At 42.3% G+C, this 144,179-nt stretch overlaps 1 pseudogene; it reads left to right on the top strand.

Annotated features, from left to right (window-relative positions):
• Positions 1 to 34,485: 34,485 nt before the first annotated feature.
• LOC132428205 (ATP synthase membrane subunit K, mitochondrial pseudogene) lies at positions 34,486 to 34,685 on the top strand (annotated as a pseudogene).
• The last annotated feature ends 109,494 nt before the right edge of the window (positions 34,686 to 144,179 follow it).

Consider the following 144,179-nt stretch of genomic DNA (forward strand, 5'->3'; position numbering starts at 1 on the left):
AGGAAAGAGAGCAGAGTCAAAATTCCTCAAGCCAAAATTAGAATGTTTGTGGAGACAACAGAGGGCCAGGGTAGCTGATGCAGAGTGAATGTTAGACAGACGGGGACGTCAGAGAGATATGCAAGTGTGCGGTCAAATAGGGTCTGTGTGCCTACATTTGAATTTTATTCTGGTTGCCATTGTAGTGTTTTCAGCACAGGGATGATGGTGATATAATATGCACTTCAGAAAAATCACTCTGGCTGCTGTGTGGACGACAGGCTTTGGGACTGTGAGGGAATGAGGCTGAAAGAAAATGAAGGTGGCTGTAGCTGTGGTAGCAGCAAGAAAAGACGGTGGCTGTTATGGACTGAGTTGTGTGCCCCACAATTCTTATGTTGAGGCTCCAACCCCAGAACTGCAGAATGTGACTATATGTGGCGATAGGTCTTTAAAGAGGTAATTAAGGTAAAATGAGGTCATTGGGGTAGACCCCAATCCAAGATGACTTGTGTCCTTAAAAGAAAAGGAGATTAAGACACAGACATGTACAGAAGGAGCACCATGTGGAGACACAGGGACAAGGCGGCCACATCTACAAGCCAGGGAAGGAGGCCTCAGAAGAAACCAAGCCTGCTGACACCATGATCTTGGACTTCCAGTCTCTAGAACTCTGAGACAATATTTCTGTTGTTTAAATTGCCAGTCTGCGGTGCTTTGTTATGGCAGCCCTAGCAAACTTGGGCTTAGGTTAGGGTTAGGGCTGTGGTCCTAAAGACAGTGAGAAGTAAAGTGGTCAAGTCCAGGACTTTGGAAGAGAACTGACAATTCTTATTAATGAATTAGATGTGGAGTGTGAGGGAAAGAGAATAATGAAGGCTACTCTTAGATCTAAAGACTGAACATTTGGGTGGCTGCTGGTACCATTACAGAAATAGGGGAGAAATCCAGAGCTCTGTTTGGGCTAGGTTAGGTTGAGGTATGTCTTAGGTTCAGGAAACTGCAAAGAAATCTCATGGGCCTCCTACATGCTCCCAAGGGATGCAAGTTCCTTTTCCTCTGCTGCTAGAGATTCTCTAGAAGAAATGTTGGTGAAACATCATTTTAACTAAGACATGACAGCTCCCAATTTCATGTGCAGCTCATTTTATTATTTTTAGAATAATTGTTAAAGTTATTCCTTTGGTTTAGTAGAAATTGACCTCTTTGTAAATTCCATCCATCAGAATTCATCCAACCACTGGACAAAACAGAACAAATCTATTCTCTCACTTAATGGCTTCTAGTAATTACACACTTGTAATTAAAACCAATCCTCCTACAGAAAATAAGTAGAAGAGATGAAAAAAGTGTTTGTAAGAGCTACTGAAGTAATAAAGAAGTTCCAGGCTAAAACTCAGGAGAAAATGGAAATCTAAAGACATAATTTGGTAGGGGTTGCTTTTCCCCTGTGAGCAGACATTCACCTTGGGTGAAGGGTAGGGGGACTAAGCAGTACTCCCCTGGTTTTTAGCCTCATGTGGCTAAAGAGACAAGAGCTGGATTCTAGAGCCAGCCAAAGGGGAGTGATGGGGAGCTAGTAAATGCCCCCACATTTTAGGTGCAACCCCAAAGGACTATGCCTGAGAAATAAAGGTGAATCAGAAATAAACCAACCGTGACATAGGAAGATTCATGTCATCTGAATAGCCCTTAAAATCTTAAGTTATAAAGCTGAGTTAAGGTGATCCTTAATTGCTGGTTTCCCTGGTATCTGTCAGAAACAACAAAAATCCTTCTGGGAAAGAGGTAGCCTCACTTTTGGTTTCACCATTTTTTCCACAAACAAGTTTGTAGTACAATTATGAGAACACAATCAAAAGAAAAGTAAGTATACAGAGATGTAAGACAAAATGATTGATAATAAATAGAAATAACAGAAGATAGAATCAGATCCGTAGGCTCTCCAGTTATCAAATTTATGAGATAAAGACTTTTAAGTAACAATCCCTTCTATATTCAAGAAGATAAAAGGCAGAATTAGAAATTTCACTAGAGAACTGAAAATATAAAAAATAACCAAAAAATAAAATGGAAATTCTATAACTGGAAAGCCACATGATAAAAACCCAAATGAGAAGTTTAACAACAAAACAGTCAGTTAATTGGAGTCCCATAGAAGAAAAGAGTGAAAAGGGTAGAAGCAATATTTGAAGACAAAAATGGCTGAGAATTTTCTAAAACTGATGAAGAACACCAGTTGATAGATTTAAGAAGCCTAAGATTTTAAAGACTGACATCATCTTCTCTGTAAGTCTCTCTTTTCCATGCACAATAAACCCACGAGTTTCCATATATGGCACTGTATCCCGCTTCTTCATCTCCAAGCACTGAGGCATCTGCATTCCTCCTCAAATGTGGTATCTTTAGTAAAATCCATTGCTTCAGATGCAATTTAACCACCATCAGGTACAAGATGATCGACTCATCCCTAACTGGAACTATAAACACGTATTAAAACAATCTAAGTTGTGAGTATTTTGTTCTCATATCCTCATCTCTTTCTTCTCTACTTCTCTTCAACTTTAATACTTTTTCTGTTATATACAAGAACAATGAAAAAATTTTCTACCCAATGCTTTTTGGAAATCAGAATCCTCTAAATTTGCTGAAGATGTGCCATCCCTGTAACCCTGAATGAAAAAGAAGCAAGATTAGCTTGGTGTGACATGTTCCTAGTGAACCTATGCTGATGACTAGAAATCACCACATGATTTTCAAAATGCCAACAAACTGCCTATTTAACAATGTATTCTGACATCAACCAAGGGTAAACACAATTCTACTAATTCTTGAAACAATTCCTGTCTCATTAACAAAAATAAGTATATAATTTGACCATCTCAACTATTCTTGAAACTTTTCAGGGTTTGTTGACTACGAGATAAGTTACATTTGCAAGTTCTTTTCACAGTCTAGGATAGAACCCATCTGGGTCCAGACACCCCAAATCACCTACGAGGTCTAGAAGCTCTCTTACTAACTCCATCACAGACCTTGCCCCATGTCACATTTCCTTTCTATGCTTGATCTGTATTTTCCAAGCAACCACAATGAATAAGAGACAGCTCTAATAAGTGGATCATCCTAACGTCTCCTTTGGAACACAGTGAAAACTGCTACCTCTGCCTGAAATGTTCCCCTCTCCCTGCCCCGTCCCACGTGTCCTAGTTAATTCACAGTCATCAATCCAGATGCATCACACGTGCCCCAGCAACCATCTGAGCAGCTTTTTGAACTCCGCATTCTGCGTTAGAGGCTTCTCTCTGGAATCATACAGCACCCATGTCTTGCCTGCATCATAGCACTTACAAATCGTACTGTAATCATGCTTCTCTTGTTTGTATTCTCAGCTGAACTGCATGCAAGTTGAGGGCAGGGACAAGTTCTTATGCACTGTGTCACATGCATTAGTATGTAGTGTAATGTCTGGCATATGTGACAACTAAGAAACTGGTTTTTGGATTCATGTTGAAATGTTAGAATCTGGGTGGCAGCTGAAATTGAGTAAGAAGGAAAAATAATGATGGGTGCAAAGAAAGATGTTTACAATTCCAGAAAGAGGACAGAAATATATGAGGTTCATTTTCATTAACTGCGGACTCTGGAAAACCTGCATCAATGCAGAATCAAGCTGATTTAAAAGACCCAGGAAATAATCATGGATGTGCCTGATGACTTAGTTACAAAGATGTTAACCTCACTATTATTTTGAATATTAAATGGTATTTATTTAATGTAATACTATTTATTAATTGTGTAATTATTATGTTTATACCTAATATTAGAATCATAATTGATTTGATTTATTAATACATAAAAACAATTTAAATAATTATGTTCAATCATTAATCTTGAAAATGATTTAAATATCTAATACTAGGGGATTGGTTAAATTAATCAATGTACAATAATACAATAGGATAGTATGTATATCCATTCATTTTAAAAGGTTATGAAATTGTGTATTTATTGACAGGTAAATATTTTCATAATTAAAAGTATGTGAAAGTTGCAAAACAGTGCATATAAATGGAATATTAAATGGTATATAAAAATGCAAGGATACATAACTTTATGAAGGGATTACAGGTGGCTGAAATTGTTTTCTTAAAACTCACCTGTATTTTCTGAAGTTTGTTCAGGCAAAATTGTTCAGTAAACATGTGATGTTTTGTAAAAAGAATAAAAGTACAACTTTAAAAATGCTTAGGGTCAGCGTCTACCATATCTTCCTATCTACTGGGTTACTGGAAGACTCAAACAAGATAAATATGCATGAACACAGTAAGCAAACTAAAATGTTTTTGAAGCCTTGTTATTAACATTATAAATATGATCAATAATACTTTTGGTGATTTGGTCCTGGGGGAAAGCAAACCCTATAATATAAAGGTTGGTGAGTCCCAGGTAGCTAGGTGGTCCTGGATTCCCCGCGCAGTGCTGAGAATAAATCTGCAGCCACTGGGTGAGACCAGGTTTGAGGCCCTGAGTCAGCACCCAGGCCAGCCTCTCTGTAGCAGCCACACCTGCCCATGTTCCCAGCCCATCTATAGACAGAACCCTTTGTGATTCTGTTGACTCCCCTCTTGTCAAAGTTGATTTCATCTCCAAAAGCCAACCCCTTGGATTTGTTCAGAGCTGTATTACTTTTAAAACCCCAGTCAGGGGCTTCCCTGGTGGTGCAGTGGTTGAGAGTCCGCCTGCCGATGCAGGGGACACAGGTTCCTGTTCCAGCTCAGGAAGATCCCACATGCCGCAGAGCGGCTGGACCCGTGAGCCATGGCTGCTGAGCCTGCGTGTCTGGAGCCTGTGCTCCGCAACGGGAGAGGCCACAACAGTGAGAAGCCCGCATACCAAAAAAAAAAAAAAAAGAAAGAAAGAAAAAAACCCAGTCAGCTTTAGAGAATGGCCACCTCCCCTCCCTGGATAGGCTGATCCAGCGCTCATTTACTCCAGGAGAAATTTACGCTTCTCTTCTCACCAGCTCCCTGGTCCTTGCTAATTCCCTAATCATATTGAATTATTTGGAGTTTACTGTGTCATCTGTGGTCACCTACAGATTCCCTCACTTCATTACTCCTTGGCCAAACTGTCTTTGGAGTGCTCCTGTGACAGATTTATATTCTGAGCAAAAGACAGGAATGCGTTTCTCTGCTTTTCCTTTGCTTGTACCACATAAAAATGTCCTAGGTTACTCCCAGGCAGGAGCGGAGGGTCAGACCTTGTTCAAAGAGGGCTCCCAGAGAGGAATCTTCTCAAAGGGAAGGTGGCCGGTAAGGGCATGGGATTAGCCAACCAAGGGCCTGATTCCTGAGAGGTGTGTTTAAACTTCAACGTGCCTCTTGATAGCAAAATGACTTAATTTTTCTGTAGAAACATCAGTTAAATGTATCTATTGGAGTTATTGATGTCTAAAAAAAGCTATTTCAACTTTGGGATTTCAAACAATATGTTTATATATGTGCTGGCACACTTCAGCTAAATTTATCACCTAGAGATAGCCATTATTGATTAGTGGTTTAATAGAAATATATCCATGTTGAAAGTTATCTAGCTCATTCTTTTGCAGTTATTAAGTCTACCAACATCATATGCAGATACTATTTTTTTGTTGTTACATTGAAAACTCCTTAATTATAAGGAGTCTTATTGATATTGATGTTATTGTTGCTATTGTTCTTTTCTTGTACTGAAGCTTGGAATAAGACAAGGCTCTCACTCTGAGGAAATATGGTTTTACAAATAAATTTGTTATTCTATGACAAGTACATCACAGATTTATACATAAACTTTATAGAACCACAGAAAAAGCAGTAACTAAACTTGGTGATACTGGAAGACTTCAGCTTGGATAGGAAACACTTATAATGGATCTCAAAGTATGTATAAGTGGACCCAGCCCAGAAAAGATGAGGGAGAAGGCAGCCCAGAAGGAGGACACATCACGAGGAAAGCTGTGGAGGCTTAAAGGGGCAGGATTTCTTCAATAAGTGTTGAGAAGTCTGCTCATTAAGGACAACAGACAGGTAACAGTAGTTTTTTCCAAAGTAGTGTAATGTGACCAGATATTTTTTTTCTAGACCCATAGCTCTGGCATTTATGTGAAGGGTATTTGGTACATAAAATAGAAACTGGTGGATGGAAGAACAATTAGGAAGTTGTTGGAGGAGAATGACAAAAAGGGCTTAAATTAAGGCCAAGCAATGAGAATGCAGAGGAGGGTCAGATTCAAACCAAGCTTAGGAGACAGAGAGGTAGGGCTTGGGGCCAATAAGAAGCAGGGGAGTGGAGGATTCTATGATGAATAGGATAAGTAGAAAAGGAAAGGCACATTTATTGCGTACCCACTGTGCCCTACTCACTATAACTGAACTCAAGAATTCAGGAGAAGGGGATGGTTTGAGGTTAAGGTAATGTGTAAAATTATAGTCACACTAACTTGAAGGTGCCTAATACAGGCAGTCCTTGCTCTGGTTGGTAGTACAGGAACGTAAAGAGAGCTGGGCAATCTGAACTCATGCAAAAGTCTTAGTAATCAATTACAGTTGTTCTGAAACCTTTAAGAATTTTTATCAAAACATTAAAAACTCTTATTGTAGGTTATAAACATGTAGGCAAATGAAAAGAAATAGTAAAAGTAATATTTAATACTCTGTAACTTAAAACACTTGAAGAGAATTAAAGTGTTTTGTTTCACTGGTGAAAAAGAAAGCTTAACAAGAGTGATTGCCTTCTTGATACAGAAGTAGCATCTTTTCTAAAGCGTAATGGATTTTCATACTTCTTTCAATATTTGGATTAGCTTCCAACACTTTATCCTTTATACTTTCAGTGTGTGAAATATCTCTGAGAATTCCTTTAGTGTGTAGCTTTTTCCTGGTGTCACCTCCTCTGGGACATCTTCATCCTTTTCATGACATTTTCTTCATTTATGTCAATAAGTTTGTCTTTGCTAAGTTCCTTGGAACATCCCAGAGTTTCCTGTAAAGGAGCAGTGTCAATATTCTCATGATCAGCTACTTCTTCTATAAATCCATTATGTTTCATTCAAATTTTACTTCCAGTATTATCATATTTTGTTGATTTTTTGCTGCACTTTCATCTTTGTTGGACAATTTCCTCTTTTAATTATCTATTTTTGTAAAATACTATGTAGGTTTATCACTGGGAGAAAAGGAGGCAACACAACGTGCTTTGTTGTCAGTGTGTGAACTGAATAAAAGATGCAGAGTGACCAGTCATCACAGACTTTAAAGATGTAATGGACATTTCTAGTCATGATGCATATCTGTTATTTAAGTAAAGATTTTTGGACTTAAAAGCTAACAGTGAAATTTATGCAATCATTCATAGTTACTATGTCATGGTAACTAAAATTTGAACCATGTTATTGAGGACTGGTATTATTTAACTGTGGAAACTAAAACTTGTGTATATTGGAGCCATGCAAAGAGAGGGCTGCCTGTAGTCACCCAGGTGACACAGGAGTGGTTAGGTCTTTGGGAGCAAAGAAAAAGTTTTAGGAAGTATGGATTTATCACCAATGTCAAATACTAATCTCCAGGGAGGTAAAAGGAATGAGTCTGGCAATAATAGTTCTGTTGCTTTGTCCATTGGGGACCTTAGTGCACAAATTGTGAGGAAAAGATCTAATTGTAATAGGTTTCAGAGAAAAACACTGAGAAATTTGATAATATGAATATGAGCTATTTTTAAGAAATTTGGCAATAAAGGAAAAGAGAGAGTTAAGACCTCGGAATTAGAGGAAGGCATTTAATATTTTTAGGTAAGAACTTCCATTTACTATGAAAGCACCTAAATGTGTAGGTATGATTCAAAGAGATTTAGTCAACAACTTCTAAAATTCAGATACATCTTATCTACAGTAGCTCCCAATAGTATAAATTCCTATGGGTTTAAAAACCTTAATCCACAGAAAGGAAATGAGAACTGTCCGGCATTTCCCCTCACTTTCTCCATGGGGCCCCTTTCTTAGACCTCATGGTCTCTTATTTTGCCTACTCTAGGGTCAACATCGGTCAACAGAGATCATTGTTATAATTAACCTGACATTTGAACAGAGCAATAACACTCTGTCTTGAGATCTTTCTAGGAGAGATTTTAAGACATCTTTCTGGCATCTGACAACCTGAAAAGCCAGAAATCAATGACCATAAATACAATGATTTCAATGATGGCAAAATAGACACCATCAAACCAGAAATGATAGATGAAAAACATATTTCCCTTGGACCACTGTTCAATTCTCAGTCTCATTACCTCAAATTAGTGAAGATTTTATTAAAACAGATACTCAAGGGCTTTAGAACTCAAATATCAACTCTACCACTTACTAACTGCATAATTCTGGACAAATTGTTGAATATCACTCATCCATAAAGTTGTGTACTAACATCTCCCTCATGGGGTTGACTTGAGGATTAGGTGAATTATATAAGAAAAAGCCTTCATTATTGCTTTGTATTGGCTTGGAATACAACCAAAAAATGTCACTTCCCTTCCAATCAATAAGAATGACAAAAAAAAAATAAAAAAATAAGAATGACAAGCTAGAGGTTTGAGCCCAGCGTTCAATACAGGAACTGGGATGATAGACTAGCATGAGGACAAGACTGGAACATGAGTGCATATAAAGCCATTGAAGGTGAAACACATTGCACACCCCAGAATGTCACAATAAAACATCATCACAGTAGATTTCACACACACACACACACAAAAAAAACCTGGTATAATAATCTTTCATGCCTATTCTTCCTCAAATTTAGAGAGTGTTCAGTCAAGTTCATTTCTGCCCACTAGGAGGCAAACTTTCTTATCCAGTTCTTCAATGCTGACAGGGCAGCATTGTCACTGGCACAGTCACATCCCAAATCTGCTCAGAGACTCTTCAGAGCTAAAATCTATTCTGTGATCACCATAAGCAAGTGATACATTTGTTCCCGCATCATCTGTCTCCCTGTTGCCCAACCCCCTCCACCAAAGACAAGCTTATGCAAGAAGGGACATTGTGGTGGTCCTGCTGTACCCCAGTGTCCACTATGGGTATGTGGTGGAATAAAGGAAGGAATGAGAAACTCCATAAAATGCACAGAACTCTACAGAGGGACCAAATAGACATTTCTCCAAAGAAGGTGGGGAAATGATTGACAGGTATAAGAAATGAGCTCAACATCACTAATCATCAAGGAAATGCAAATCAAAACAACAATGAGATATCACCTCATACCTGTTAGGATGACTAATTAAAAAAAAAGAATGATAAAAGTGTTGGCAGGAGACCTTTAAGATGGCAGAGGAGTAGGACATGGAGATCACCTTCCTCCCCACAAATACATCAGAAATAAATCTACATGTGGAACAGCTCCTACAGAACACTTACTGAACACTGGCAGAAGACCTCAGACTTCCCAAAAGTCAATAAACTCCCCCACGTACCTGGCCGTGTGGCTGACATGGTCTTGGTGCTCCAGCCGGGTATCGGGCCTGTGCCTCTAAGGTGAGAGAGCCGAGTCCAAGACATTGGTGCACCAGTGACCTCCCTGCTCCATGTAATATCAAATAGCAAAAGCTCTCCCAGAGATCTCCATCTCAATGCTAAGACCCAGCTCCACTCAACAACCAGCAAGCTACAGTGCTGGACACCCTATGCCAAACAGCTAGCAAGATAGGAACACAATCCCACCCATTAGCAGAGAGGCTGCCTAAAATCAAACTAAGGTCACAGACACCTCAAAACACACTATCGGTTGCAGTCCTGCCCACCAGGAAGTCAAGGTCCAGCCTCATCCACCAGAACACAGGCACCAGTCCCCTCCACCAGGAAGCCTACACAACCCACTGAACCAAACTTACCCACTGGGGGCACACACCAAAAACAACAGGAACTACAAACCTGCAGCCTGTGAAAAGGAGACCCCAAACACAGTACGTTAAGCAAAATGAGAAGACAGAGAAACACATAGCAGATGAAGGACCAAGGTAAAAACCCACCAGACCAAACAAATGAAGAAGAAATGGGCAATCTACCTGAAAAAGAATTCAGAGTAATGATAGTAAAGATGATCCAAAATCTTGGAAATAGAATGGAGAAAGTACAAGAAATGTTTCACGAGGGCCTAGAAGAACTAAAGAGCAAACAAACAATGATGAACAACACAATAAATGAAATTTAAAATTCTCTAGAAGGAGTCAATAGCAGAATAACTGAGGCAGAAAAACGGATAAGTGACCTGGAAGATAAAATAGTGGAAATAATTACCACAGAGCAGAATAAAGAGAAAAGAATGAAAAGAAGTGAGGACAGTCTCAGAGACCTCTGGGACAACATTAAACGCACCAACATTCGAATTGTAGTGGTCCCAGAAGAAGAGGAAAAAGAAAGGGGCTGAGAAAATATTTGAGGAGATTAGTTGAAAACTTCCCTAATATGGGAAAGGAAATAGTCAATCAAATCCAGGAAAGGCAGAGAGTCCCATGCAGGATAAATCCAAGGAGAAACAGGCCAAGACATATATTAGTCAAACTATTAAATACAAAGAAAAAATATTAAAAGCAGCAAGGGAAGAACAACAAATAACATAAAAGGGAATACCCATAAGGTTAACAGCTGATCTCTCAGCAGAAACTCTGCAAGCCAGAAGGAAGTGACAGGACATATTTAAAGTGATGAAAGGGAAAAACCTACAACCAAGTTTACTCTACACAGCAAGGATCAAATTCAGATTTGATGGAGAAATTAAAACCTTTACAGAAAAGCAAAAACTAAGAGAATTCAGCACCACCAAACCAGCTTTACAACAAATGCTTAAAGTAACTTCTCTAGGCAGGAAACACAAGAGAAAGAAAAGACCTACAGGGATTGACATATATACACTGATGTGTATAAAATGGATGACTAATAAGAACCTGCTGTATAAAAAAATAAATAAAATTAAATAAAACAAAAACCTTAACAGCAGAAAGCCAAACAACCTGATTCAAAATGAAGAAAAGACTTGAATAGATATTTCTCCAAAGAAGGGATACAAATGGCCAATAAGCACATGAAAAGATTCTCAACATCACCAATCATTAGGGAAATGCAAATCAAAACTACAATGAGATACAACCTTACACACATTAGGATGGCTACTATCAAAAAAATAGACTATGAGTGTTTGCAAGGACATGGAGAAATTGGGACCCTGGTGTAATACTGATGGAAATTAGTACAGTCACTATGGAAAACAGTATGGTGTTTCCTCAAGTAATTAAATATACAATTACGATATGATCTAGCAATTCCACTTGTGTGCATATACCCCAAAGAATTGAAAGTAGGATCTCAAAAAGATATATGTACACCCATGTTCATAGCAGCATTATTCGTAATAACTAAACCATGGAAGCAACTCAAGTGTCCATCAGTGGATGAACAGATAAGCAAAATGTGGATATACATGCAATGGAATATTGTTCAGTCTTAAAAAGGAAGGAGATTCTGCAGTGTGTTTACAACGTGGATGAACCTTGGGGACTATATACTAAATGAAATAAGCCAGTCAGAAAAAGAAACATACTACATGATCCCACTTATATGAGGTACTTAGAATAGTCAAAATCATAACAACAGAAAGTAGACTGGTGGTTACCGGGGCTGGGGGCAATGAATAATGGGACGTTATTCTTTACTGAGTATAGAGCTTCAGTTTCAAAAGATGAAAACAGTTATGAGGATGGACAGAGGTGATTTTTGCACAGCGATGTGAATGTATTTGATACCGCTAAACTGTAAACTTAAAAAATGGTTAAGATGGAAAAAAAATTGTTTATCATGCAATATATCAAAGAAAAAGTGTAAATGAAATACATATGTATAATTTAAACAATAAAAAAGGAAGAAAAGACATATAATAACAAACCCAAAACAATTAAGAAAATGGTAATAAGAACACACATAATCGATAACTACCTTAAATGTAAATGGATTAATTGCTCCAACCAAAAGACATAGACCAGCTGAATGGATATAAAAACAAGACCCATATATATGCTGTCTACAAGAGACCCACTTCAGACCTAGGGATACATAGAGACTGAAGGTGAGGGGGTGGAAAAGGATATCCCATGAAAATGGAGATCAAAAGAAAGCTGGAGTAGCAATTCTCATATCAGACAAAATAGACTTTAAAACAAAGACTATTACAGGAGACAAAGAAGGACACTACATAATGATTAAGGGATCAATCCAAGAAGAAGATATAACAATTGTAAATATTTATGCACCCAGCATAGGAGCACATCAATACATAAGGCAAATGCTAACAGCCATAAATGGGGAAATCGACAGTAACACATTCATAGTAGGGGAATTTAACACCCCATTTTCCCCAATGGACAGATCACCCAAACAGAAAATAAATAAGGAAACACAAGCTTTAAATGATACATTAACAAGATGGACTTAATTGATATTTATAGGACATTCCATCCAAAAACAACAGAATACACTTTCTTCTCTAGTGCTCATGGAACATTCACCATGATAGATAATATCTTGGGTCACAAATCAAGCCTTGGTAAATTTAAGAAAATTGAAATTGTATCAAGTATCTTTTCTGGCCACAACGCTATGAGACTAGATATCAATTACAGGAAAAAAATCTGTGAAAAAGCCAAACACATGGAAGCTAAACAATACACTACTAAATAACCAAGAGATCACTGAAGATATCAAACAGGAAATCAAAAAATACCTAGAAACAAATGACAATGAAAACAAGATGAACCAAAACCTATGGGATGCAGCAAAAGCAATTCTAAGAGGGAAGATTATAGCAATACAATCTTACCTCAAGAAACAAGAAACATCTCAAATAAACAACCTAACCTTACACCTAAAGCAATTACAGAAAGAGGGACAAAAAACCCGCAAAGTTAGCAGAAGAAAAGAAATCATAAAGATCAGATCAGAAATAAGTGAAAAAGAAATGAAGGAAACAATAGCAAAGATCAATAAAACTAATAGGTGGTTCTTTGAGAAGATAAACAAAATTGATAAAGCATTGGCTAGACTTATCAAGAAAAAAAGGGAGAAGGCTCAAATCAATAGAATTGGAAACAAAAAAGGAGAAGTAACAACTGACACTGCAGAAATACAAAGGATCATGAGAGATTACTACAAGCAACTATATGCCAATAAAATGGACAACCTGGAAGAAATGGACAAATTCTTAGAAAAGCACACCCTTCTGAGACTGAACCAGGAAGAAATAGAAAATATAAACAGACCAATCACAAGCACTGAAATTAAGACTGTGATTTAAAATCTTCCAAGAAAAAAAGCCCAGTACCAGATGTCTTCACAGGTGAATTCTGTCAAACATTTAGAGCAGAGCTAACACCTAGCATTCTCAAACTCTTCCAAAATATAGCAGATGGAGGAACACTCTCAACTAATTCTATGAGGCCATTGTAACCCTGATACCAAAACCAGACAAAGATGTCACAAAGAAAGAAAACTGCAGGCCAATATCACTGATGAACATAGATGCAAAAATCCTCAACAAAATACTAGCAAACAGAATCCAACAGCACATTAAAAGGATCATACACCATGATGAAGTGGGGTTTATCCCAGGAATGCAAGGATTCTTCAATATATGCACATCAATCAATGTGATAAACTATTTTAACAAACTGAAGGAGAAAAACCATATGATCATCCCAATAGATGCAGAAAAAGCTTTTGACAAAATTCAACACCGATTTATGATAAAAGCCCTCCAGAAAGCAGGCAAAGAGGGAACTTACATCAATATAATAAAGGCAATATATGACAAACCCAGAGCCAACATCATTCTCAATGGTGAAAAACTGAAACCATTTCCTCTAAGATCAGGAGCAAGACAAGGTTGTCCACTCTCACCACTATTATTCAACATAGTCTTGGAAGTTCTAGCCACAGCAATCAGAGAAGAAAAAGAAAGAAAAGGAATCCAAATCTGAAAAGAAGAAGTAAAACCGTCACTGTTTGCAGATGACATGATACTATACATAGAGAATACTAAACATGCTACCAGAAAACTACTAGAGCTAATCAATGAATTTGGTAAAGTAGCAGGATACAAAATTAAAGCAAAGATATCTCTTGCATTCCTAGACACTAATGATGAAAAATCTGAAAGAGAAATTAAGAAAACACTCCCATTTACCATTGTAACAAAAGGAATAAAATATGTAGCAATAAATCTACCTAAGGAGACAAAATACCTATAAGACACTGATGAAAGAAATTAAAAATGATACAAACAGATGGAGAGATGTACCATGTTCTTGGACTAGAAGAATCAACATTGTGAAAATGACTATACTACCCAAAGCAATCTACTGATTCAATGCAATCCCTATCAAACTACCAATGGCATTTTTCACAGAGCTAGAACAAAAAAAATCACAATTTGTATGGAAACACAAAAGACCCCAAATAGCCAAAGCAGTCTTGAGAAAGAAAAATGGAGCGGGAGGAATCAGACTTCCAGACTTAGACTATACTATAAAGCTACAGTCATCAAGACAGTGTGGTACTGGCAGAAAAACAGAAATATAGATCAATGGAACAGGATAGAAAGCCCAGAGATAAACCCACGCACATATGGTCACCTTATTTTTGGTAAAGGTGGCAAGAATATACAATGGAGAAAAGACAGGCTCTTCAATAATTGGTTCTGGGAAAACTGGAGAGCTACATGTAAAAGAATGAAATTAGAACACACTCCAACACCATACACAAAAATAAACTCAAAATGGATTAAAGACTTAAGTAAGATGAGACACTATCAAGCTCTTAGAGGAAAACATAGACAGAACACTCTATCACAAATCACAGCAAGATCCTTTTTGACCCACCTCCTAGAGAAATGGAAATAAAAATAAACAAATGAGACCTAATGAAACATAAAAGCTTTCGCACAACAAAGGAAAACATAAATGAGACGAAAAGACAACTGTCAGAACGGGAGAAAATTTTGCAAATTAAGCAACTGACAAAGGATTAATCTCCAAAATTTACAAGCAGCTCATGCAGCTGCATATCAAAAAAACAAACAACCCAATCCACAAATGGGCAGAAGATCTAAATAGACATTTCTCCAAAGAAGATATACATATTGACAAGAAACACATGAAAGAATGTTCAACATCACTAATCATTAGAGGAATGCAAATCAAAACTACAATGAGGTATCACCTCACACCAGTAAGAATAGCCATCATCAGTAAATCTATAAACAATAAATGCTGCAAAGGATGTGGAGGAAAGGGAACCCTCTAGCACTGTTGGTGGGAATGTAAATTGATACAGCCACTATGGAGAACAGTATGGGGGTTCCTTACAAAACTAAAAATAGAACTACCATATGACCCAGCAATCCCACTACTGGACATATACCCTAAGAAAACCATAATTCAAAAAGAGTCATGTACCACAATGTTCATTGCAGCTCTATTTACAATAGCCAGGACCTGGAAACAACCTCAGTGTCCATCGACAGATGAATGGATAAAGAAGATGTGGCACATATATACAATGGAATATTACTCAGCCATAAAAAGAAATAAAATTGATTTATTTGTAGTGACATGATGGATCTAGAGTCTGTCATACAGAGTGAAATAAGACAGAAAGAGAAAAACAAATACCATATGCTAACAACACATATATGGAATCTAAAAAAAAAAAAAAAGGTTCTGAAGAACCTGGGGACAGGACAGGAATAAAGACACAGCTGTAGAGAATGGACTTGAGGACAAGGGGAGGGAGAAGTGTAAGCTGGGGTGAAGTGAGAGAGTGGCATGGACATATACACACTACCAAATATAAAATAGATAGCTAGTGGGAAGTAGCCACATAGCACAGGGAGATCAGCTCAGTGCTTTGTGTCCACCCTGGGTGGGGGGTGATAGGGAGGGTGGGAAGGAAATGCAAGAGGGAGGAAATAATGGGGATATATGTATATGTATAGCTGATTCACTTTGTTATAAAGCTGAAACTAACACACCATTTTAAAACAATTATACTCCAATAAAGATGTTTAAAAAAAAAGTGTTGGCAAAGATATGGAGAAAAGAGAAACCTGGTATATTGTTGGTGGGAATGTAAATTGGTGCAACCACTATAAAAAAAAAAGTGTGAAATTTCCTCAAAAAAATTAAAAATAGAACTACCATATGATCCAGCAATCCCACTTCTGGGTATATATTCAGAGCAATTGAAATCAGCATCTCAAAGATATATATGCACTCTTATGTTCATTGCAGCACCATTTACAATAGCCAAGACATGGAAGCAAGCTAGATATCCACCAACAGCTGAATGAATAAAGAAAGGGTGGTATGTACATACAATGGAATATTATTCAGCTTTAAGAACGAAAATCTTACCATTTGCAAGAACATGGATAAACTTGGAAGACATTATGGTAAGTGAAATAAGCCATATACGGAATGACAAATACTACATGATACCACTTATATGAGGAATTTAAAATAGTAAACTCATAAAAAGCAGAGAGTAGAATAATGATTGCTAGGGGCTGGGGAGAGGAGGAAACAGGGAGGTATTAGTCAGAGGGTAAAAAGTTTCAGTTATGCAAGATGAATAAGTCCTAGCGATGATCTGCATAGGGCCTATAGTTAATAATAATTATACTGTATTTTACGCTTAAAAATTTGCAAAGAGGGTAGATCTTATGTCAAGTGTTCTTATTGTGAAATAATGATGATAATAGTAATAATAATAAAGAAGGTGGGAGGAAACTTTTAGAGGTGAAGGATATGTTTATGTCATAGATTGTGATAATGGTTTCAAGAATGTATACTTAGCTCCAAACTCATCAAGTTGTATATATTAAATACAGACAATTATTTGCATGTCATACCAAAAATGAGAGCATAGAAATCCATAGAAGTCAGGACAACAGAGCAAAGAGGATCAGTGAATTGCCTAAAGCCTAGACCTAAACCGCTTGACTCCTATTAAACCCTTCCAGAACCCTGGACTTTCTCCTACTGGCTGGGCCTTGGGCAGTTGTGCATGCGCCTGCATCTCCCTGCAACGCCACCAGGTGGGATGGATGGGGGCTGCTTTGTTGGCACTGCGTTTAGGCAAAGACGGTGCCATGGCCACTTTGGAGAGTGCCACCCCTGGTGATTACTCCCACCAAGAATATGCTGGAAGCTGCAGGGATGGGGGTGTCCCCCCTGCCATGGAAAGGAAAGCCAAAGACTCGGGATGAAGTGTGCATGGACTGAATTTCCAGAGGCAAAGCAGGGGACCTTCCACCCCCGCTCTCCCATGAGGTATTGCAATTGGCCCTGTCAGCTTGGTATTTGAAAGAAATGGGTCGGGCGATGGGGCTGGATAAATCACAGCAATTTGAAATGTTGCTTTGTTCTCCTATCGCGTTTGAATTTCTTCCCTGTTACAATAGAGCTTCTCTCCTTGCCCAAGCTAAATTGAATCCCTCTTTTCCTATTGTTGGAGGAGCCCAGTGTAAGGTTTCTGGTGCACTAATATTTGGACCCTTCCCAAAATCCTTCTCTCTCCACCCCTCTCAGCAGTCTGCCCCCTTCTCTTGCCAATCACAAGAAAAGACTCCTGAGTTGTTACCAGTTTGCAAAACATCTGCTTTTACTATTTGGCATAGTGTGGGGTTGGGGTGACAGGGGATTTGATTGGCCTCACAGGACTTATTATATTTGATACATTGTGTGTCAGATTTGGGACCCCTCCCCTCGCTCATTCCCATGCTCTGTATTCAACCCCATGACTGGTTTCTTGTCAGTCTTGTTTTTCTAAGGCCCAGAAAACTGGATTAACTGTTCTAGGGTTAACTATCCTTTTTCTGCTAGTGCTTCCTGGTCCCTCCTTCTCACACTCTCTGCCTCTTAATAAATATGAGAAGCTGACGGCTTCTTTATTCTTGGTCACCTTCTGGGGCTTCAGGGAAAGAAGTTGTCCATAAAAGAGACTCCTGATTTACAGACCATCTCCTCATGCTCAGTCGGGGCCAACATTCCTCGGCACTGTGTCCACATGTGTGCTTGGCTGGCCAAACGTCCATCCAGACAGCAGGGATGGAGGCTCTGGGATCCAGCAAAATCAGCAGCCCTGTGGCCTGGAATGCCCTCCTCCTCCCCCTCTGCCCATCTGCATCTTTCCCAAATTTCCCTACCCAGCTGAATGCTCACCTCATTCAGGAGGCCTTTCCTGAGCCTCAACCCGGCCCACCAATCAATCGCATCACATTTAGTCACTGTGCGCGTAGCTCATTTGGCTACTGCCGGGCTGTCTCCCACATCACCGGCTGATCTTTTCCATGGTACAGAGAAAAGGTCGGCTAGGGCTTTGGAATTAGTCCTACCTGGTGATGAGTCTCCACTGTACCATGTATTTGTCTGCTAAGGCTGCCAGAACAAAGTACCAAAGACTGGGGGGCTTAAACAACAGAAATTTATTTTCTTACAGTTCTGGAGTCTGGAAGTCCAAGATCAAGTTATCAGCGGGGTTGGTTCCTTCTCTCTCCTTGATTTGTGGATGTCTGTCTTCTCCCTGTGTCTTCACATGGTCTTCCTTCTTTATCTGTGTCTGAATGTCTTCTTCTTATAAGGACACAAGTTGTATTGGATTAAGGCCCATTGTAATAACCTCATTTAAATTTAATTACCTCTTTAATACTGAATATCCAAATTCGGTCACGTTCTGAGATACTGAGGGTTAGGTCTCAGCATAGGAATTTGGGTGGTGGGGGGGACACAATTCAGCCTGTAGCTCGCCTTTAGTTAGAGCAGAGGTTTGTAACCTAAAGTTAACGGTACTTCATCTGTAAAATAGAGTTAATAATCCTTCCTAGGATTACAAGGATTAAACAAAATCCTCTATGTCAAGAACCTTGCACCAAGTTCTCAAAAGACCAGTTCCTTTCCCACTGCCCCCACGTTACCTTGAACTTCCTCCTCTTGAGGGCAGGGACTGTGCTTCCTCTTGTCAATCAATCAATCCATAGGTATTGCTTCATATATTTTAACACAGTTAGACTGAATACTTTATTAACAGCTGGGTGCCTCTCTCTGCTCTTGTTAACGGTAATCTCTCCAACTGAAACACGATAGAGAAGGTAGCACGATGTAAGGAAGGTGAAAGCAGAGTGGTTATAGGCGTCAGCTCTGGAGTCAGCCTTTGAGTAAGTTTCTAAAGCTCCCTCTGTCTCTATCTCCCTTCTATGAAAGAAGGCTGAGCAACACACACTAGCAGGATTGTTGCACGGATGAAGTGAGGACACTGTGCATGGCCGGCACCCAGTGAGTCCTCTAGGATGAGAGTTGATAACATTTTTACTGTCAGGACGTGTTTAACATCGTCTACAAGTATCTGAGCTGGCCAATTTGCTTTATTCAATGTGCAAATGTGTTTTAAAAGTTAACCAAACAAAACAAGGAAGAACTTGGACAATGTTTTGTCCTATAGGCAGGGTGCTTGTGCTTAGCCTGCTTTGGGAGAGATTTGCACCTGTCTGCCTGTCTTCATATAAAGCCTCAGTGTGCTGCTTTTTTTATGGCCAAATGTAGCCAAATAGGCCTACCCTCAAGGTCTCCTTTGGGTTGAAGTCACCACAGCCTTTGTGAAATGTTAGTAGCTGGCCTAGGACAGGAGGTAATTGATCAGCCATCAACTTAGCCCTGTCTGAGAGCACAGCGCGAGCAATGGCATTCAGAACAGGTAGGTTTCAAAGAGCAGAAGACACCTGCAAGTTAGGGTGCCCCCAAGATCACCTTCACTTTTGACCCAAGTGCAAGTTCTGGGGTCTCCAAGCCTACCCTTGTTTTCAGTAATTCACCAGAAGGACTCACAGAACTCACTGAAAGATGTTATACTCACAATTATGGTTTATTACAACAGAAGGATACAGATGAAAATCAGCAAAGGGAAGAGCACATAGGGCAGAGCCCAAGAGAGCCCCACATGCAGAATTTCCAGTTATCATCTCCCAGTGGAGCCATGGACGGTCATAGCTTCTGACTATGATGTGTGACAATACGTATTGAGTGTCGCCAACCAGGGAAGCTCACCTGGGCTGTGGCGTCCAGTGTTTTTATTGGGGTTTGGTCACGTAGATATGGCTGACTGTGACCAACCAAGGGCTGACTTTAGTCTCCAGCCCCTCCGGAAGTTGAGCTAACACCACATAGCCCAAAGCCCCCATTCTGGATCACTCTATCCTCAGGCATGATTTCTGTTAATTTGGAACAGTCCGTTCATTTGGATTAAAATGGAACATGTAGTTTTGATTTATTTACACTTAGGTCATGAGATGATAATTTAGCAGTTAGTAGGCAAACAAGAGGACCTTCACCCCCATGCCCCCAGCACATTTGGGGAGCTTGTTTCCCACAGCAGTAACCTGCCCTACACAAACTCTGAGCTGGCCCACATTTCCTAAGACATGATCCTGATGGGACTGGCCATGGCTGGCAGGCATCCTTGAGATGATGTCTTCGCACAGATGTCCTGCCTTAGATCACAGGAAAAGGAAAACAGTCATGCATTTTCCACAGCTGATGCTATTTCCTATGGCTGCTATAATAAATTACCACAAACATGGTGGCTTAAAACAACAAAAATTTATTATCTTTCAGTTCTGAGTTTAGAAGTCTTAAAATCAAGGTGTTAGCAGGGCTGTGTTCCTTTTGGAAGCTATACCAGAGAATCTGTTTCCTTGTCTTTTCTAACTTCTAGAGGCCACATGCATTCCTTGGTTTGTAGCCCCTTTCTCCATTTTCATAGAAAGCACAGCGTCTTCAAATCTCTGTCATTTCAGAGACAGCATACTAGTCTCTGTTTCCACTGTCATATCTCTTTCTGAGGCTCTGACTCTCCTGCCTCCTTCTTTTTCTTAAAAGAACCCTTTTGATTATATTGGGCTCACTGGGATAATCCAGGATAATTGCTCAGTCTTCAGATCATTAATTTAATCACATCTGCAGAGTCCTTTTTATCATGTAAGATAACAAACTCACTTTAAAGGACCTCCCTCCAGACCACACAATATCCAGAACTCGGCAGGCTGAGCCATCCTCTTCCCTACTCAGGCCCTATTTTATTTCTAAGGATTGCCTCTTGCCCTAGTGAATGACCTCCCCTTTGGTCACTACTCCTTCCCATGGAGGTGGGCCTCACAAGCCTCCCTGGAATAACTGTATGAAGACTCAATGGGTAAGACCAACATCTGAAAATGGAATGAAGTATGTGAGAGGAGAGGGCTCATCTCAGCTAGAGGAGAGAAAATACGTTTACTCCATCACATAATAGTTTTCCCATAAACTTACAAATAGGTTAGCTTGGAAATCTGGTCCAATTGACTCACCTAGTGGGCTAGTGAGGGCACTGAAGTGCAGAGATGAAGGGTTCTCTCAGGTCCCAGGGGAGTGGACTGAATGTGGAAATCAAACCTTCTAAATGTGGAAATTAAAGGAAGGTGTTAATGGCTCAGCATTAGCTTTGTTACCCCAGGGCATTTGCACTGGCTGTTCCTTCTGCCTTGACTGCTCTACATCCTCAAGGCTCATTCTCTTGCTTCATTCAGGTCTCTGCTCACATGTTGACTTATCAGAAAGGTCCTCCCTGACCACCCCATCTAACACACATGCACACACACACACACACACACACACACACACACACAAACTCCACATGTATACACACTGACGGGCAGTAAACAGTGCCTTGAAGACAGTAGGTGTTTAATGCATATCTGTTGAAAGTTGTGGAATGACCAGGTAATGATAACTCACAGTGGCGACCCTTCTGGATGACAGCTGCATGATAGCTGAGAACTCCAGCATCTTAATTCGATATTGCTATACTGTAAAATCTGCTAGACATTGAAGATGAGAAGACACTGGCCTATACGCAAGGAGCTCATTCATTACATAGTTGGTGACGCAAGGATCACATATATGAAACTAATTAATTTAGCACAGCCTCACCCACTAAACCATAAAGATCCTGGAGGGGAGATAGAAGACAATGCGATTATGGGAGAGTCAGTACAGGTGGAAAGTTCTGTGGCAAGTTCAGAAGAGGAAGAGACCCATGCGCGGACTAGGAAAGTCATCCCTGTGTAAGCTAAGCTCTAACAGAAAAAACACATGCTATCACTTGGATACCTAGGCCAGGATAAGAGGTGGGTCAAGCAGACACCTACTCAGGACACCCATTTATACAGAAATCCAAACCATCACTGGAGTAAGTTGGAACTATGGTATCCGCTAACTTGCAATCCCGTACATAAATGACAAAACTCTCATTAATCTCCTTTTCTGTGACAAATAAAGCCGTTTTTTCATTTGAACATGTAACAGGAAAAAATATTTATGGCCCCTCTCTACTTTCTAAGACACATATAGAAAATTTTGTTTTCTCAGTCCATAACTTAGTCATTTAGTGAGTATTCATTAAGTGCCTTTTCTGTGTTGGACCTTTTTTTAGGTTCTGACGGTCTAGCTGTGAACAAGAGAGCTGGGGCCTCACCTTTCAGGCTCTGCCCAAAACAAGATAATGGTCCCCAAAAAGGGCTTGGGTCAGACATCCCAGGGGGTGCTCAGTTGATAACAACCTATAAAAAAATGTTTGCTAGATGTTAACGTTAGGGGAAGCTGGGTGAAGGCTACAAGGGAACTCTTTGTACCATGTTTGCGACTTTGCTATAAATCTAAAGTTGTCCCCTCCCCCCGAAAAAAAGTTTATTTTTAAAAAACTCATTTGCTGCACAACTTAAGGGTCAATGCTATCGCAAGTGAACTGCTTTACATATTTAGAAGACATTCTGTTTAAGCATTTTATAAGCATTCATTCATTTATTAACATTTAAATAACTATTGTTCTCCTTACAAACATTTCATCCAAATAAAGCCACACCAGCTGAACGTGAGAAAAGAACGTTAGAACTTATTTATTTTCATCTCATTTTTGTTTCTTTGTGTATGTTTCATGATGTACACAGCATCTTAACACAGTAGTTCACATATAAAATTTATATACAAATAAATATGCACCTAGTTGGAGGGTACATGTCCCAAATAGTTTTCTGATAGAGGTACACAATCAAATAATTTGGAGACCACTGAGAAATGCACACTAAGAACATTGTATCCTAAGAATTTTTCTGCAGATCTATCTTCCCGCTTGTCCTTCAGGGAAGGAATCTGGCTTCTCAGGGAACAATGCATCTAGTAAATCTGGCCTCGCTCATGGAAGCTTGGGCATCATCTTCCTCCTGGCTACCTCTGTGCTTTGAGAGCCAGGAAGTGCAGTTAACCTGGGGATCAAGTGCAGAAACAACTCACCCTGGGTATTTGGAAAGCCTATCTCCCCGCTTATAGTTTTTCTGTTGTCTTTTTTTTTCTTTAAAAAATTTTAATTGTCGTGGTTTTTATGTGTTTTCTGCTTTAAGCTACCTCACATTCCTTTTGGAGGAGACATAAATCATCAATAGTTACAATAACAGTCCATGAAAAAAAGCAGGAGCTGAACAACTTAAAAGAACAACTGCAGTTGCTCAACTTACTTAGGATAAGCATCGTTTTTAGCTCTTTATAAGCAAGCATTTACATTTAAACAACGAATGTTCTAATTACTAACATTCTATTCAAAAAAGCCAGTTCATTTGGGCAGTGATTCATTAGCCCGATGCATAACTGTCTCTGCTTGAACTGAACGCAGTGGCAGGTCTTTACCAAAAGACTGATAGTGTAGACTGGCTCAGGGGTGTTCCATGGCTTCCCCTGCAAGGCCCAGAACACTGCCTGCCCAGGGCTGATACTTGACACATATTCCAAATGATAGAATAGGAGATGTGGAAGGGTTTCATAGATCACTTATTCAAAACTCCACATTCTGTGAGTGAGAAAATTTAAATACAAAGAGAGAAAGGATCCCACCCAAAGTCATCCAGCAATTAATGGCAAAGCTTGGATTAAAACCTGGATTTTCAACACCCTGTCTATGCTCTGTTAACATCAAGCTCTCTTCCAAATGTTGAGCTGGATTTAATGTAATTTAGCCCTTTCAATAAGTCTCACTGTCCTTCACAATAATCACACAAATCACCAAGGCTTTAGAGGGTTTCTGATGATTTCATCTCTGCCCATCATTCTGGGGCAAGGACTTCGTGTTCTTGTGAAGAAAGTGCCCATTCTCCTTTCTCTCCCAGTTTCTGACAGCTCATTCACATTTGGGTTGAAGAGAAGTGACGAAAATCCTACTCCCACTGTGGGGAACTCTGCAGCTAAATAATGTTAGGGGCCAAACCAAGCAACATCCTGGGAACCAATTTCTTCATCCAGTTGTCGGTGAGGAAATCAACAGCTATTGTTTCTCTAAGACCCATCGTGCTACTGTTGCCCCACAGGACACACTGTGATGGGAAAGCCTTGGTAACAACTGGGATTCATGCAACAGTGGGCCTTTGCCTCATCAAGGATGACTGTAGGAAAAATAATTACAAGCAGGGATGCTCTCCAAACCCCGCAGATGGCTCCACCAGCTCTTTCCCCAGAGTTAGAGACAGACCTGACAAACACCATCAGCCTCAAGGATATCAAAAGTGGAGGGAACAGGAAAAAGGGGGGAAAGATGAAGACATCGCTAGTTGGACCAAAAGAGACTCCAAGGCAGTGAGCAGTGGGAGGGGGGATTCTTGAGTGAAACAACATCACAGCTGACATCATTCAGGCAGGGCAGGCTGAGAAACAGCTGAGCTAGCAAAACAAGCTCCCAGGAGGCTCTAGAGACAGTGCCGCAGCACAAGATAATCCTGCAATAATCGTTCTTCTGTAGCACAGAAAATTCCAGCAAGGCAGAGGCAGAATCCCAGTCAAATAAAAGATTTCTTAAGACAAGGCAAAGCGGTATCAAGACTTTTAGCCTCATTCTTAGGCCTGGATAGATCCCATTCTTGTACAGAATGATCTAGGAATAGTAGGCAGTAGTCAGCCAAAATGGGGAGACCTGAGTCTCCTACCATTAGCTGCTTACCTAAAGGTGGGCAGCTCACTCCAGGTCTCTAGACTAGATATTCTTATTCATAAAACAAAGAAGTTAGATTAGATCTATGGTTTTCAATTATTGTTTTAAGCATGAAATCTTTTTTTATTATCATGTAATATTTTACATGGAAGCTCAAAATTAAAACAGGTATAAGAGAGTCTTCAAGTTGAAATGGAAGCGGCAAGAACCAAGCTTGGCTTATAGGACCCACACATCACCCATGCATATGCAGCTGAGGCCCCTCCTTGGACCCCAATACTTGGAAGGTTTGAAACTGCTGGGCTAGAGGCTCAAAAAAGTTTTCTAGCTCTCAAGCTCTGTGACACCATGGATTTGAGAACCTATAGTTTGTGTGGATGGTAAGACTACTTGGGCTTTGAAGAATGGGCCAAGTTGGGATAAAGGAATGATAGAGGAGGAAGTATTCTAGGCAAGGAGCAGAAATGTCAGGAAGCAAGAAAGTGGCTTTCCAGCTAAAGTAAAACACTGAGATAATGCTGTTGACTCTACAGTGAAGGCTGAGGGTGGAATCAGTGCTTCCCAGGAATGTTTGCAGTGGGACTCTGTTTTCATTGTACCCTGCCCCAATCAACGGGAGATGCTTTCTAATGAAATCACAAGAAACACATCAGATAGATACAGACAATATAAGCACAGGTCAGCTGGGCAGGCAGACAGATAGCTCATCCACCTCAGGTATCCACAGAAGCCAAAGACTATTCACCTTATCATTTGCGGGGGAGAAGGGACATCCTGAAGGTCAGTGCCTGTGCACAACTGCTGCCCTTGTAACAAGGTCACAGGGTCATTCCCATTTAGAACTATGCTAGCTTCCTGAAATAGGAGTGTGGCTCCTTGCCTTAGGGAGCTTCCGGTTTGTCTAGAGAAAGGAGACATGTGTTTCTGGGAAGAGAAAAATGAAAAATATAATGAAGTCTAAAATAGACAGTCAAGTTTACAGGTGATAAGGGTGTGTCATTGGGAAACTGGCAGAATAATGAGGCTGGAGGGCAAAAAGATAAACTTTGAGGAACAGGGGTGCACCTACCTTTTGATGGCCTTCATTGCGACACAAGAGAAGAAACACATTGGAAAATAGATTCTTAAAAAGCAGGAAGCAGGACTTCCCTGGTGGCGCAGTGGTTGAGAGTCTGCCTGCCAATGCAGGGGACGTGGTTTCGTGCCCCGGTCCGGGAGGATCTCACATGCTGCAGAGCGGCTGGGCCCGTGAGCCATGGCCGCTGAGCCTGTGCATCCGGAGCCTGTGATCCACAACGGCAGAGGCCACAACAGTGAGAGGCCTGCGTACCGCAAAAAAAAAAAAAAAAAAAAGAAGAGAGAGAGAACTGGCAGCCTCTAGTGTCTTTCTCTTGGAAGCCAGCCATCTGGGCTAAACAGTAGATGAGAGACCGCATGAAGAAAGAGATAGTCCTTATGGAAGAGAACTAAGGTGCTCCAACTGACAGTCAGCACCAAGGTCCCAGACATGTGGCTGAGGTCATCTTGGACGTTCCAGACCCAGCAGAGCACCCATATAAGCTCCCAGGTGAATTCAGCCATATGAGTGACCCTAGCCAACACCACATGGAACAGAAGAACTACCCAATTGAGACCAACTAACAGAAAATTGAGAGAAATGATAAAATATTATTGTTTTAAGACGTCCTGTTGGGGTGGCCTGTTATACAGCAATAGATAACTGATACACCTGGACTGGATGATATGATATTGTGTTTAAGGAAGAAAATATAGGGTCCCCACTCTCTAAGGCAAAGATACTGAACTGCAGATCCTTGATACTTGAACTGGGGCTCTGAGGATGGACTTCAGAGAGCCTACAACTCTCCCTGAATGGACATGCAAATTGTAAGTCCCTGCATGTGTGTACACTTCTCAAGGGAAAGAGATCATAAAATTAATCAGATTCTCTCACCTCAGGAGTTCCCAAGCCAGTTGGGTTAGACAAGGAGTGGAGAAGACTTAAATCTCCTTTTTGTCACTCTAGATGCTGTTTCATCTGGTTTAGCTTATTCAAATTTTTTTAAAGTATAGAACAAGTGTTTCAAAGGAACAAAACCTCAGTGTATAAAATATATAAAAGTGAAGCTTCTCTAAATGAAGCGGAGGCTTAGATGCTTCCCAATGCTACCTCACCCTTATTCCCCACTGAGGTCCCTGAGATACCCGTGGGATTGAAAACTACTTGACATGGGGGTAATTTTCCCCCAAACTTTGCCTTTTCCAGAACGTCGTATAAATGGAATTCTACAGCATTATACAGCATGCAGTCTGGCTTCTTCCACTTAGGACAATTCTTTTGAAATTCATCCGCACTGGTCTATATTCCAATGGATCCTTCCGCTTTATTACTGAGCCGTATTCCGTCACGTAGGTGCTACGGCTTCTTTATCCATTCACCTGGTAGTGGACATCTGAGTTATTTCCCCATACGTTTGAAATACCAAAAGAAGTTTCCAGGGAAATTTGAGAACTTCCTTTCCTGGCCTTCAAAATTTGCTTGAGTTTTCTGTGAGGGTGACAGAGACAGACGAATATCCCAGTGACCTGGATTTTGGAGAGGGTAAAGTTAAGCACGTCACTGAAATCAACAATCTAGTTTTGTGCTGATCATTCCTGCCAGTGTGTCATTTGGCGGATGTGGGAGTTCTGCACAGCCAAAGAGGGGGCATATAAGCCAGTCTGACCCCTCCCTCCAGGTGCCCACCCACTTTGAGGTCGGTTGGCACCATGGCACACATGAGGATGCAGATGAATTCCCAGACAGTTGTGTAACAGCCTCAGTGTAACAGATAGGCAGGTGTCACAAAACATGGATGCCCTGAATCAAACCAGCTTTATCACATTTCACAGTGTTTCAGGCCTCCCCTTCCCAGCCCTGATTCCACGCAGGGCCCTGAAACTGATATGTGCCCTGGAGAACACAGGAGGGCCCCCATCCAAAAGTGCCTCGGCAGGATGTGCCTTAGTTCTGCTGCCTGAAACAGGCCCCCCAGCTGCCTACGAACTCGGGAGATGATAGCAGTTGCAGGGCATTCAGTTTACTTCTGGCGCCAGTGGTTTCACGGGCATCTTTTCTTGCTTGGCAGCCCCCAGGAAGCAGAGATAATGTAGACTGGTAACTCTGCTTACGGGATTATGAAATACGTTCAGTCATTTGTAATAAGGCAAGGAAAAGTGTTTGCCCCCAAAACATAGTTCTGTGGGTTGGCACTGGAAAGAAGAAGTTCTCAGTGGAGAAGATGAATTGAGTTGGAAAGTCAGCTTTCCCTGGAATCCCTGCTTGCCTGTGCCTGCTGTCACTGTTGCAATGACCTCCTCCCCACCTGTTGGTCTGGCCCAAGGTGGACCAACATAATGCCCTGCAGAGACTGGTCTGGGAGCCCAAGAGAAGCATGGAGCTAGGAGATCTGTAACGGATGCTGCAAGGGATGGCTCCCTGGAGAGCTCTTGGTCTCCCCCAGACCCTTCTCAGGCACATCACTCAGGAAGATATGCACAGATCCCTGGATTCTTGGGGTCTCTACCAAGAGTCAGAAGCTAAGCTTGCTCTCCCAATCTGCTGGAAACTGCAGCCTTCACCGTCCAAGTTCTCATGTGAGAATGTGTCTCTTTCTTAAGTGAGTCCAACAAAAAATACTGCATTCATTGTGGGAGACCCCACCTCTGACTCACACGGTCGTGGCTTGACTGCAACATCCCCTGAAGGAAACCAAGGCACAAATGATGCAGCATGCTCAGTAACAGCTGTGGTGGCGTGGAATGGGATGGGAAGGTCAACATAGCAGAGAGGTTAAGGGCAGAGCCTCCGTGATCAGACAGCCTAGCCCACCACCTCCCAACAGGGAGACCATGGCAAGTCACTCAACCTCCTTGAGCCTTGGTTTCCACACCTGTAAAATGGGGTGGTAATAATGCCTATCTCATTAGATTATAACTGAGTAATAAAAGTTTAAATGAAGCAAATGCTTTGGTGCCTGATACATAATAAGCTCTCAGTAAATAAAATATGTTGTTCTTATTGATATATTCCAACAATGCTCTGTTAGGGAAAAGTTTCTGGTTAACTACAAAGTTTCTACTGGCCAATCAGCCTTAGCTGCCCAGCACTCCCTCATTTTCAGGCTGGGTCCTGAGGCTCTGAGTCCAGACTCTGCAGAGGGGTCTGGCAGAGTAACAGGGCATCATTTACTGGAGGCCAGTCGTGCTTGCCCCGTGAAGAGTTCCTTGCAGCATATGGGCAGAGGTAGACAGTCAAGATGGCCAGACCATCTCACTTGGGCATCAATCCCATAGGGCTGATCATTCAAGTATGAAGTCAAGAAACAGACCTCAGCATTCTCCCCATGACCTTCTGGACTCAGGTAGGTGTGTGACCACCTATATCCCGCTCCAGCCCTTCACACCTGCTCCTCTCTCTGCTGCAATGCTCTTCCCCTGCTTCTCTTGGCTCAACCCAACTCATCACTTAGGTGCAGCCTAAATGGCACTGCCTGTGAGCCAGCCTCCTGGGTTTCCTCCATTATTCTTTTGTCACCCCGAGTTTTTACTGTGACAGCACCTATCACAATTTTTAGTTATATGCTTACTTGAAAGTTGGTTTATTTGCTGTCTCTCACTCTATTTTATCATCTTCTTCATTTATTACTGTACACTCAGCACCTGGTGGAGCAGTCACTTGATTTGTTGAATGACTGATGGAATGAATAAATGAATGGATGAATGAATGAATTCCAGTGGGCTTATCAGGTTGAACCATATAAAATTGCTGTTATTCAATCATCTTCAACCTACAAAAACAGCAACTGCATGTTTTGACCTAATATTTACCATATGGGAAATTTACCTTCACTTACGTATGATAAATTTATATTTATATATTATAAAGGGCATAAGAAGCCATCTGTTAGTGCAGGCTCACCTCACTCATTGGGAGCCCATACAGTATCTCCAGAAATGTAACACACGTGAAGTACATATAACTGTCCTTGATTCATATGTGATGAAACCAAGCAGTGGAGTTCAATGGCCCACCCAAGGTCAGTGCTGCTCACGGTTTAGATTATTCACATGTGTGTTTACATATACCAGCAAATTTTAAAGCCCACATTCAGTAGCAAAAAAAAGCTTTGCAAATTGAGGGAACATATATGGTTGAATCTAAAACAACACAGTTAATAAAATGTTTTTTTACTGTTTTTGAACTTAATGGCAAGTGGGGTTTTTATTGATTTCATTCTTTATACTCACCATTAACTCAGTAAAATTGCTTTTTAATTTAACTCAAGTGCTTTGAGCTCACAATGTTTGAATTCAATAAAAATCATTTTTAAATTCACTTTATTGCTTTGCTCATTCTTAATTAAGCATTTCTGTGAACTTGAACAAGGCCCCTCTGCAAATAGATGCATTTCTGTAAATATGCTTCTATGTATACCCATTACCATCTTCTAGCCTTTCAATCTGATCACAAGTCAATGGGCACAATCACCAGTCTGTTTCCTCATTAGTCAGAAAGTCGTGGCTGATATCAAAGCCTGGTAAGGGTAGAAATTATGTGATTATTAAATTCTGACAGGTGTCCTTCTGATTTTCGTTGTGACAGTAACTGCTATAAGTTGTGCAATTTTATTCAATGGTGTTGAAATTTGTAATTGACATATAAAACTTTGGCAAATGTTAAGATATGCTAGTTATTGTTAACTTTGGCATCATTTTGGACATTATTTGAAGCAGCAGACTGGTTTCCTCACTCCCTACCGGCACACTCCCAAGCAGCAGTAAAAATCTATAATTGGTTCTGAAAAATGCTGCTCATGTTTGTTTTAGGAATGTTCTTTAGGTGTTCCACTACCACTATTTCCCCAGAAAAACCTAGATTTGAGGTTACAGTACAAGTTCTACAAGTGGCATTGTTACCACATAAAAACTTTATTAGTAATTTACAATCTTAAGACTTTTTAATGCTAAAAAATCCTCAGATTTGACATTCCCATAAACATTGACCAAAGAAAAAGTTCATCAGGCTTCCCTGGTGGCGCAGTGGTTGAGAGTCCGCCTGCCGATGCAGGAGACACGGGTTCATGCCCCGGTCCGGGAAGATCCCACATGCCGCGGAGCGGCTGGGCCCGTGAGCCATGGCCGCTGAGCCTGCGCGTTCGGAGCCTCTGCTCTGCAACGGGAGAGGCCACAGCAGTGAGAGGCCTGTGTACCGCAAAAAAAAAAAGTTCATCACTCCAGTCGTCTGCTGAGTGCAAACATATTTTCCATGCACTCCTCATCTGCCCACTCCTCTTAATGTAAGAGTCAGTGACTTTACCTCCACTATAAAAAAAAAATGCAAAATTTAACAGAGAAGGATATTTCCTATTTTCTCAGGCTCTAGTGTAAAAGCCAAGGCACATTAATTTTCTGAAATTAATTGATTATTAATGCATCTACCTTCTCTCTCCATGGTATGTGGGAGTGACATTTTATGGGACATTTTATGAGACAAAATCGTTTTTGTATGGTGCTCTCTGAGGTAGAAGATTAAGTTAACAATCTTGTTTAAACTCCAGCCACAGGCATTCAGCCTCCTCTAAACCCAGCTTCAGTGTGTCACAGGCCCACAGCTCCACTGGTGCTGGGAGAGGCATGTCTCCTGAGGGCGAGAGAAGCATGGAGGACAGTAATGCAGTTGGCTCTTCCTCCACCCTTTCTCTAAGAGAAGAAGTAAAAGAAAAAAAAAATAAAACGTGAAAGAATTTATCAATGAAATCAACAGACCAAAAAAAAGCAGAAGATGAGGAACAAAAATCGACCTGGGTGTACAGCAAGCCTGGGGGAAGGGGAGATAATCATAAAAGTTGGGGGAAGGGGAGATAATCATAAAAGTATGTGTGAAAGTCAGTGTGTCAGGGCATCACAAAGCCTGCTCAGATGGGACAGAGGCAGTGTTTGTAGCAAAAGAAGGGCAGAGCCACGAAATAGCACACAGACTCTCCCAAAATGGGCCTGAGGGTGGCTGGCCAGTAATGTGTGTAGCCACTGACAACTCAGACCACAGGCATCCACTACAATATCAAAACTTCTTTTAAAAAACATTCATGGCCATCCATATGTCCTCTTGGGAGAAATGTCTATTTAGGTCTTCTGCCCACTTCTTTATTGGGTTGTTTGTTTTTTTTAATATTGAGCTGAGCTGTTTATATATTTTAGAGATTAATCCTTTGTCAGTTTCTTCATTTGCAAATATTTTCTCCCATTCTGAGGGTTTTCTTTTCATCTTGTTCATCATCTTGTTCATAGTTTCCTTTGCTGTGCAAAAGTTTTTAAGTTTCATGAGGTCCCATTTGTTTATTTTTGTTTTTATTTCCATTACTTTGGGAGATGGGTCAAAAAGATCTTGCTGTGATTTACATCAAAGAGTGTTCTTTCTGTTTTCCTCTAAGAGTTTTATAGTGTCTGGTCTTACATTTTATGTCTTTAATCTATTTTAAGTTCATTTTTTGTGTATGGTGTTAGGGAGTGATCTAATTTCATTTTTTTACATGTAGCTGTCCCTTTTTCCCAGCACCACTTATTGAAGAGACTGTCTTTTCTCCATTGTATATCTTTGCCTCCTTTGTCATAGATTAGTTGACCATAGGTGCATGGATTTATCTCTGGGCTTTCTATCCTGTTCCATTGATCTGAATTTCTGTTTTTGTGCCAGTACCATATTGTCTTGATTATTGTAACTTTGTAGTATAGTCTGAAGTCCGGGAGTCTGATTCCTCCAGCTCCATTTTTCTTTCTCAAGATTGCTTTGGCTATTCGGAGTCTTTCATGTCTCCATACAAATTTTAAGATATTTTGTTCTAGTTCTGTAAAAAATGCATTGGTAATTTGACAGGGGTTGCATTGAATCTGTAGATTGCTTTGGGTAGTATAGTCATTTTCACAGTATTGATTCTTCCAAACCAAGAGTATGGTATATCTCTCCATCTCTTTGTGTCATCTTTGATTTCTTTCATCATTGTCTTACAGTTAGTTTTCTACATACGGGTCTTTGACCTCTTTAGGTAGGTTTAGTCCTAAGTATTTTATTCTTTTTGTTGCAATGGTAAATGGGATTGTTTCCTTAGCTTTTCTTTCTGATCTTTCATTGTTAGTGTATAGGAATGCAAGAGATTTCTGATTTCTGTGCATTAATTTTGTATCCTGCAACTTTACCAAATTCATTGATTAGCTCTAGTAGTTTTCTGGTGGCATCTTTAGGATTCTCTGTGTATAGTATCATGTCATCTGCAAACAGTGACAGTTTTACTTCTTCTTTTCCAATTTGTATTCCTTTTATTTCTTTTTCTTCTGATTTCCCTGGCTAGGACTCCCAAAACTATGTTGAATAATAGTGGCGAGAGTGGACATCCTTGTCTTGTTCCTGATCTTCGAGGAAATGTTTTCTGTTTTTCACCATTGAGAATAATGTTTGCTGTGGGTTTGTCGTACATGGTCCTTATTGCATGGATGGCCAAGAAGCACATGAAAAGCTGCTCAACATGACTAATTATTAGAGAAATGCAAATCAAAACTACAATGAAGTATCACCTTACACTGGTTACAATGGGCATCATCAGAAAATCTACAAACAACAGATGCTGGAGAGGGTGTGGAGAAAAGGGAACCCTCTTGCACTGTTAGTGGGAATGTAAATTGATACAGCCACTATGGAGAACAGTATGGAGGGTCCTTAGAAAACTAAAAACGGAATTACCATATGACCCAGCAATCTCACTACTGGGCATATACCCAGAGAAAACCATAATTCAAAAGACACATGCACTCCAATGTTCACTGTAGCACTATTTACAATAGTCAGATCATGGAAGCAACCTAAATGCCCATCGACAGATGAATGGATAAAGAAGATGTGGTACATATATACAATGGAATATTACTCAGCCATAAAAAGAAACGAAATTTGGTCATTTGTAGAGACGTGGATGGACCTAGAGACTGTCATACAGAGTGAAGTAAGTCAGAGATAGAAAAACATATATCATATATTAACGCATATATGGAATCTAGAAAAATCGTACAGAAGAACTAGTTGGCAAGGCAGAAATAGAAACACAAATGCAGAGAACAAACGTATGGACACCAAGGGGGGAAAGTGGGGGTGGGGTGGTGGAATGAAATGGATGATTGGGATTGACATATATACACTAATATGTACAAAATAGATAACTAATAAGAACCTGCTGTATAAAAAATAAAATAAAATTAAATTAAAAAAAAAAAAAAAACAGGCAGCTTCTTCTGGTGGGGCTAAGGTGAAGGTGTATAAGTTGAAGGACACCAGCTGCGAAGTCTGTGCATTTTGGAAGATTGAAATCATGGCCGGTCCAGAAACTGATGCCCAGTTCCAATTCACTGGTATCAAAAAATATTTCAACACTTACACTCTCTCACAGGGAGAATGAATTGTGTACTGGACACATACGAACGTATTGCTTTGATAGTCTTATACTTTAAGTTAAGGTCTAAAAGAACTCCAGCTGTGAAAGCAACATAAATGGTTTCTAAACTGTACCTCATCTGTTATGCTCCCATGCCTGAAGAAGCTAATGTCAACTCATCATGTGATACTCAATTTGTACAATAAATTATGAACCTGGAAAAAAAAATAAGAGTTAGCTGCTCAGTTATTAAAAACAGAAAACAGCTAACACTTTTTTCCAGACCACACTCTTCCAGTGGATATCTATACCCAGACACAGAGCAGCAGCCCTGCTTACAAGCAACGAGCAGGTGGCCTCCAGCGGACCTCCAGAAATGGTCCACAGATGAGGAGCTCTTTCCTCCTGCTCTTGAAGATTAGAGGTTTATGAGTTGATTTGTGGCTGTAGACCCTTCCCTGAGCTCTTAACTTGCATACTTAAAGCTGAGTCTTCATAAACCAAGAGTAATAGCAAGGACAATCTCTCATTTACCCTCCACCTGGGACACTGGTCAGCCATGTGTACATACCTCACTATCTGTCATGTTCCCCAAAACTCTGTGGTTAAGAAACTGAGCTGTAGGGCTTCCCTGGTGGTGTAGTGGTTGAGAGTCCGCCTGCCGATGCAGGGGACATGGGTTTGTGCCCCAATCCGGGAAGATCCCACATGCCGCGGAGCGGCTAGGCCCATGAGCCATGGCCACTGAGCCTGCGCATCTGGAGCCTGTGCTCCGCAATGGGAGAGGCCAGAACAGTGACAGGCCTGCGTATCACCAAAAAAAAAAAAAAAAAAGAAACTGAGCTGTAGACAGAATCTTGTTCTATCACTTCCTGTCACTACGATATTGAGCAAGTTACTTAAACCTCTCTGTGCCTCCATTTCTTCACCTGTTAAGTGTGAATAATAATAGACGTCTATTTCATGAGTTGTTACAAGGATTAAATGAGATCTGCATTGAAGTTGTTTGTAATAGCATCTGGAATGTTGTAAGCCCTCAATAAATATTAGCTAATATTATCACTTCTATAGCTATTCCCATGGGCAAGACTGCTGCGAACCCAGCCTACTCACTCCCAGTTATGACAGAAAGTAGAACAAAAACTTTTCTAGTTCTTTTTAATTCTAACTCTACTTTCTCTTTTTCACCTCCAGTCTATTAACTTTATCTCTAGCTGGACCGTAATTTTCCTTACCCCTCTTTTCCATTTGCTGTGGTTGCCTCGCTTACTGTTAATAGCCACGCCCTATAATCTCTATCGCTAATATCAATACCTGTACCACCACCAACACCAGGACCACCTCCACCATCAACACCAACACCAGGACCACCTCCACCAGCAACACCAGCACCAGCACCAGGACCACCTCCACCAGCAACACCAGCACCAGGACCACCTCCACCACCTCTACCTCCACCAATACCACCACCACCACCTCAGCATCTCCAGCTCCCCCTCGAGCCCCCAAAACACCAACACCTCCGTCACCACCTCTGCCATCATCATCACCACCACTATCAGCTCTGTGAAAACCATTTATTGCACTAAAAAAATAAGTTACATGTTCAGCTTATTTTGTTTTTATTTTTGAAGGCATTATTATATTGTACTTTTGAAGCCACTTCAAAACCTTTTTGAAACAAAGTAGGATATAAACATATAGATATATAACTAGTCATGATTTAATGAAAAGACAGAGGCAATATGTGCCACCTAAATTATACTATAAATCTAAATGATAGTAACTTAGCAAATAATGCCATGTATGACTAGAAATTAAAAGGCATAGACTTATCTTGTTATTGTTCTTGTTTTTGTTAATGATGTGATATGTGCATAATCCCATGCAGGTTTCCCAAATTCTGGGAGACTCCATTTCTTCTTCTGTAAAATAGGGATGACGATCCTGACAACAGCATACTTTTATGGATTGTTTTTAGATGATCTGCATGAAAGTATATTGTCACAAACATAGCCTGTGTGCAAATGTCAAGCGGTACTCATTTAAGCAAATGTCCTAAAGGACCTTCACTCTAAACCACATGTGACAGAATGAGCCTTACTTTATCCAGGTTTTTGCTAAAGTGTGTTCTTAAGTGAGCTGAGGGCAAATTGGTTTTCATAGAAAGTGTGGAGCTAGAGGGACCCTCAGGATCACAGGTTCCTTGCCTGTACCTGCTCCTGCTGAAACTGAGGCCTGAATTGCCTTCCTTCTCCAAGGAGTGAGAGAGGAGCCTCCAGACAAGCGGTCAAGGATTTATCACTGTTCAGTACACACAGATCTGCCGCTCAGTCCCATGGCATGAAGTTTGTCACATCCAGCCTCTTCTCTTGCATAAATGCTATAGCCAATTAGAGATTTGATGTTCAAATCTGCCTCTAACAGTTGAACAACATATCCATCGAGAAATAAAGTGCTCCAGATATATTAACTGTTCCCAACCCCCATTGCCCTAAATAGTAGACATAAGTAATAAAAACTATTTCAAACAGCAATTCCTGTTTCACCCCACTTGGAAAAAAATGAGATATATTTCCGCACCATCCGCCCATAATGCTTGCCATAATTCTTGCCCATAATGCTTTCCCAGGAGTCCCTGGGAAATCTTGCTGAGCCCCTCACCACCCTCCATCTAGCTCCACGTCATTCTTCAGGTACGTTCAACCCAAGCCTTACGCCAGACATCACATAAAACAAAAATGGCAGCATATTCACAACCTTAGCTATGAACTGCTGGTCTCTTTCCCATTCTCCATTCTTGTTATTGATCGCTGAAGCTACTGTCCTCACTATTAATTCATTCACTATCTTCAGCCTTTGTCCTTCAAACTTGACCCTTGGCATTTTCTTCTTGGGTTCTACCTAACCACCCCCATCTCCTGCCCTCCCCTCCCACAAAGCCAGCCAAGCACTGACTCCCTTCTCTAAGCTACATTGGTCCACCTGAGGCAGCCCCTCAGGTTCAACCCAGCTCTAAACCCTATCCACTGTCACCAATATCTTCCAGGTGGCATCTCAGCAGAGTTCACTTGAGTCACTTCACATTTCCCTACCCACTGCCACTCTTTAATTCTTGAAACTTCTTGAATAGGGAACATATTTCCTATCTGGAGAAGCTTGGTCCTAATTACCCTCTAAGAAGGCCAGAAAATGGAGCCACTGGTGTGCCCAGAAGGAAGGTCAGGCTGCACAGACACACAGCATTGTTCATTTCTTTAGCTACTTAAAGTGACTTCCTACTACATCCCCACTGAAGGTTCTTTCACAATGGAAATGAACTTGCTTTTTCTTTTCTTGGTAATATGGTAGTAGTAAATGTGGATTTCATGGAAGATTAAGTTCTATAGGAAATGTGTAGGTAGAGCAGGAAATAGTAAGAGAAGAAATACGTGTGATGGATCAAATCTCTTCATTAACAGGGGTGCCAGGCTTTGGCACTATCTACTTGGTTTGGGTCTGTGGGGCTTGAGTAGGGAGGACCCAGCTAAGATAACAGGAGGTGCTGGGGGCACAGTGGTTGAGCCAGATCCCAGCTACAGGGACCACAGGGATGAATAGCATCAAAGGCAAGAAGCAAAGTCAGTCTCAGAGACTAAACTTTGGGACTTAGAATTGAGAAATTAAACTCTAGTGTAATCTAATTTGTCAAGCCGATGGGAGAGTAGGTTAGGATGGGATGGGGCTGATGGGGAAGTCCACAGCAAATGCCTAAAACAGCAGTAGACGTGTTAGTCCTGCCTTCCTGGACTCATGGGGGTCTGATGGAAGGGTCCACCTGGCTTATTATAGGCTTTTTAATTTATTCATGTATTTAGACCTTCCTCCAGAGAGTTTTCAAGAAGGTTCAATCTTGTATGGAAAACACCACCACAGAACATTGTAGAATTGATTTTATCTTCCCAGTCTCATCTCATTAATTCTGATAAATTCAGGGGAAAGATCAGTCTGCATTAGAGCCTGGTCTAAATTAAAGAAAAAAATTAAAGAAACACCATTTGGTAGTGAGTTCTTCAACACTGCTTGAAGTCACAAGCTATGTGAATATTGAATAGGATGTGAGAACAGCAACTTAGGCACTAGGTTAGAGTGGTGAAGGGAAGGGGTGTTGTAATAACTGACTCAAGGTATTTCCCTTCATATTCCGAGATCCTAGATTCTAAGTGCGCGTAAAAGCACACAAATATTTATGTCTGTGAATACCTAGAAGATTAATTAGGCTAGTTCTGTACAGCCCATGACTAAAAGTAAGGAAACAATTTTGGCTCTACCCAGGAAGTATTCTCTGCTGGATCTCTCCAAATAAAGAGGATCACTGTGCAAGACAGCAAGCTTCCCACCCGGAGTATCCAAGATAAGATGGAGAGGCAGTTGAAGGGGATATTGCAGAGGGAGTTAAATGGGAGTAGTCACACGTAATGACCCTAGACTCCATGGTTCTGGAAAATAACATAAATAACTACTACTCTGTTCAAAGAACTAGAAAGCAGCAGGCTTATAACCCTTGTAAACTTGATCACACTATTAATTTGTTTGGTTAATTCTTCTTTATGTGGTTGGAGCTCATCCTTGGCCAAAATTACCATTACTTCAGCATTAGTGGTATTTTAATTTAGGAGGATTTTATCACATCACCAAATAATCTAATTGTAATTCAATTTGCAGCTAGTAGTTACCCCACCAAAAAAAAAAAAAAATAGTAGGGGAGGAAGCTTTCTACTTTCTGATACACATGACCTGGATCTAAATTATAGACTGATTTATAGCTGTTCAAAAAAAAAGGTGTTATTCAGGGAAGATTTGTATATTGTATAAAGGACCAAAATGAACCTAGTAATTACAGAAATGTCGATTAAATTGTCTGTGGTGTGGACATGGCCTCCACCACACTCACTTTCAGTCCAGAGAGCAGACCTGATTACCTGGCTGACTATTTTTCAGCATCCTCTGCCGCTAATGCTGATTGCAACGGGATCAATATTTACTCAACAGCAAATGTGTGTTATATTAGGAAACAGAAAAAATAACCCAGAACAAACATTCAACTCAGTTCAAAGAGCTGTGAAATCCTCTCCTTGAGGTTATTATATTTCTCTGCAAACAAAGGCAGAAATAACCCGCTCCTACCTGGGTTGCGGGTGCTCTTGGGGTTCTGGAAACACAATGCACGGCAGCAGTGGCAGGGCTGCAGGCCCACACAATGGTCGTGGATTAGTGTCTCCTCAGCACCTCAAGACAATAGACACAGAAAGAAGCCTTGTGCCTCAGACTGCCATCTGTGGGTCTGAATATTCACCATGTGCAGGGCCAGCTCCCTCCAGCTCAGCCCTGGCTCTCCATTTTATTTGTCCCATGAGCTCCATGTGCCCAGATAGAAGCCACCAGGGGCAGTGTGTTTATTTCATTTTCGGCCAGATTAGAGTCTCCAAGAGAGAGGTTAGTTGTTTCTGCAAAGCCCATGAAAGTCAGGATGAGAAACGGCTCCTGTAGGTGGCCGGCCAGTGTGCCTCCTTCTTCCTTTCGCATTGAGAGCAGCCTGGGCTGGGAGCTCCTTTTCTCCCTGCAGTCCTTGCCTTTCCCTGCACCTGACCCAGGTAGCACACTTCTCCACGTGGCTCTCTCCTACACTTCCTTGAAGACTCAGCAAGCCTTCCCTGCCTCCCCAGTGCTCCCACCCCTTCCTGTGTCCCCATCATACCCAGGCTTCCTCCTGGTACAATTTGGAGCCTGTGGGCAGAATCTGACCCTGCCCATCTCTCTCCCCACTAGACTGGAGCTCCTTAAGGATGATGACAGTGTCTTGTCATCTCTGCTTCCAGTACCTCGCCCATAGTAGGTGCTCATCAAATATGTTCTGAAAAGACAAACCAGATGCTTGGAATTGACCAACAGTTGGCAGTTTTAGATGTAAATATTTCTCTAAGAGAAAGAAGCCTCATTTATGCCTTCCTGGAAGCCACTGGGGTGCTTAACTTTCCAAAGAGAGGGTTTGATGAGATGCATGCCCCTGAGGTCCCTTCTGGAAGACAGTGTGGTTTCTAAGATACATCCCCACCACCACCATCACTGCCCTGGGAAGCAGGGCACCATGTTAGCAACCCTAATGCACGTGAGTGACACAGCCTGCAGAACCCCACCTGGGCTCCTTCATTTGCCCTGTAGCCAGGCCTCATGCAGATTCCACATCCCTTCCATGGACCCAGTGCTTCTCACCTGGCCAGCTCTGTCACAGCCTCTAGACATTCTCCTCCATCTCCACCCAAGGAACTGGGTTACTGAGACCCTTTTAGGAGTGATCTAGTCAAGTGTCCACAAGGTTTCCAATCTTCTGAAATGCCTTCTCCTTAATAACCAATAAAGGACCCCCGTTAACCTTATATGGTTCTCCCACCTCTTCAGCCTTAAGAGTCCTGCTCAGTTGTCAAGGTTAATGCTACTTTGCTGAAGGCTTGAGTATTAAGGAGAGACGCTGCAGTCCTCTTTCTAGTTTCTTTCCCGTGCCCTTCCAGAAAGAATCTTTAGTGCGGTCTCTCTCTTCTCTTGGCCCTCTCATGCCTCCATGCTGAGGGGGTATGTTTCCAATTGTACATCTTTTCTCCCCTTTTCTTTTGCCAGTTCCAGAATCACAAAATCCAGGCTCCCGGTCTGTGAAGGAAACACTAAAAATCCCTTAAAATTCAGAAAGCAATTGGTCTGCTCAAGCTGGCTACTCTTTGACTTTTGCACACAGAACAAGATAGCCCTTATCACCCTAACTTTTGCTGTTCTGGAAGAAACTCAGGGGCTAACACTGCCACCACCTAACAGCCCAAAAAGCATTTTCCTAAATAAAATAGGAGCTTCCCTTTGCCAAGGACACCTTTCCACAGCGCACTCCCCCTCTACTCTCCAGCCTTGAATATAGAAATGGCTCCCAATTATTTAAATAGCAAACGTTACTTTTGTGTTTGTTGATATAGCTCTACCTGTGGCTTTGTTTCGTGGGACCCAGGGAAGGAGAAATCCACAGCCTCCACCAAGAAAAACTTTCACAGTGCCATCTGCTCAATGTGGAGGAAACCTCAGTCAGAGAGCTTGAAAAGGAGACCCGAGAGATCATCTCCTCCACCCTCCTGCCCCCTGAGCTCATGCCCCTCTGCCACAGCACCCAACAGACTTCTCTCCCATTCCAAAGTCTCCCCCAAGCCTTCCTTGATTTAACGTCTTCAAATCACCTTTGCTAAAGTCTCTTCTTGCTGAACTCAAGCTCACTTCCTCTCTGTCCTACGGGAAGGATGACCAGTCAGCAACCTCCTTCAATGACTGTTTCTTCATTATAAGATCAGGGAACAGGTAGTTGGATGGTATAAACACAAATTCCACCTTCTGGGAGCTCAGACTGAGAAAAGAGGAAAAGCACTCCTGTCTGGGGGAACTCCAATTCCAATGGAAGGCATGCAGGGTAACAGGGCATGTGCAAGTGAAAAGAGACCCAGTAGAAATTGAGGCTGCATTTATTGGCTGTCCATTCATTAGTGTGTTCAGCTCTTGCAAGAGAAGCTTGGGTAGTAATGTGGATAGGAACAGCTAACACTTTCCTAGCCTTATGACATGGCAGACACTGTTCTCTCTTCCCAATGAATTGCCCTTGAGATAATTAGCTTTAACTACATTTCACTGATGGAGAAACTGAGGCACCATAAAAGTGATGATTTGCATATGGTTAGTTGACTTTAGCTACCTATCTAGCCTTGCCACCTAGATATGAGATCCTAGAAGAGAGGAGCCTTGTCAGTAGGCAGTGCTTGCTACCCCTAGAGACTAGAACCAAGGGAATTGACATATCCAGCAGGCTATGAAGGGCATAACTGTTAATAAGTCTCTCTAACCAGATTCTCTCTCCAAAAGCAAATGGTCTCTCCTAGCCAGATTCAAGCAAGTACTGAGCATTTGGTACCACATGCACTTTGAAAAGTCACATCAAACATTCTTTATATTGAAGGCAAGTCTAAATGCAGAAGTAAATAAAAAATAAGCTATCACTCCTTCAAATATTAAGTAAACAAGAAGCAAGATAAATCCCCATTGCCCTTCTAACAGCTCTGTATTTGGCCCCAGAATACCTGGAAATAGCCAAATACATAACACTGTCAACAGTATACATAACCCTGATTATACAATTTATCAGGATACACTGTAGTCACTTATTTGTCCATCTCTCTGTCCCAATGGACTACGAGCTCAAAGGGAGAGTTTGGATCCCCAATGCCTGGAGTAATCATTGCTAAATATTTTTTGAATGAGTGGATGAACAAATTAATAAGTAAAAGAAGAAACAAACGAGTGAATGAAATGTAGATATGTCCCCCAAACACCCCCAAGTATGTAAATTATATACTAAGTAAATCTCAAAAATGGGATTATATAAATGCTAATGAGCAGTTTGACTTTAGTTTGATGATTTTTCTAAATTTATTTTTCCTACAGCAAGATGACTTCAGAGATAGGGACCCAGGACTGCCAGGTGATTGATTGCCTGTAGGACCAATCGGAGCTCCCATTTGTTCCAAAATTGATGGCTCCAGCCCCACCGTGGTGGTGCAGTTTTTCATTATATGAAATGGAAAAGTGATTTAATAATTCTTTCTGTCTTATATTGCTTTAAAGAATTTCAGACAGTTAAAACTTGCATGGATTTTTCCACCATCTGTGTGAGAGTGGGGAAAAAAATGCTGATTGTGTTTTTCCTATTTTTAATACGAGCCAGATGAAACAAAAAGATTGTTTCCCTGCAAACTATAGGTCAAGTACCTATAGAGGCTCGGGGATGCTCTGTAAGTTATCATATTAACTTTCTTTCTTGACAGGATACCATTAGGTGGTGTATCATTTCAACATTTATTATCTTTCATGTTCTTTTATCTTCACACTAGGATTTCGTTTAAAATTCCAATCTATGCATTTGGTTTCATTATACAGCACTGTCTTTTACCAAACCAATTTTTGAATGGCTTTCAATATTCTTCAGTTTCACATTTGTCATATCAGCCTGAAACAGTGCCCTAGTTATGTCTGTTTTAGCTTGTTAAAAAGAAACATATCCAGGGAATGAAGTGTTAGGAGATCACACCTTTAAAGGTAAGTGTTACGCGTCCTGGAGAACTGGAAAACACTCAACTAGGAAAGGCAACCATTATAGAAAATAAAACAAAAATGTTGAAACCACATGTAACAACTGGTGTTCGTTTTTAGAAAATCGTCAATTATGTTAACATCTGGAAACATTCCGTAAACTGCCGCAGTTTTCTCCTACGGCCCATGTGGGGATCTGTCCTGATTCACAAATGGGGTTGCCGTACCCAAATGTGAAGTGGTCCAGAGTTTTCCTTGCTTTCAAAGTCAGCAACATAAAGAGCTTCTAGCTGAATATAAAAATATTCATAAAAAGAAGAAGCCTTCAGCTTAGTTTCCACTTAGTTGAAAACAGGACAGCCAATGTTTTCATGACTACCAGTGGCCTTCTGAAGCATCTTGACACTGTCTTAGGATGTTCTGAGGACTTTTTCAGGATTTATTTGGATGTCATTATTTCTACCATAGCTTTACTAAGCTAAAGAGATTTGCATTTCAGGAAATTTGAAGGATTTTGGACAACAGCTTGTAAGTCTCTGTTGCAATGGTGTCAATTAGAGTTGCATGAAGCATAACAGATTGGCTGGACTGAGATGTGTTATTTCAACAGAACCAGACACCAGTAAGGTCCTGACATCATCTTAAACATGCTTTCCACAAGATATTGCTCCTCCCGCATCATACTGACAAAGGCAAGAGCCTTCAAACCTCGTTCACTTACCCAGATGACAGGACGGATTCAGCACCCTTTGGTAAAACAAGAAAATTCAGATTACACATTTATTAGGGCTACCATTATAAATTACCACACATTGGGTGGCTTAAAACAACAGAAATTTAGTCTCTCATGGTTCTGGAGGCTAGAAATCTGACACCAAGGTGTCAGCAGGCCTGCGCTTCCTCTGAAGCCTCTAGGGAGCGATCCTTCCTTGCTTCCTCCAGCTCCTGGTGGTGGCTGGCAATCCTGGGCATTCCTTGGCTGGTAGATGCATCCATCACTCCAATCTCTGCTTCCTTTGTCACATGGCCTTCTTCCCCGTCTGTATCTGAGTCTCTGATATTTCTCTCCATTTAAGAACACCAGTCATTGGATTTAGGGCCCACCCTAATCGAGTATGACCTCATCCTAACTAATTATAAAAATCTGTAAAGACCCTGTTTCCAAATAAGGTCACATTCTGAGATTCTGGGAGGGCATGTACTTTGGGGAGACACTATTCATTCCAGTAGAGAGATCAATCATGGTCTTGGAGAGCTTTGTAAGTTTTCTCAGTCCCGGTTGAGCTTTGAACACAAAACACACAACAACCTCTCTAACAGGCCCCTTCCAAGTTCTTCTTAAGTTTCATAGCACTCTTCAGACAACAAAGACAGAATTTGAAACTTCTGAACCACACATTTGCATTGGATCCAGCGCTCTCTTTGCCTCTAGAATAGGTTAACATTTTCTACTTTGGAAATCTAACCTTTACAGGGCTTTGGCTGGCAACGACAGCCAAATTGGTCTCAGACCTTAAGACCAGGTGGGATGAGTTGAGGAGGAATTCATTAATGGTACAAGATTTTCATATACCGCTTGGATTGAATACCAGTCTAGGTAGGAAGTGCTTGACGAAAGTAGAATTGAAGGCTAAATCACGGTTTGATTGCTTGGACAATTTTGGATAATTACACCAGTTTAAGTTAAGCCATAAAAGAGACTCAAAATAATAGTGACTTAAATAAGGCAGGTTTCTCACTTTCTGCAACCTAGAAGTCCAGAGGTAGGTAGATATCTATGTAGTATGGAATCCTTAGGGACCTGGGCTCCTTCAACTCCCCACCCGCTCACCCTAGCAAGGCGAGCCCTCATCTTCATGGTCCAATATGGCAGCATCCATTTTCCAACATAAAAAGGTAATGAAAAGAGCACTTGCAAGATAACTTTTAACTCTGGATCATATGGGTCAGGCACCCTAGATCAGCTGGTCACTCCTCCAGTGGAGCCCAGCCATTTCTAGCCTATATTCTGAGTTTAGATGTCGAATCCATGAAAGATATGTATCTTGATGTCCTGCTGAAGAAGCAGCAGGCACCTGTCTTTATTCAACACGTAAGGATACTATTCTTATTTTTAATAACCTTTTTGAGGTATAATTTGCATAAAATAAAAAGAATATACGCATTTTTTGAGTGTATAGTTTGATGAGTTTTGACAAATATGGATATCTCTGTAACCACCACCCCAATCAAGGTATAGAATATTTCTCACACTCTAAAACCTCCCTCATGACCTTTGTAGTCAATCCTTCCTCCTGGTCCCAGGCAAACATTGATGTGATTTCTATCAATATAGTTTATTTTTTCCTGTTTTAGAACTTCATATAAGTGGAATCAGACACTGCATGTTCTTTTCTGCCTGGCTTCTTTTACACAATAAACCCCTTTTGAGGTTCATCCATGTGATTGTGTGTAGCATGAATTTGCTCCCTTTTTATTGGAGAGCAGTATTCCATTGTATGGATGTACCATAATTTGTTCGTCCATTACATTACTGATGGACATTTTGACTGCTTCCAGTTTGGGGCTATTAGGACAAAGCTGCCATAATCAGCCTTGTATAAATCTTAGTGTGGGCACATGTTTTCATTTCTTTTGGGTATATACCTAGGAGTAGAATTGCTGGATCATGTAGTAAACGTATATTCAACTTTATAAGAAACAAAAATTGTCTTCCAAAGCAGCAGTACCATTTCACACTGCCACCATATGAGATTTCTAGTTTTTCCTCAAATCTACCAGAAGTTGGTTATCAGTCTTTTTACTTTTAGCAATTCTAATGGGTATATAGTGGCACCTTATTGTGATTTTAATTCACATTTCCCTGATGATTAACAATGTTGACCACTTGTTCTTATGCATATCGATCATTTTATATCTTCTTGTGTTAAATGTTCAAATAATGTGCCCATCTTTATTAGGTTGTTTGTTGTCTCAATATTGAGTTATAAAAGTTCTTTATATATTCTGGACACAAGTCCTCTGATACATTTATGAATGGTGCATATTTTCTTCTAAGGTTGTAAAGATGTTTTTCCCATGTCTTCTTCTAGAAGTTTCATAGTTATAATTTTTACAATTAGGTCTATGATTCATTTCAAGTTTATCTCTTTGTATGGCATAAGTTAGAGGTTGAAGTTGTATTTTGTTTTTGTTTTTGTTTCTCCTTATGAATGTCCAGTTCTTATAGCATGGCTTGTTAAAAGGAGTATACTTTCTCTGTTGAATTAACTTGGCGTCTTCGTTGAAAATCAATTATTCAAATATATATGTGACTAGTTATGAACTCTCTATTCTGTCCCATTGAACTTCTATCTTTACACAAGTACCACACTGTCTTAATTTTTATATCTTTGTCTTGAGCCTTTAAATGGGACAGTGTTTGTCCTCTAACTTTCTTCTTCCTTATCAAAGTTGTTTTGGCTCTTCTGTGTTCCTTGCATTTCTGAATAAATTTTAAAATCAGCTTGCCAATTTTTAAAATAAAAAGACCACTGGTAATTTTTTCTAGAAATTGACAATGTGATTCTACAATTTTTATAGAAATACCATGAATCTAGAGTAGCCAAAACAACTTTGAAAGAGAACGAAGTTGGAGGACAAATACTGCCTGATTTTAAGTCTTATTATAAAGCCTTAGTAACCAAGACTATGGGATATAGTACACAGCAAAACCACATAAACAGATCAATGGAACAGAATAGAGAGTTTAGAAATAGACTCACACATATGTAGACAATTGGTTTTTAACAAAGTGGCAAAAGCAGTTCAGAACAAATAGTGCTGGAACAACTGGACATCCATATGCGAATAGATATATATTTTTTTTTCCCAATTTTAACAGATACTTTGCCAAAAGAGATATATGGATGGTAAAAAGATTCTCAATATCTGTTATGGACTGAATGTTTGTGTTCTCCCCAAATTCATATGTTGAAGCCTGACCCTCCAATGTCATAGTATTTGAAGATAGGACCTTTGGGAGGTAATTAGGGTTAGATTAGATCATAAAAGTGGGGCTCTCATGATGGGATTAGTGACCTTATAAGAAGAGGAAGGGTTCTCCCTCCCTCTTGCTCTCTCTCTTCTCCCTTTCACCATTCAAGTGCACACATTGAAAAATGGCCATATGAGAACATAGCAAGAAGGTAGCCATCTACAAGCCAGGAAAAGAACCTCACCAGAATCCAATTATTCTGGCACCCTGATTTTGGACTTCAAAACTCCAGAAGTGTGAGAAAATACATTTCTGCTGTTTAAGCCACAAAAAATCTATGTTATATGGCAGCCCTAGTAGATTAAAACAATATTATTAGTCATTAAGGAATGCAATTTAAAACTACAATGAGAATTCTAAAATTAAAAAAAAAAATTTTTTCTTTTTTTTTTGCGGTACGCGGGCCTCTCACTGTTGTGGCCTCTCCCGTTGCGGAGCACAGGCTCCAGACGCGCAGGCTCAGCGGCCATGGCTCATGGGCCTAGCTGCTCCGTGGCATGTGGGATCTTCCCGGACCGGGACATGAACCCATGTCCCCTGCATCGGCAGGCGGACTCTCAACCACTGCACCACCAGGGAAGCCCTAAAATTAAAAATTTTATTAGAAAATTTTGTTAAAATTCTACTAGAGTTCTAAAATTGAAAAGATGTTTACATCCTTACCAACACCATACTAAGTGTTGGTAAGGATGTAAACAAACTAGAACTCTTATATACTGCTGGTGGGAGTATAAAACCATATGACCCTTCTGGACAACCATTTGGCAATTGCTTAAAACTCTACATATACATCTGCTGTATAAGTCAGCCCTTCTGCTTCTAGGTACTTGCTAAAGAAAAATGGAAGCATATGACCAAACAAATATTTGTACATACATCTCGTAGTAGCTTTACTGGAAATAGCTCCAAACTGAAGCAATCCAAATGTCTATCAACAGGTAAATGCTTAAAAACATAGTGGTATATCCACTCAATAGAATAATGATTAGCAATAAAAAGGAAAGAATATTAATCTAACACAGTGTGCCAGGCCAAAAAAATGCACAGGGGATATGGGGAGGAAGTTGTCTTGCACAGGGAAACCATCATGGGCAAAAGCTTGACAATGAGAGATACCCTAGGTTATGCCTTTCCCTATGCATCTGCTAATGACTTTTCACCATAAAGCCTCTTGAAAAGTTGTACCACTTCCCAGATAGCAACTTTTTATTCAGTATAGCAAGTTGTTCAGTCCAAAAACTCCAAATACACATGTTATAAGAAATGAGATTTCAGCATTATGATTTCAGGAAAAGACTCACTCATCAATTCACTTGACACCACAGGTTCTAGTAAGAATATCATCAGGGACAAATTTGAATTCATATGTGAATAAATGCAAAGCATTTTGGTTTGTGTACACCGAGCAAGAGAGATGAAGAGGTGGCAGCTTCTCTATTCCATGTTCATTATGGACATGTGTTATTTCCATGCTTTAGTATAATTGGTCTTTATTTTGGTTAAAGGTGTTTGCTAAGCAAGGAACAAATACACAATGGGGACTAATTCCAATTAGGGACACACTCCAAAGTGAAATTCCAATTTTACTCTCTCTCCCTGCTCTTTAAGATGCTCCAAGTATATAGTCCCCAACCCCTGGGAAACTGTCACCCTTCCCCAGGAGAACATTCATCCAGGGCCATCTTGCTCACACCATCTTGACTGCAGTGGGTCCCCTCTCACCACAACCAGCAGGGGATGTGGATCTTTGAGCTTGATTCTCTCCCCAGGGAAAAAGGGGGCAGCAAGCAGTCAATGCCCAAATGTTCTGCTGCAGGAGTGGAAAGAGAAAACCATGAACTCCTTCCGGTTATTCTCTTGTTTGTATACGTATCTATAGAAAATTGGTAACGGTACTACATTTCTATAATAGCTCCTGGTTTGCCTGCCCCACTGAATCTCCCTCCAGCCTCATTCCACACTTCCAGTCCATCCATCTCCCCCTCGTTTCTCCTCACACATGTCTCTTGCCACGTGAGGTCTTCCCAGCCACTCCCGCATCTCCACTCTGTTCCTACCTCTCTCCTCAGGGTCTCCCGGCTCCTTCCCTCACCCTCTTTGTCTGTTTCAAAGTTCAGGGCTTTGAGGCCCACAGCATGCTTCTTTTCTCTGCTGTACTTTTGTACTTATATATAATGACTATAAATGTAGCCCTAGATTGTTCAACAAGGGTTTCATTTTTGTTCCCCATTAGATCCAGTGAAGGTCAAGGTTTTCCACATCGTAGCGTGTAGCATGTAGTGGGTGCTCTGTGGATCTGAGAAGAGACATTAGGAGCATTGTGCACAAGTCTTACATTATCTGTAGTGCTACCAATTAGCTGTGTAACTTGCTTAATGCTCTGAAACCCAGTTTGTCCCCTATATACCTGCAAGACAGAGGGATAAAAACAAAAATATTGATCTCTGCTAGACTGCACTGGCAGAGGGCATATCATATATCATTTTAAATCATAAAGCCTCTTCTAATGCTTCCTTTCCAGAATTTTCTCTAAATGGTCCAATCTAAAAACTGACCTTCAAAAGTCCATCAGATTCTATGGACCACCTGTACTTGTAGTTGAACCCCCATGCCCCACTGTTGTCATCACCACAGAAACACCCACACCACACACTTGGACTGGTACCTAGAACACAATTATTGTTTGATAAAAGCTCAAGGATTGGCTTTTCATACATGTGTTTAGCAAGGTCATAGAAAAGATGGAGCAAAAGATTCAGACAAGGAACAATGGAAAATATTGTGCCAATATGTAAGTGCTCCAGAGGAGCAGAAATCAGCATATCTGAGATAGTCTAGAGAGGAACGTCACTAGGGGCAATGACCTGAATCAAGCTGAGGAGATGTGGTGCTGAGCAGGAAATTCCCCAGCTGGCTTGTTACACCAGGCTTGACAGCCCCAAGGAGCCAGTGGAAACTCATGTCATTAAGAAGCTCTTGCTTCTTACATTGCTAATGTGATACATTGCTAATGGGAATAACCCCACTTTGGTGGGATTAGAGAACGCCTTTTAGACTTGACAGCTCGACCCCTTCATTTTTTGGGTAAAAACCCTGGGACCCAGGAGAGGGAAATCACCTTTGCAGGATCACGGAGTTAAACTTGAAACTGACTCCCTGCACTAACTTCATTTCCTCATCCCCATTCCCTGGCAAACCCAGGTAACTCCCTCCAAACTTTCTCTGCCATTACCTCCAGGCCACTAGGGACAATTTGCAGTCCCTACCTTACTTGCTGTCTAGGAATCATCCGGCACATTTAATGTTTCCTCTTCTCTTGAAACACCCCTCCTCTGGTTGCCATGATTCCAGCCTCTCCAGTGGCTTCTTAGCAGTTGTCTTGGCAGGGACATCCTCAAGTCTCAGTCCCAGCCCCTCACCCCCTCCCTATGTAGTTGTATCCTCTACCACAGGGTCAGTATTCCCAAGTCAATATCCCCATCTCAGTCCCTTGTCTCACTCCAGGACTCGAGACTCATGTATCCAGCTCCCCAGTGCGCCTCTTCTTAGACATCTTACGGGAATCTCAAAGTTGACACAGCCCAATCTGAGCACCCCCACACTGCCCTCCCTCCATTCTTCTCCATTTCAGGAAGGATGCCACAATACCCTGTGCCTCAACCAGAACCCTGGGCATCATCCTTGACACCAACAGTTCCCTCTCCAAGTCATGTCCATCCTGCTTCCTATACACCTCTCACATCAGCCTACTTCTCTCCACCTCCACAGACAACACCCTGGTCCAGCCCACCCCCATTCCCCACCTGGACACTGCAACAGCCTGCTTACTTCCACCCCTGCCTGCATCCCCTGTGCCACAAAGCATCCTCTATGACAGGCAGAAATATTTTTTAAAGTGAAAATCAGAGTCTGCTACTCCCCATTTAAGATCCTTCAATTAATTTCATCCCATCACCCTGCATTTTCTGGTCCCTGCTGACCTCTTCATTCTCATTTTATAATGTTCCCCATTTTCCCTCCCCACCACCCATCACATACAGACACTTATCTTGTTCCAGACACTTTTAGTTCTTTGAATTTCACCAAGGTCTTTCCTGCTCTGGGGGTTTGCACAAGCTGCTCCTTCCTCCTGACCCACTCCTTCCCCCTCACTCCAGATTACTATCCATCCCTCAGGTTCCAGCTTAGAAACCACACTGTCTGGGCAGCCTCCCTTGGCCCCCCCCAAAGAGGCTGGGTCTCCAGGATGTTGCTCTCACAGCACTCTTTCTCCTCAATCGTCATGTCACCACAGTGATCTGAAAGGACTTGGCGATGTGTGCCTCATCCCCTGTAGACTGTGAGCTCCAGGAGGATAGAGCTCATGTCTGCCTGGTTTATTCCTGTGCCCCAGGTGCCAAGCACGGAGCAGGGCATGTAGCAGATGCTCAGCAAGCATTCTGGAAAATTGAGTGATGTGACGTCTGTACGTAGGTCTAGCAGCAGGCCGCTCTTCCTGTCTTTCTCCTTGGTCTCCCTTTAAGAAGACGGCATCGTGATGTCTGATTTATCCAACTCATCCACTTTGTAATGTTGGGCTCAAGTTTGGGGACAGGCCAAGTGAACGGATGGCCCTGGAAGACGGCTCTGGAAAGGCAGACATTCAGTGAACAGTATGCACTGGGCACTGCACAGCAGACCCAGAAGACTTCATGGGGGAGGCTAACGGAACAGCAGACACATTCCCTGCCCTAGAAAAGCTTAACGTTCTCAAGAAAGAACTGAACTGAGGCCTATGAAATAAAAGACCTGGAAACAAGAAAGCTGACTTTTAGCACAGTATATCTGCTACCCTTAGCAGCTGGATGTCCTTGGCAAGTTACTGAACCCCTCTCTAAGCCTCAGTCTCTCCACCTATAAAAAGGAAATAAGAATTCCTGTTTGGAGAAAGACAAATAGCATATGATATCACTTATGTGTGGAATCTAAAAATATGATAAAAATGAACTTATTTACAAAACAGAAACAGACTCACAGACATAGAAAACAATCTTATGGTTACCAAAGGAGGAAACGGGGGAGGGATAAATCAAGAGTTTGGGATTAACAGATACACACTATTATATATAAAATAGGTAAACAACAAGGACCTACTGTATAGCACAGGGAATTATATTCAGTATCTTGTAATAACCTATAACGGAAAAGAGTCTAAAAAAGGAATATTTATAAAACCGAATCACTTTACTGTATACCTGAAACTAACACAACATCGTAAATCAACTATACCTCAATAAAAATAATTTTTTTAATTAAAGAAAAGAATTCCAGCTTGGCCTGCATCAGAAGGCCACCGTAACAATAAAGAGGTGTGTGTGAAGTAGTTATGTAAACTGTAATCCACTGCTCAGGAGTGAGGGAGGCTACAACAACTGGACCCGACATTCATGCAAAAGCAGGAACACCAAAGCAGAGGAGGAAATCACTGAGGCCTCTGCCTAAGTGAATCTGGCAGGGGGTTATTTGTCTGTCCAGAAAATTCAAGTGTCCCTGACACCACAAATTACCTGGGCTCTGGACAGATGCAGCATCAGGACTCCCGATTCCAGGAGGACTCCAGGGCCCCAAGAGGTCCCTGAGTTTCCACAAAGCAGGCTGGATAGCGCTGCTTCTCCCTGAAAGCAGCTAGGCTCCCATAGGAGAGCTTGCTGTTCTCCTCAGGTGGGGCTGGTTGAAAGCTATTGCCTCTAATTACAGCTTTCTGTAGCATCCTCCTTCCTTTACCCAGGGACCCAGAACCCATGGCTGTCTACTGGATAATAACACAAAATCCTTCTGACTCACTTCAGATCCTTAGCCTAAACTCACCAAGAAGATGGTTGAATTAGCCCTAATTTGTAGAACCCAAATGTTTTCTGTCTCCAGGACTCCCTAAAGTCTTCAAATTCGAGGAACCACTCTTACTTTTAATTCCCATTCACCCACCCAATCCAGCAGATTCTGATGTGCCAAGGGTCCAGGGAGGCAGTATGTCAAAGTTAGAAAGTGTGATGGCTTTGGAGCCAGATACCTGATTCTGATCTCAGCCCTATCACTTCCTGGCTATGTAAACTTGGGTAAATTGCTTAACCTCTCTGGGCTTAAATTTTTTCATCTCTAAGATGTTATGAGACTTCACTTAATACATGTAAAGATCTCAGAGCAGTTCTTGGCCATAGTAAATGCTGGATAAGTACAGCAATTTTGTTACTATCAGAAGACAGGTCATGCATAACAGGTGAACACTCTCTGAGCTACAAAGTCTTGGACCCTTTGTGTTGGGAGCCTGGAGCCTCTTGACCCATGAACCTGAGTTGACAAGCCCCACACATATTTTCTTCTCTCTCATATGAAAATCTCTGGTATGAAAGTCCTCAGCACCACTATTTGACTGGGAGATGCTTACCCAGCTAAGGGGATAGGGCGGTGGTTCTCAACCTTGGCTATATACTAGAATCACCAAGGGGGCTTTAAAAAATTCCTCATGCCTAGGCCCCACCCCCAGAGATTCTGCTATAATTTATTCTGTGATTTGACCTGGGCATTTGGAAGCTTGGAATGCTTCCCAGGTGATTCCAATATGCAGCCAAGGTTGAAACTACTGATGCAAGATAAAGTTACAACTCCATGGTGGGAAGTAGGCTTTTCCCAAGGCAGGGGGAGGTATTATCATTTCTACTGTCAATCTTCCAAGACAGAGATGGACCCTCGGCCAGGAAATTGCAACAACTTGGAGACTGGTATTAAACTTGCAGATTGGGAATTCTCATCTCTTTCTGGGCTTTGTGGTCTTAGGTCTTGTGTCAAGTTCAAAGGCAGCCTCTTCCACTGGAAATTAGGCTGGAGACCAGGCAAGGTGTCAGTGGCCTTGAAAAAGTGGCTTGGTTGGATTGTTCAGGCTCTCTCAATAAGGTTGCAATCAACTTAGATTACAGTCATCTAAAGGCTTGATGAAGGCTAGAGGACCCTTTCAAATGTGACTCATTCAATGGCCATTGGCAAGTTTCAGCTCCTTGCTGGTTATTGGCAGGAGGACTCAGTTCTTCACCATATGGATGGACCTCTCCATGGGGCAGCTTGAGGGTCTTTGCAACTTGGCAGTTGGTTTCATCCAATGCAAGTGAGAGGGAGAGACAGGGACAGAGAGAGGCAGACAAGGGAGCGGGGAGGAGGAAGCTTCAATGTATTTTATGACCTAATCTCACAAGCGATACATCACTTCTGCCACATTTGGTCACTAGAAGCAAGTCACTAAATTCAGCTCACACTCATGGAGAGGGGAATTAGACTCCAACTCTTGAGGGGAGAATGGTCAAAGAATGTTTGGATACATTTCACAACCACCACACTCTCCATCCTCAGGTTTCAGGTGAAATTACTTCCCTTCTGGGAAAATGTCTCTGACTCTGAAGTGTGAAATTGGGATTCAAGGTCGTCCTCTGGCCCTTCCACCACACCCTTTGCCTACCTCTGTCACCATACTTTGCTCTCTGCTGAACTGATGGTTTCTAATCCCATCTTGAAAAAATAAATAAAACTGGGAATTTCTAAAGGACAGAAACTGAGTATTTATTGTCATATTCCCCATGTCTGTCATAGGATTTGTTACTGAGAAGATTCTCAAAGTGCTCATCAGAGAATGGACACAGCTCTATGAGTAGCTGAGGGATCTGGGGTGAGAAGGTCCTCCCTTCATTTGGTTCCTAGCTGGAGGAGTCTTGCTCAAGCTTCTTTACAGCAGAGCATCTGACTTCTAAGAGAACAGGGAAGCTGGCAAGTCTCTTAAGGGTTTGGCCTAGAATGACACCGTGTCACTCTCCCCACACTGTGCAAGTCACAGGGCCAGCCCAGATTTAAGTGTAGAGGAAATGGACTCTCCCTCTTGATGGGAAGAATGGTCTGTGTTTACTCCTGAACAAAATGCTAGCAAACAGAGTCCAACAACACACTAAAAGGATCATACACAATGATCAAGTGGGATTTATCTCAGAGATGCAAGGATTCTTCAGTATATGCAAATCAATCAATGTGATAAACCACATTAACAAATTAAGGAATAAAAGCCATATGGTCATCTAAATAGAGGCAGAAAACGTTTTTGACAAAATTCAACCTCAATTTATGATAAAAACTCTACAGAAAATGGACATAGAGGGAACCTACCTCAACATAATTAAGGCCATATATGACAAACCCACAGAAAGCATCATACTCAATGGTGAAAAACTGAAAGCATTTCCACTAAGATCAGGAACAAGCCAAGGATGTCCTCTCTCGACACTCATTCAACATAATTTTGGAAGTCCTAGCCATGGCAATCAGAAGAAAATGAAATAAAAGGAATCCAAATTAGAAAAGAAGTAAAACTGTCACTGTTTGCAGATGACATGATACTATACATAGAAAATCCTGAAGATGCCACCAGAAAACTATGAGAACTAATCAATCAATTTGGTAAGGCTGTAGGTTACAAAATTAATGCACAGAAATCTCTGGCATTCCTATACACCAACAACGAAAAATCAGAAAGAGAAATTAAGGAAACAATCCCATTTACCATTGCAAGAAAAAGAATAAAATACCTAGGAATAAACCTGCCTAAGACTTGTACTCAGAAAACTATAAAACACTGATGAAAGAAATCAAAGATGACATAAACAGTTGGAGAAATATACCATGTTCTTGGACTGGAAGAATCAATATTGTGAAAATGACTATACTATCCAAAGCAATCTACACATTCAATGCAATCCCTGTCAAACTACCAATGGCACTTTTCACAGAATTAGAACAAAAAATTTTACAATTCGTATGGAAACGCAATTGACCCCAAATAGCCAAAGCAATCTTGAGAAAGAAAAATGGAGTTGGTGGAATCATGATCCCTAAGTTCAAACTATACCACAAAACTACAGTAATTAAGACAGTATGGAACTGGCACAAAAACAGAAATATAGATCGATGGTACAGGATAGAACGCCCAGAGGTAAACCCATGCACATATGGTCACCTAATTTACGACAAAGGAGGCAAGAACATACAATGGAGAAAAGACAGCCTCTTCAATAAGTGGTACTGGGAAAACTGGACAGCTACATGTAAAAAAATGAAATTAGAACGCTCTGTAACACCATACAAAAAAATAAACTCAAAATCGATTAAAGACCTAAATGTAAGGCCAGACACTATAAAACTATTAGAGGAAAACATAGGAAAAAGACTCTGATGTAAACCACAGCAAGATCTTTTTGGACCCATCTTCTAGAGTAATGGAAATAAAAACAAAAATAAACAAATGGGACTTTTATACTTAAAGTATTTTGTACAGCAAAGGAAACCATAAACAAGACAAATAGACAACCCTCAGAATGGGAGAAAATATTTTCAAATGAAACAACAGACAAAGGATTAATCTCCAAAATATACAAACACCTCATGAAGCTCAATATCAAAAAAACACAATCCAATTAAAAAATGGAAAGAAGACCTAAATAGACATTTCATCAAGGAAGGCATACAGATGGCCAGGAGGCACATGAAAAGATGCTCAACATCACTAATTGTAAGAGAAATGTAAATCAAAACTGCAATGAGGTATCATCTCACACCAGTCAGAATGACCATTATCAAAAAATCTAGAAACAGGGGCTTTCCTGGTTGCGCAGTGGTTGAGAGTCTGCCGCTGATGCAGGGGACACGGGTTTGTGCCCCAGTCCAGGAAGATCCCACATGCTGCAGAGCGGCTAGGCCCATGAGCCATGGCCACTGAGCCTGTGCATCCAGAGCCTGTGCTCTGCAACGGGAGAGGCCACAACAGTGAGAGGCCTGCGTAACACAAAAAAGAAAAAAAATCTAGAAACAATAAATGTTGAGTAGGGTGTGGTGAAAAGAGAACCCTCTTGCACTGTTGGTGGGAATGTAAATTGATACAACTGTTATGGGGAACAGTATGGAGCTTCCTTAAAAACTAAAAATAGAACTACCATATGACCCAGCAATCCCACTACTGGGAATATACTCTGAGAAAACCATAATTCAAAAAGAATAGCAGCTCTATTTACAATAGCCAGGACATGGAAGCAACTTAAATGTCCACCAACAGATGAATGGATAAAGAAGATGTAGCACATATATATAATGGAATATTACTCAGCCATAAAAAGAAACAAAACTGAGTTATTTGTAGTGAGGTGGATGGACCTAGAGTCTGTCATACAGAGTGGTCAGAAAGAGAAAAACAAATACTATATGCTAACACATATATATAGAATCTAAAAAAAAAAAAAAAGAAATGGTACTGACAAACTTAGTGGCAGGGCAGAATAAAGATGTAGACATGGAGAATGGACTTGAGGACACAGAGTGGGAGGGAGAAGCTGGGGTGAAGTGAGAGTAACATTGATACACATACGCTATCGAATGTAAAATAGTTAGCTAGTGGAAAGAAGCAGCATAGTGCAGGGAGATCAGCTCAGTGCTTTACGTTGACCTAGATGGGTGAGATAGGGAGGGTTGGAGGGAGGCTCAAGAATGAGGAGATACGGGGACATGTGTATGCATATGGCTGATTCACTTTGGTGTACAACAGCAACTAACACAGTATTGTGAGGCAATTATACTCTAATAAAGATCTATTTTAGAAAAATGAACGGAGTCTAAGAGATTTATGGGACACTATCAAGTACGCTAACATATTCATTCTGGTAGATCTAAAAAGGGGGAAAGACAGAAAAAGGAACAAAAAGATAGTTTGAAGAAATTAAGGTTGAAAACTGAAATTTGATGAAATGCATGAATCTAAAAATCTAAGAAGCTCAATGAACTCCAAGTAAGTTAAACTTATAAAGATCCACACCAAAATCACATCATAATTTCTCTTTATCAAACAACAAAGAGAAAATCTTGAAAGAAGCAAGAGAGAAGCAATTCCTCAGTAGAAAGTATCCTTAGTAAGATTAACAGCTAATCTCTCATCAGAAACCATGGAAGCCAAAAGGCAGTAGGATAATTTCTTTATTTTATATTCAGTTTATTTAAACTAAAAAAAAAAGAAATGAAGGAAACCTGTAACCCATGCAATTCACACCCTAACCCCCACCTCTGGCAACCACCAATCTGTTCTCTATATCTACAAGTTTGGTTTTATATATAAATATATATATTTAGGGTCCACATATTTAAAAAATCACTCAGAATATGTCTACCTCTGTCTGAATTATTTCACTTATCATAATGTCCTCAAGGTCCACCCATGTTGTTGCAAATGGCAAGATTTCATTCTTTTCTACAGCTGAATAGTATCCCATTATATATATGTGGCACAATTTTTTTGTCCTTTCATCCATCAATGGTCACTTAAGTAGTTTGCTTATCTTGGCTATTGTAAGTAATTTTGAAATAAACATGAGGCTGCATATATCTTATCAAATTAGTATTTTTGTTTTCTTCAGATAAATAACCAGAGTAAAATTCCTGAATCACATGGTAGTTCTATTTTTAACCCTTTGAGGAACTTCCATATTGTTTTCTATAGTGGCTGCACCAATGTGCATTCCCACCAATAGTGGACGAAGTTTCCCTTTTCTCTACATCCTCTCCAACACTGTATTTTTTACTATATCTATTCTGAAAGGTGTGAGGTGAGTCTTACTCTGGTTTTGATTTGCATTTCCCTGATGATTAATAATGAAGAGCAGCTTTTCATGTACTTGTTGTCAATCTGTATGTCTTCCTCATAAAAATATATATTCAGATTTTCTGCCCATTTTTAAATCAGATTGTTTGCTATTGAGTTGTATGGGTTCTTTATATATTTCGGATATTAGCCCCTTATCAGATATATTATTTGCAAATATTTTCTCTCATTTAGCAGTTTGCTTTATCATTTTGTTGATGGTTTCCTTTGCTTTATTTGATGTAGGCTCACTTGTTTACTTTTGTTTTGGTTGCTTTTGTTTTTGGTGTCAGATTAAAAAATAATCATCACCAAGACCTATGTCAAGGACCTTACCACATACGTTTTCTTCTAGAAGTTCTATGGCTGTAGGTCTTACATTCAGATCTTTACTCCGTTTTTAGTTAATCTTTAGTTAATGTAACATAGTGGTCAGTTTCATTCTTTTGCATGTGGCTGTCCAACTTTTAAAACACATTTTACTGAAGAGACTATCCTTTCACCGTTGTATATTCTTGACTTTTTTGCCATAAATTAATTGACCTTACAAGTGTGAGTTTATTTCTGGGCCCTCTAGTCAGTTCCATTGATCTATGTGTCTGTTGTTTTTATACCAATACCATAGTGTTTTAACTACTACTGCTTTTAATATAGATTGGAATCAAGGAATTTGATGCATCCAGCTTTGTTCTTCTTTCTGAAGATTGCCTTGGCTATTCAGAGTCTTCTATGATTCCAGAGAAATTTTAGACTTATTTGTTTTAGTTCTGTGAAAAATGCCATTGGAATTTTAATAGGGATTGCATTGAATCTCTAGATTGCTTTGGGTAGTATGGACGTTTTCATGATATTAATCCTGACAAACCATGAACATGATATATCTTTCAATTTATTTGTGTCATCATCAATTTCTTTCCTCAATGTCTTATATTTTCATTGTACAGGTCTTTCACTTCCTCAGTTAAATTTATTCCTAAGTATTTTATACTTTTTTTGATGCAATTGTCAATGGAATTTTTTCTTAATTTATTTTTTCAATAGTTTTTTATCCTGCAACTTTACTGAGTCCTTTTATTAGTCCTAATACTTTTTGATGAAGTTTTTAGGGTTTCTTTTTATCCTGTCATATGCAAGTGTGACAGTTTTACTTCTTCCTTTCCTGTTAGATAACTTTTCTTTATTTTTCTGCCTAATTGCTGTGGCTAAGGCTTCTAATACAATGTTGAGAATAAGTGGTGAGAATGGGGATCCTTCCTTGCTCTTGATCTTAGTGGAAAAGCTTTCAGCTTTTACCATTAAGTATGACGTTAGCTTTGGGTTTGTCAGATATGGCCTTTATTATGTTGAGGTATATTCCCTCCGTACTCACTTTGTTGAGAGTTTTTTATCATAAATGGATGTTGAATTTTGTCAAATGCATTTTCTGCACCTATTGAGATGATCATATGATTTTTATCCTTCATTTTGTTAATGTGGTGTATCACATTTATTGATTTGAGGATATTGAACTATCCATGCATCCCTGGAATAAATCCCATTTGATCATAGTGTATGATCCTTTTAATATATTGTTGAATTTGGCTTGCTAATACTTTGTTGAGGATTTTCACATCTATGTTCATTAGTGACAGTGGCCTGTAATTTTATTTTTGTGGTGTCCTTTTCTGGTTTTGTATCAGGGTAAAGCTGTAAACCTGTCCTCATAAAATGAGTTTGAAAGTGTTCTCTCCTCTTCAATTATTTTGGAAGAATTTGAGAAAGATATGTATTAAATCTTCTTTGAATATTTGATAGAATTCACCAGTGAATCCATCTGGTCCTGACTGTTGTATGTTGGGAGGTTTTGATTAATGACTCAATCTCCTAACTAGTAATTAGTATATTCAAATTTTCTATTTCTTCATAATTTAGTCTTGGAAGATTGCATGTTTCTAGAAATGTGTCCGTTTATTCTATGCTGTCCAGTTTGTTTGCATATAATTATTCATAGTAATGTCTTATGAACCTTTGTATCTCTGTGTTATCAGTTATAATATCTCCTCTTTCATTTCTGATTTTGAGTCTTTTTAAATTGGTGACTCTATCAAAAATTTGTCAATTTTGTTTATCTTTTCAAAGAACCAGGTCTTACTTCAACTGACCTTTTTTATTGTACTTTTAGTCTTTATTCCATTATTTCTGTTCTAGTCTTTGTTATTTCCTTCCTTCTACTAAATTTGGGCCTTATTTGTCCTTCATTGTTAGTTCTTTGAGGTGTAAAGTTAGATTGTTTAATTGAGACTTTTTTTGTTTCTTGAGGTAGGAATTTATCACTATGAACTTCCCTCTTAGAAATGCTTTATCTGCATCTCATAAATTTTGGTATATTACATTTCCCTTCTCTTTTGTCTCAAGGTATTTTTTTAATTTCTCTGTTGATTTCTTCTTTGACCCATTAGCATGTTGTTCAATCTCCACATATTTGTGAATTTCCAGTTGTCTTCATGTAATTAACTCTAGTTTCATACCATTGTGGTTGGAAAGACTTCATAAGATTTCAATGCTTATTTCAATTTGCTTATTTTATCTAGGTGCTTTTATGTTGGGTGCATAAATATTTACAAATGCTATATCTTCTTGTTGAATTGACCCCTTTAATATTATGTAACACCCTTCTTTGTCTTTTATTACAGTCTTTATTTTAAAGTTTATTTTGTCTGATATAAATATAGCTACTCCAGTGGGTTTTTTTCCACTTGCACAGAAAATCTTTTTCTATCTGTTCACTTTCAGTCTCTTGGTCCTTACATCTAAAATGATTCTCTTGTAGGCAACATACAAATGAATCGTTTTTTTTTAATCCATTCAGCCACTCTATGTCTTTTGATTGGGAATTTAGTCCTTTTATATTTAAAGTAATTATTGTTAGGTATGTGCTTATTGCCACTTTCTTAATTGTTATCTGGCTGTCTTTGTAGTTCTTATCTCTTCCTTTCTTCTTTTACTTTCTTCTTTTGTGGTTTGCTGACTTTCTTTAATAGTCTGCTTATATTCCTTTCTCTTTATCTTTTGTGTATTTACTATAAGTTTTTGCTTTGTTGTTACCATGAGGCTTACATATAATAATTTGTATTTATAACAGTCTGTTCTTAAATGATAACAAATTAAATGTGATCCCATTGTAAAGCTCAAAATTAAATATTACTCTCCCCCACACACATTTTATATATTGGTGTCACATTTCACATCTTTTTATATTGTGTATCCCTTCATTAATAGCTATTTTTACCACTTTTTTCTTTTAACTGTCATACTAGCTTTGTAAGTAATTAATCCACTGCCTTAATGATAGGAAAGTAAAGATTTATTCTTTCACATGTGTTCCCGTTACTAATTAACACCCTTTTTTTTCAGCTTAAAGAAATACCTTTAACTTTTCTTGTAAGGCTGTTTTAGTGGTGATAAACTCCTTTAGCTTTTGCTTGTCTGGAAAACTCTTTATCTCTCCTTCACTTGTGAATAATAACTTTGCTAGGCAGAGTATTACTGATTGGAAGGTGTTTTTGTTTTTTTTGTTTGTTTGTTTTTTTTTTTCTTTTAGCACTTTGAGTATATTGTGTCATTATCTTCTGGCCTGTAAAGTTACTGCTGAGAAATCAGCTGATAGTCTTATGGGGTTCCCTTTTATGTAACAAGTTGTTTTTCCCTTGATGCTTTTAATATTTTCTCCTTGTATTTAATTTTGACATTTCAATTATAATGTGTCTTAGTGTGAGTTTCTTGGTGATCCTCTTATTTGGAACATGCGGGGTTTCTTGGATATGGATGTCTCTTTCCTTCTTCATGTTAGAAGCATTTTCAGCCATTATTTCTTTGAATAAGATTTCTACCCCTTTTTCATTCTCTTCTCTTTTGGGGAGCCCTATGATGTGAATGTTAGTCTATTTGATGTTGTCCCATAATTCCCTTAAGTATCTTTACTTTTTTCATTCTTTTTTCTTTTTGCTGCTCTGATTGGGTGAGTACCACTGCCTTAGTTTCAAGTTGACTGATCCTTTCTTCTGCTTCATCTAGTCTGCTATTGAATGCTTCTAGTATATTCTTCAGCTCTATGTCTTCTATTTGGTACTTTCTTATATTTTCCATCTCTTTGTTGAAGTACTCTCTGTGCTCATCCATTCTTCTCTGCAATTTAGTGAGCATCTTTATAACCTTTACTTTGAACTCTTCATTAGGTAACTTTTGTATCTACATTTCATTGAGGTATTTTCCTGAGATTTTATCTTGATCTTTCATTTGGAACATATTCCTCTGTTTCTTCATTTTGCTTGACTCTCTGTGTTAGTTTCTATAGAGTAGGTGAAACAACAACCTCTTGTTGTTTCAGGGAGAAGCTCCACGTTTTGAGTTCCCTCCTTCCAGGGGTGGGGTTTATGTTGAGATTGTGTCCCAGGCCCTCCTTCCCACTTTGATGTGGTTTTCTTCTTGTTTGCCCAATGTGTAATTGTCACTTAGCCAGCCTTTATGTTTTTTAAAGAGAAAATATTTCCATATGTAGCTGTAGACTCAGCGTGTCCACAGGAGGATCGTGTATCTTCTTATATCACCACCTTGAATTGGAACCCACTTTCTATCAGATTGATGATATATTAATATTTTTAAATAGATGAAATTTAAAAACTATCAACAAAGAATTCCATATACAGAAAAAGTATATTCCAAAAATATAAAAGTGGGACTTCCCTGGTGGTGCAGTGGTTAAGAATCTGCCTGCCAATGTAAGGGACATGGGTTCAAGCCCTGATCCAGGAAGATCCCACATGCCATAGACCAACTAAGCCCGTGCACCACAACTACTGAACCTGCATGCCACAGCTACTGAAGCCCACACACCTAGAGCCCATGCTCTGCAACAAGAGAAGCCACCTCAATGGGAAGCCTGTGCACCACAACAAACAGTAGTAACCCCCAATCACTGTAACTAGAGAAAGCTCACACACTGCAACAAAGACCCAACACAGCCAAAAATTAATTAATTAATTAATTATTTTAAATATAGAGAAGTAATTAAGACATTCCCAGATAAACAAAAGTTAAGGGAATTCATCAGTAGTAAACATGTCCTACCAAAAAAATAATTGCTAAAGGGAATCTTTCAGGTTGAAATGAAAGGACACTAGACAGAAACACAAAGTCATATGAAGAAATAACAATCTCTGATAAAGATAAATACATAGATAAATATAAATGCTAGTATGATTATGGTTTTGGTTGGTAACTCTTTGTGTCCTGTAGCATTTTAAAGACTTCAATACTCCACTTTTTTTTTTTTTTTTTTTTTTTTTGCGGTACGCGGGCCTCTCACTGTTGTGGCCTCTCCCGTTGCGGAGCACAGGCTCCGGACGCGCAGGCTCAGTGGCCATGGCGCACGGGCCCAGCTGCTCCGCGGCATGTGGGATCTTCCTGGACCGGGGCACGAACCCCTGTCCCCCGCATCGGCAGGCGGACTCTCAACCACTGCGCCACCAGGGAAGCCCCAATACTCCACTTTTAATAATGGATAGAATATCTAGACAGACCAACTAAATCTAACACATATGGAGAACACTTTATCTTCACAAGTGCATATGAAACATTCTCCAGGATAGACCATATATTAAGTCATAAGGCAATTCTCAGTTAATTTAAAAATGCTAAAATTATAAAAAGCACCTTCTGTAATCACAGTAGAATGAAGTCAGAAAATAAAAACAGAAAGAAAACTAGAAAATTCACCAACAGGTGGAATTAACACATTTAAACAGTCAAAGAATCAATGAAGAAATGTCTAGTGAAATTAGAAAGTATCTTGAGATGAATGAAAACGAAAAAGCCTTACTTCTACATGCAAAATACATAAGTACGTAAATAAATCTAAACACAGAGCTAACACCTTTCACAAAAATTAACTCAAATGGACCACAGATATAAATGTAAAACATGAAACTATAAAACCCTTAAAAGACAACATAGGAGAAAACTTAGATTACCTTGGGTATGGCAATGACTTTTTAGATATAACACCAAAGGCACAATACATGAGAAAAATAATAGATAAGCTGTATGTTATAAAAAGTAAAAACTTTGGTGCTACAAAAGACAATGTTAAGAGAATGAGAAGAAAAGCTACATACTCAGAGAAAATATTTGCAAAAGACAGGTTTGATGAAGGACTGTTATCCAAAATATAAAAAGAACACTAAAACTCAGCAAAAAACAAAACAAAACAAAAAAACAAACAAACTATCAGAAAATCCTGATTTAAAGATGAGTCCAAAACTGTAAGGATACCTCACCAAAGAAGATATACAAACGGCAAGTAAACATAGGAAAAGATGCTTCATAAATATGTCATCAGGGAAATGAAAACTATAACTGCGATGATGAGATACCACTACACACCTGCTAGAATGGCCAAATTCTGTGACAACACCAAATGCTGGTAAGAATGCAGAGCAACAGGAAGTCTTATTCATTGCTGGTGGAAATGCAAAATGGTACAGTCACTTTGAAAGACAGTCTAGCAGTTTCTTACAAAAGTAGACATACATACGCTTACCATATGATCTAGCAATCCTGCTCCTGGGTATTTACCCAAAGGAGTTGAAAATACATGTTCACACAAAAACCTGCATATGGATGTTTATAGAAGGTTTATTCATAATTGCCAAAACTTGGAAGCATGTTTCAAACTGTCCTTCAGAAGGCAAATGTATAAATAAACTAGGGTACAGCCAGACAATGGAATATTATTTGGTTATAAAAATAAATGAGCTATCAAACTATGAAAAGACCTAGTGGAATCTTAAGTACATATTGTTCAGTGAAAGAAGCCAATTTGGAAAGGCTACATACAGTAGTATGGTTCCAACTGTATGACATCCGGAAAAGGCAAATCTATAGACACAGTAAAAAGATTAGTGGTTTCCAGGGCTTTTAAGGGGGCAGTAGGTGTTGGAAGGATGAATAGACAGAGCACAGAGGATTTGGGGGGGCAGTGAAAATACTCTGTATGACACCATAATGATGAATACATGTCATTATACATTTGCCCAAAGCCATAGAATATACATCAAGAGTAAACTGTGATACAAACTATGGACTTTGGGTAATTATGATGTGTCAGTGTTGGTTCACTATATATAGCAAATATACCAGACAGGTGGGCAATGTTGATAATGAGGGAGACAATACTTGTGTGGGGCAGAGGTATACAGGAAATCTCTGTACCTTCCCCTCAATTTTGCTGTGAATGTAAAACTGCTCTAAAAAATAACAGTGTGAAAAGGCAACATACCAAAACTTATGAGATGCAGGGAAAGCAATACTTAGAGGGAAATTTATAGCTGTAGATGCCTACATTTAAAAAGAAGGAAAATCTTAAATCAACAATTTAACTTTATATGTTTAAGAATTAGAAAAAAAGAAGAACAAACTAAACACAGTAGAAGAAAGGAGATATTAGAGCAGAGATAAATAGAAGAGAGAATAGAAAAACACCAGAGAAAATTAAAATTTTTTGGTTACTTGAAAAGACCAAAGTATTGACAACATTTAGCTAGACTGACTAAGAAAAAAAAGAGAGAGAAGACACAACTAAAATAAGAAATAAAAGTAAGGACATTACTACTAACCTTACAGAAATTAACAGCATTCTAAGAGAATATAAACAATTGTATGTGAAAAAATTTGGTAAATTAGATGAAATGGACAGATTCCTAGAAACACACAAATTACCAATAAAGATCCAACAAGAAATAGAAAATCCCAAAAAACTTATAAAAAGTAATGAGAAAAATTCGGCAATCAAAAACCTCCCAATAAATGAAAGTCCAGGACCAGTGGGCTTCATTGGTGAATTCTACCAAATATATAAAGAAAAATTAATACCAATACTACTCAAACTCTTCCAAAACATAGAAGAATAGGAAGCACTTTCTAACACATTCTGAGGCCAGCATTACACTGATATCAAAGCCAAACAAAGACACAACAGGAAAAGAAAACTGCAGACCAATATTTCTTATAAATGCAGATGCAAAAGTCCTGAACAAAATACTAGCAAACTGAATCCAACAGCACATTAAAAGGATTATGCACCATGACCAAGTGGGATTTTTCCAAGGAATGCAAGGGAGATTCACCAGAAGAAAATTAATACAGTACATCATATTAATAGAATGTAGGGAAAAAAAACACATAATCATTTCAATAAACATAGAAAAATCATTTGACTAAATTCAAGACCCTTTCATGATTAAAAGGAAAAAAAAAATAACATTTAACAAACTAGGAATAGGAGGGATCTTTCTCAGTATGATAAAGGACATACACCAAAAACCCACAGCTAACAAAATGGTGAAAAACTGAAACCTTTCTCCTAAGACTAGGAACAAAACAAGGATGCCCGCTTTTGCCACTGCTATTGCAGTGGACATTGCACTGGAAGTCCTACATAGAGCAATGAGGCAAGATGAGCCATCCAAACTGGAAAGGAAAAAGTAAAACTATCAATATTTGCAGATGGCATTATTCTATGTGTAGGCAATCCCAAAGAATGCACACACAAACAAACACACACAAATATATCAGAGTTAACAAACAAAATCAGCAAAGTCATAAAATTCAGTTGTGTTTCTCACTAATCATCAGGAAAATGCAAATCAAAACCACAATGAGATATAACCTCACACCTGTCAGAATGGTTATCATCAAAAAGAACACAAATAACAATGTTGGTAAGGATTTGGAGAAAAGGGAACACTCATACGCTGTTGGTGGGAATGTAAATTGGTGCAGCCACTATGGAAAACAGTATGGAGGTTTCTCAGAAAACTAAAAATAGAACTACCATATGACCCAGCAATTCCACTCCTGGGTATATAACTGAAAACAAACAAACAAACAAACAAAAACACTAATTTAAAAAGATACATGCACCCCAATGTTCATAGCAGCATTATTTATAATTGCCAAGATATGGAAGCAACGTAAGTGTCCATCAACAGATGAATGGATAAAGACAATGTGAGATATATATACACAATGAAATATTACTCAGACATAAAGAAGAATGAAAGTTTGCCATTTGCAGCAACAAGGATGACTTGAGGGCAATATGCTAAGTGAAATAAGCAGACAGAGAAAGACAAATACTGCATGATATCACTTACATGTGGAATCTAAATAATACAACAAACTAGTGAATATAACAAAAAATAAACAGACTCACAGAAGTCAAGAACAAATTAGTGGTTACCAATGGGGAGAGGGAAGTGGGGAGGTGCAATATAGGGGTAGAGGATTAAGAGGTACAAACTATTAGGTATAAAATAAGCTTTTGGCCCATCCCTGGTGGTCCAGTGGTTAAGATTCCATGCTCCAACTGCAGGGGCAAGGGTTTGATCTCTGGCTGGGGAACTAAGATTCCACATGCCATGCAGCACAGCTGAAAAAATAAATAAATAAATAATAAAAATAAGCTTCAAGGATATATTGTACAACAAGGGGAATACAGGCAATATTTTATAATAACTATAAATGGAGACTAGACTTTAAAAATTATGAATCACTATATTGTACACTTGTAATTTATATAATATATATCAAATATATTTCAATAAATAAAATATACATTACAGTAAAAAAATTAGTTGTGTTTCTATATAACAACAATGAACAATCCAGAAAGAAAATTAAGAGGTCAATTCCATTTATAATGGCATCCAAAGGAATAAAATACCTAGGAATAAATTTAATCAAGGAAGTAAAAGACTTGTACACTGAAAACTGTAAAACATTGCTGAAAGAAATTAAAGAAGACCCAAATAAATGGAAATACATCTGATTTCATGGATTGAAGGACCTATTGTTACTTCCTGAAGTTATCTACAGATTCAATGCAACCCCTATCAAAATTCCAATGACATTTTCTGTAGGAATGAAAAGGTTGATCCTCAAATTTACATACAATTGCAAGGTACCCCAAATAGTCAAAACAATATTGAAAAAGAAAAACCTAATTTGGAGGATTCATACTTCCCTCTTTAAAACTTACTACTAAGTTACAAAAAATCAAAACCATGTGATACTGCCATAAGACATATAGACCAGTGGAATAGAATTGAGAGTTCAGAAACAAACCCAAACATATATGGCCAATTGATTTTTGACAGGGATGCCAAGATCATTAAAAGAGGAAAGAACAGTCTCTTCAACAAGTGGTGCTTGGATAACTGGACGACCACATGCCAAAGAATGAAGTTGGATCTTCAACTCACTCCCTATACAAAAATTAACTCAAAATGGAACAATGATCTAAATATAACAGCTAAGACTATAAAACTATTGGAATAAAATGTAGGAGTAAATCTATATGACCTCAGATTTGGCAATGTATTCATAGATTTGGTGCAAAACCCAAGCCACAGGAGGAGAAAAATAGATAAATTTGACTTCATAAAAATTAAACTTTTGTGCATCAAAGGTGATTTTCAAGAAAGTGAAAAGGCATCTTTCATATGAAGAACTCTTATAACTCAACAACAGCAAAAACAAAATCTAATTTAAGTGTAGACAAAATACTTAGTCATTTCTCCAAATGGACCAACAAGCACAGGAAAAGATACTCAACATTATTGATCATCAAGAAAGGCAAATAAAACCCTGAATGAGAGATTGCTTCACACCCACTAGGATGGCCATATTTTTTTTTAATGGAAAGAAAAATAACAAGTGTTGGTAACAATGTGAAGAAATTGTACACCTTTGTACATTCCTGGTCAAATGTAAAATAATGTAGCCACTGTAGGATACAGTTTGGAAGTTCCTCAGAAAGCTAAGCATAAAATTACTATATGACCAAGCAATTCTACTCCTAGGTTTATAGCCAAGAAAAATGAAATACTCTTCACATGGAAACTAGTACTACAATGCTCATAGACGCATTATTCATAATACCCCAAACATGGAAATGACTAAAATGTCTATCAGTAGATGAATGGAAAAACAAATTGAAGTATGTATGTACAATGGAATATTACTCAACCATAAAAAGGAATGAAGGTTTTTGTTTGTTTTATTATTTAGGCATTTTATTTATTTATTTATTTTAACATCTTTATTGGAGTATAATTGTTTTACAATGGTGTTAGTCTCTGCTTTATAACAGTGAATCAGCTATATATATATACATATATCCCCATATCTCCTCCTTCTTGCGTCTCCTTCCCACCCTACCTATACCACACCTCTAGGTGGACACAAAGCACTGAGCTGATCTCCCTGTGCTATGTGGCTGCTTCTCACTAGATATTTTGCATTTGGTTGTGAATATATGTCAATGCTACTCTCTCACTTCGTCCCAGCTTACCCTTCCCCCTCCCCTTGCCCTCAAGTACACTCTCCACATCTATGTCTGTGTCTTTATTCCTGTCCTGCCCCTAGGTTCTTCAGAACCTTTTTTTTTTTTTTTAGATTCCATAGATATGTGTTAGCATACACTATTTGTTTCTCTCTTTCTGACTTACTTCACTGTGTATGACAGAATCTATGTCCATCCACCTCACTACAAATAACTCAATTTCATTGATTTTCATGGTGAGTAATATTCCATTGTATATATGAGCCACATCTTCTTTATCCATTCATCTGTGGATTGACACTTAGGTTGCTTCCATGTCCTGGTTATTGTAAATAGAGCTGCAATGAACATTGTGGTACATGACTTTTTTTGAACTATGGTTTTTTCAAGGTATATGCCCAGTAGTGGGATTGCTGGGTCATATGGTAGTTCTATTTTTATTTTTTCAGGAACCTCCATACAGTTCTCCATAGTGGCTGTATCAATTTACATTCCCACCAACAGTGCAATAGGGCTCCCTTTTCTCCACACCCTCTCCAGCATTTATTGTTTGTAGATTTTTTGATGATGGCCATTCTGACTGGTGTGAGGTAATACCTCATTGTGGTTTTGTTTTGCATTTCTCTAATGATTAGTGATGCTGAGCATCCTGTCATGTGTTTGTTGGCAATTTGTATATCTTCTTTGGAGAAATGTATACTTAGGTCTTCTGCCCATGTTTGGATGGGGTTATTTGATTTTTTGATATTCAGCTGCATGAGCTGCTTGTATATATTGGAGATTAATCTTTTCTCAGTTGCTTCATTTGCAAATATTTTCTCCCATTCTGAGGATTGTCTTTTCATCTTGTTTATGGTTTCCTTTGCGGTGCAAAGGCTTATTTCATTAGGTCCCATTTGTTTATTTTTGTTTTTATTTCCCTTTCTCTAGGAGGTGGGTAAAAACGGATCTTGCTGTGATTTATGTTATCAAGTGTTCTGCCTAAGTTTTCTTCCAAGAGTTTTATTGTGTCTGGCCTTACATTTAGGTCTTTAATCCATTTTGAGTTTATTTTTGTATATGGTGTTAGGGAGTGTTCTATTTCATTCTTTTACATGTTGCTGTCCAATTTTCCCAGCACCACTTTTTGAAGAGGCTGTCTTTTCTCCATTGTATATTCTTGCCTCCTTTACCAAAAATAAGGTGACCACATGTGCATGGGTTTATCACTGGGCTTTTTATCCTGTTCCATTGATCTATATTTCTGTTTTTGTACCAGTACAATACTGTCTTGATTACTGTAGCTTTGTAGTATAGTCTGAAGTATGGGAGCCTGATTCCTCCAGCTCCGTTTTTCTTTCTCAAGGTTGCCCTAGCTAATCGGTGTCTATTGTGTTTCCATATAAATTGTGAAAGTTTTCTTTCTAGTTCTGTGAAAAATACCATTTGTAGTTTGATAGAGATTACACTGAATCTATCTATTGCTTTCGGTAGTATGTTCATTTTCACAATGTTAATTTTTCCAATCCAAGATCATGGTTTATCTCTCAATCTGTTCATATCATCTTTAATTTCTTTCATCAGTGTCCTATAGTTTTCTGCATACAGGTCTTTTGTCTCCTTAGGTAGGTTTATTCCTAGGTACTTTTTTTTTTTGTTCTTGCAATGGTAAATGGGAGTGTTTCCTTAATTTCTCTTTCATATTTTTCATCATTAGTGTATGGGAATGCAAGTGATTTCTGTGGATTAATTTTGTATCCTGCTACTCTACCAAATTCATTGATTAGCTCTAGTAGTTTTCTGGTAACATCTTTAGGATTCTCTATGTATAGTATCATGTCATCTGCAAACAGTGACATCTTTACTTCTTTTCTGATTTGGATTCTTTTATTTCTTTTTCTTCTCTGATTGCTGTAGCTAAAACTTCCAAAACTATGTTGAATAATAGTGGTAAGAGTGGGCATCCTTGTCTTGTTCCTGTTCTTGCTAGAAATGGTGTCAGTTTTTCACCATTGAGAACAATGTTGGCAGTGGGTTTGTCATATATAGCCTGTATTATGTTGAAGTAAGTTCCCTCTATGCTTATTTTATGGAGGGTTTCTATCATAATTTGGTGTTAAATGTTGTCAAAGGCTTTTTCTGCATCTATTGAGAATATCATATGGTTTTTATCCTTCAGTTTGTTAATATGGTGTATCATTGACTTATTTGCATATATTGAAGAATCCATGCATTCCTGGGATAAACCCCACTTGATCATGGTGAATGATCCTTTTAATGTGCTGTTGGATTCTGTTTGCTAGTATTTTGTTGAGGATTTTTTCATCTATGTTCATCAGTGATATTGGCCTGTAGTTTTTGTTTTATGTAAAATCGTTGTCTGGTTTTGGTGTCAGGGTGATGGTGACCTCGTGGAATGAGTTTGGGAGTGTTCCTCCGTATGCTAAATTTTGGAAGAGTTTGATAGGGATAGGTGTTAGCTCTTCTCTAAATGGTTGATAGAATTCTCCTGTGAAGCCATCTGGTCCTGGACTTTTGTTTGTTGGAAGATTTTTAATTACAGTCTCAATTTCAGTGCTTCTGATTTGTCTGGTTATATTTTCTATTTTTTCCTGGTTCAGTCTTGGAAGGTGTGCTTTTCTAAGAATTTGTTCATTTCTTCCAGGTTTTCCATTTTACTGGCATATAGTTTCTTATAGTAATCTCTCATGATCCTTTGTATTTCTGCAGTGTTAGTTGTTACTTCGCCTTTTCCATTTCTAACTCTACTGATTTGAGTCTTCTCCCTTTTTATCTTGATGAGTCTGGCCAATGGTTTATCAATTTTGTTTTCTTCTCAGAGAACCATGTTTTAGTTTTATTGATCTTTGCTATTGTTTCCTTCATTTTTTTTAATTTATTTCTGATCTTATCTTTATGATTTATTTCATTCTGCTAACTTTGGGAGTTTTTTGTTCTTCTTTCTCTAGTTGCTTTAGGTGTAAGGATAGGTTGTTTATTTGAGGTGTTTCTTGTTTCTTGAGGTAGGATTGTACTGCTATAAACTTAGCTCTTAGAACTGCTTTTGCTGCTTCCCATTGGTTTGGGGTTGCCATGTTTTCATTGTCATTTGTTTCTAGGTACTTTTTTGATTTCTTGTTTGATTTATTCAGTGATCTCTTGGTTATTTCATAGTGTACTGTTGAGCCTCCATGTATTTGCATTTTTTACAGATATTTTCCTGTAATTCATATCTAGTCTCATAGCATTGAGGTTGGAAAAGATACTTGATATGATTCAATTTTCTTAAATTTACCAAGGCTTGACTTGTGACTCAAGATATGATATACCCTAGAGAATGTTCCATGACTACTTAAGAAGAAAGTGTATTCTGGTGATTTTGGATGGAATGTCCTATAAATATCAATTAAGTTCATCTTGTTTAATGTATCATTTAAAGCTTGTGTTTCCTTATTTATTTTCTGTTTGGATGATCTGTCCATTGGGGAAAGTGGGGTGTTAATGTCCCCTATTATGATTGTGTTTCTGTTGATTTTCCCGTTTATGGCTGTTAGCATTTGTCTTATGTATTGATGTGCTCTGATGTTGGGTGTATAAATATTTCCAATTGTTATATCTTCTTCTTTGATTGATCCCTTGATCATTATGTAGTGTCCTTCTTTGTCTCTTGTAATAGTCTGTATTTTAAAGTCTATTTTGTCTGATAAGAGAATTGCTATTCCAGCTTTCTTTTGATTTCCATTTGCATGGAATATATTTTTCCATCCCTTCATTTTCAGTGTGCATGTGTCCATAGGTCTGAAGTGAGTCTCTTGTAGACAGCATATACACAGGTTTTGCTTTTGTATCCATTCAGCCAGTCTATGCCTTTTGGTTGGAGCATTTAATCCATTTGCATTTAACGTAGTTATCAATATGTATGTTATTTTTACTATTTTCTTAACAGTTTTGGGTTTGTTACTGTAGGTCTTTTCTTTCTCTTGTGTTTCCTGCTTAGAGAAGTTCCTTTAGCATTTGTTGTAAAGCTGGTTTGGTGGTGCTGAATTCTCTTAGCTTTTGCTTTTATGTGAAGATTTTAATTTCTCCGTCTAATCTGAATGAGATCCCTGCTGGGTAGAGTGATCTTGGTTGTAGGTTTTTCCCTTTTTTCACTTTGAATATGTCCTGCCACGCCCTTCTGACTTTCAGAGTTTCTGCTGAAAGATCTGCTGTTAACTTTATGGGGATTCCCTTGTATGTTATTTGTTGCTTTTCTCTTGTTGCTTTTATTTTTTTTCTTTGTATTTAATTGTTGATAGTTTGAGTAATATGTGTCTTAGCGAGTTTCTCCTTGGATTTATCCTGTATGGGACTCTCCACACTTCCTGGACTTGATTGACTATTTCCTTTCCTATATTAAGGAAGTTTTTAACTAAAATCTCTTCAAATATTTTCTCAGTCCCTTGCTTTTTCCCTCCTTCCTCTTCTGGGACCCCTATAATTTGAATGTTTGTGCATTTAATGTTGTCCCAGAGGTCTCTGAGACTGTCCTCAATTCTTTTCATTCTTCTTTCTTTATTCTGCTCTGTGGTAGTTATTTCCACTATTTTATCTTCCAGGTCACTTATCCGTTCTCTGCCTCCATTATTCTGCTATTGATTCCTTCTAGAGAATTTTTAATTTCACTTATTGTGTTGTTCATCATTGTTTGTGTGCTCTTTAGTTCTTCTACGACCTTGTTAAATGTTTCTTTTACTTTCTGCATTCTATTTCCAAGATTTTGGCTCATCTTTACTATCATTACTCTGAATTATTTTCCAGGTACACTGCCTATTTCCTCTTCATTTGTTTGGTTTGGTGGGTTTTTACCTTGCTCCTTCATCTGCTGTTTATTTCTCTGTCTTATCATTTTGTTTAACTGTGTTTGGGGTCAGCTTTTCACAGGCTTCAGGTTTGTAGTTCCCTTTTTTTTTTTTTTTTGGTGTGTGCCTCCAGTAGCTAAGGTTGGTTCAGTAGGTTGTATTGACTTCCTGGTGGAGGGGACTGGTGCCTGTGTTCTGTGGATGAGGCTTGATCTTGTCTTTCTGCTGGGCAAGACCACATCCAGTGGTGTGTTTTGGGGTATTTGTGACCTTATTATGATTTTAGGCAGCCTCTCTGCTGATTGGTGGGATTATATTCCTGTCTTGCTAGTTGTTTGGCATGGGGTGTCCAGCACTGTGGCTTGCTGGTTGTTGAGTGGAACTGGGTCTTAGCGTTGAGACAGAGATCTCTGTGAGAGCTTTTGCTGTTTGATATTATGTGGAGGTGGGAGGTCTCTGGTGGTCCAAAGTCCTGAACTCAGCTCTCCCACCTCAGAGGCTCAGGCCCAACACCTGGCTGGAGCACCAAGACCCTGTCAGCCACATGGCTCAGAAGAAAAGGGAGAAAAAGAGAGAAAGAAAGAAAGAAAGAGAGAAAGGAAGAAAATAAAGTTATTAAAATAAAAAATTTTAAAAATGTTTTAAAAATATAAAAGTAATTAAAAAAAAAAATAAGAAAGAACGAAGAGAGCAACCAAAGAAACAAATCCACCAGTGATAACAAGCGCTAAAACTATACAAATAAATAAATAAATAATAAAACAGACAGAAACCTAGGAGAAACGATAAAAGCAAAGCTATACAGAAAAAATCACACAAAGAACCATACACATACACACTCAATTAAAGATAAAAAGGAATATATATATATATATATATATATATATATATATATATAAAAGGAAAAGAGTAACCAAATCAATAAACAAATATACCAATAATAATAAGCTCTAAATACTAAACTAAGATAAACATAAAACCAGAAAGAAATTAGATGCAGAAAGCAAACCCCAAGTCTATAGTTGCTCCCAAAGTCCACTGCCTCAATTTTGGGATGATTTGTTGTCTCTTCAGGTATTCCACAGATGCAGAGTACATCAAGTTGATTGTTGAGATTTAATCCACTGCTCCAGAGGCTGCTAGTAGAAATTTCCCTTTCCCTTCTTTGTTCACACAGCTCCTGGGGTTCAGCTTTGGATTTGGCCCCTCTTTTGCATGTAGGTCACCTGAGGGCATCTGTTCCCGCCCAGACAGGACAGGGTTAAAGTAGCAGCTGATTAAGGAAGGGGCTCTGGCTCACTCAAGCCAGGCGAAAGGAGGGGTATGGAATGTGGTGTGAGCCTGCAGCAGCAGAAGTTGGCGTGACATTGCAACAGGCTGAGGCACACCATGTGTTCTCCCGGGGAAGTTGTCCCTGGATCACGGGACCCTGGCAGTGGCTGGCTGCACATGCTCCCAGGAAGGGAGGTGTGGATAGTGACCTGTGCTCGCACACAGGCTTCTTGGTGGCTGCAGTAGCAGCCTTAGTGTTTCATGCCCATCTCTGGTGTCCACGCTGGTAGCCATGGCTCGCGCCCATCTCTGGAGCTCGTTTAGGCAGTGCTCTGAATCCCCTCTCCTCATGCACCGTGAAACAATGGTCTCTTTCCTCTTAGGCAGGTCAAGACTTTTTCCCGGACTCCCTCCTGGCTAGCTGTGGTGCACTTGCCCCCTTCAGGCTGTGTTCACACAGCCAACCCCAGTCCTCTCCCTGGGATCTGAACTCTGAAGCCCGAGCATCAGCTCCCAGACCCTGCCCACCCCAGCGGGTGAGCAGACTAGCGTCTCAGGTTGGTGAGTACTGGTCGGCACCGATCCTCTGTGCAGGAATCTCTCTGCTTTGCCCTCTGCACTGCTGTTGCTGCGCTCTCCTCCATGGCTCTGAAGCTTCCGCCACACCCACTCCCCGTTTTCACCAATGAAGGAGCTTCCTAGTGTGTGGAAACTTTTTTTCCTTCACAGCTCCCTCCCAGAGGTGCAGGTCCCATCCCTATTCTTTTGGCTCTGTTTTTCCTTTTTTTTTTTTTTTTGCGGTACGCAGGCGTCTCACTATTGTGGCCTCTCCCACTGCGGAGCACAGGCTCCGGATGCACAGGCTCAGCGGCCATGGCTCACGGGCCCAGCCGCTCCGCGGCGTGTGGGATCCTCCCGGACCGGGGCACAAACCCATGTCCCCTGCATTGGCAGGCAGACTCTCAACCACTGCGCCACCAGGGAAGCCCTTTTCTTTTTTCTTTTGCCCTACCCAGGTATGTGGGGAGTTTCTTGCCTTCTGGGAAGTCTGAGGTCTTCTGCCAGCATTCAGTAGGTGTTCTGTAGGAGTTGTTCCACATGTAGATGTATTTTTGATGTATTTGTAGGGAGGAAGGTGATCTTCACATCTTACTCCTCCGCCATCTTGAAGGTCCCCGGGAATAAAGTATTGATACATGCTACCACTTGGATAAACCTTGAAAATATTATACTAAGTAAAAGAAGCCAGACACAAAAAGTAATGGGTAGGAGTTTCTTCTGGAGTAGTAAAAACGTTTTTAAAATAGAGAGCCGTGTGGTTGCACATCATTGTGAATGCACCAAATGCCACTGAATTGTAGCCCTTAAAATGATTAACTACTATGTATATTTGACCTCAACTTAAAAACACACACACAAACTATTTTATTATCTTCCAATCTGGATGTCAGAATTTCAAAATCAGTCTCACTGGACTAAAGTCAAAGTGTTAGCAGGTCTGGTCCCTTCTGGAGGCTTTGAGGGGAAAATCTGTCTCCTTGTCATTTTCAGACACTGTTTACATTTCTAGGTTTATGATCCATGCCTCCCACCACTCCAATTTCTTGCTTCCATTGTCACATTTCCTATGACTCTCTTAATTTTGATTCTCCTGCCTCCTTTTTATTGATATAAGAACACTTTTGATTGCAAATGAGCCCATCTGGATAATGCAGGAAACCTCCCATCTCAATATTTGTAACTTAATCACGTCTGAAAATTTCTTTACATATATATATTTCTTTCTCTCTCTCTCTCTCCCTCCCTGTGTGTGTGTGTGTGTGTGTGTGTGTGTGTGTGTGTATATATATATATATTTTTTTTTTTTTTTACCATCTGAGGTAACATATTCACAGGTTCCAGGGCTGAGGAGGTGGACATCTATAGGGGACCTTTATTCATATTACTATAAGAACTAAAGGACTAAAGATCTAAATGTGGGAGTATTTTGTCTATGAATGGCCTTTAAAGCTACAGGAGCAGAATATGAGTACCCTCACCCTCCCTTTATATCATCACTTCCCCGTTATCAAGGTCTTATTTTTTTTTTTTTTTTTTTTATTTTTTTTTTTTTGCGGTACGCGGGCCTCTCACTGTTGTGGCCTCTCCTGTTGCGGAGCACAGGCTCCGGACGCGCAGTCTCAGCGGCCATGGCTCCACAGGCCCAGCCACTCCACGGCATGTGGGATCCTCCCGGACAGGGGCATGAACCCATGTCCCCTGCATCTGCAGGCGGACTCTCACCCACTGCGCCACCAGGGAAGCCCAAGGTCTTATTTTTTATTCATTCCTTTTTATTTTTTAATATTTTTTATTTATTTATTTTTTCTTTTTGCGATACACGGGCCTCTCACTGTTGTGTCCTCTCCCGTTGCGGAGCACAGGCTCCGGACACACAGGCTCAGCAGCCATGGCTCACGGGCCCAGACGCTCCGTGGCATGTGGGATCTTCCCGGACTGGGGCACGAACCCGTGTCCCATGCATTGGCAGGCAGACTCTCAAACACTGCGCCACCAGGGAAGCCTATTCATCCCTTTTTAAAAGAAAGGCACATGGTAGTTATGGTATCTAATCCTCTAGTACATGAGTATAAAATTCTTTCAAAAGTTTTGCAGACATTGCTCTATTGTTTTCCTTCATATACTATAGCAGAGGATAAGGACGATGTCAGGAAAAAAAAATGTTCACTTGTAGGCAAGGAAACTAATTTTTTCTTCCATTGATGCCTCCAATTATCTTTCTCTTCTAAGATCTTGCCATTGCGTATCTAAGAACGGCTCTCTTAATTTATGTGACTTGATATGACAAGACACGCAGGTCTTTCTTCATTCACTTATTCAATAACTTTTTTAGTATCTACTCTATGACAATGATGGTGAACGAGAGAGATTAGCACTCATGGAACATAATTCAAGTGGAAGTGAAAGTAACAAAAGTATAATATAATTTCAAGTAGTGATATAAACAGTGAAGAGAAATGAAGAGGGTAGAGGAAAAGATAGTAACGAGGGTAGTGACACTCTCTCAGTGTTGCTGAAAACTGTTGAGGCACGAGTACGAGGTCAGCGATACTGATGGTGCTCAGGTGGGCTGCTGGAAACCAAGAATTCAAAAATAGTAATTGTGTTTGTAATTATTGCTGCTCTGATTATTTAACTTTCATCCATTTTGATGATTATGTTCTTAAGTTTACTTTTTACCCTCTATCCTCCATGTCCGTAATCTTCTTGCTTGTCTTTTATTTAACAAATATATTATATTGTTTACTATATGCCAAATCCTGGTTTAAACATCTTATCAATGGTAATTAATTTAATTAAATGTCACAAATCCCTTTGAGGTAGGTAATTATTATTAGCCCTGTTTTACAATCAAGAACACTGAAGCACAGAGAGATTATACAACTAGCCCAATGCCACACTGCTAGTACAGTTGGGGTCAGGATTTTCACCCAGAGAGTACACCTTCAGAGTCCATACTCTTGATTCTATTCTATGTTGCCTCTCCATTCATCACTGTGTCCATTTTTCTCTCCATTCTGCAGTGAGAGTGGGAGGAACTATCCAGTTTGTCTGTAATATAGTTGCTTCAGTCTTCTGCATTATCAATTTTGCTATTTTCTGTCTTCAGTGAGCATTTAAATTCTGCAATTGAACATTTATTTTCTTTACAGTCCTCATTATCAACATTTCAGGCTATTTCTTCCTCATAGTATTTTGTTCCTTTCATGGAACAAGGCTCCACGCATCCTTCAGAGTATTTCAAGAAGTTTCTCAATGTTTTATCCCATTATCACTTGTTGTGCAACTTTTTAATATGTTCCATGTTAGATTTTTCCATTTTTCCAATCTTAAAATTAGCAGAGATGCATCCAGACTTGGCATGCACCTGCAGGTGTGCTTTGGGTAGTTCTGTTCACCTCATTTGCTGACCACTTTGGTTTTGGTAAAGGCCCTTCCCAAGTATGTAGCCAGAGGGCAGAAGGATATGCCCAAGGATTCAGAGTTCCAGTGGATAGCAGATCTAGTGCAGTCCAACTGCAAAAATGTCCTTCTTCAATTCCCCAGCTCATTGACTCTAAAGTGAAGAAGAGTCAAATGAAACTCCAGCATGCAATGCTACTAGGGTTCTTCCTACCTCACTTTACTCACTGAGAACTTTACTCACTGAGACGACATCTTCCATGTAATAATATCCACATCCTCGTCTATATTCCTTCCTTCTCTGTAGTTTTATTAGAGTTTCATTCTCTCAGGAGGGGACATAGAAAGGAGAATTACTGGGCGGGTGGGAAGAGGAACCACTTTCTGAGCATCCCAAAGAACAGTAAAATGGGAGAAGAGACAGTGCTGGTATTTAACTGGTTGGCTCCAGTTCCAGTTGTTCACAGCAGCCTCCACTCTGATGGCTAATGCCTGTGTGGCCATGGTCATTGAATATTTTGAATATCATCTCCGAGTAAAGACACATTCTACAGGAGATCAAGCCTGCCCTGTTTCTTTGGCAAAGCGTATGTTGCCCCCACCCTAGTTTCAGTCTTCCCTTTAGTTTTTATAGGTCTTGTAACCTTTGTGGGCATTCCCAGAGATTCTGGTAGCACATTGCTCATCAATTGGGTTGTTGATGTGGTTTGTTCATTCCCCAGATACTAATAAGAAACTACTAAGTGCCAAGAATTTTGCTCGGCCTAGGGGCTACAATTCAAAGTCATAAATGCATAACTCTGCTCCCATAAATTTCCATCTTTTCCTACGTTTTCATAGTTGGAATCTGGAAAGCTCTCTAGAAGTGCTATCAAGAAATCATTTTAAACTGGAAAATGATAATGTGCTTTTAATGAAAATCATGAACCAAGCAATGTGGAAAATAGAAAAAGAGCATTGGGCTGGAAATCAGATAGCTTAAGTTCTCATCCTTGCTTTGCCACTGGTATCTGAGGACCTTGGGTGAATCACTTAATCCTTCAAGGTCTCAGTTTCCTAAGTGTGAAATAAATGGGTTGGATCAAAATCTCTCCAAGATTCCTTCCAGCCAAAAATTTATATGTCTACAAGATAAATGTTCTTCTCATTAATGTGGGTGTCTCAGAAGCCATTTTTTATCAGTGGATCTCTAACCTTATGTTTATCAATACAGTAGTCTGATTCTCCTGACCCTCTTTATACCATTCCTAATAAGAAATGTACCAACCATATGTGAAACACATGGGCTCTGCCCAAAGGCCATGCAAGATACATAAATTTCACAAGGGAAAGATGCAAAACACATGTTGACACATCTCAAATCCACATGTACATTTTGGTTATGGTTTAATGGTACTTAATTTTGAGGGTTATTCAGAAATCTGTTTACGGTACTCCTATAAAAATGACTTTTAGATAGGGCTCAAGAAGTTCTTGTGTACTTTAGACAACGAGTAAAGTTGTCTAAATTTCTGTGGGTTACCCAGAGACATAGAAGTCTTCTGAAGTTGATCATAGAACTAGGCATCTCACACCTTGCAGCATCTTGATAAAGTCACAATAAAACAGAAGTTTGAATGAATATCAAACTAGTTGTCTCATGTCAGGGGACGGCAGTCCCACCTATAAGCTCACAATGGAAAGACACAGCTGGACCATCTGGTTTGGCCATCAGCCCCAATTTGGGGCCCTCCAGAGTTTTGCATGTGCTGGCCACACAAGTGTAAATTCATGCCCTTCTTTCTGCCTGCTGAATTTCTACTCATTCCTTGAGATCCCACTCAAACGTCACCTCTTCTGTGAAGCCTTCCCTAATCTCTCCAAACAAAAGGGCTACTCCTGCATTTGTCCCTTACTCTTTCTCTCACTCTCACTCTACATCTGTTATCGTACTTGTCATGCTAAACAGCATTTATTTGTTTTCATATTGAGTAATTATTGAGTAATGAATGTGCTTTTGTGATCTTTGGAATTCTAGTACCTAGCAGTATGTCTGGCATGTTTGTTAATGAATCTATGAAGAATGAATGAATGATGTTGACACTGAAAGTCTAAGATTCAGTTGGATCTTTAATCCTAGAAGTTTAACAGGGGTAGCCAAAGTCAATATCTTGTTTCAGAACAGAGAATTTGTGAATTTTCCATCATGTCAAGTCAAAAATAGAGTATACTAGGTCAAGGAAACATAGTGAGCACCTGCTACCATGTCCCACATCATCCTTCATCCAGAAGAGTCTGCAAGGAAAGGAAAACATGGTGCCAGTGTGGGAAGGGTGTCCTCAAATTGCTTGCTTAAAGTTGAGAAGAAGATACAGGCACATGATACAGAAGATATGGGATACACAAGGCAGAGACCAAGATCTGACTGATCAGGGCCAGCCAGCAGCAAAGCCAAGGAAGCAGTAAAGCTCTTACAAGTGCTAATGCCCCCATCTATCTTCTAACCCTGCACTGTTCAGTATAGTGGCCACTGGCCATGGGAGGCTAGTGAGCACTTGAAAATGCGTCCAGGCTGTGCTAGAAATGGAAAATACACACCAAATTTGGAAGACTGAATTAATCAGAAGAAAAACAATGTTAAAATATTTCATTTAATTATTTTTTATATCAACTATATGTTAAAATGTAGAAATGACAATATTTTCGATATATATATTTAAATTCAATTCACTCGTTTCTTTTTCTTTTGACAATGTGGCTACTAGAAAATTTTAAATTATATATGTGGCTCACCTCATATTTTTATTGGACAGTGCCTTTCTAAACCATTGCTTTTCCTTTAGTTCCAGCCATCATTTCATCAGCTTAGAGTTATCTTTGATCTTGGAAGTGTTAACTGGGAAGCTCTGAAAGCATCATGTATTTCCAAGACCTAGAAATGTCTGCCCTCATGGTGAACTGACATACATTCATGGAGGCAAGAGACCTTGCTCAGTAGCCAACTCCCTGGACTTCATGTTGACCACCATTGGTGCCCGCATGTCTTCTTCAGTTCTGCCCGAATTTTCCCCTTCACAGCAGGAGGAAATTATGAAGAGGGATTTCTATTTTCCACAGACACATGCTGATAAGAGCAACTGGCCCAGGCTAAGGGCAATAAACTCCAATGTCTACAGGGGCCAAGCAGGTAACAAGTGAAGCAATTCAAGTGTATTCTTTCAATAGAGTCATACTTCATCTGCATATTAAACACATAGGAATTTTCTTCACCTCCCCAATGAAATATGCTCTCTTCCTGTTCTGTTTTTGTTTTTGAACATGTGATGCTCTTGGCCAATGTTTCATTTTTCTGCTTTAAAAAGAAATTTCACTAAAAACTCAATTCGAGAATAAAAAATGGTGCAAACACAATGACAGACTACAGCTGACACTGGCCTCAGTGTTGGGGCTCAGCAGGGAGTCGTGCGGACTGTGGAGAAGTGGGAATGAGGCCCTTTCCACAGGAGCAGCCCTGACTCAGCACCAGCCAATAGGTGTCAAGTGTTCATGTGGGCCTTCTGATTTTTCAAGAGACGTTGGAAATCTGGATGGTTGTATAAAATTTCCTAATTTTCAAGTGTCGCCAGCTAATGCAAATATTTTTAAAACACAGTGTAAACTAGAATTCTGTGATTTGGGTAAAACAGTATCTACAAACTAGATCTGGCTCATTGACCACCAGTTTCCAATCATTGGTCTGGGGCTAGCCATTAGATAATGTAGGGAAAAAGAGAGAAAAGGAAATGAATATTTTTGAACACATACTATATGACTGGAACTTCATCTTCTTTCCCTCATTTAATCATCCCAATAGCCTGTGAAGTATTAATAGCCTCATTTTCACAACTGAAGAAACAGAGGTTCATTTGAGTTAAACGATTTTTCCAAGATAAGTCAACTAGAAGCTTCCAAACTGGGGGAGGCTGTGTATTGTTCCCTAAACCTATCTTCATACTGGTGCTTTCTGCTCACTCCCAGCTTGGGAGACCTCATTAGGCTACCAAGTCATCCCCTCATCACCCTGCTCATCATCTGCCTCCTCTTATCTCCTGGGTGCTCACTCCCTGGGATTCATTCTTGCCAATTAGGAAGTGACCCTGTCTTCATCATCTCTTCCCAGGTAGGCAGGGATTGAGACCCATGTTTCTGAACCCTCGGTATGAAACATAAGGACCTACACTTACCATAGACTTAATATATGTTTGTTGGTTGTGATACCATATCACCTCTTGGCTTGCCCACTTGCCCTGCCCCTCTTTGTGTATGTTCCATTCATATCTTTTACCTCTTCACCTGGATCATTCATGGTGACTCTATTACAGCACTGATGAAAGGAATGATTTCACATGAGACGCACAGAATACGTTCCCGTATTTGGGAGGGTGGGAGGGAGGGACCAGCCCTTACAAGCCTTCATTTTCTACACACGATCCCTAGGCCCAGAGGGAGTAAGGACTGGTCCAGTGTTACTCAAGACTGGAGTCACAGCACTGGAAGGAGAATTCAGCCTCGAAGACAGACTGGGAGTGAGAATTAGAATCCCAACAGGCTTACCGGGACAGAGTTCTCCTTTGCCCAGCATCTTCCTCTTTCCCCAACACTCCCAGCTTGTCTCTGAGCTCTCTTTCTTCAACACAATGAAATTATTTTTGGCTAGACCTGACAGTCTCCATTCAATCAAAATAGCTTCCAGCTGGGATGAGCTCCTCCCCTCGTTCTCCAGAGTAGGTTGCCAGCTACCCACACCCACCCGGAGGGCCCTCTAGCAGACACTTATGGGTCCCCCGTGAGGGGAGGGAACATAGCAATAACCAGAATCTCATATATTCCTGAAGCAACTTAACTAGTAACTGATAAAGCACTTCCACACCCCTTATTTTGTTTGACATTTACAATAGCCCCATAATTAGCAGGCAGATGTTATTATGCTCGCTTTACAGATAAGAAAACTGTAGACTATAGAGGTTAAGTGACTTGCCTAAGTCTTAAGGCAGTGCTGACATTTGAACACAATCTTCTGAATCTCTAAATGGTATCCTGTTGGGTTTTTTTTTTTCTTCCACAGTAATTTTTATTCTTCTGATTTGAAAACTTCCTCTCCTCAGTGTAAAATTAGAAAAATATTAAAATGTGGAAAGAAGAAAATAAACAGCAATCTTAACCTTGCCACTCAAGGTAACTATGATTAACATGTTGATATATTTTCTTCCTTTCTTTTTTCTCTGTGTGTATTTTTTTTAATTAATTAATTTATTAATTGCTTTTAGGCTATGTTCGGTCTTCGTTTCTGTGCGAGGGCTTTCTCTAGTTGTGTCGAGCGGGGGCCACTCTTCATCGCGGTGTGCGGGCCTCTCACTATCGCGGCCTCTCTTGTTGCAGAGCACAGGCTCCAGACGTGCAGGCTCAGTAGTTGTGGCTCACAGGCCCAGTTGCTCCGCGGCATGTGGGATCCTCCCAGACCAGGCCTCGAACCCTTGTCCCGTGCATTGGCAGTCAGATTCTCAACCACTGCGCCACCAGGGAAGCCCCTCTGTGTGTATTTTTAATTGATTAGGAGCATACTATCTATACATAGTTTGTATTATGTTTATACTTAACATTATATTAGAAGAAGTTCCTATGTCATTAATGTCCTATGTCATTCCTATGTCACATTTATTGAAAATGTGATTTTTAATAATTGTAAATATTCTATCCAACATAAGAGCTTTCCCCTTATTTGAACATAATTTTGCAATTAAACGTGACACTAAATCAAAAAGATATGTGCAGCCCTATGCTCATTACAGCTTTATTTACAATAGCGAAGATATGCAAGCAACAAGTGCCCATCAATAGATGAATGGATAAAGAAGATGTGGTATATATACATACTATAGAATATTACTCAGCCATTAAGAAGAGAAAGAAATCTTGCCATTCGTGATAACATGGATGGACCTAGAATGTATTATGCTAAGTGAAATAAGTCAGTCAGAGAAAGATAAATAATGTATGATTTCACTTATATGTGTAATCTAAAAAGCAAAACAAATGAACAAATATAACTAAACAGAAACAGAGTCATAGATACAGAGAACAAACAGGTGTTTGCCAGAGGGGAAAGAATTGAGGGGAGGAGAGAAATAGGTGAGGGAGACTAAGAGGTACAAACTTCCAGTTACAAAATAAATGTCACAAGTCTGAAATGTACAATGTGGGGAATATAGTCAATAATTATGTAATACCTTTGTATGGTGACAGATGACAACTGGACTTATCTTGGTGAACATTTTGAAATGTACAGAGATATTGAATCACTATGTTGTGTACCAGGAGCTAACATAGTATTATAGGTCAATTATACTTCAAAAACAAACAAACCCACAGAAAAGAGATCAGATTTATGGTTACCAGAGGGGTGGGAGGAGAGGAAATTAAGTGAAAGCAGTCAAAAGGTACAAACTTCCAGTTATAAGATAAATAAGTAGTAGGGATGTAATATACAGCATGATAAAGGTAATTAACACTGCTGTACATTATAAATGAAAGCTCTTAACAGTAAATCCTAAGAGTTATAAGGAAAACAATTTTTTTCTATTTCTTTAATGTTGTATCTCTGTGAGATAATGGATGTTCACTATTGTGATAATCATTTCATGATGTATGGAAGTCAAATCGTTACGCTGTGCACCTTAAACTTAGGCAGTGCTGTATGTCAGTTCTATCTCAGTGAAACTAGAAAAAATGATACTGTGATAAATATATTATGGCTAAATTTTGGTCCTCATCACTGGATAGGATAAACAGTGAAATTTTACCTTAAGGTATGTGATGAACCAAGCAATTAATCAACAAACATTCAAGGCCAGGGGGTTAAACATCTCAAAAGTTCTGGGTGAGGGGGAATACAGGGAACAAAAACTACAGGCACTGTTTTCTCAGTGGGCAACCCTTTTCACGTTTGCTACCAAACTATTTTCCAAATCTGCCCCTTCTCTACCGCCACTGCCCTAGTTCAGGGGATTCCTGCTGTTTACCCTGCACTGGTCTCCTGCTCCTATAGCCTCCCCTGCCCCAAATCTGCCCTCTGGATGGAGCCTGGATGAGCTCTCCAAGGCTGTATCTGTGCCATTCTGCAGGGAAAAACCTGTCACTGAATTCACATTGGCCTCCAGGAAAACATCTAGCGTATCTTAAACTCTGACACTATACCATCAGAATCAAAAGCAAGTTCTGGCACTCAGCAAGCACTCGAAACATATATTTTTATGCCCCTCACTCTCTAGACCAGGTGGTGCTCAGTGATTCTGTTTTTTGTTTGTTTGTTTGGTTGGTTTTTGTTTTGTTTTGTTTTTTTGCGGTACGTGGGCCTCTCACTGCTGTGGCCTCTCTCGTTGCGGAGCACAGGCTCCGGACGCGCAGGCTCAGCGGCCATGGCTCACGGGCCCAGCCGCTCCGCGGCATGTGGGATCTTCCCGGACCGGGGCACGAACCCGTGTTCCCTGCATCGGCAGGCGGACTCTCAACCACTGAGCCACCAGGGAAGCCCAGTGATTCTGTTTTGAATGTTCTTCTTCCCCCCATTACCCAGAAATCTTTGCACAGGGTCCCCGCTCCGTCTCCAGATGCCAACACAGCCTCCTCCTTTGGGAGGGGGTGTTTATGGTGTTCTAGATGAACTGGTTCTTTACGTTTAGAGAGGAGTCAGGAATTAAACCTATGATCAAGCCAATCTCCAAGGAAAGCCCTGCTCAGAGAACTTGAGAAGCTGTTAATAGTTTCAGGCAGAGTGTCATTAAAATTTAGAAAATATATTAAAAATAGAGTTTGAAAACCATCTCCCCTTTTTTCAGGGATGAGCATCTCACTGTCCCCCCCCCCATCCTTTCAATGATTTTTTCAGCTTTATATGGGGCCATCCAAGTTCTGAAAGTTCTGTCAGCAGAGCCTGGTCAGTCCTGGTTTAGGGCAGCTCACTGTAATGAGTTTGAACAGCATCCTCAAGCTATTTCCACTTCTATTCCTTCTTAAATGTGAGAAAGCAGTGTCCAAGTTGGCAAGGCAGAAGACGGTTACTTTCTTAGTAGGGAATACGTCTTTGCTCTCGCGTAGTTTCTCCCTGCATCCAGTGCTCCACCATCTCAGCAGCCAGAGCTGTGACAGGACACTGGTTACGGTCTATGTACAGTTCACACATACTCTCTTATTGGATTCTTACAACACTGGTGAGGTAACTACGACAGGCGTTACTACATCTCAAAAGTACAGATAAGAACATTTAGGTTTGGAATGTGTTAGTGGCTTGGCTACAGCTTGGAATTGGTGAGAGGCCAAGTCAGGATGCAGGCCCATCACTCTATCCAGCCACTGGGCACTTTAGTGTCAGCCTGAGATGTCCCGGTCTTGTGGGGCAACGGTCCCTCTTTCCCTGCCTTCAGTTTTGCCTCTAAATGGTGAAGAATCCTACCTCGTGCCAGCACTCCTGGAAAAGCCATATGGACACCCAGAGCAAAGCTCTCGAGATCCTGGAAGGCAAAGATCTTAGTCATTCTAGGAGTTGGCATTGCAAATTTTACCCTCACCCAGGCAGCCCCGCAGAGTTAAGGGGGTCCCTCGGCACCTGCTGCTCTGTATTCCCCACTTGCCTGCTCAGGGGGTTCATCACCTCATGCTGGGACTTTTTCCAAACTAACCCAACTGGTTCCCTGTTTCTGATCTTACCACCCTCCAATCTTTCCTCGAACCAGTTATCTTCATTTTTTCTCCTCACTGCCCTACTTAAAACTGTAATCAACGTCCATTCTCTGCACAAGGAAGTAGACACCTTAGCCTGGATGAAAGGCTGTCTGCATTGTGCTCCTATGCTGTGGAGCCAACATCATTCCACATCCTCCCCACAGGGACTGAGAAGTTGGCTTGCCTTCACTCCCAACACTTACTCACATGCTGTTCCTTAAGACTTCTGAGCCTTTCGCAAGCCCTGCTTCTTCCTGGAATTCCAAAACTTCAAACTTCCAAAACCTGCTTCAAGTTCTGCCTCCAAGTCTCCTCCCAGAAGCCTAGCCTTCCCCAACTTCTGCACTCTGACGTCCTGAGGAACGGGACTGTTCCACTTACATCAACTCTGACCTATAAGCTGCCATTTGCACATGAGACCGTTGTGTCATATTAGTCTTGACTCTCCAAATTGCTAACAAATTCCTTGAAGGCCAAAACTATGCCTGAATGACCTCCTTGTGAGCTCCAAACCAAGCCACTTACCCCCAAGCACAGAGTAGGTGCTCAAAAGCCCCTCACTGGATAAGTGGATGTGAATCAGCGCCATGACAGCAGGTGTGACATATGGAGGGCTGAGCTGGGAGTCAGGGAATCTGGTCGGTTATGAGGACTTGGGAAACTTTCCTTCCTGAGCTCATGCTACTCATTTATAAAATAAAGGCATTGGACAAGATAATCTCAAATACTGCTTCAAGCTCTGTGAATCCCTTAAATATATGGGGTAGATGGAAACTTTGCTGCTAGGAGATGAAAGGATTTTTTTTTTTTTCTTGAAGGGCCATACCTCTGCCATGGATTAGAAACAAAATCATTGAAGACCTGCTTTCTCACCAAATGTTGACCATGCATCCTGCAAATCCATTGATTTTTTTAAGGCCTCCAGACCCCATGGCCATAATGAGATCCACACACTTGTCAGGTGTTGAAGTCATTTGGCCTTTGGCCTTCATCTCACCAGCCCCCAACACATGGGAGTTGGCCACGACTTTCACACACGTGTTCCCTCTTACCTAATCTTTCAAAAGGAAACACAGCATTATACAGTTTAGACAAAGAAGGGAGAAGAAAGGAGGTGGAGAAAAAGAGAACTTGAAAAATAGTTTTCCAACCAAGAAAGGAATATCAAATGCATGGGCCATTAAACCAAAAGCCAATCTGAATCTGGGGGGACAATGTTTGTGAATGTATGGGGTGTAGTGGTCACAATACTCACAAACACACACCCTTTAGTCCCATCGGAACATAAATACATACAAGGCTTACAAGTGAAGCGTATTTGTTAGGCACCAAGATGGTGGTAATTAAATTCATGGGGTTTGTGCATTGTGTAAAAACCAGAATACCAGCAGCCCAAGACCTTATAAAGTAGTTGATCATCACCAACACCATAATTACTCATGAGCCCAAGGAATGTACTCCAGGCCTCCTGAGACTTGCCTAATACCATAATTATATTTCATATCTGGGGCCAACCCTAGAAATGTATGTACAGAGAGAAACGTCGCCTCAGCTCTCTGTGCCCTCTGAGATGAATTCAAGTACTTGGGCTTGTTGCCTTAGAGAAGAACAGTAAATTCTGATTGAGCTAAAATTAAAAAGAAAAAAAAATCAGAAAAATATTCACAATTGCCAAACCAAGGGAGAAAAGTGCCATTTAGCTAAGTGAAAAAAGCTGAGTGAAATTCTAAACGAGAAAAGTATACGTTATCTCGGAAGATGAAAATTAAATTAAATTAGTAAAATTAGGTAAATTAGATGGGGAAAAGCTCAAACTCCATTATTACAGAAAGTAGGACATTTTCATCACAAACATACATGTTTTCTTAATGGGATGCTATAAATTTTGAAAGTACTTTAATTCCATATTTCTCTTGATTCCAATATCTGAGCAGTAAGCAAAGCAAGGTTTATTAGTCCCTTAGTTGACCATAGATAAGCCTGCAGTCCTGAGAGGTGAAGGGACTTATCCAAGATCACACAGCTGTTTACCAGCAGAGTTGGAACTAAAGGAGCCCTCTGAGACCTGATCAAACATCCATCTCTCTCTTTCACATTTCCTCCTAGGGTTGAAGACATGTTGATTTACTTCTTACTTCTCTAAACTCTTGGCTAGAAAAGGCTAATACATTTATACTGGATTTGGATTCAGAACAAATTTTTTAGTGTTAAGACAGTCTGAAAAAGCACTTTCACCTGCTTAATCTGGTTTGAATCACAAAATTCTAAAAACTTCCCATGAAAAGAATTTAAAACTTTTTTCTAGCATCAAGTGTAAGCAGTCTGATACATCCCTAAACGCTGAGGCAGTGAGCCTCTAATAAGGAAGTGCTACAGTAATTACATCTTTGAAAGCACTCCAACATGGGAGTCCTGGGTCTGAACCACAGATCCACTACTCATTAGCTGTGTGACCTTAGGCAAGTGATTTAACCTCTCCAAGTCTCAGTTTCCTAATCTGGAAAATGGGACAATACCTACCCATCAAAGAACGTGAGAAATTTCCTGATACATACAAGTACCAATGATTACTAGTACTCTCCCTTTCCTTACTTTGTCTTCTTAAAATTTAGCTTGTTAAAACAGAGTGTGCTTCTAGAGTCATTGTGCGCAAAAGCCACTTGACCATTGCATTGGTTGGGTTTTGATTCAGAATCTTCCTATCATACCATTCATTCACTGACACATATTTATGCACAGCCACTGTTCTAAGCACTTGCCTCAGGGAGATGAATGAAACAGCCTTCTTCTTCTTAGAGTCTGTGTTCAACAAACTGAACAGCTTCTTGACTTTGGTCATTATTTCTGCGTATGGAGGATGGGAGACTGAGTGAGCAAGTTCTTTGGTAAAACTCTCATGAAATGTGGTCTAATCCATCTACTTCCCCAAGGCAAAGACCAGATCCCTAGCAGGCATGCTCCCTGATGCACAGAGAGGTATAGAGCATCTACTACGTGCTCCTTTGCATCCACTAAAGCAGTCAGTTGACTCATTTCTCCAGAATCATAGTCACTGGGATCCTATCTTCATCTAATCTCATGAGATACCCCTGCCCACCAGGCTAGGGAAGACTTAGAGGTGACTTGGTGTATCTGGCAACTTTCTTAAAAATTGGGTTTATGCCTAAAACCTTGGCTCTGACTTTCTTTAACTAACAGATGCATGTGCAGCACACGAGAAATGGACACAGCTTACCTCACCTCGAGGGACCCAGATCTTCACCAGTGTCCTCCCCTTTCCTCTCTGCCACAGAGCTCACTTCCAAGTGGCCATTACAATGTAAAATAAAACAAAAGGCCAGCCAAGTCTACCAAAGTGGCCTTCCATGCTCTCCCAGATCTTCTCCGGGCTTGGGGTCCAGGCCTAGTGTCCCTGGGAACACCCAGTGCCAAGCAGGTTGCCAGTGGGGGACAAGCCACAAAAGTGTCAGTGTGGCTGTATAAGCAGGCCCAATTTTTTTTTTTTTCATTTTTATTTTCCTTCTTACTGACTCCTAACAGAATCGTTTTCTGGTTTTGAAAGGCATCTGCAGGAATGCAGAGAACAGAATGGTGACTCAGAAGATGGTGACCGAGTCATCTGCTTTGCATTGTCGAGTACATTTTTCACATGTTACTGGGTGAAACTAGCAATAAAGGGCACCAAATGCTAGAAATAGAACAAAAGAGATAAAGAAAAAGAAGAGGAAAAATATCTTATTTCCTCTAGAGAAATCTGCCTTGATTCGGGACACTGGTGTTTTAGGAAAAACCATTTTGCTTTGAACAGCTCTCTTTCTGACTCACTTTTTGGAAAGAATGTGCTGAGCAGATAACCGCCCACCTCCCCCCGCAAACAGCTCTGCTGAAATCTGAACGCTATAAGTCCTCCTTGTTGACTTGTGAAAGAGATCTCTCTATATTCATTCGGGCTCTGTGCTCGTCACATGATACCAATACATTCCAAATGCTAAGATACAAGATTACTACTTAACCATAGAACAAACCAACAGGAATTTTAATCAAGACAATATCCAATAATGAATAAAGATGGAATGTTTTTGGAGGGATTCCAGAATACACATTTGGGAATTTTTAATCTTGCTCATCTTTGAATCTAGCAAAAATATTTTAAACTTTTCTGACCATGCCATTTCAGGCTGAACCCAGAAACTAGCTACTATCTAAGGTATTAAAGCATTTCATCTACACAGACATTGAATTTCCCAAATCTCGGTCAGTAATTGATACCAGATTAAATGAAATATGAATCAGACAAGTTCCTTTACATGCAGTGTTTTCGCTGAATTATTTTATGATATAAAAGATGAAAAGAAATCAAGATAAATAATGATCGGTGTGGGACAAGATTATACTTTTAATATTGTTATATTTTAGGATTCGTTTTGTTTTAATGTTTGTATTCAGACTAGATTGATGTGTAATAGTTTATCAGATTGCTTAAATAAACCATTGTCAGCTATGGGTGGCCAGATATTTACCATGAGTTGGAAAGTTGTCTGAATCAACACTAATTGTAAAGGAAGCTTTTTCATAACAGTTTTATAATCAGCTCTAACTTACCTGAAATGTGAATTTCAACATTATTTTAATCGTGTTTGAAACGGTAAGAAGGGAGTAGCCCAATATTGAGAGAGAAGTTTATAGGCCATAGAGCTATTCTTCCTGTTGCCCCGTGGGGTTTTCCCACCCCACCCTAAGCCCCACCACCAAATGGAAACAAAGAAGACTTTGCTCCCACAAGGCTGCTTGGAGCATGGTGTTCGGGTCTTTTAAAAGGACCAAGTGATGGTTGGAAGATAGATGGGAAAGATGGAACATAGATTAAATGTGACATGTTACACTATAGGAAAGGTATTTTTATAGAACATGTACGCAGTAGATCAAAGACTTCACTGCACTTATTTTTGTCTTCACACACCTACTAAACCTGCATTTCTGCTGATGAGTGAAATTCTAGCTCTTTGGTCATCCCAGGACCCTAAATTGATACATCACCCAGCAGCATTAAAATGTTGGTCTTGTATGATTAAAAGTGTGGGTGCACAATTTCACTGGGAGGAATGAAAGTTGTAGTCATTTGAAGTAAATCAAGACTAAACAACGAAAATGAGAAAAATGGTCTGTGTAATTGCCCTGTTGGTTGTCTCAGGAGCCCAGCCGAAGGGGAGATTAGAACCAAGGTCTGCGCTGGAGATTTTTTGGAGGTTGCTAGTCTTAGGGCAGGTTCTCTGACAAGCCCTGAGTAAGCCTCTGATTTGGATGAGAGAGGGCTGAAAAAGCATTTCTGAAGCCCTCTCAGACAGTAATTGATCGGTCTGCTTTTTTTTTCACTTATTTGTTTATTAAAAAAAGAATGATTTTCAAATCATCTTGAATATTACAGATTTTATCTGTGTCTCCTGACCAAGCATTTCAGATAGAATCTAGTATATGTAGTGAAAGTTTAAAAGCTGAATAACTCTAAGCCATGGAACAAACTCATCACAGAAAAGAATTGACAGTATTCCCAAAGAATAGGAGAAGCTAATAGAGTTATACATGTTTTAAGAGGTAGATACGATCACGTGTGCACAATATAAAACAGAAGGTTTCTAATGATTGAAAAAGGAGGGGGGGAAAAAGCTATTTGGTAGTAGCTTGGTGAACTCTGGCTGAACTTCTCTGTTTGGCAGGCTCTGGTGCGGACAGTCTAGGATGAGGCATTAGGGCTCGCATCTGAGAAGTTGACATCAAGCAGACAGCAAGACATGATATCTTATTTTCCTGAGCCATGCTGACACAAATTGAACTCCCCTTATTATTTTCTTATGCCAGTAAAGTTGCACTTGGAATTTAAGCATTTTGTGTGCAGATGTTGAAGGCTGGGTTGGTTTAATTTAAATAATTTGCAGATTGTTTAGTAGCACTCCAAAGACGGGAGCGTTCTTCATCTGAGTTCAATTTTATGAGCTTTGGTTTCTGATCTTCTGCAAGGTAAAGCTGAACTATTTCAGTTTCAGTAAAACCCAAGGGCTGAGAGACCCTGCCGCTCCCTCTGGCGCTTCTGGCTTTGTTAACTGAAGAAAATGGCAAGGCCCCGAGGTTGTCTCTAATTTGCTCAACTTTCTACCTTTTCGTGGTTCTCCACTTTAAGAGAGTGTGCCTTAGGAAGGATGAGATGGGGGCTGGGAGGGGGGATAGACCCATATGGTAAACTATCAAAATTAAAAATCAGATATAACGAGGACTGACTTGTTCAATACCCATTCCTGGCTTTCTGGCTTTCGAATCACTTGGCTTCCAATTTTTCTGAGCCATAGCAATTATGCATTTCACTGTTTATGCAGCCCCCTTTCACCATCAGACCTCTCTTTCTCTGATGTTTACTTACCCAGTTTTTCTAAAGATTATACGTGAGCTCCCTGGAGCCCGGGAATAGATGCGTGATTGTATTCCCATCTAGGAGTCGACTGCCTTCATTTTCCAGTACAGGGTTTGTTTGCCCAGCCAGTCTCCACATACTAAACAATACAAGGGAATGCTTCTTGGAAGAAAGTAAGATGTCAGTGTACATTACGACCCCCCTGGGGTAAGTAGAGAGCATTCATAAAGGACTAAAGAAATGTACTTTATAATGAAATGTACCTCATATAATTTATGACCCAATACTCAGGGATGAGTTTTTCTCTTTGAGAGTGTATGTCTGCACGTGAGAGAGAAGAGCGTGTGTGATTGTATAAAATTCTTAATAACGATCTGGGGAAAAAATGTTCTTTCCCATTTGGGCAATGACCAAAAGTGATTTGCATTGGCCTCTGTGATTTCCCAAGGAGGATGTGAGGTCCCTCTCCCCACTCCGATTCTAACCCCCTGCTGTGGTCAGTGTGCTGGGTGTGGTCATGGCCTTGACCTCAGCTACAGAGAACCTTCCTTTCCTGCACGGGGGAAGGGAGGGTGGGATATGCAGAAAAAACTGGCCAGTGAGTGTGTGTGGGGGGGGAGATCTATCAGACTTCTCCATCTGCAGCTGATTCGGAGCTCCCTTCGCCAAACCAGCCCTCAGCAGTGATGTACTAAACTGCAGAGAGAAAGAGCCACAGTTGGAGTTGAAAGTTGTGGGTTGTTAGAATCTAGTTTTCCCTTGTGATAGACAAGATAAGAGTGGCTCCGACCAAATCCTTTTTTTTTTAGAAAAGAAAATACCATTAAACACTTTTGTTTCTTCACCTTTGCTCTCATATTGAAAAATCTCACAGGGGCATCAGTTTGACCTTTTGGATAGGAATGGAAACACCTTCCATACAAATACCGTCAAAGTGGCAGGAATTACATTTTATCATAAGGCTTTAGAGTTGCAAGTGATCAAGGGGATAATCTAGTCTAAGCCCTCATTGTTCAGATAAGAAAGCTGGCTCCCAGGGAGGCAGTGTGACTTGGCCAAGGTCACAGAGCTCGTCAGTGGAAGAGCCAAGCCCAGAAGCCAGGACTCCTGCCGTTCTGCCCATCCCACCACGTGACTCAGCCTTCCCCTACTTCTACAGGAATCCCATTTCCCCCAAATCCACCACAAGAAGAAGGGATGGTTGTCTTTAAGCTACCTCACAAAAGAAAGCCCATAGATTACTAATGTAGCTCTATAAGTGATTTGGCCTGTAAACCCTCTTTCTTACCACCTCCCAAGCCAGAGACACTCAGACAAAGCCCCACCACCTGGCCAGAGCACCAGATGAGGGTGAGGGACTCCCACATCTAGAGCCATCACAGGGCAGAACCCCCCACTCCCTCTCTCTCCCTATATTCCTAGCCTGAGTCCCCCCAGAAAGATGAGCCTGGGGAAAAGGCTTATGGGTTCTTCTTTTACTAAGAATGCAATGCAAGGGACCAGGAGTGGAGGGGTGCAGAGATTAAACCAGGAAATCAAGGCAGCCCAGGTGAGGATGTGTTACAAAGATGATGGGGCCAGTCGAGACCATCCATCAGACCGCGGCCCCGGAAGCCATGTAAACTCCTCTCCAGACCATGTCTGGTGAGGGATGGGAGGACAATTGTATCCATGGATCCCGTCTCCCTTCAGAGGTTTGCCTCACAGACCTTAACTCCTCTGCACTTCCTGGTTGTGTACATGTGGCCTGAGCACAGTCCCAAGATGGCGTCAACAGGGAAGCTCTGGGACTGGAGTCAAGAGGTGGGACCACCTGTCAGAAGTGCTACCTGTTGGAGGTGAAGCACTGTTGGGTTGAGTCCTCACAGAGATGGAACAAGAGGCAGGTGAGCAAGAGACCCTGAAGCAGTACATAGAGGAGCTTGGTATGCCTTGAGAAATAAATTCTCTCCTTTAACCTTATCTTCCAGTATATAGGGATATAGAAATACAGATAAAGATATAGATATAACATCTATAGAGGGTGAGGCAAGGCACAACAAGTCACAAACACAATGTGCTATGGGTATGTTTCTGTCTTGCCCTATTCTTTACACTTACAATTATTACTTTTTTTAAATAACAGCTTTGATAACTAAGGCTTGAACACCACATAAATCCCCTGATCGGTTGGCAGGTGCTAAAGTTCAAAATGATTGCATAACGAATGTAACCTTTGTCTCCCAAAGAAAAGGAAACCGTCGAACAATTTTTACCCTAATCAAGGTCATAAGTTTAAGTCCTAGGAACTTTCCCAGGAGACTCTCTCCAGCTTATGCCTCAGTCTCCAAACTACCTTCACCTTGATCTTAATAAGAGAAGCTTGGGCTTGATTTCCTTTACAGGTTTGGTTCTGTAAGCAATTATGTATGAGAGGAAAGCCCCCAAATACCCCAAAACCATAAGGCTCACTGATGGCTATTGTTCCAGCCCCTCTAGGAACCTAGGGAGTCCATGAAACGGTTAACAGGAAGGGGAGACCAAGGCAAATGCACGTGTAGTGCCCAAACAATGGCTGGATGAGGGCATGAACCCTTCCGGAAGATTTCTGTGGGTCTGGGGTAGCTGGGTCTTGCGGCTGATTGGAACAGATCCCTAACTCCCAGGGCCATAGCCAGGGAGGACCAGGGTGCCTCCCCTACACCTCCCTTGGGGGCCTCAATCAGATAGGAAGCCAGAGTGTGCGAGCTGTGAAGGCCTTTTAAAGACACCATGTGGTTTCAGTACTTGACATGAATTGAATTGTACCACCCCCCAAAGAGATATATTGGAATCCTAAGCTGCCAGTATCTCAGCATGTGACCTTATTTGGAGACAGGGTCCTTACGGAGGTAATAGGTTAAAATGACGTCATTAGGATAAGTGCTAATCCAATATGACTGGCGTCCTTAAAAAGAGAAGACATTTTGACACCAAGACACGTACATAGGGAGAAGATGCAGACAGAGATCAAGGTGACGCCAAAGACTGCCCGTAAACCACCAGAAGCTAAGAGAGAAGCATGGAACAGACTCTCTGTCACAGCCCTCAGAAGAAACCAACCCTGCCGACCCTGAATCTCAGACTTCCAGCCCTCGGAAGGGTGAGGCAATACATTTCTATTCTTCAAAGTCACCCAGGTTTTGGTACTTTGCTATAGCAGCCGTAGGAAACGAATACACTACCCCTTTCCCATTTTAGTGTGGAAGTAAATGGGGGAAACCCAGGGATGAGAAGTGACTTACTCTAATAGCTTATGCCCCTTCCCCCCACCCACTGAAGAAATGGCTGACCTTTAGAAATAAAAAGATGGATTTGAGGGAAAAGCCAAACAAGGGGAACATAGCGGAGATGTAGATTGGGAGTGGAAGAAAACAAAGATGACCGAAGGGCATTTCCTGGCGTGTCCCTGTGGCTGGAGACCCCAGGCTGATGGCTGGAAGTTCAGTCGGACGAGGCAGGCACCAGATTTACAAGCTGCAGATGGTTGGCTGACCCTCCGCCGTGGTGCCTCAGTTCGCAGCTGGCTCTGGGTGCCTTGAAGTACGCTGTCAGGAGGTCCCAGAATGAGTTGGAGTGTCTCCCCCATCAGGGGAACAGAGGAAGGAAAAGCCACAATTCATGCTGTCAAACAAATAACTCCCATCCCAGATAACTTCCGATGGGAAGACTCACTCCCTCTCTGCAGAGAGCGCTCAGTGTGATGGTGTAGCGGAGACAGTGGTTTTGCAGGCAATCACACCTTCATACAAATACCAGGCCCAGCATTTAAAACCTTGGCTGGGCTACCTTCATGGTAGATGTAGAAGTACGCGCTCCACAGCCCACTTCCCAGAGGGACTCTTGGGGTCATGCCTTCCTGAGGCAACCACACCTGGGGACTGGTCCAAGGATGAGTATAAACACCTAGCCAGTTCAGTCAACATGAAACAGTCCCGATGGGCAAACCCCCCCTAGTTTGGCTGGGGCTCTGCTGGATCTACCTCCCAATTCAACTTGTCCCTCTCCCCAGTCCTATTCCCCCCTCCCTCCTTTTACAGTTGTTGATGTCTAATAAACATCTGTCCTCCGAACTCCAGCATCTGCTTCTGGAGAACCACCTACACCTATCTCACAGAGCCTCGTTGGATCATTTGTGAAGACACAGTAGTGGTGGTTTTTCTGCAGGGCCGTTAGGAGAGAAAGTGAGATAGCAGCACAGAGCTTCCACCCTGGGGCTGGCACACAGGAACTTTAGTAAGTTTATTCCCCTTCCGTTTGCTTCTGAAAGCCCCTGGTGCTGTGGGGTAGAGACATCTCCACCCTCAGGCTGTCCCCAGACCACTGATGCTTCCTGAACACCAGCAAAAAGGCAGAGAGCACCCCTTTGGATTAGCCACCAGGCTGCCATCACCTCCACCAGGAGATGAGAAGGTGGGTCGTTGAAAGAGAGAAAGACCCATGTGTTTAAAACACAGGAACACAGGAGCCTCTGCCACAAAAGCTGCAGAGAAATCTGACTGAAACTCCACTGAGTTTAGACCAATGGCTACTCATTTTCAAAAATAATTGATTAGATTTGGTTCAACTAAGTGACAGTCTCACAGAGGCTTGATGGGAGCGTCTCTCTGAATTTGACTTAAGCTTAAAGTTACTTTCTGTATCAAAACAGTACTTGGAGGGTTTGGGAGCAAGCCTGGAGAGTCTGCCTTTCCTGAGAATGCCCCCATGAAAACTGGGTCAGGGCTGGGAAGAAGGAGTCCACCGAAAGAAAGTGAATCCAGGATAGAAATTCCACCACACAGTAGTTCTCTGGGTGACATCCAGCCTAGTTTAATAAAGGAACCAAAGTTTCCATCTGATAGCTATTAAAGCAAGGGAGTTAAAAGAATTATTGGTCGTATTCAGATTCCACGTGTCCTCGGGACCAGTGCAAGAATGGAAAGTGGAATGAGGGTTAGCATCCGTGCCCCATAATCGCAGTGATGGAGTCCAGCCCCCGGGGCCTGAGAAGGCTCAGTGCTCCTTTTTCCTGCCCAGGGGGCTGCTCTGAGGGAGGTTACTCTCAGGCTTCAGCTGGGGTGAGGTTGTCAATAATCCAAGGACATTCATTTGGAGAAAAGCTGTCCAAGCTCCAGCTTGAGAGAGACTTGAGAACTGTGTTTTGAACTGGAACCCAGCACTAGAGGCGATTCCTCCTAGAGAAGGAGGCCTGAGCAGAGGGCCAGATAGAGGAATGTGTCCTTAAAGTCCTTGGAAGATGCAGTTAAGCAGTTAACTAATTCCATTAAGAGGTACTAAAGGAAGAGGGGTGGTCCGTACAGCAGAGTGCAACGGAGTGCAGCCAGGTTAGGTGGCAGGAAGCCGAGGAAGGTGAGGAGGGAGTCAACTTAGGCACCAAGAAAAGACTGCAGCCAGAAACCCAGCATTGGAAATCCTGCTGGGAAGAGGCTAGGCTGAGCCATCGGAGCTGAGCCATTGGTCTCATCGGGCAAAAGACGCGCAGCAGCTCTGGGGGTGCCAAGGAGAGGTTTACTAGGGAGAGACTTCCTTACTGCTGGACGGGGAATGGATTCCTTGCTGCTGGAGAAAAAGCCCCACAGAAACGCAGCCAGGAGACCCCTGTCAATATAAAGAGGGTCATCTGAAACCGCAGGTATTGAAACAAGGCCCCTCACACGCATCCTGGATTCTTTTTTTTTTTTTTTTTTTTTTTTTGTGGTACGCGGGCCTCTCACTGTTGCGGCCTCTCCCGTTGCGGAGCACAGGCTCCGGACGCGCAGGCTCAGCGGCCATGGCTCACGGGCCCAGCCAGTCCGCGGCATGTGGGATCCTCCAAGACGGGACGCACGAACCCGCGTCCCCTGCATCGGCAGGCGGAGTCTCAACCACCGCGCCACCAGGGAAGCCCCACATCCTGGCTTCTTTAGCTTCTTTAGCGAGACTGGTCTGTAAGGAGAGATGGGAAAATATGGGAGAATGAAGTGAAGAGGAAAGAGATGGGGAAGAGAAAGTCAGGGTTCTATAAATAACCAAGGAAACCACAAAATAAGCTTTTAAACAGAGGTATGTGGTGGTTTCCTCACATCCCCCAAGAAATACAAACTTTTCAAGCAGCCCAGTAGCTCCTGGTGTGCTTGGCAGTACGGGCAGCAGGGCAGAGTCAGAGGGAACAGCATTTCCCAGGAAGCTTCCGCACAGTGGGTGCCCTGTGAAGTTCTCTGTGTGTGCTGAGGCACTGACTCACAGCCACCAGGGAGAGGGGATCGTCACCCCCAAGTTGCCACTGGGGAAACTGCCATTTAACAAGGTGCAGTGACTCGTCCAGCTTCCCACAGCTGAAAAGAACCAGAGTAGCACTTGAACCCAGACCTCCTCCCTGTTATCCAAGGTAAATGCATTCCTAACCTAGCGCTCAGTCTCCTGAGGGCTTTCCAGCACAGGGAGAAGGCAACCTGTGTGTGAAGGGGGTTCAGAGACCAGAACGGAGACCCTACAACTAAACCACTCCTACACCGAGAAGGATGGGAAAACAAGTCCCAGCTCTAGGACATGTAGGTGTGCAGAGAAGTTTACTCTCCCCATCTGGAGAGGAGATAGAGAGGGGAATTTGCTGAAACATCTGGCTCATGAAACCAGAGTTCTAGAGGAAATTCCAACTGTCAGGGAGGCCCTGAATGAAAGGCAGACAGGATCTAAGTATCTCTGTTTTGTTTCCCTTCGTTTGTCCAAGGCTGCCCAGTGACCTATGTCCCCAGAAGGATGGGTTTTTTCGGCAAGTTAGGGGAGGGAGGGAGGGTGTAAATTTCCAAGTCAGGGGAAGCAATTAGGCAAAGAACAGCTCAGGTACAAGTTCTGATCAGAGATAACTACATTGAGAGACAAGATGAACCAAGATGCTCCCTGGGGGAGGGGGGAGACTGGGCACGAGGGAGGCAGAACTGGGGCAACCTTGAGTGCCCCCCCTTCCAGATGCGGAGGGCAATCACTCACTGTCAGGGCGTTTCCGGGGGGCAGAAACTCAGACCTGCGGGCTGTGCCAGCCCATAATTACCCACTCCCTTTCCTGCACTTTTAAACTCCTGCGGTGAAAGAATCTGACTTTTCAAAATTAATATGTGCTTGTTAGCTGTGCCCTGAGTCAATGTATCATGTTAATTACACTTGGCAATACGAAGTCTTGCGTTTGGGAAAGCAAGTTGATGCAGGAAGCTTGTTATGACTGATGAGTGTCGGAAGTGTTTCGGAGAGGCAGCTATGAGGCAATGGTGGGGCATCCCCTGGGCCGGGAGCCAGGCACGGTAGCGGGGAGCACCGCGCTGCCGTTCACCTCCCTGGAGAGGGCCCGATCCGCAGCCCCGAGAATCCCATCCATAAAATGGAGCACATCCTTAAGCGGCAGGCATATCGTGGGTGACATGGGAAATGTGAAGGCCCTGGGGCATAGTAGGCACCCCATACCTGTAATCGTGCCTCTGGGTATCTTCCGTTTGCCCCAGATCCACACTCTCCCAGCCCTGACACTGCCCTAGGCTCCTGACCTGCAACCCGCTTCCCCTGCGCAAGTCTCCCTGTTGAGTGGACCAAGGCGAACACCGGTAGGGTGAGGGGAGGCAAGGAAGTGAGTAAAATAATCCCTTAATTAAACTCTCCCCAGATGGGTCCAATCTGAGGCTGCCATTGGCTCCCTGCCTGACGAATATCCAAAGTTTTCCTCTTGCCTGGCAGGCTGGTGGGAGAGAGCCGGGCACAGAGAGCTGTGACCTCCAGTCACATCATGGACAAGAGGTCAGCCAAGGCCATGGCTCATCTGCCACCCCTAGGTCTGGGGACTGAAAGGGAACAGGCAGGCCTGAGGTAGCTCAAAGGGGGAGAAGAGACCTGGGAAGGGGAGAAGGGGGCTCTAGGGACACACCTCCTATGTCCCACTATCTGACCAATTGGCCTCCTGCCCGTGGCCCAGGCGACCAGTCTCCATTCTCCACACCTCCCCGCTCTGCAGCCCTGAGTCTGGCGCCAAAATATCTTTCTATGAGTCTCATGGCTACCTTGGCAGAAGAGTGGGAGACAAGGAGACGGGAATAAGGGTGAGAAGGGCTGCAACAGGAGACAGAAATAAAACAAAACCTGAGATCAGAAATTTAAAAAGTGGTTGGAGAGCAGCTAGTACAGAAGGCAATGGGTTTAGGTTTGTTTGATAATATCAACAGAAGTGTGGGCAGAATGTGCCTTGCTGAGTGGCATGAACTGAGGGGACACACCCGAAAGACCCCTGCGAGCGTCTCGAGTCTAGATTTACGTCAATGGAGATTTCCCTCCCCCCTCCCCCAGCATCTTTATTAAAAGGCAAACGATACTTTAAGAGAGTGATTGGAAACCTTCCTCCTCAGATCATCCAGAATTCTGAGAAAGGGACCTTAAAATGTGTTTGGGGGAGAGGAAGCTAGGAGAGGGGTTTCTGGTGGGCAGGGGTCCCCCCCCCACCCTGACACCAGCTCTTCCTTCAAGTATTTCCCTAGAGGTAAAGGATTTTGGAAATCGCTGATTTAAAGACCATTAAGATCTTGGATTAATAAGTTAATGAGAGTCTACAGCAGAGTTAAGAGACTAGGTCTCAGGACCTGTGGGCTTTACTAGGTATGGCTGTTTTCAAACATGGCCACACGTATTTTGACACCCCTCCCATAGACGGGAGGTCTCTCTCCTCTCCCCTTGAGCCCTGTGGGCCTGTGACGGGCTTGATCTCTGGTGAATGGCGAGAGTGACACCGTGATTTTCAAGGCTGAGTCAGAAAAGGCCTTACATCGTCTTCTGTGTTCACTGGACCGCTCCTTCTTAAAGATGGGAGCCCCTGTGTGAGGTGTCTAATGACTCAGAGGCCACCATGCTGGAGCGCTTCAAGGAGACATCCTGATCCGTGGTCCCAGCCGGTCCCCATGCCTCAGCCATCCTGGCCAGGTGCTTCGACCTGGAAGGGAAGAAGGCTTCCTGGATGTGCCTCGTCCAGCCCCAGCCAACCCAGCCCCAGTCGCTGGCAAAAGCTAAGCGGTTCACATTGTGCCCCTTCTGAATTCCTGGCCCACAGCATCCATACACAACGCACAAAATGATGATTGTTTTCCTCTACGAAGTTCTGGCGCGTTGGTTACGTAGAAATAGATCACTGAAGCCCTGAAAAAGAAGTGGAAGCATTGATGAAGGAAAAGACAACGGAGGTGCTTAAAATCCTCTGACAGTTATTTTTTCCTGTTCAAGCTCCTTATATGTCCTCATACATCCTGTTTGGGATCTGGCCTCAGCCACCCCTCCAACCCCAGTCCACCCCACATTGCATCAATATTTGCCACCCGCACCGTCCTTAACACTTGCCCGTTTGATCCTTGCCTGTCTCCTTTCCTTCTACCCAGAATGCCTTTCCCCACCCCCTGCATTCACCTGAAAAACTCCTGTTCATTTTCCACAATTAAACTCCCATGACACCTCCTCCAGGCAGCCTTCTTGGAACTCCCTGCCTCTCTGCTGCTGCTGCTGAAACCTGACCTTGTCCCTGTTATAATACTTTCCATCCACCTTCTCTATGAGCCTGTGACCACCACAGCATCTTTGTCAATCTCCCATCCAGCACCTGGAACATAGACACTCTTACTTCATGCTTGCTCAATAAATGAATATGGAATTTCAAACTCCATCCTCTCAACTGTGTAAACTTTAGGCTAACTTCTTAATCTCCCTGATCTCAACTAGGCAGAGCTAACATAGAGCAAGTAAAGTGTCACTGGTAGTACCTCTCGTTATTACCTATTTACCAGCAATGGTGTATGTCCGTGATTATGTAGCTTAGAAGGCGGAAAGCAAGGGCCGGGGAACCCTCAGTTCTATGAGGGTCTTGAGTATTACATGCGTTCCTAAACTCAGGTGGGAAGGAGAGGAAAAGGGAGGCAAAGAAAGAGAGAGTGGAGGGCATCCCTCCCGGAGGGTAAGGGGCACCACTCACATGGAGTTAACATCAGGAAGCAAGTTGGCCTGACTTGCTGGGGGAAGGACCTGGCCTCACCCTTCTAGCTAGAAACTGTGGTCAGGCTGTACGCTGGCTGGCATCTCCAGACATGGTTATCATTTCACACTATCAGCTTTGGGGACTTAATTAACTTCCACTAATTGCCTGAGAAAATCCTTCCAAACTCACTCAGCTTTCTGGCCTTGTGAAGGATGCAGTGGTCCGTTGTTCCAGGTGGTAAGGGTACTAAGGGCAAAGATGTTGCCGTTTGGGGCAAGAGACGAAGACCCCACACTGAGCATCAGCCTCCAGGTAAGTGGCACCAGGAGAGCACAGAGCAGGCATAGCATTGAAGGGAACCAAAGGCATCCTCAGATGGCTCCTCCCATGAGCCAGTTACACTCGGGCAGGCCTCTATTCTATTCTAGCATGCAAGGGGTTAAATCTAAACCTGCTCCCTGTCTTTCTGTCTATCTCTCTCCCTGACTGGATTGTGAGTCCCACAAGGGCAAAATGAGTTTGTCTGTTTCCTCTTTGGACACAGTGTATGTGCATTAAATTAATTACTAATTATTCAACGATCTAGCAAGAAGCATCACCCTGACCACAATTGGGTCCGTGGGTCTTTGAAATAGAAACTGACCTGTAGGTATCTTGATTATTCAATAATCACAGTTTTGAACCACAGAATATAAAAATGAAGGAATTTTTAGGGGTCAACAGCCTAGTGCAATGAGAATCTGAGATCTGGAGAGAGGTGACCTTTTACAAAAGAAGAAGGAAGAAAGGAAGGGAGGGAGGGGAGACTAGCAGTCCAGCACATGCCATGAATCCATTGCTTGACATACATCATGTGATCTTCACAAATACCCTGAAAATCCCCATTTTGCAGGTGAGCAAACTGAGACACAAAGCCCTGAAATAATGTTTCAAAGTCACCCAGAGGCTACTAAGTCTCAGAGCTAGGACTCAGACCCTGCTGTGTCTTCTGAGTATGTTTGAAGCATTGAGCACGCCGTCTCTCTAAAGAAGACAACATATAAGCAAGTTCTCCAGGGCCAGGGAGACCGAGGCAGCACAGAATCAGAAAAGTAAGGTGAGGTGGGATTGGGGCCAAATTTCAGCTTATCCAGAGAAGCCCCAGGGACCAGGGCTGAGCCAGGAGACTGAGTGGACCACCAGAGCTTTAGGCCCGCTGCCCTATGTCTACCTTCTTCTCAGGCACAGGGGTCTCTGGGCTCATGGGGGTTACCAAAGCCATAGGGGGTCAGAGGCCCACAGACCATTCTGTTCTAGGATGAGGCAGGGTTCCAGGGGAAGGCTTACGTCACCACTTTCCTGTCGAGAATCTATTCTTTATCTTCTTTAACCGAAGAATTCAATTATTTCCTTCCATAGAATATTCCAGTAGCATGACCTGAAAATAGCTGGATATCTAGAACTTCATAACTGTTTGACCTTGGGGAAGTTTCTTTACCTCTTGGTGCTTCTTGGCCCTCATCTGGGAAAACGGGCTCATAATGGGATCTAGCTCACAGGGCTGTTGCAGGAATTAATCGAGTTCCTACACCTTACCACGTAGTAAGCACGATATATGTGTGCTGCCATTATTATATTTTGTTTCTAATTCTTTCATTCATATGGATTTTAAAATCATTAGTTGCTGCATTAGTAATTATAATCTCAAACTACGGGCTAATTTTGATGGATGTGGTCTTGACCTATATTTTAAATAATTGCTGCTTTAAATTGAACAGTCCTCCTTATAGCTTGACAAGTGGCATATTTCATTGATGTTCTAAATTTTGTGGGTTTTTTTCTCAGTCGTGTCTAACATTATTTTATTCAGAAGGTAAAAATCACTCCATCTGACAGACCAGTAACTACATAATTGCTTTAAAGCAAATCTTAGCAGGTGGGGTTTTTTTGTTATTGGTTTTTGTTTTGTTCTGTGTTGTTTTTTGTTTTTACTGAACCAGTTGTGGCAACATGTGTTTTCTGATGTACAAGAGGGGAAAAAATGAGGCTCTAATAGCTGCAACATCATTTCACATCTATATGAAAGTTGAAACGTAGAGAGGGAATATAAATTCTTGGTTGAAGCAAAGGAGACCCAAGATTCTATTTTTAGAATAGAAAAGTTCAGACTAGCAGCTCTGAAATAATTCTATCTGCTACCTTGCAAATTACTGTAAGCCAGACGATGGAGTAACAAAGGACAAGCGTTACTTTCATATTAGCATATATGTCATGTTTAATCAATCAGAGAAAGAACTGTAATTACTTTGCTCTCTTTTTAGCAAACTTTAAAGAAAGGGAGTCATGAACTTATAAAGTAAATGTCATCCTGTTTGGATAGTTATAGTTTTATAGGTAATTTGCTGCAGATTTTATTCAGATAACATGTAATTATTTCCTTTCCTGCTCATCTTCAATCCTACAGGCCGTTTCAAACACAAACATAAGGACTACAGATGTAAAATGGATCGATATTACAATCTAATTATTGTAATTTGCTGCAAGCAATGTGTGTCTGTTTATTGGCCAATGACTTATGCCCACCTCTTCAATGAAATGTCACCTGGATGAAAAAGAGCAGAGATTAAGGGAAAAAAATTCCCTCCATGGTCCATCAGGGGACTCAGCGGGGTTTGGAGAGTAGTGAGTGGGAAATATGGGTTTTGGAGTCAGATAACTTTGGATTTATTTGAAATTGAATTGAGATCACACACACACACACACACACACACACACAAGCAAAGTAACTGACTGTAGTCATTTGTAGTGGGCACTTAAGAAATTACCTCTTTTGTTACGTCGATCATCCTCTACACCTTTCCTTTCAAGTTCTGGCATTTTGACCACATAACTATTAGACTTTTCTGCCCCTAAGCTGGAGAAATGTCTCTGCAGCATGCTTCCCGCATCCCCTCCTGTCTCCCCACAGGGAAGCAGCAGTCTTGTGGGTATCCCTCCGGCTGGACTCCAGAGGCAAAGTGAGCTACTCAGAAGCTGGGTAGGAAACCTGGGACTAAAAAAGAGAAGATGGCTGCCTCGGAGACTTGGCTCACCGAGTCCTTGTGCATCGCCCTAGGTACTCAGCCGACACTGCATCCAGTCCACGGATTTCTCTGTGGTTTAGGAACTTGGGATGTCTCCAGCAAAGACTCCAGCCCAAATCATCAGATACACCTACGACCTCACATTGCAGGAAATGGGCCAGGCCAAATGGCTTCTCTCAAACTTCACAAGGCATGACCTGCATTGAAAGATAAGAACTCATTCCCCAGGTGATGACACAGTCTGGGTGCGTCCATTTCTGAACTGATTCACTCTTTGATGAATTATTCTTGGCGGGGTGATTCTTCCATATTGAAATAATCATTCAACCAGAGTCTTCAGACCACATGAGCTTTCCTTTTTGGCAGTAGAATCTACCCCCAGACACCTGGCTTGGTTTGAAAGAGAACTGGATTGGAATGCAGAGGCCTGGCTTAGACTCCATCCTCAATGGCAGACCTGGCCAAGTCATCGCTTGGCCTCAGTACCTTCCTTAGTAAAGAAGAAGAGCTAATTCTTGCCCTACCTATTCCACCTATCTCACCAGGGTTCTTCCAAGCAACTATTGTGCATGAAAGGCTTTGAAAAGGTACAGTGTTATACATCCGTAAGGAACTCGTACTATTAATTGTTCCTCTCTTAGAAGTATCTGTTGCTCACCAACCATATGCCTCTTTGCTTGGGACTCTCGCTGCATCTCATGTCTACAATCTGCCTCCTGCCAAGTCGCCATTCTCTTTGCACGAGAGATCATATTTTTAAAACCTCTTTTTACCCTCCACAAAACATGATAGGTGCCTGATTTTTAAAAAGTAATAAGTACCCTGTACCAGTCACATAATAGACACCTGATTAAATTTTGGATGAATTAAACTGAATTGTCTTAATCAGGCACATCAAAAAGCCTACAGAGGCCAGGCTGGCCATGTAAATTAGCGAAACTGGCCAGGTCTGAGCAGAGCAGGGTGAGATGAGAATTGAGGGGCACATGTGCCATCTAGAAGGGCAGCCACTGCTTAGCATCAGCCAGCTGGGGACAAACAGAAGTGTGGCCCAGGTTTGCCAGGTAAACTGATTTTTCAAGAGAGCCAGCAATCAATTTGCATGAAATTAGTTGACATGTGATTCAAATTTTACCAAACACTGTGGGAACCAGCATGTGCAGGACAAGCAAAAATGTCCAAGGGCCATATCTGGCTGGTGGGCAGCCAGTTTACAATCTGTGACTTACCAATTTAGAGTCAATCATCCCTCATTATACCAAATAAAAACACACACAAAGATTTCCCATCACACTCCGTTCTAGTTCTCCCAGCAGCACATTAGAACAACCAGTCTCAGCCCAGCCCCTGGTCCTACTGCAGACCCTAAACTTTCCCAACTACCTGCGATGAAGGCCACTGTGCCCCTACTGGGTGTGACAACATGCAGCACATGCCATGTGCAATTCAGTAACTGCTATACACTGAATGTGTGTGTTCCCTCTGCCCCCAAATTCACATGTCAAATTCTAATGCTCAATGTGATTGTATTTGGAGAAGGGGCCTTTGGAAAGTAATTAGGTCATGAGGATGGAGCCCTCATGAATGGGATTAGTGCCCTTATAAAAAAGACTCCAAATAAAGATGTTAAAAAAAAAAAAAGACTCCAGAGAGCTCCCTGTCCCTTCCGCAATGTAAGGAAACAGTGAAAATATGGCCATCTATGAACTAGGAAGCAGGCCCTCACCAGACACCAAATCTGCTGGTGCCTTGATCTTGATTTTCCAGCCCCCAGAACTGTAAGAAATAAATTTCTGTTGCTTATAAGCCATTCAGTCTATGATATTCTCTTACAGCAGTCCTCAAAGACCAAGACAGTGGCTTAGTACAGAATCCAACAGTACCCAAACTAGCCAATACTCCATTCAATGAGATGAGTCCACTGACCACAAGTGTGGATGCCATGACTATGTGAAATCACTTTACAGTTCCAGGCACTTGCTCCCTATTTCTGCAGTTACCTACTGGTGCCTGGCCCCAGGCTGCAGCCCACACTGAGCACACCTGGCCCACATCTCCCTCTGGAGCTTCCTTCCACTCTGTCTTCATTTCTCCCACAGAGGAAGAGCAGAAGCAGGGCAGAAAATGCTGTGGTGAAACTAGAGTCTCTCTTACAGCTGCTGCTCGATTTCTCCTCCTCAATTTCTCTCCTCCCAATCACTGGACCAATCCATCTCTGTAATTCACCCCTCTCTGTTGATTCCTGCTTCCCTCCCAGGCCCCACTCCCTGTGCACAAACACTCTAATCCAGAATCCTCCAAGTTTAAATTCCCTTTGACCCAGGAATGGCGTCAGTCCCAGGGTCACCCTGCACTCTGTCCAGTGGCTGTCTGCCTGCTCTCCCTAACAGGGCTTGCCCACCCTCCAGCTCAGTCCCCTTTTTCAGTGAGAGGCATAGAGTCAGAGGCCAGGGTAACACCTGACTTTAGTGCTAGTTGTCTCAGTGCCCAGCCAGTGACCTTGGACTAGGATGCCTGTTCTCGCAGCTGTACCATAGTGATACCAACCCTTCCCTGGGTAGCCTTCCTCTGCAGTTATTGAGACCAGGTAAGTGAAAGCAATTCATAAAGCAGAATGTGCCAGCCCAACAAGGAGATTCTTAAATTGAATAATTCAATGTGGTCTCGACTCCCAGCTCCAATGCCCTTGCTGTGAAGTCTCCTCCTCTACATGAGCTCTGATCTTGCCTTGGACCTGAATCCAAGGTCCAAGCAACTTATATTGTTGCTGGTCTTTGTCTCCCATGTTCACAATTTCCTTAAGGAGAAAGTCATTGTCTTGCTTATAAATCTGATTGTCAGGCTCTTCAAAGAAAACTCTGCTGGTTCCCCCTCCCTATAGGAGAAAGAGCGGCCCCAGCAGATTGCTTATTCTCCAGTCCCATCTCCCACTGTGATCCTGTCCCAACCCACACTGTTGCCTTTTGGAACTATTTCAGTTCCCCAAACTGGCCACACCTTTCCATGACCAATACGAGTAAGCATCATAGCAAACCACGGGTCCAAACGCATTACAGACTCATGTAATGCTTACGTAACCCTAAAAGCTGGGCATCAATATTATGCCCATTTGCAGATGGGGAAACTAGAGCATGAAAGAGTCACTCATCCAAAGTCACAAGTAAAATGTGCTGGAGCCAGGATTCAAACGGAACAGCAGTGGCTCAAGCGTCCAGCTCATGCTCTTTCCCCCTGCCCAAAACACTCCTTGCTTATTCTTACCTTTGTCTTCAAGGCTCAACTCAAACGGCACCTCTTTTAAGGAGGTGTGTCCTCCTTCCTATCCTCCCTCATACCCACCCTATCCTCCCTCATACCCACCCTATCCTCCATCCTTTAGTTCATCCCGGTACCCAGTATATGCTCCACTGTTGCTCTCCCACACTGCACTGTAACCGTCTGTTGATTCGTCTGTCTCTACATCTAGAGTTGAGGACTGGAATCCTGTTCATCGTGGAGACCCCAGCACCTGGAGTGGCCTGGTAAGACCAGTGTCAATAGGTGAAGTGGACTGAATGGATGGATGAATGGGTAGTGGTCAGGCCTCATTTACTGTCTGTCCATCAGAACCTAAGGTAGACAAAGCTTTTCCCATAGCAGAGAATTGATAGAGGACTGGTGATGCATGGATTTTCTTCCCTCCAAAGTCCAGGACAACGGAGTTGGGGGGGGAATGCTGGATGACCCCTGCATAGAATGTCCTCATGTTGTCTGAGTTCATCCTACCTCTAAAATCCTTCTTAGTCCCTCCAGTTGGGTTTTCTACTAGACTTTTCTTGCATCTCCCCCGCTCCAGCCTTGACCCTCATCTTGACATGAGCAGCCTACCCCTCAGTCCTCCTCCCACCCAGAATTCTAACACTGGAGAGAGGCATGAAGGAAGCCGCCCACAGCAGATGCTGCCATGTCCCTGATACAGGGCAGGGGACCCAGCTTGTTTGCTGAGAAAGGTGGCAGCCACTTCTGCACTTGGGGAGAGGGACGGAGCAATGTGGCAGAAGGCCACTCCCACAATTTCTGAAGGGGACAGCCCTACACAGCGGCCCAGCTCACCCTGCCCATCTCAGCCTGTCCACAGATCCCCGCCTTTTCCCACTTCCCAGCTGATTTGCTTGTGAATCCTCCACCAAGGCAATGAGCACTTCTGGTTTGTATGCCAACTCCAGGTTCAAAATGATAATCCCACTTATGTGAAAAACCTAATCTATGATGAGATTTATGGACTAATTCTCCCCAGGACCAGGGGAAAGAAAGAGGAAAGGAGGTTGACTTCAAGGCCAGCCATATACCTTGAGGCTAACCATAGATGAACAAGAGCTTCCTCTTGGAGACCAGTGCTAGGTTTTGAGAACCCTGGGTGATTCCCATGTGGCACCCTGTTTAGGACCCACTCTTCCAGAGAGTAGGTGACTAGAGGGGTTCCCCAGGTCCATGGACTGGTGCCAGGCTGGAATACCTGAGGGGCTTTCTCTAGAAACCACTGGAGAGGGTTTTCCAGGGTCTTCCCATCCCAATATATAGCCAGCTTCTCTTCCCTGCCACTGAAAGGGCACGCCGCCTACCACCCACGGCGGGGGGCGCGGGGGCTGAATGCAGGACTTGAGTTGTCAGTGGGGACACAGGGATTTCTATCTGATTTATTTTTTGCACTAATTGAATGATGGGGTTAACAGGGTGAGGTCTACATTCTCCAAGAGTGGTTGGGAAAGGAAACACCAGAATCCTCTCCCAGCTGTCACTCAGATACCAGCTGTCGCTCAGGTAGAGGTTCCGTGGCCAAGGGAAAAAAGTCAGCCAGCCTCCAACTGAGCATGCGCCCCCAGGCCCATGGGGTGTCGCTCAGAGACTGCTGACAGACCCCTGCCACCGCGTGCCTCTTCCAGAATGCCCTCCAGAGCCCACCTGCTCAGCCCAACAGGCAGTTATCTAGACGTGTCCCTGCAGTGGCCACGGGAAGCGAGACCAACAGAGCTCAGCCTGGGAGACACGAGTCCCTTCACCACCCCCGAGGGGACAACATCTGGAGGGGAGACGGCCAGAGGGGCACCGGGCAGGCCTGTGGAAGCCCCCCATCGCCCCCCTTCCAAAAACTGAGTGGCAGTGTCTCCCACCCTGTGGAGGGAGCAACAAAAGGTAATGAAGTAAACACACAGAGAGAAGGCAAAAATGTCAGAGAAAGAGGGAGAAACAGAGACAAACAAGGAGTGAATATTGGAGGTAGCTGAACTCCTGATTCCAAGTGTTCCTGGGGCCTTTTGGTATCTCTGCCCCACCCGCTTCACTTGACTATTCAACGGTTCGTTTGAGTTTGCACAATACCCCTCCTTGTTCAATGTCTCCCCTTTCTCTAAGCTAGTTTGATATGAGGTTTTGCCACTCACAGCCTTAGGAGACCTCATTAGCTTTCCATGATGTTAGAGATGTGTGTGTGTGTGAAGAAGAGATGGCCTCTGCCCTGCAGGAACTCACAGCTCAATGAGAAAGAAGCTCAGATGCCCAGGTAACTGCAATGCACAACATAGGTAAGGACAAAAGGCTAGCGCAAAGACAGCCTTCCCAGTGTACAGGGTGGGGCAGGAGCTTCTTGGAGGAAGGAATTTCTGTGCTGAAGGATGTATAGGAGAAAGCCAGGTGAAGAGGCGGCAAGGCAAAGAGTGACACTAACAGAAGGAACACCCATCATTTCCAGTGACTTTAGTTATCATCTGTAAATGGATAATACATGTTACAGAATTCTAGGATGTTAATGTATCAGGATATGTTTGACTGCAAGTATTGTTCCTGCCTAAGAATAGCTTAAACAATAAAGGCATTTAATAACCTCTGTGACAAGAGGTACTGAGATTTTGGTGCTGGGGCTGGATCAATAATGTCATTAAGGACCCAGCTCATCCCATCTCTTTGTCACGCAACCTCAATGTCTTGTCTTCTCTCATGTCATTTTGACGAACCTCATGACCACAAAATGGCTGCTATAGCTCCAGGAATCACATCCTCACTCAGTCACATCCAAGCAGAAAGGAAGGGAGTGGGTGGAAAAGTGTCTTCTCTTCTGGAACTTCTGTCCTTTTAATGAGAAGAAACAGCTTTTTCCAGGTGTTCCAGACTTCTCTCTTATATCTCACTGGCCAGGACTGGGTCAGATGACCACCCCTCAATACAAGGAAGGCTGGGAAAGAGAGGACCTGACTATTTCAGCCTCTGTGCAGAAGGCAGGCAAAGAGGAAGAAAGCTGATGGCTGTTAGATAGGTAACCAATAATGTCTAGTATCTAGCAGAAAGCTTCAAGGTCTTTTTTGTTTGTTTTTAAGAGCTTTATTGAAGTATAATTCATACACCAAGAAAAACAAAAGTACCTGTTCAATGTATACATTGGTGAACTCAGACGTATGCATATACTTGTGATACCATCACCACAATCATGGTAATAAACGTATCCATCACCTCCAAAAGTTTTCTTGTGTCACGTTTCTTAAATTTTTGTGGTAAGACTCATTATGAGATCTGCCTTATTAAGTTTTTAATTAAATGTACAACACCATATTGTTAACAATAGGCATTACATTATACAGCAGATATTTAGAACTTATTCATTGTATATAATTAAAATTTTATACACATTGAATAGCAACTTCCCATTTTCCCCTCCCTCCAGCCCCTGGCAACCACCATTCTATTCTCTGCTTCTATGAGTTTGACTATTTTAGATTCCATATATAAGTGGAATTATGCAGTATTTGTCCTTCTGTGACTGACTTGTTTCAATTATCAATAATCACTTCCAGGTTCATCTATTTTTTGCAAACGGTAGAATTTCCTTCTTTTTTAAGGCTGAATAATATTCCATTGTATCTGTAGACCACAATATCTTTAACCATTCATCTGACAATGAACACATGCATTGTTCCCAAGTCTTGGCTATTGTGAATAATACTGCAATGAACACGGGAGTGCATAGATCTCTTCAAGATCCTGATTTCAATTTTCTTGGATATTCAGGCATACCTCAGAGATATTGCTGGTTTGGCTCCAGGCCACTGCATTAAGGTGAATATCACAATAAAGTGAGTCACACGAATTTTTTGGCTTCCCAGTGGATATAAAAGTTGCGTTTACAGTAGACTGTAGTCCGTTAAGTGCGCCATAACATTATATCTTAAAAAAAAAGCACACACTTGAATTAAAAAGTGCTTTTTGCTTAAAAAGGCTAAGCATCATCTGAGTTGTAGTAGTAACATCAAAATCACTGATCACAGGTCACATGACAAATATAAGAATAATGAAAAAGTTCGAAATATTGCTAGAATGACCAAAATGTGGAACAGAGACATGAAGTGAGCAAGTGCTGTTGAGCAAATGGCACCCATAAACTTGTTCCACACAGGGTTGCCACAAACCTTCAATTTATTTAAAAAAAAAAAAGTAACTGTAAAGTGCAATAAAAAGAGGTATACCCAGAAATGCGATTTCTACATTAAATGGTAGCTCTATTTTTAATTTTTTGAGGAACCTCTATACTGTTTTCCACAGTGGCTGCACCATTTTACATTCTCATCAACTGGAAGTAGAATCTCCCTGTCCAAGGGTTCCATGTTCTTCACATCCTCACCAGTACTTGTTATCTTCTGTTGATGTTCTTGTTTTTTTTTATGTAACAGATATAAGGTGATAGCTTACTGTGGTTGATGTGCATTTCCCTGATAGTTAGTGATGTTGAGCCCCTTTTCATATACCTGGTGGAACGGATCTCTTCACTGGAAAAATGTCTATTCAAGTCCTCTGTCCATTTTTAAATCAGGTTATTTGTTATTTTGTTATTGAGTTGTAGAAGTTTTTAAAAATATATTTTGGATATGAACCCCTTATCAGATAAATGGTTTGCAAATATTTTCTCACATTCCATAGGTTGTAAGATAGACACATAGACCAACGGAACAGAATAAAACCCCCAGAAATAAACCTACACATATACAGTCAACTGATTCTCAACAAGGGTGCCAAGAATACACAATGGGGGGCTTCCCTGGTGGTGCAGTGGTTGAGAGTCCGCCTGCCGATGCAGGGGACACGGGTTCGTGCCCCAGTCCGGGAAGATCCCACATGCCGCGGAGCAGCTAGGTCCGTGAGCCGTGGCCGCTGAGCCTGTGCGTCCGGAGCCTGTGCTCCGCAACGGGAGAGGCCACAACAGTGAGAGGCCTGCGTACCGCAAAAAAAAAAAAAAAAAAAAAAAAAAGAATACACAATGGGCAAAGAATAGTCTCTTCAACGAATGGTTTCGGGAAAACTGGGTATGCAAACCCAAAAGAATGAAATTGGACCCCTGTCTTGCACCATACACAAAAATCAACTCAAAAATAGGTTAAAGACATAAACATAAGACCTGAAACTGTAAAACCTCTAGAAGAAAACATAGGGGAAAAGAGTCTTAACATGGGTCTTGACAATGATTTTTTGGCTGTGACAGCAAAAGCCCAGATAACCGAAGCAAAAACAGGTGGGACTACAGAAAATGAAAACTCTTCTGCAGAGCAAAGGACAACTTAAGAATAAAAATGTCTTTTTTTACTGATAAAGAAGCTAAAAACCAGTCACACGAAGTGCCCCAGCAAAGTTCAGACAATAGTTGGCGGCAGAATCCGACTAGAACCCAGGACTCCTGTCTCCCTGTCCAGTATCCTCTCCACCGAACCCCACTGCCCATATCTCAAAGCCCCCAAATTTGAATTTATCAACACGATAGCCTTGTCTCTAGAATCAAGACATCTCAGATCCCCTTGAAATGAATTCATTAATATTGTGGGGATCAGACAACATGACAGATTTGGAAGTATTTTAGGTGTGATTTCAGGAGCTCTGAAGTCTCCTGGACCCCAACCTGCCCCCTCACCTTCTTACCAGGCCTTTGCCCCAGGCAGCAAGTAAGGATACAGCAGATGGAAAGAAGGAAGGCAAAGGAATTACCAAAATGGCCCAGCTCATCCATGCCCATGCTCCCTCCATACCTGTCTTTGAACCCACGTAGATTTAATCCACAGTCAAAATAAATACGAGCCCTGACACAGAGGCCCATAGCATCACTTCCCATCCTGGCTCTGCCCGTGTGGTGGTCACACTGGAGCCTCAGTTTTCTTGTCTGGAAAGTGGAGAGTGGGACTGGACACCCAGAGAGGAGTTTTCAGCTTGAAAATGTTTAAATGTATTTTTCCCCAAAGTGCCAAACCTGCTGGTTAAGTGGACTCCTAATACATGTGAAGAGAGGGTCTCCAGCCTTCAGGCAAAAAACCCCAGTTCTTTGGGCCTCTTCTCAAAGGACCCGCTTCCACATACTGTCCCTGGCTCTTCTCAGAATCTCGCTCCTCTTGTTTCCCGACATCACGCCAAGTTCAAGAGCCCGGGCAGGAACAGGCTCCCAGAAGCCTTTGCCCTTCCCTCTGCTGCACCAGCAAAGTGCTGTGCGGAAACCACAGCCACACCACCTGACATGTGAGTGGGGCAGAGGGGGCAGTTTGGGGGGTTTTGTCCCCTTCGTACTGCAGGGAGAGGGCAAGAGCAGGAAGAAGGAGGAAAAGGTAAAGGGCCAGAGGCTCACACCTCACTTATTGTAAGTAGCCCATGTGGTTTGACTTTGCACCCACTTCTCCAGTGGGAGTCCGCGTGTTAGCACCTGCGGACACCTGTCTCCAATTAGCCCAACCGTTTCCCGAAGAAATGACACCCCCAAGAAGATGGGCCTCCAGCAGAGGTTTGTCCATGCTCTCAGCCAGCAGTGGAGCAGAAACAGGAGAGGGATAGAGGCGGGGAGGTTTGGGGCGGGTTTCCATGAGCGTCAGGAAGAAAGAGCAGAAACACCTCCCCAGCCCTGAACCTTCCCTCTGGCCCGAGCACACCTGGTGGCCTTGTGGCTGCCAGGCGTGGAGATGTCTGGCATTCCTCAGTGGCCACGCTGAACCAGAAATGGAAGCCAGCCTACCCGGAGGGCCTCAGAGGGCACTGGGGCTGCGGGGGTCACCTTTTGGGGGTCTGTCTGGATTTCATGGTCCTGGCTGTCTGGATGATTTGCTGAGGATTCCAGCCCACTGGGCCCCCTGCTGAGAGAACTCACCCAGCTGCGGAGAGGCTGCCAGTTGCTCCCTAGGGCCTTCAATAACATCAGAAAAACAAAACAAGCCCTCTTGCCCTGGGCTACCTCAAGAGTTCCCCCTTACCACATTTGATTGACTGAAAGTAAATTACTTATTCTCACATCTTCAGCAGGAGATTAGACTTCTAATACGGAGCTAATAGGCCTCAGTCCTAATACAGAGACTGAGAAGGGATGGATTTCTGGAACCACAAACACACACTGTAATTCCATTTTCAAAGTGAATGCATTGATTAATTCTTACAATTGGATTCCTAGGTCCCTCAGCAAACAAGCCAGGTAAAATCCTCATGGCATGGCCATTTGGGGTTTTTTTTTTCTTGGTTTTTTAATTCATGTACCATAAAATTGAGATGTAATCCACAAACCATAAAATCCACCCAATCCAAAGAGCACAATGCAATGTTTTTTAGTATATTCACAGACTTGTGCGACCATCCTCACAATCTACTCTTCAAACGTTTCCATCACCCCAAAGGGAAACCTGTTAGCAGTTCTGCCCTATTCTCCCCTCATTCCAGCACCACACAACCACCCATCTAATTTCTCTCTCTATACATCTGCCTCTTCTGGACATTTCATAGAAAAGGAATCAGACAATATTGGTCTTTTCGTGTCTGGCTTCTTCCACATAGAGCTCAACATTTTCAAGGTTCATCCACATTGTAGTAGGTATCAGTACTCCATTCCTTTTCATGGAGGGTAATATCCCATGGCATGAATGTACCACACTTTATCTACTCATCAGTTGATGGACGTTTGGGTTATTTCCACTTTTTAATGACGACGAATAATGCTGCTCTTTATGTGTTGGTTTTTTAAATAATTTTTATTTAGGTCCTTTTCTTTGACTTCTGTTTGGGAAATAGTAAGGCTATTAAACATCCTCTAGTGTTTCTTACCCACTACTCTTAATGTTTCTCCATTGTTGTTCAGAGATAATGTGTACAAAGGGCCAAGCTCTGGGCTTGGCACCCAGGTGGCCCCCAAACAACGGGACTTGGTGTTGATTCTTAACGGAGGGCCACTCATGAGCCTGAGCCATGGGGAGCAAGGTCACCCATAAAGGACCATCTGAAGTCCCATCCATGCATGGTGACAGGAGCTACTGTCCTTTCTGGAGCCAGAGAAGGGACATAATCTCACAGCCCTGGGATACCTGAGCGGTCCCTTGAGATGACCAATCTCATTTCCTCTTTCCAGAGACAATGAAGCTCTCTCTCAGAGAGAGCTCTGGCCAGAGTCAGAAGACCTGAGTTTGGGTTCTGACTTCACCACGGTAGCCACAACAGTAGCCACATGTAGCCAAAGACCTTACCCAAGACACTCCATCTTTCTGAGTTTCTATTTTCCATCTATAAATCAGAGACCCAGTGTATATGCACATGAGCGCGTGCGCACACACACACACACACACACACACACACACACACACATCCTGCTCCATCCCGTTTGTAAGTGACTGGTTGACCTATGCACTGCCCTCCCCTGCTTTGGCAAAAAAAGAAATGGTTCCTGAATCTTGGGGGTCAAATCTTGGGTTACCAGGGAGTGCTGGGACCATACTGAAATGGATCTTCCATCCCAAGAGTGTGGCTTGACATGGTAAGCGGAATCCACCCATAATAGGTTGTAGAGTGTGAGGTTGTCAAGACCACCCAAAACATCCCTACCCACTGTGCTGGGGTGCTTACACGGGCCCAGCAAGGGGGTCTCTCGGAACTCCCATACGTGCTGGCCAAAGCACGAGGCAGCTGTAAACATCTGCTAAATGCAGACAGCCTGCAGTCCCTGGGACTGTCAGTGGAGACAGCAGCTAGTGGGTGGAAAAGGAGACGGGAAGAAGGGAAGCAGCCCTCTCCCGTCCGTAGTCTGTGCTGGAATCAGGCCAGCTGGGAAGAGAAGACTGGATGCCTCCAAACCGTTGGTCACAGCAACACAGGACTTGGTCAACGAAAGTCGAAAACAGGGATCATGGGTCTGCTCAAGTTGGCTTCCAGGGCAAAGGGGAGGGCTATCCCCACTGAGTAAGATTTAAGTGGCAGTAGGAAAAAAAATTACAGTGTCTCTGATTTCAGAGTTTCTAATGCCCTGGTTTTGCCTTGAGATGATGTTCTTTATAAGGTAAAGAACCCTGTCTGGGTTCTCTGGCTCTCAGAGACGAAGGGCCAGTCCAGAAGGCCTGGACACTGGCATTAGAGGGACGGAGGTCTGCATTTCTGGGCTGGCTCCAACCATCTGTGTGAAAATGGTCACCCTACTGACTATCCTGGAGCCTCTGCTTCCTTATTTGACAAATGGACACGATTAGATCTGTCCCAAAGGGTTGGAGTACTCTGTATCTACACAGACGCGTGGATGCAGAGAAATCATTTTGAGGAAAGATAAGCAAACTAACAAAACTGTTTCATGTGGCACCTCCAAGGATAGGAACAGGATTATGTGGCAAGAGAGGGGCACTGATGGAGAAGAGGAACCCCCTTTTCACTCTACACCTCCATGCAGGCTGGGTTTTCGGTGGCCGGGAAGGAGATAGAGGGGCTCTCTCTGTGTGGCTTTCCCAGTGATGGTTACACTTCAGTTTCCGTACCCTAAGACAAGCCCTTTTTATGTATCGTGTCATTTAATCCTTGCAAGCACACAATGAGATCGTTACTAGTATTGTCCTGTATTTTATTCCTGACGACAATGAGGCATAGAGGGTAGACCCTGAGCAATAGGACCAGGATTAAACCCCAGCAGTCTGCTTCCAATCCCACAAACATAGACAGAGGGAATGTTGGTAGGTTTTTCTAATTGGTGCCTACACTAGTGCCAGGGACATAGGATGTACTCAGTAAAGTTGTAGAATGAATAAGTGGGTAAATGAGAAACTCTGGAAAATTCAGAAAATGTATAGAAGAAAATTTTAATTAACAATAATCTCTTGATCCAGAGATAACCATTGTATTTTTGTAGTTTTCCTCCAACATTTTTTTCTGAAAATAGATAGTATTTGATGGGGAGCAGTATTTACATATTTGAATTTACAATGTACATATAATTTTCTGTACAGCTTTTTTCAGTTAAAATGATATCATGAGTATTTTCCCATGTCATTTAAAATTCTTCAGAAGCATTGTTTTAATGATAGTGTGATATTTCTCTGTGTTGTTATATTACAGTTTACTTAACCATTCCACTATGGTTGGACATTTGAGCTGCTTCCAAATAATTCTGCAATAAACATCTCTGTACATATAAATCTTTGTCCCAGTTTCTATTTCCTTGGCAGACATTTCTAGAAGAGGAATTAAAGGTCATGTATCAGGAACAGTTTTAAGTCTCTAGGTACATACTACAAAATTGTTTTCCAGAAAGGTAATGCCAGTTTGCATTCCCAAAAGAATGTGTGACTATCTTATTTTCCTCTCACGAAAATTGCAGATTAATTATGCAAAGCACTTTGCCAGTTTGATAAGTTAAAAAAATCTCATTTCTATATGCATATTTACTATTAGCAAAGCTGAACATGTTTCTATGTTCATTGCTCTTTTATAGCTCTTCCATGAGATATTTCTCTCCTTACTTCATTTTCCTATTGTAGTATTGTTTCTTATTGATTTGTAAGTGCTTTTTATATATGAAAGCTATCAATGCTTTGTCAGACTTGTTTCACTGAAATTTGCTTTTGATTGACAGAATCTCCCACCTTTACCTTTTAACCCTTTTCTCTGGTTGTCCACGAAAGTGTTGTAACTACACTGCCAGTGACATATGTAAACCTTGTCACTTTACACGTTCTGTCAGAGTATGAGCCATCAACAAGGACACGTGATATCAGGAGACAGCCTCATGCATCACTCAAAACTCAGAAAGTGAGGTGCCCAGCTCATTGCACTGGACCCAGTTTCTACCACCTTCACCCGTGTCAGCTGCCTGCCCTGGGGCCAGGCTATGCAGCTGACATTGACTGCTCTGACAGGCGTGCACTTGAAGTGGCATTTTACCAATCACCAGTCTCAGATCACAGAACTCTGGGCTCAGCTGCAGGTGTCAGCAGCCAGGATGGAAACCATGACAATGATTAGTGACACGGGGGCGCCAACAGATGTTTCTGTCCCTTACAGTTGCTAATCTAACAAGTCAGCTCACAGCTGGTACAGCTCTCCTGGGCCCCATGGTTGCAGAGCTGAAGGGAAGGAACGAGGGAACCAACAATTTCTGCTTTTTTGAGGCTTGACCTCAGTAGGGAGGCCCGGGAAAGGATGACTTCCGAGGGCTTTAACCAATAGAGGAAAAAGGATATTGAGCATGTGCGTGGCAGGTGCCTGACTGCCTAAAAATACAAAGTTCCAGAGGCCCACATGTCACACACTGATTTATTCCTTCATTCATTCAAAATATGTCCACCAGGTGTGTGAGAGAGGTTGAAAGGAGCCTTCCCAAAGAACATTTTGCAGGAGCTGAATTGTAAAGGTTAATCGGGAGCTCAACAGGAAGGGCATTGCAGAGAGAGGGAACAGCATCCACAAAGGTCCAGAGAACAAGAGAGAACTGTTAAATTGTATCGTCTCCACAGAATAAATCTCTCTGATGCAGCTGAGGGAGGCCTGCCGACCAGCAAGGTAAACTGCAACTCTAAGCAAGGCATTCAGGATGTATCTCAGTGGATCTCATGGCCAGTGAAAAAAATACAGGCGTCCAATAAATGCCCGCAGACTTGCCCGTGCTGTAATTTTCTATACATTATATTGACTGGGCTGCAAGCCACCGAGTCCCTTGAGGAGAAAGCCCATGTCTTATTCATCATAAATCCCCAGGGCTGACAGAGGCCTGGATTTGGAAAAGGCCTTAGAAATCTTGTTGTTCAATCCCATCAGTTTGCTACGAGGTGCAGAGAAGTTACAGAAGGAACGTGCTCAGGGCAAGAGGCAGTGCTGGGATTCCAACCCAGCTCTGGACGTCCTCCACCTGGGGTGCCCCTCAGTATCTTTTGTGGGGAGGGGAGTAAGCCTAAGTGACCCCCGAGACAGAACGGCCCCAGAGAGGGGGAATGGGTGAACTCGGGTACACAGATCGTGCGTTGGTGAGGAGTGACACCTCCAGAAGGTCCCTGCCTGGCCTCCGGCCTCCGCAGGGTCCCCTGCCTGCCCTGAACAACGGCAGCTTAGCCTCAGCAGGGGCAGGCGTCCGTGCGCTGGTCAGGCCAGGGGCTCGCGGGCGGCAGCTGTGACTGTGTCCACCTGCACCAGGGAGAGCCCAGCCCCGTCCCTGCTGACCAGGCACCACAAGTCACAGGGCCAAAGGGCCAATTCTAGACCCTTCCTATGGGCTCCCTTCAAATCCCCCTCAGGATAAAATGTCTCAGCTCAGACTCAGTCAGTGATGCAGTGAGTGACTACGTTTGCAAGTGAAGGCAAGGCTCCGGTGACACGCGGAAGACACCGCCGGCCTTGCTGGGGCTCCTGGTAGCGGCTTCACCCTCAGCAGCGTTTCAAAGTGAGTCCATTGCAAAGTGCTTATCGTCCGCCAGTTTCCTCTTCACTGAAAAATCCATAAATCACACCCTCTCTCATTCATGAGGGCTGGAATCTCCAGGAGGCCACAGCTTGGAGAATAATCACAGGGCTTTTCTGCCCTATGACTTGCTGTCTGCATTCTGTTCTTAACTTGTCCTCTTAGCCTGGAGAATTTTAGGATCCCATCTTGACGCTTAGTGTTCTGAAAAGTAACGGTTCTTGGTTTGAGTGAGAGTGTGTGTGTGTGTATGTGTGTGTGTGTGTGTTATGTGTGTAGTTTGTGAGTGGTATGTGGTCTAGGGTGTATGCATGCGTGTGGTGTGTTTGTATGTGTGGTGTAGGATGTGTGTATATGTGTTTTTTTGGTGTAGGTGCGTGTGGTATGCATGTATGTGTGGTGTGTGTATATATGTGTGTATATGTGTTTTTTGTGTAGGTGTGTGTGGTATGCATGTATGTGTGGTGTGTGTATGTGTGTGTGTGTGTGTGTGTGTGTGTGTGTGTGTGCGCTGAGCACTCCATGGACCTTCCCAGTCAGGAAAATCATGTCCTTCAATTCTAAGAAAACTGCCAGTATTGATTCTTAGAAAATTCCCTGCCCTATATTTCCCTATTTTTTTTTAATTTTGGAAGCTTATTAATAAAATGTTGAACATCCTGGATGGTCCTCTCATTTTCTTACATCTTCCTCCTATTTTCCATCTCTTTGCCTTTTTCTTCTGAATGTTCTCTTTTACAGCAGGCCCCTGTTCCATAGATATAACCTATTTTACTACTCTGATTATATTAATGTGTTACAGTTTTTCTGTGTTTCTGCATTTTCTTCTGTCCAGTCTTCAGGATAGACGCTTTCCCGAAATGTCTGGCGACCCTTGGCTGCCCGGTCAGATGGAAGTGACTGTCGTTGGAAGCAGTTGGAAGCTGTGTGTGTGTGGATGGGACACGTTGACAGGAGGCCTCACCACCAGTGAGGTACTGTGAGCCAGCTTGTGTATCAGGATCCCCCGAATGTCATTCTTCACGCATCTTCCCTTAACTGGTTAGTTTCCTGACATGGCTGTCCCAAACTCCGGCAGGCAGCACAAGTCCTGGAGGCCAGTCTTCAGGGCACCAAGTGACAGAGGGGGAAAGGTGAGTGTGGAGGCTCACTGATCAGAAGGGAGACTTGCCTTCAAGCCCCTGTTCTTAATGTGCTCACCCTCCCCACTAGGCTGGTGTCCTTGAGGTTAGAGGTTCTTTCGCTCTGTCCAGAGCTGACCTCCACGACACTGCTGTCGCAAGTAGGGCCCGTTGCCTACCTCATGGTTTGGGAGAAATCCCCAGTACCTGCTCTTTGTAAAGACTTCTGCACTGTCTTACTGCCTAGAGCTCCCCACCTTTAGCATCAGCTTCTGAGACTTTCCAGGGCTCTGGGGTGGAATAAGTTTGCTTCCCTTAATCCTGACAGGCGGGGTCTCAGCTCTTTCTCCTCTGCTAAGTCAGTTTCATTTATCTGTCACTTTCCATCTTCAAAAAAATGTGCTGACATCTCTCAACTGCCGTCGTCTCCTCCCTCTTTGTCCTTGGGAGTTGTTACTCTTTAATTCCTTACCATATTTTTTTAGGGTTTTGGAAGGGGAAATATTTAAATGAATATTTAAATGCCTTGTTTACCACTCAGTACTCGATTTGTCTTCAAATCCCTATGCTTCAGGTTATTACTCATACAAAAGAGGCCAAAGAAGCCACGTAGAATATTTTTCTTGCCATGGAATTCAAAAATAATCCTCTGCCCGGAGATGAAGATATTCTGGTCTCTTTATTCTAAACACTGAGCACTTGTTGCATGCCAGGTACAGAGCTAGGTGCAGGGATGCAGACGTCCTCGCTGTCAGCACGTAGGTGGTTTAGCTGGGAAGGCAGACATGGAAAAGAGCCAGCGTGATGGTGGGCACTTGCAGGGGTGGAAAGATGCGGCGGAGAGTGAACAAGTCTGCATGCGGTGGGGAGGAGGCCGGCGTGGGGCTGAGCCCTTCTTCCTACAGAGCTCAAGATCGGCTCCACACTCCTACCTGCTCACATGCTGGAACATCAACAGCTGCACCAACACCAGCAAACTGGCCACTGCAAGGACCGTGTAAGGTTCCTGGGTCCCAGCGAGTGCTCGTTAAGAACTGATGGAATAGTGAAAGATCTAGGTCTAAACGGCTGTTCTGCCGCGCATCAGCTGGGTGAATGCGGGGTCGTCTGTTTCAAAAGGACAATAGAGGGAGTGATTAATTCTCTGGTGGGTTAGGGAAGGCAGGTGACAGAGACCCACCCCTTCCTTCTATAAAGCTCTGAGATATTGCTTACACGTATTCACACGCACGTGCATAAACTCTATTTATTTATCATCTATCCACCATCTATACATCTACCATTCTTATAGGTACACACACACACACACACACACACACACATCACGAAGCTCCTGCCCAGAGCTTCTGAGTCACGTGAATTTACAGCACAGAGGTCTGTAAATTACAGCGTGAGAAACCCCTCTCTCTGTATGGAGTTTACAACAAAGAAGTCAGAATAAGGAAAGAGAATACCAAGGAGAACAGGGTTTGGGGGCACACATCAGCCAGGGACCAGCCCCAGACACAGAAAAAGAAATCCCCCCCCCCACCCGGGGGAGATTCTTACCGCACACAAGCCTGAGAAGGAAGCAGGGACCCAGGGGATGGGGGAGGGGTGGGGCATCAGAGACAATGTACTGCCGGCTCAGAGAAACCAACAGGTTGCTCACAACAAAGCAAAAGGTGCCAGTGGGGAAATAGATTTGCAGCAGCACATGTGCTTGAAAGGGATAACTCTAAAGCCTTTGAGTAGGAATCAGAGCGACAAAGAGAGGAGAGTGTGGAGGTTTCTGATAGAGGAAGAGGCAGCAGGGGACTCCCAGGCACAGAGTGCCAAAAACACAGAGTACATTAAATCCTGCCGTGACAAAGGGGCAGCTTACTATCAAGCTGCTATCAATGGTAGCAGAGAGCGCGTCTCTCACGTCCCCAATGCCACCAGGACAGGAGGGTGGGAGGAGAGAGGCTCAGGACAGCCAAGGGAAAAGCAAGTTGAATTCACCCTCCCTGGCCTGCTTTCCCCCAGTCTCCTGTGAAGCAAAACTCCGGTCAATTCAAAAAGAGTGGAGGGGAAAGGGGGGGTGGTCTCAGAATCTTAGGGCACCGTAGGGGTGCAGGGCAGCTTTTCTCACATGACCCTGCTCACCAGGAGGCAACAGGCACCATTGCAAAGATGAGGCCCAGAGAGGCTGAGCACCTTGCCGAAGGAAATCAGCAGCTAAGTTAGGACCAGAATGCAGGTCTACTGACTCTGAGTCCAACATTTATTCTCCCAGAAAATCTGCTCCCCCTTTTGTCAGGCAGTGATGCCCAGCTTTAATAGATCTTACGGTTTCTATGACACCAAAGTGCCCTGGTCACATCCCATCCCCGGGTTGTAATTCCGTAAGCATAACCCAGATGTAGCCCAGCCTTCAGAGGAGGTGAAGCACAGGTTTTAAGGGTAGACTCATCTTTTGCCCACCTCTCTCCTTCCAACCACTCTCTTTCACCTCACTCTCATTTATCTCCTTCACAAGGCCTATTGAAATCAGAAAATACTCTGCCGATTCATTGACACGTCTCCTAATTTGCTGTCTCTCTCCTCCACTAGAATCTAAGGGCAGGGCCTTCATCTGCCTTGTTCACTGTGATATTCCCAGTGCTACACCAATGCCTGGAGCATACACACTAAGGACTCAGTAAATACTGGTTGGATGAACGAAGGCATGAAAACTTAGCTCTGAATGCCAGCTCTACCGCTTAGTAGCTGTGTGACCTTAGCCAAGTGACTTGATCTCTCTGAGTCTCAGTTTCCTTAGCTGTAAAATGGGGATGGTGAGAGCTACTTTGCAGGTAAGTCATGAGAATTTGTTATCATGGGAACAGCATATCTGGCACATAATACGCATAAGCACAATACATGGTGGCTATAATTATCATTGTGGATGTCCAAACAATTGCCCACCCTGGCCTTGAAAATGAAGGCACTGTACTGTTAATTAATGGAAAGTTGTCAGTGAACTGGGATGCGGGCTTTCATCCCCGCCCTGCCAGGAACCCACCTTTAGAAGCAGCTCTAAAACCATCCTCCCTGCTCCTCTGACAAGTGACAAGTAAGTACCATACCTGGCTTTCTCCTGCCATGGCCACACAGGTGCCCTCGACTGACCCTCCCTCAGATGCAGCCTGCTCTGTCTGCCCCTCCTCCTGACAGCCAGGAGCGCTGCGAGCCCGTTTCCCACTCTCTGAGGGAGCAGAGTATGAGGGCTGCTATAAAGCCTCCCCTCTGGGCAGCAAAGGAGGGAGATCCTGGGGCGGGGGCAGCTGACAGAGCCCCAATGTATCGGTGGGCCTCTGATCCAGAACCAGCAGGGCTGCAAAGAGAGACAGTGACGAGGAGGAAGCTGTCTCTACAGTGTGATTTAAATGGCCTGTGAGGGTCCCTCCACTCCAAAATGAGACCCAAAAGGAAGGTTTTTCTGTGTGTTAGGAAGTCTCAATATTCAAATAATACCACTAATTGAAGACTTTCTCTAGGAATCACTAATGTATTTTATAACTACTTACTTTCATTGATTCATTCATTTACAAATATTTATTGAGCACCCACGATACGGCAGGCACTGTCTGAACCTTAACACAGTGATATGGGCACATGCCCCCTCATCAGTGAAGGGCCTTGTCGTAGAAGCAGAGAGGAATCCGAAGCCATCTCCACCCTCCAGAAACTTATCCTACGAGATTCACCCAGGAGAGGATACAGTTTAGCTCATTTAAACTGAGATTCAGGTGACCTAAGCCTAAAATCATGTCTATAGCCTAAAACTAAAGGACTAAAACAGCGCCTACAATATGCAGGTTGAAAAGAGCAAAGCATTACATGAAAAGGAAAAACGCAGAGATAATATTTGGAACTTTCCAGATACTCCTTGGAAGGTAGAAACATTTCTGTAGCAGCATGCCTGGGGGGCTTGCCTTAAAGGGAACTGAGTCCTCAGTATTGTTTCCTAAAAGTGACAAAATATTTTGGAGCTGAGACAGCCCTGAGTTTGAGCTCCAGTCTTACTACACTACATATCAAGTCCTGTGTGACCTTGGTTTAGCCACTTGACCTCTCAAGCTCCGGCTTCCCCCCGTGTAAAATGAGGAGCACGTTTCCTACCTTAGAGCGTCGTTAACAGTATCAAGTGGGAAAATGTATATAATTGCTTAGTACAATGCCTGACATATGTTAAACGCAAAATAAATCTACTCTATTGTTTCAGTTACTATTGCTGAATAACAATGACCCCCCAAATCAGTAATCTAAAACAATAACCATTTTAATATGCTCATGATTTGATGAAATCACAAATTCTAGAAGAGCTTGACCTACACTTGGCCTCTCATGGCGTCTGGCTTCCCCCAGAGCAAACGGGTTGAGAGAATAAGAAGTTGCAAGGCATTTTCTTCCCTCTCTGGAAAGTCGATAGCATCACTTCTGCCAAATGGTATTGATCAAAGCTGTCCCAATCCAGCCCAGATTTGAGAGGAGGGGATATAGACTCCACTGCCCAGTAAGAAGAGCGTCAAAGGATTTAGGGACCATGTTGAAAATAGCCACATCTATAATTATTTTCATCTGCAAGAACCCATAGATGATACCATCCCCCACGTCACACCTGAAGTAGACTCGGAGCTCAAGGGAGAACCTTGGGTGAAGCAATATCCTTTGTTATGAAACCCTTGTTTCCCAGTGTTCCGAAACAGAGCACTGCGTGTGTGCTAACAGAACATTTGAGGTGTAGCAAGGCCAACAGATCAGAAGGTGACTGCCACTGACTCTTCCCAAGAAGAAGGGGCACTCCAGGCCACGGAGGGCCAGACGGAGAAGCAGCGGTGTCGGTGGGGAGGCAGAGGGTGCAAAAGGACCTTTCGACAGGTGCCTTTATTGTAGTTTCCACAGGAAGGAAACTGCAAGTCAGGGGAAGCACGCTGAGGATTGGCTGGTCTGAATCATCTCGGTGGCCCCGGCGTGTGGGGACTGTCCCTCATTACCTGGTACCTGGCCCCGGGATGATGCATGCTGGTGGAGAGTGGTCTGGTGTGTGACAGCCTCATAAAACAGGTGTATGGGGGTGGGAGCTCTGGATTGGCTGGTTTGTACTTAAAAAGTACGCGCCCTGATGAGTTGTTTGTTACCTCCAGGAATTGGCTAACCCTGGGAGAGGCAGTTTCTCCAAAGCCAGCAAGGTCCCGAGATGTCACAGCATCACAAGAGAGAAAACAAAAGCCATGATTAGTCTATGCACTGGGGCTACCCATGCCACTGGTTGGTAGATCCGGGTCTAGCCTACACTGCCCAAGTCCAGAATGCCCTCAGAGGCAGTCACACACTCCTCCAGGGGCGGACTGCTCCCCACTCCGTCTCCAAAAGGGTGCTCTGGCCCGTCTCGGTCCAGCCCTGCCTGGAGCGCCCACCATCAGCACTCTTTCCATGAACGCAGCCTGTTCAGTCCCTGCCGCCCCCTGCTGCCACTGCAGTCATAACAAAGATAAGAGCTGTGGGGGGAGCCTTTCTCTTAAGTAGTTCAACACCCTTTGACAAGATGCTTTCTAAACATCAGCTCATGTGGCCAGCACTTCAAACCTCCCATCCCACACCCAAATCACTCTGGCCCTTGATCCGGTTTTAAATAAGCTTCTTGGTGCCAGGAACTAGTTAGACATCTGGTTCCACTTGACTTTGCAGGAGGGTTGTTACGAGTGGGAGTACGGCTACCTCAACTAAAACCAAACCCTCCAATTCAGAAACACACGTCTCACCAGACCCCACAGAACTGCGTTTCAAAACAGTAAGGAGAGGCCAGACTACGGAGATGGAGAAAGATACCACCACTAGGAAAAAACCCACCTCCACGGAGCCTAGCCTGGCAGGCGCTGCAGCCCGGCCCTCAAGCCCGGCCAAGCCACCTTCTGTATCAGGAGGAGCCCCCGCCAGAAACCTTGGAGGCAGCCAGGCCCCCTCCTTCCTCATCGTCTTCCTCTCCGCCAGCCAATAAACCCTCAGGTCCCCTTGGTTCTCCCGTATTCATCTCCTCGGGTCCAGCCTGTTCCTGCTGTGCCCACAACCTCCAGCTACTCTTGTCTCCCCTGGACCCACGGGGCCCTCCTGACCAGCCTCCCTGAGCCCACACTTGCCCCTTCTAATACGTTCCCAACGCAACAGCCCAGAGAGAGCTTTTCTGAAAAATGGGTCTGCTCCGAAATTTTCTAAAAAAGAGACACTTTTCTTCAAAACACAGATTTAATCAAGACCATCCAATGACCTTAAGATGAAGACCGACATCAGTAACGGTGCGGTAAGACACGCAGATCCTGCCCTGCCTGCAGCTCCATCATGCACGGCGCTCCCTCCCCAGCTCTGCACCCCAGCCCTGGGGCCTTTCTGTACACACTGTGCCGTCTGCCCCCTGCCCGCAATCCTCACCTTCACTAGCTCAGCATCACTCACCCTCCAGGTCTGACTCAGTCCCTGGGGCTTCATCTTTCACATTTCAGCTCAAGCCTCACTCCCCCAGGGACACCCTCCCTACCCCCAGTCACCACAAATCAGAATTCTTTGTTCCAAGCTCTGGCAGAGCTGTGGGCCTTCCCACTAACACTTGCCTCCCACTATCGCTTTTTTCTGGGTGGTTACTTGTTTAGTGCTTATCTTCCCTACTAGTCTGAAAGCTCTGCGAGGGGGTTATTTTTGTGTTTTTCACCGCCTGATGTAGTGCCTAGCACACACCGGGCTTTCAACTTTTTAAACTTAAAATAGATAAAAGATAATGAAGGGGGATTCCCTGGTGGTGCAGTGGTTGAGAGTCCACCTGCCGATGCAGGCGATATGGGTTCGTGTCCCGGTCTGGGAAGATCCCACGTGCCACGGAGCGGCTGGGCCCGTGAGCCATGGCCGCTGAGCCTGCGGGTCCGGAGCCTGTGCTCCGCAACGGGAGAGGCCACGGCAGTGAGAGGCCCGTGTACCGCAACAACAACAACAACAAAAAGATAATGAATAAGTATTTCTTACAGGTGACCATAAGGGAGAACTGTGGCTACCCACTGGCACCTGCTGGGTCCCCATTTTGGCTCAATAATAGATACCTGTGGTCAAAGAATGTTTATTTTATCTAATATGGAGCTTCTGATTTGACTGTTGGGAGACATTAATATGGGTCTTGTGCCTTTGGTTAGGTCAGGATGCTACATTTTTGTTTTCTGTGATGTCCCCAGGGCATTGGTAGAGTGGAGGAGGGGGCAGGGGGGAGAACATAGCGATATGAAAGTAAAAAGAAGAATGAAACGAACAAAGGAAGAAACTAAGAAAGAGAGAAAGAAACAAACTAACAACTACAAATTACACAGTGTTTAAAAAAAAGGGAAATGAAAGGATGATCTATATCAAAGCAGGTGGGATGCAAACAAAGCTATTCTCAAAGGTCAGTGCATAGCATTTGAAAAATAAAGGACAAAGTGGTCACTTCAAGAAGCTGGAAAAAGAACAAAATGCATCCCTAAGGATAGCAGGCCAGAAAAAAAAAACACTATAAGAGGAGAAGGGGAGATTTAATGAATTAAGAGACAGAAATCTGGCAATGAGACTGACTGTGTCTGCCACCATGGACAAGAGCCAGTCATGAAAGTCACTAGGTGAGTAGGTGACCTTCTCAGCTTCCCAGATGCCCACTCCCCCCGCTTCTTCCTCCCTCTACCTCCCACCTTCCATTTTCCAGTGTCCTCTGGGTCTTCCACTTCTTCAGCTCTTCTCTCGAGAAAGAATCTAAGAATCACGCATTTTCAGGAATAAGTGCCCGGTGGCATTCTACAATGTTATCTGCGAGAAAAGGAAATATTAATGAATGCAAGGCAAACTAGAGGTTATCTGATGATAAGGAGATAAACCTCCAGCACTAAAATGTTCGACTCCAGTGAGCCTGGATCAGTGAGGTTGCAATCCACACATTGTAAATTGCTGGGCTTTTCCTCAGTGAGTAAAAGATATGGAAAATGGGTGAGTTGAGTGAGTTCTGTAAAGGAAAAGGAAAAGGAAGCTAACATTTGTTAACCCTCTATTAAGTCAAGCAGTGTGCTAAGAATGTTTTACATGTTTTTTTAATTTAATTTGCAGACAAACTCGAGGGAGAAGACACAATTATTACCATTTTGCAAATGAGGAAAACGAGTCCCAGTGAGGTCAGGCAACTGGACTGGGGTCACACAGCTTTGAATGAGAAGCTGAGATTTGAGCCTTTGGGGGGAAACTTTGTTCTTTCCTTGAGTCCTCACTGCAGATACCAAGGAGCCAGCTAAAACCAGGAACTGGGACTGGACCACTTGGAATAGAATTGAAAGAGAGCCTATGGGGAGAAAGCAAAGCAGGAAATGATGAGATGGGTGGCAGGGATGGGGTCGAGCACCCAGGGTCTCTGAGTAGATTTCATCCCCAGAATTGACCCCAAATTTAAAAACTCACCTTTTGTTGATTCTAAGACATATTTTTTTCACAATGTAACATCTCCAAAATCAGGATGCATCTTAGAGTTGATGGCAACCAGGCAACAGACACAGCATAGCTGTCACTGCCTGAGTGTGGGTGCGTGTGGTCATAGATGTTCAAGCCGCCTTACTTCTTACAGTTGTGCTGTGAGTGCTACTGGTACGCTACATGTGGAGTGTAACTGCTGTTTATAATGTCCTCCTAATAGTATCACTATGATTCAACATTGAAATAAAAACTTCATGGGCACATGGAAAGGCATGGAAACAGAGCTCAGGTAAAATGCTGAGATCAGAGGAGCAAACATTAGTATTTGAGCAATGACGGCAATCCCATGTTCTCTCGAAAAACAAAAGAGCGTGGGTGCTTGTGAACCAATCAGGACAACCCCATACTAGCCCTGGACTACACATCCCTGGGCTTTTTTATGTGAGGAATCAATCCCCAACTTTTTAAGCCCCTATAACTGAGTCTGCCTTGCTACCTGCACCAAATGCTCTGGCTGAGCCAGTGGCTGAGAATCAGGGTACAAAGCAGTGGTCTGAGGGTTGGGTGCAGCCCAGAATGCCGGAAGAGACCTGGAGTGTTGGCCTGCACAGTGACAATAATAATGATGATGACATGATGATGCTAATGATGGTGATGGTGATGATGGTGAGGATGATGAAATCCATCCCCCATATTTGAAAACTAAGAGGTTTGAAATAAAAATCTGACTCTCCAGATTCATTTGAAAAATCAGACTTGCCAATACTGCAGTCTGAGGGAGTGGAGAAGAGGTGTCTTGCCCAGGCATGGCGGGTGCCCTCCAGGTGACCACAGCCCACATCAGACCCCTTACACCTTTGTTCCATCTGTCTGAGGCCTGCAGGCATTCGAGTCTGCAACCCCAGAGCTAAATAATCTTTGAAGTCCCTTCTAACTCCAAAAATCTAGTAAAAAAATGTCTAGAGAAGACTTTCAGCAAATTGCAAGACATTTGGATAGAATACATTTCCATTTTAGCACAGTAAGTTGTTTTTATTTGTTTCTTACCTGATGGTATCCCCACTGAGATAGCTAATTTTCTATCTTCCCCCTGCAGCAAGTCCTCCAGTCTCAAACCCCAGCTTTGCAAAGAGACTCCAGGTTTCAGAATTTCTGATTTCCCTGCATTCATCGTGGTCCTTCCTGTACCTGCTCCATGTCTAATGGAGTCAATATCCTATATTGCAACCCATGAGTGGAGATGTTCATGTTTATTCACTCTAACCATTTCTAAAATGCGTGATTTCCATTTCCTATGGACGCACTCACTCTCCCCTTCCCCCTTCCCCATTCCAACTTCTTAGCTCCATTCCTATATACCCAGGTCAGGGCTTCTCAGCCTCAGCACTAGTGACATTTTGAGCTGGGTAATTCACAGCTGGATGGGGGGGTGGGGGATGTGCATTGCAGGATATTTAGCAGTGTTCCTTGCCTCTGTCCAGTAGATGCCAGTAGCATCTACCTTCCAGCTGTGACAACCAAAAACATCTCCAGACATTACCAAATGTTCCCTGGGACCAAAATCAGCCTGGTTGAGAAACTCTCCCTTAGACCAGCTCCTCTCGTTGTCTTGTGAATGTACTCTCCCAAGAGGCAGGCAACACCATTTTATTACAAATTCATTTTTGATCCTAAGGGAAACGTCTGGGGAAGGGAGATAGCATAGACAGAATTCTAGGATGGGCCCCAAGATTCCAGCCAACTGGTATGCATACCTTACATGTATAATCCCCTCCCCTTAAGTGGGACTTGTGAATATAATTAGATATCACTCCTAAGATGTTATTATATGGCAGAAGAGATTTTGCAGATGTAAATAAGTTTCTAATCAGTGGACTTTGAGTTAATCAATAGGGAGATTATCCTCGGTGGTTCTATTCTAGTTGAGCCCTTGAAGAAAGCTCAGTGTGATTCCAGATAGGAGAGATTCTCTTGCTGGTCTTAAAGAAGAAAACATTGTGGAGAAGGCCAAATAGCAGGGGCTGGCAGGTAGCCTCTAGGAGCTCAGAACAGCCCCTGGATGCCAGCCAGGAAGAAAGTGGGAGTCTCAGTCCTACAACCACAGAAAACTAAATTCTGCCAGCTACAATTGAGTGTGGAAGAAAACCCCGAGCCTCAGATGGGACTACAGATCGAGATGACACCTTGATTTCAGCCTGGCAAGACCCTAAATAAGAACCCAGCTGTGCTGTGCACAGACTTCTAACCTACAGAAACTGAGATAGTAAATGTGTGTTGTTTTAAGTCACTGTGTTTGTGGTAATTTGTTACACGGCAGTAGGAAAATAATACAGGAAGGGAAGGTCCAGGGTTTGGAGGGCTCAAGACATTTCTGTTAGGAGAAAAGGAAGGAAAGAAGGAAGGATGGAAATGAGAGAGGGAGGGAGGAAAGAAAAGAATCCACAGGTGAGTATGCAGTCCTGTATGACTTTAGGCCAAGATTGCCTTGCATGTATGAGTTCTGATATTTTTAATTGTCTTTTAAACAATTAAAGTCTCACTTACCCCTTGCCAAAATTTCCCAAGGGGGTAAAAAATCCCCAGATAACTCAAGAAAGGAAGAAAGAGACTGGTTTATTGATTTACTTTAGGTCTAATTGGTTTATTATAGATTCTAGAAATAAACAATTTCATTTTATTGTGTTATAATCAGATACCTCTCATTTCTTTTCTTTGTCACACCTGCCTTTCCCCCACCTCCTACTCTCAGTCTGAGTTACCCTGTGATTCCCACTGGGAAAACCATTAGTCACAACCTTAAATTTTTTAGTGACTTTGGGTATGTTTATGGGTTAGACAGTCTAACAGTTACCCCAGCTTTATTTTTACTTGCCTCCTCCAATCATGGAAGAGAGCAAAATTTGTGTAACAGACTGTCAAAGGATGAGTTTCTCTTCTAGTTATTTCTGGTCACAGAGTCATTGTCACGTCTCCCAGTAATATCTGATTTTCCAGGGACTCAGTGATCAACCCAAAGAAGTTCCAGGTCTCAGTGTCAGAGAGTGTAGTTAATGGACAAGCCCGACACTGCCGGCTTGGAACTTATTTTAATGAGTACTCTCCTGAATAAGAAGAGTTAAGAAATGGCAACAACTAAGTTGTTTTCTAGCTTCTAGTATGATAAGAAGGAAGAAAGGGAGGGAGGGAAACACACTGTACATTGTCAGAACCCAGATAGCTTTGCTTCCAGAAGAAGACGAGTCTGTTGAACTACCATCCATTGGTTCTTCTGGAGCAGTTAGTTTTCCTGCAATAGGAGTGAGTTTTCAGGAGACATCCCCATCAGCCCTCCTGACAAGGAGCAGATCACTAGCTGGTAAAGCCACTTGCTCAGATCCCAGCTCAGGAGTCTCTTCCAGGAAGCCCTCTTCTCCTCCTTCCACTGATCTCTTCTGTCCATGAACTCCCCAAGGCTAAGGCTTTGAGACTCAACTGACAATCAAATTGGTGTCTATTCTGTTCATTGACTGGACACGTTTTTGTTGAGCACAAGTAGCGTGCCAAGCAGTGTGCGGCCCTGGATGTACACTGGTGGAGAGAGACATCAACATCCCTGCCCTCATGGAACTTATTTTTAACACAGAAGATGAAAACACCAATAAAGAAGCCAATAAGCATAATACATGGAGAATGTGTTAAGTACTGGAAGGAGGTAAGCAGGGGGGTTGTGAACAACCAGACTGTCAGAATTTCTCGGGTGCACACCCCATCACTCAGCACGAGCCTCCACCATAGGCTTGCAGAGGCCTCTCTTCTCACTTAAGTGAAGATGACCAATGTAGAGAGAAGGCTGAATCTTGTGTGCCTTGGTTCTCAATGGTTAGATGACCTCTAGCTGACACAAGAATTGTAAGGTTCTTCACAACCTCCCTTCCTTTCATCTGTTCCTTTAGAAGAGCCTGTTGGATGAAGGAATTCTACAAAGAGCCATTCAGAAGTACTTCCATTTGATGACTCAACCCAACCATCGTTGGGCCACAGCATGGTTCTCTGACCCCATGGGAATGTGAAATATAGCCATGAAGAGGGATAATAACAAGCAATGAAGACTCCTGCAGTGTCCAGCAGCTTCCAGGAAGGATGCTCTTCTTACAATCCTGTGAAAGGATAACCAGAAAAGTGACAACATGGCCCCTCATCCACTCGAGGAACAAATATTAACACCCAAGTGTCAAACTGTTCTAGGCAGTTGGCCAATTACAGTATAATATGGTAAGTACAATCATAGGTTTATTAACATGGTATTACGGGACAGCTGAGGAAGGCAGCCTCCACCAGCTTGGGGTGGGAGTGAGGGGTCAGAGAAGTCTTCCTTGGGAATTGTTACTTCAGATACGGATCCTGTAGTTCAAGTGACATGTCCCAATTCTCTCTCTCCTGTTATCTCTCTCCATCCTCTCCTAATGCTATGCTCTCCAGCATATTGGCTTTACTTTCAAACATGGTAGAAAAAGGCCACCATCAATCCAGACTTAGAAATCCCTTTGAAGACAGACTCTCTTCACATATCCAGGTAAATTCCCAAAAAGGATCCTGATTGGCTAACCTGAGTTATTAGGTAAGGTCATGCGGTTGAAAACTTTCTACCAGGGCAGGGAGCCAACAGACCCAAAAGGAAAAGAAGGATTCTGTTATGAGGGGAAGAGGCAAGGGGAGCAAGCTAACTCACTTCCCACTAGCCCTGTTCTGGACCCCTTGGGGCCCAGGCTACAGTGCTGCCTGTTTGGTTAATGATCATCTCACACTGACCTATGATCCTTCTCCTCTCATTTGAGCCACTGTAGAGTTACGGCCCCATAGCCCCTTAACACTCCCACAGCTGTGGTGCTCAGTCACCTGCTCTCTTGTCCATGACTCTCTTCCTCTCCCCACCCCAAGGGCTTTCTCTGGCACTTCAGAGTTTGCTCGGCTAAGTAGTCAGAAGAGCAGGGGCCTACACTCCACCAAGGACCAAGGACGATGAGATTCATTAGATAAGGGATAAGGGACCAGCCCCCCATGTCCCCTGGGTCAATTCCGAGGCATGTTCCCCATGGTTTTGCAGAGGTTACTTCATGGACTTGAGTGCCCCTCACCCACATATGTGTCACTGGGCTTTATCCCTTCCTTACTCACATCTTGCCCCTCCTCCTCCAATTTATCCCTGGGTCTGCTTGGAGGGAATTCCAAACCAAGAAAGCTGGTTAGGCTAAGAGTCTGGTCAAACAAGAAAATGGAATAGGAGTGTACTGGTCTGGACCACACCGACATTGATCAGAACGAAGTGAAAGAGAGACTCTCTCGAGGCATCAACTGTGTGTCCTATTTATCTTTGGTTGTCCTTGGTGCCCAGCAAAGTGGATATTCAGCAAATATGTATTAAAGGGAATAAGATTGTCCAGAATATGTGTCCAGGAAATGTATAGCCATGAGTTAACTGAGAGGGAGGTGCTCCCATCAGCAGGAAAAATGTTAGAGTATTTTTAACCAGGGTTCTAAAAACAGAGAGACAGCGTTAGGGCTGCTTCTCAGAGCTAGAAGAAAGATAAAAAGAGAGTTAGTTAATATGTAATTAGCAGAAAGCGGGTAGTGGCGTGTCCCCTCTAACCTCCACCTCCACCCCACCGCTGCATTTTCCTGACAAAATAGTATGATTAATCAAAACACCCTGGGTACCACGGGGAAAGATTCCTGTGACAGGGAGTCTCAACAATTCAATGAGCATAGGTTTGCAAATGTCAACTTTCTTGTAACTGACCATGGATCCTGAGACCCATGGTAGTCAAGGCCAACAAGTGTGAGACCATCATGTCCTCTTGTTTGAGACATTATGAATCTTAAAGAATTATCACAAGAAACCCCAGCCTTCTAAGACTAAGTTTCAGGTATTGTCTTTTAACAGAAGAAAGAGGAATCGAGTTGTCCCTAAAGATTTCTCCATTTCCATCAGGTACAAACTCCAGCATCCCAGCCAGCAGGATGGGAATGGCTGCTCCCAGACTTGTCACGGTGCAGATCGATTATCTAAGAGATTGGACTCTGGTGAATTCTGTACCCAGAACATGAATGAATTTTCCCTCCCAGTTGGAGGGGTTGTCTTCTCCCTTGAATTCAGAAGGAGAGAACTCCTGTAAGATAAATAGGTGCACGCCTCTGCACAATATTTTATACAGGTACATGATTTGGAAAATTAGGTCAGAAGAGGGAGGGAAGATGGTGATTCATTACCGGGGCTTGAAAGAGTCAGGATTACCTCATCAGAAATTCAAAGGTAATCAGTTTTTCCCAATTGTCATGGTAATTAATCACCATTGTTAATAAATTGGGAAGTCAGTTACACCTTTGAGTACCTGGATAAACCAGAGTTGCCGGGCATCTGTCTTCATTAGAAAAGAACCAGTGAAATGGTGGATGGGATGGGGCACTGGGTGAACCCTATTGCTTTCTCCACCTGGGGTCAAGAAACTAGACTATTTACTTAACATTGTCTTCATGGCCAAGTCACCCAAAGACAAACTAACCCAAAGAAGTCTTTAAACCTGAAGTCACCCATCCGAGATCTGTCAAAGTCCCTTGATGAAAAATCAAAGACAGCAGCAATTTATTTATCTAATGGACAAACAGTGGCAGGAAATAATTCCTGAACATCACCCAGCGCAGGTGGAGGTCTTTATTAGAATAGATTTTTTTCCCATGCAAATGAAAACCAGGAATGGAAAAGGAGTCCATTCCCCCACCTCCTCCCCTGCCTCTCGGAATCTTGAGGGTTTAGCCTCAGACCTGGTCACTTCAGAAAATCCAAGCCCAGTTCAGATGGAGTGATCAGAATCAGAGTTCAATGCGGTGTTTTATGGCTCAGTGACGGACGGGGCCTCCAGTCCTAGGAGATAAATCAGCTCAAACTCTGTCAGCCTTCAGGACAGACAAATCTTTGGTCATGGAGTCGTCAAACATAACTTGGAATGCGGTTATAACTCTTTATTGCTTTTAGACCCCCACACACAAAAAACTGAGACGAATTCTGATCTATATGATTTGATAATGGCATTTGACAAGTTCCTATTTATTGGAGGGGTGGGGATAAAAATCTTTTTTGTCTGATCGTTGTGTCAAAATCCTGCAAGTCATTTTCATTTCTCTCTTTCGGGCAAGATTAAAAAGCAAACCCCCATGCGTTCTGTCATATGACCCTGGTGCTGAGAGTTCGAAACATTTCAACAGTAATTTAATATAGGGGATTTGAGGAGATTGAGAGAGAGAGGGGGAGAGAGAGGCAGAGAGAGAGAGAGAGAGAGAGAGTGAGAGCGACAATGAGTGATCCCTGGGAGGACGGGAAGCGTTACCTGCCTGATAGGAGACAAGGTGAATATCAAACCTGTTACTGTTTCTCACTTGCCCGCTCAGGATGGGGGCTGTGTTTGACACCTCCCATAGCCTCACAGAGAAGCCCTGCAGAAGAAGGAGGAAGAGGAGAAGGCCAGTTGGACTGCCTGAACCAGAAAGCAGGAGCCCGAACCCCTCCCTGCCCCAGCTGCTTCTACCACAAACACACTGCTCTGATTGGTCTTCATGAAGCTCCTCGGCTGTGAGAGGCTCAAGGCAAATTCATCCTTCATTCAAGCACCAGCCTCCAGTGTATGATCAGGATGGGGGCTGAGCAACTTCGGGTCTCCATGGCAACTTGAACTCCGCCCCTCTCCCCTAACCTTTCCCCCAGTGCCCAGGCAGGCACCCTCACACACAAGTACGCACATGCACATACACACACACACACGCATACACACACGCCCAAGACTCAGCCACCTTTTTTTCTGTTTCTCATAGATTTCATAGCTGAAAACCATTCCTCTTGTCTAACCCCTTGCCAGACATGATTTCAGTCACCCACTTTCTGTCTCTGGTGAAAAATCCATGCGTTAAGTAAAAATATTTTACGTTACTTATTACGTTATTTACTTGCGTTAAGTAAAAATATTTTACATAATTGGTGACTGTTGTTGGGATGTGGAATCTTAACAGAAGGAATACTGATCTCCACCCCCAGAGATGGGGGCTCAGGATGTGCTGGGGCTGCTCTGCCCTCCTAAGCCGCTAGAATAAGTGGCTGGCTTCCTTGCAAAGACCTCCGTCTATGTGAAAATAGTCACTTTATCCTCCCTCAGTTTTCTCTTCTTCAGGAGTTTCTCAGAGACATTCAATAATCCATCTTAAGTATTTTTTGATACTTTAGGGCACTGTTTTTTGCCTGGCAGCACCTAACCTTCCCATACATACTTCTTAGATCTCTCAATTGATCTCATGGAATCATCCAGCCCAGCAGTTTGGGATGGTTTTGCTCACCCCAGTTTCCAGAAAGGAACACAGGGCCCAACCTGAGCCAATCAGTGTCTCTTGCTCCTGGGCAGCGGACGGGGGCGTGCGGTGAACGAATTCAGTCAAGGGGCTGGTGCGCTGGCTGGGAGAGAGGCAGGTGCCCTCTCTCTGGGCTTGAAGCAAGAAGATATCAAGTCTGGAGCTCCTGCAGTCACCTCTGAGGCTGAGGGAGAACCTAGCCCCAGTGGTCGTGGAGCCAACACAGACGAGAGAGATGCTGAGAGATGGGGCTGAGAAGGCCAGATCCTGGTGATGTTATTTGAGCTTCTATAGGCAGCAGATATAAGAATTCTCAACCCGCCCATAGCACATAGGTACAAAGGAGTCACCACATGAGAGATGGTACCCCTGCAGAGCCCCAACTTCCTCCCAAAGTTCCCACTCACCCCAGTTTCTTTCTGTGAGGCCCAGGGAAAATCACCAATGCTCCTGTGTTCCTATTTTAATCCAGTCCACTGTCTGGAACTCCACCATCAATCCCTCCAGGATACCAACTTCAACGCTCCCTTGGGTCCCATGCCCTCTGCTGTCCTGCAGAGGCTCTCTCAGCTGATGGGCTTAGGCTCCCTGCTCAGCTGCACTCCTGGACTCACCTCTGTCCTGCGGGTGGAGAAATGCCTCCCCTTCTCTCTGCCCCGCTTCTCTGGAGCAGCCCCTCAACAAAGTGGGGTGAGCCCTTAGTGCTCAGCAGTTGTACCATCACCTTCCCCTCCCTCCTTGGCCTTGGCACACATTCCCTGGTGGCTGGATCAAGCTAAAACTCTGCGAAAACTGTGTGTTCATGCCAAAGCGGCCTCCTAGACCCACAGCGCAGCCCAAATGTGGGAGGATAGCGGGGACCCTGGAGGTCATGGGGCTCTTGGCAGGACCTTATGAAATAGTAGCAGATGAACTGAATATAACTAAGTATAAGTTTGTATTAACCCAGCAATCTTTTTGAGTGAAAGGATAGTATACCCAAGTGGTAGTAGAACTAATGTTTTAATTAAAAGTCAAGGCAGACCATCCAAATGGTAAAAATTACACTTATTCATTTAATTTTCTACAAACTGAATCAAAAATGGTTACTACTGGGTTTTCACTGTTCAGCATCTTGGTTCAGCTTAGGGAAGTCCAATGTCCTGCAGAAGCATGATTGGGAACTTCTGGCCTAGAAGATAGTGAGGGAGCTGAGGTCGACCAGAACATCACCTACACACAACAGGAAAAATTAAGTGAAATAAGTGATACAGAGTATAATACCAGATTTTTAGGGGAAAAAATCGTATTTGTGTGTGCATGTGAATGTAGAGAAAAAAATAGGAAAGGAGGTACACCAAGCAGTAGTATGAATTGCTTCAAAGTGGTCAACTTTTTTTTTTATTTACTGGTTTTAAAAATGGACTCAACTTTATTTTGTATGACCTAATTCCAAAACAGTGTACTAATGTTTAAAGGAG

The sequence above is a fragment of the Delphinus delphis genome, chromosome 7 (genome assembly GCF_949987515.2).
Source record: "Delphinus delphis chromosome 7, mDelDel1.2, whole genome shotgun sequence".
Lineage (NCBI taxonomy): Eukaryota > Metazoa > Chordata > Mammalia > Artiodactyla > Delphinidae > Delphinus > Delphinus delphis.